Genomic DNA, 144179 nt, shown 5'->3' with positions numbered 1-144179 from the left:
CTTTCATCTGTCCAAGCTTGTGCGATCATTTCTATAGTCTCAGTTTGTTTTGCCTCAGCTTCCAAACCCGAGATCTCATTTATGGCTTTTCCATCACAGCAGAAGTTGCCTGCTCAAAGCTCTGCTCCCCTAGCTGTGATTACAACCCGAGGCTACCGGAAGGGCAGACGCTGGTCTGAATCCAGAATGAAAGTTTTGCCCAGATCTCATTCAAGTTCATCGTTACTGAATGAAATTTATAGACATAATTACAGGAAGATCTCTGCTAGCAACGCAGGGGGCACCAGCTCTGGAAAAGAGGACTCCAAATCTCACCGAGGAGGCCCATAGCCCTCTCATCGGCAGGCGAAGAAGCAAAATCCTGAAATTCCTCCATCGCCCATCGATTCCCATTCGGGAAGAGCCCATAGCCTTTCAGGGTCTGGTTCGCTACCAAAGCCCATACAGCATTAAAATGGCTCAAAAAGCACGTGTCCCTCCCCTTCGTGGCCACTTGCTCCCACCTCTCAATTACGCCAACATAAATGGACCAGCTCAACGAATCATCTGGATTAAAAACAAGCCAACCTCAAACCTTCCCCTCTTCCTTCACATGCACTTAGCGGGAGGCTCTTTCCATGTGTTTCTTCCCACTCACCTCAGAGGGAATTTCCTAGATCTGGTGCAAATAATCACAGAAAACTTTCCCTAATCCTGAAGAATTATACCTAAAAAAGCAGCAGGCTGCTACATCGGATTATCCGATGTTTTACTTGAAATACGTTCAGAATATGTTCAGCTATTCAACACTTCTTCCCCAACACCTGAGGTTACGTATTCAGCTTTGAATAGCAGCAACTTTAAATCAGGACAATTTCATGTGAATTGTTAAACTTAATAAACGCTTGCTCTTTGTAGTAAAATGCCCATATTTATCTTCAAATGATGACTGGAGAAACATTTAAGATGAAAAATCATGACAAAACTTATGTGCAAGCTTTAACATTGCTATTAGTGTAGGATGGCAAAACAACTGAAGAATCATTGCATAATTCCTCACAAAATCCCAGAACAAATATACAATAACTTCAATTAAAAATCTATTTTTTGCATTAACAATTCTTGGCTAGGAAGCTCTTTCTCTAGGGCACTGTAACTACCAGTGAACTGTGAATAGCATTACTTTGCAGAAAACTGTAAATGCTTGGTTTTCCAAATTGTAAGGTGCCAACTTCCACTTCCAAACTATCAGAATGGAGCCAGACAAGTTATTTTGCAGAAAGATAAAGGCCCAATGACGTGACACACCGAAGGCTATTCTGTCACAGTAATGTAGTCTCCACTGAAAAGTCCACATTTGGTCTCCTATGTTATTATCATAATTTCCCATATATTTAGACTAGGAATTAAGTGTGTAGTAACCATGCCTACTACAGAACAGTTACACCACAAAATTTAAGAGATTTCAAATACAAATAAAAGAATCCATATGATATAGGAGACTGAACCTTTCAAGAACAGCATAATATTTTCATCCACAAGGCACAAAATTCAATGCCAGTATTCCTTTGCCATGGTAACAGTCTTATACATCCATTATTTCTTGTATCCATACTTTTATGATTTTATGATTGCATAAAAATAGATCTAACCACTGAAAAAGAATTCTAAAACCAGTATTTCTTATATTGTATTGGAAATCTTTTAGCTCTGTTTCTCACTAATATTAAATAATTCTTACAAATGAAACCCATTCTCTGAAGCAAGTCAAAAGCAAGCATTGCAGAAGATTCAGATTCTCAAAAAGTTGCCTTTGAGCCACATCTGTCTCAAGACAGCTACAGGAATATACCCACAGTCCTGCCTCTGAGGCAGCATTCAGTAGAACAGTATTTACAGATGGTAAATGAAATTGCAGGTAGCTCATCAAGCTTTTAATAATTAGTGTGACAAAGCTGAGGAATAAACTTCCTGTGCAGCTGATAAAGGGAGAAAGGCAGAGCCAAAAGTTTTATTAGAGGGAGAATGGCTCCCAAACACAAAACAAAGGACTGGAAAGAAAGATTTTGGCAACGTGCATTTACTAACAGTCTACAACATGGATTAGCTAATCCTGCCTTGCAGTGGTATTTGCAGAGCACATCTTGCGAGCAGAAGGCAGTTCTGCTGCGGGAGCTGATGGCATTCGGCTTTGTGGAGGACCCACCAAACTACACGGCGGTCAGAGGGGGCCAGCGGGGAATTCTGAGAAACAGAGTATCGGGGTATGTGCAACAACCTTTGCATCTAAAAAACCTTGCCTGTGGTGATGGAAGGGAGGGCGTAGGAGAGGAGTAGCAGCCCACCACCTCTGAAGATCAGCGAGGGCTGCAATTAGCCCTACAGCCACCACGTGCAGTGGAGGCGCTCGTCTGCCCCGGGCTGCTGCGGGTCTCACCGAGCCAAAGCTGCGAGTAGAAATTCTGCTCTGAGCCTGGGATTTGGCCGGCCGTCTGCGTTCCTGCTTCTCTTACTAACACCCGTGAATCCGGCGACTGAACTTGGAAATGACTGTATCAGGACAGGGATTAGCAGCGTGCAGGAGAAAAAGGAACCCAAAGAAATTAACTGTAGGACAAAAATCTCTCACACAATAGTTGTGTAAATTCTTTCCTGCTGCAGACTTTAAAGCATGAGGAATAGTAAACGTCAACAATAAGCACAGGCTGGTTTAAATTCCTTATTTTTTCCACACTTCTAAGTCTCTGCGGCGTATGCTGTGGAATCAACAGCTTATGCAGTGATGCACAAAACAGACTGCTTTGCAGCAACTCTGCAAAGCCACGAATTCGGATGAAGGTTCACCGTCCGATCTGGTTTGCACGTCACCCTCTCAAGCCGCAGGGGCAGACAGGATGCTGGTGGGTGTGAGACAGGGCCTCGCTGGTGACGAGCCCCCCATCCCGACCCGGTGCACACATATCACCCTCTCAATCTGCCAGCCTTAGGGCAGCCTTCTTCCAGGCAGATTTTTTCCATATTTACTGTAGTTACTATACGTCATTCACCCAGAAGAGTTGCACAAGCGGCTTTAGACAGGCAGAGCTAGGGTACAGTCCTAAGACAACCTTGCACTTTCCACCGTAGGATGCTGTTTTGATTTGGAATTGGGATAACCAATTGTGGCTTCAGCCATGCAGGTGCATGTTTTCCACATCATTTTCCTTGGAAAAAAGTGGTTTGCAATCACACAACCACGAACCTTAGTATGGCATGCATACGTACATACACACACATGCACAGGCAGAGCAAAGTGACTGCAGCACGCAAAAATGACTTGAATTCTGCTGTTTCCTCATGGTGAGTGGTCAACCTTAGAGGCTTACAATTTTGTTAAAGTTGTTATTTTTCTACGAAAATGAACCCAGACTGGATCCTGCCAAACTATAATGACCCCTTAATTTGAGTCACCAATGAAGGTCAGCGTTTTTGAGTCACGAAACATCTCTCTGCTACTTGACTTAACCAAGCAACCAGCTTCAATACAAGGTTCTTCTCATCTCCAGGAATTAGCCACTAAAGGGGGTGACACTATACACTTTGTCCAGAATTGCCACCACTTACCTGCTGACTCCAAGAAAGAGAGCTGAAAGATTATAGCCAGGGGGAAGGATAAATCTCTGGATCCTTCCAGCCTTCTCACATATTCTCCATCCCAACATCTATCTCACTGCTGTGGGAGTGTCTCCTCTGACCTTTAAACCCTTTTTTTTACCCTATCCAGCCCATTCCCTATTTCCATCTCCATCACCTATCAAAGTTGTTCCCTCCTCCCTCATCCTCCTTCGCTTCTGCTGTCCCTGTCTGCTTCCTCCTCCAACTCTCTGTGCTTCCGCCTTCCTCTATGCACCCAAATGGACTCACCCAGCACCTTGTTCCTCTTCTCCATGTTGAGAGGAACAGAGAAATTAGTTCTGGAAGCAGAACGACACAACCCTGTTGCACTCAGGTCCCCCATGTGACAGCTTCCATGGAGCCCCTGCCACAAAGAGGTGTAGCCACAGGGAAAATCCTTCTTAGCTCCTGCAGCCAGGGGCTGCACCCTTCACAGAAGCTCTTTGTAGGCTGCAGCTGTAAAAAACAGTTCCACCGAGGCAAAGAAACTTCCTTCAGCAGAAACACGTAGGGCTAGAAAGGACTACAAGCAATTGGTTGGCCTACTGTTGCTTCCTAGGGAACCTACTCATCGCCTTCACTCTCTGCTGTGGGTTACTCTCTAAAGATCTGGAAAGGCAATGAAGAAAAGGGCAATGAAGAAAAGCAAGCTCACACACATGCTGTGTGTGCATGTGAAACACACAGGAACCCTTGCAGCAGAAGGAAAGAAAGAAAACCTCAACAACGTAGGGACCTACAAATCAAAAACAATGGATACAACAGACCTAGGGCACTGCCCTTGACAGCTGCCATCTGTCTTATCCTTAACAACTTCCAGGAAAGGAGGTTTCATATCCTTCCTTGGTGGTCTCCCCATGGTTGCATGTGATAACAGGAAGTTTTCTCAATATCCAATCTAAATCATCTTGGCAAGTTAGCAAATCAGTAAATTAAGCTGCCACAGAAATCTGGGACTTTAACAATGATGCTTACATACCGGAAGAGTGCTGTATTGCACAATAGTTTTCGTTACACTGAATAAATTCAATTCTTTCAACCTTTTCTCACATTTCTTTATCTCTTCTTCTTGCTCACTACCAGTATGCCTGTACCCTCGGTAGGGCACAACACCCATAGGTTGATTTGCTGGCACTGATGAAGCCTCAGCAGTGCCAATCGCCTCCTGGCTCTTACAGATGACACTCCTTTAACATAACCCAAAACAAGATGTGTTTCTTTTGCAATAACCTCTCACAGATGATTCATGCTTAATTTATAGTCCACTAAAAATCCTTGGTCTTTTTCTCTCCATCGCTTTCCAACTCAGTAATCCTGACTTAGGAAATGTGCATTTTGACTTCTTTTTTGCAAATGAATCACCTTGTAATTGTCTTGATCTCTTATCTGAATACACTCTCCAATTTGTTATGGTCATTTTGAATTCTTACCTTACTTCCCCCAGTGCCTACCACTCCTCCCAACCTGATGTTATCTGCAAGCACCACAAATGTACTCCCATTTTCCAAGTTATTACTGAAAATATTGAACAAAATAAGTTTTTCCCAGAAAGAGACATTGCCAGTATATCACATATTACTGCACTAGCTGGATCAGTGGACAGATGAAAGTGCAAATCATATTATTTGAGCTTCATTCTATGTGAAGATAGTGCTGGAGCCACTATACTCCATTTCTAAATTATTTTGAAATCCCAGTAGGTAGGAGCCAAAGCAACCTTCTCATTAGAGTTAAGAACGTAAAACTCAATTTAAAAAATAGTAATGTTTAGTTTAAATTGATCACATCAAAATTATTGTCTCAGCATCGTCAAACGAACCAGCAGGAAGGGAACTAATGGGGTCCCAGGCAGAATGGTCACTTATAGCACATACTGCTAAATAAAAGGAATTTGGGAAATCCTTGTTACAGATTTTCTAAAATAGAATAAATACAAACTCAGAGTAAACATTCTGGAGATTTAAGAAACAGTCACTTAAAAAAAACCATTCACTAGGAAAAATCATTTTTCCATTATTTTCTTTTCAGTGTTTATAACCCTGCAAGCCATTATTTTCCTAAACACTTTTCAGATGCAACTTTTCCATGACACGCACAAGTGCCTCTCTCAGGCACCATCCTCTGAAACGACTATAGGCGAAAGCTTGTGTATCTGATACAAGTAATACTCGAGTACGTTTCTTGGCATCAAGAATCCAGATAATTCCTCGTGTTAAGAAATTAATTTGTTGGAAAGATTTTTCCTCTTTCTCTTTCCAATGAGTTTAAGCTTATTGTTATTAAGCTGGATTCAAAAATACAAGAGGTTTCTTTCTCCAAAACTTGTTTTACATTCTGTGTATATAAACTGCTTTCCACATTGTGTGTTTATAAACATTATCGTGCAAAATTCTCATCTATGAACCAAGAGTTAACGCAGTTTCCAAACTCCTTTAACCAGAACTCCTGACAGCCATAGGTATGACCACTAAATACGCTGCAGTTCATGACAAGATGCAAGTAGCTACATTTCTATTTGCAAGGAGTTAAGCAAACTGCTTTTACTAACCACAAAATGGCTCACTAATGAGAAGGCAATGAGCACCTGAAAAACTGCTGGCTACAAAAAGTCAACATGAAATAAAGCGGAGACAAAGGACAAGGCAGCAGAGACACAGTTCATGTTTGCTTTCACTGGCCGGCTCCCTACTCAACCTACATGTGTGAATTAAGCTCTATTTATAAGTCTTCGGCTGTTTTTTTTTTTTTTTTTTTTTTTTTTTTTTTTTTTTTTTTTTTTTTTTAATGGCCTTAATATAGTGCGGTTGTTATTTTGTTTCTGTTGAACTTAGCAACAGGAAACCCTGTCACTCCTGCAGCAAACTTTCCATTCCCCTGACACTCCCAGTCCTGCACTAGAAAAGCCAGATTTCTGAAGAGGTGTTGGGTGAGGTGGGGGTGGGGGGTAGAAAAGGAAAGAAGAGAAGAAAATACATGCAAAAAAAATCCAAATGCATGTAAAAGATGCAAATTGGAAGCAAAGTTCAATACCTTCTCCTTTTCCCTTGTCTGAGAAGAAAGTTGCTTGAAACAAAATACAAGCAGGGCTCCTATCTGCATTTTCTAAATGTCTGCCTTTACCACTAGATATCTGAGTATTAGTCATACAAATTATCTATAATAAAGGGTGGGTAAAAAAAATTAGCACTTTTATACTCAAGCATTCCAATATGAAAGACTTATTTATCAGGACAAATTTTAGCTTGGAGAGTTATTAGCTCTATTCCCTGGGTTAACTCACTGAGCTAACAGCTACAGAAATTAAGCCTTAACTTGTTAAAAACAAAATCAACCTGATTTTATTAGAAGATTTGGCAGGACTGCTCTGCTGCCTAAAGAGCTTTACTGTGGGATGAGCAAGGTTTTTGGTGCTCCACCCTGTGATGTTAACTCATCTCCACAATATTTTCTTTTTTAACAGCTTCGTAATTGCAAGCTAACGCACAAACACAGCTGCTCAATGGCAACCTGCACCAACACAGGCTGCTAGCAATTTAGCATTTGCAAAACATCATCTTTTTCAGGAGCAAGAAACAATGTAAAACATCTAGGAGCAAATGCAAATCCAACTAAGAAAGGTAAGACCGACAAATCCAGCTCCTGATTAAGCAGAATGCATGTTCCTAAATCAAAGTTACATTCTCGTCAAGCCAACACCCTTATTTGTTACTGCAGACAGTCCTTAAAAATGGCAAGGCACAGGGGCCAGGGGAAGTGGTAACATAAAACCGAGCCCACGCATTTCAGATCTCTTGCACAGCCTTTCTCTAGAGTCGCCTGTGTCAGGTAGGTGGGGTTTTCCCTCCTGTTTGATCCCTGCACGTCCTTCCACGGCGCGTTTCTGCTCCGGGAAAGCACCGTCCTTGCTTGCAGACAGCAATGCTTGCGGGGGGCAGAGGCTGGGGCTCTGCTCTGCGCACCCCAGCGTGGCCCGGCTTGGAAAAACTCTCCAACCAGGCAAAGCCCGGGGAGGGATGAAGCATCTTGGTGGGAACACAGCGGAAGCTCGCTGTGCAGCGCCGGCCCCGGCCGGCACGCTCAGTGGGCATCCCTCTACCCGAGTGCTGGGTCTCAGGGATGCAGCAAAGAGCAAAAATAACCTTCTTCCTACCCATCTTTGAACAAGGCTGCCGCAGGAGGAACCTGTCGGGTCAAACTGCACTGCACAGACTGAGACAACCTAAATATGGCTAAAGCCAGAGTGTTTTAAAAATGAAAGATCTAAAAAAAAAAAAAAAAAAAAAAAAAAAAAAAAGTTCATGCTATTTTCAAGAGGCTAAAATAAAAAGTCACAATGAAAAACTAAGTTTAGCCTTGCAAAGAGTACAGAGGGGAAATCAGCAGTTTAAGTGGCTATCCATAGCACTGCTGACAGCTCTTTAAAAAGCACAGAAAAAAAACAAGGTAACAACATATAAATGACACTTACGGTTCCGCCACAGCCTGCGCTCTCTTTGTGATCTTTCATAAAATCCACCTCATCTTCAGTTTTCATTTCCAACTTCCCTGTAAAAACAGAGGGTTCGTAGAGGCAATTTAAAACAAACTTCTTTCAGTGCTGCTGATATTTTTCTGTTTATTCAAAGCAGTCTCAAAAAAAAAAAAAAATCCTCAGCCTTCAACAAGTCCATTTTACTTCCAACATCTGGTTTCATTCCCGTCTTCACTGCTTGTTTGTTATTTGTTTTAACAACTATCGTGTCTGAGGCCGAAGGAAACTATGAAACAGCAGTGAGCGCAGGCAAACGCAAGGCTGCACAACTCCTAAAAGGCTCTAGGTGAAGCTGAGCTTATTTGCAGGTATTTGGCCATTTTTTTCTTACATGGCTCACATTAGTGTAGTTGCAGAATCAGAAGTGTTGCCCTTTTTTTTTTCTTATCATAACCTAAAGACAACACAAGAAATGAGACTTGTCTTCCCCATTGATATTTCAAGTGTTTAATGTATCACCAATTTCAAAAAATTAGCTCATCTGCACTGCCCTAGGGAAGATGATTTGATCTCTGGACTAGGAAGACAAACACTTCTCCAGGGAGTTTACAACTGTTTTCCCTCTTCCTCATGCCCCTGTGATGGTGTCACCACAGCAGTGGTACAAACGTCATGTCCCAGCTGCTCTCTCTGCCCAGCAAAGATGTGAAAGCTTTCACTGGTCACCATTCAGTAGGGTTTCCTTTCGGTCTACTTTTCCTTGGTATAAAAGTCAAAGTCATAATACTCTTTTTCTTCTGCGCTAATGACTCTCGTGACACCTATGAACATCAGGAATTAATGTAAAGCAAAGATGTTTTGGTGTCAGGATAAAAAAACTGCTTTGCAGCCAGTAAAGCAAACATTACCTCTCCCCAGGGGCCTGTGTCAGTCCTATACCCATGGCTCAAAGCCCATCCTAATCACACTCGCTCCTTCATTTCTACTAAAATTAAACACTGAATGAATGACAAAACCATCGTAAGGAAGATGCATGTTTGTAGTGAATGAGTTTTCCCATACACAGAGATGATTTTGCAAGAAGAGTGTTCTACCTCCAAGAAAAATTTATGCAACAAGTATCACCAAGACTTTTCCACTATCATTGGAGTCTACTGTTGTCCTTCAGGCTTTAAAGATAGTTGGTTTTGCAGTTGGTACTATTGATAAGCTAATCCAAAATTATTAAGTCAAATTGTCATCATTTTGTCTCAATTATATGTGTGAGTTTGTTACAAATGGCAGATTCTCAGAAATCAGAATTAACAATACAAATTTCTGAGAACCTCATGTTGGCAAAGCAGTGATCAAGGCCATTACAAGAAGGCCATTACAGCTCAGGGCTGCAGCAAATGCCTCCGTGTTAAGGCCAAGAAAGGAGGCCTTACCCTTTCTCAGGGGCATGTCTCACAAGGAGAAGCATGACATGACTGTTCAGAACTGGTCCACAGCACAGAACACTCTAAGCCAAAACCATCGGCATACCAAGGATCGGAGAAACAAGCAATATGAAGATACTCCACAATGAGTAACAGCTGCAGGAACAAATCATTTGCTAAAATACAGTGCTAGGCATCAGGAGATGATCAGAACGTTCCTGGTTCTGCTGCAGATTTTCTCTGTGCATGTGAGTAAGTTACTAAAGCAGTCGAGAGTCTCTGCTTCCCCACGTGAGAAGCAGAAATGCTAATTATGCTCCCCTCCCTTGTACTAGATTTGAAAAGATAACGCGACCAATGCTTATACCATTGCGATGTCCTGCACAGAGTGTCAAGAACACTGCTCCTCTTAAGGTCATCAGTCAACATTTCTTTATCTCAATCCTAGCAATATCAGACCCTCATTTTATTGTCAGGCTAGATAAAAATCAAGAGTTTCAAACACCAGAAACACATTGATTGCGTGCTGACGCTTAACACAGGCAAATCTGTGTTTTGACTTCGATAGCATCCTCAGGATGAAATCCAAGAGGACAATTTTTGCATTTTGCCAACAGAATTCAACCATTTCTTTCCAAAATTCCACTAGGAACACATAATCCCAAGCAATAAGCTAGTATTTTAATAGTATCACAGAGGCCTTTGGGAAACAAAGTTCATTACCACATACGTAGTTCTGTTAGTGACATTCGTTATCGATTCATCCGGCTACTCTACAAGCTGATGAAAATTGTAGTAAGCGCTTTTCCATGCAGCCATAGGGAAAATGCTATTGATATGAATGAGGTGAAGATTTTAAAATTCAAAATAAGTGATACACTTCTACCTGGCAATAAATGTCTTTAAAAACTGAAACCTTTGACAAGAGTCCTTAGGGAAACTTCTCCCAGACGAAAAGCTCGCAAATAGTGATCACAGTATTTGTTAACTTAAGATTGCTAACTCCAACCATATAACCTAATCTTGCCAGAGTCACTTTCTGTCAAAAATTTGCATCTGCTTGTAGGTATTTTGTTAGCACAGCTGTACTGCTCACACATACGCTGTTTCCTCTCTTCTTGCCCAGCCTGGTTATTGTGGTGTGCTTTCCTATCCTAACTCCTTCGCTTTGAATGAATAGTAGACACATGCCTGACTTGAAAATAATGTGCTTCAAGACCCCATTACTCAGATGTAATGTAGTTCTGACTCAAAAGCTTATAACAACACGAGAAGCTGCCTTACGAAAAGTAGGATCTTCTTGTCTCCTCAACTTCCTTCAATTTGGTGAACACTCATTAGATATTTATCAGGATAAGACAATTAGCTGTTTCAGATCTCTATTTTTGGGTTAGGCTGAATGTAATAAAAGGTGATGAGATAAACAGAGATATATTTAGGAGCAATTTCATAATGTAACTTTAAAAAATTTAAAGATCCCAATGATTTGGAGTACAGGCAACAGCAATACCAGCTGATTACATCTCTGACAATTTAGCAGGACAGTAAAAACCTCCGACCACACATGTTTCTGAGAAATGGTCTCATGACCTACCCTTCCTTTGGAAAGACTTTATTGTAGTCTATCATAAAAGATTTGATTCATTCTACTGAGCAGAAACTAATCCTGCATAGCCACAAAATAAATACTGTAAATAAACCCTGTACTGTAGGGAAAACTCCCCAACATTGAATCAGCAACAAAAAGGAGAACATGTGCAAAGGGCTGAAGGCTGCTGCAGAAGCAGCATACAAAGTGTGCTGCACTAAGCCGAGCTGGTATTGATATGAAGAACGCGCACAGCAATAACAAAAAGCAACAAGTTTCTTGCTGTCTTGAATTGCTGCCATATCAAAGCTCCAGATTCCACTCCATAGGAGGTGAATTTTGTAAATACATCAAATAGCAAGCTTGGATTCCTAGTACAGCTTGTCTTTGCTTTAAGTGAACATTTTGGGGGGACTTCCATAACATAAAGCCTTAGACCAATGCTACAGTTCCTCAGGAGAAGATATTCTAGCTGAGATAATTCTTTGTACAGCATCACATTGCAAATAAACAGTTCTTCCTTACGGAGAGAACACTGTTGTATTCCAAGATCTTTTAACACTCAGTCCTTATGCCTTTCAAATCTGTAAAAGGATCACCTTCTTCTCCATCCTAAAACCCAAGCACAGAATGATGCCTTAATAAAAGAAAGGTCTTCTACTCTACTCTACTCTAGTTACTAGCTTATTGGACTGCCTAGTCCCTTCTCTCAAAAAACGTCTCTACATAACATCATGGTCCCAAGAATTCAACCAGGGACACAGCAACTCCTGAACCCGCAGAGTGGCAGGCAAAAAGCAAGACGCTCCCAGCAGAAATTCAGGCTCCCAGGTATTGACTTACAGCCACTCCCCTTCCATTGAAATGTCAGTCGGTCAGCCTGCAAAAATAGCTTTCTTTTAAAAACAGCTTTCTAATCCACACTTAAAGTGTTCGGCATGTTCACTAATTGTCTCCTGACTAACAAACTTTTAAAAAGTCCTGAACTGAAGGCAAAAAAGTATTTGCTGGAGCCATCAGTGACCCCAAATAATCCTTTTCCCTGCCCCCCTCAGTTATTCTGTTATCAAATATCAGGACAAATCATCCACCAGGACTCTATCCTGCATTCAGATGGAGGAAAAAGCTCCCAGCATGAAGTCGTGAAATATCTTTACAACTTTAGAACTTCACGATTTAAATCATGGCAGATTTTTAAAATCTTTTGGAACCTCCTTTGCTCATTTGTTTGCTCTGTGGTGAAAAAGGAAGAAGATGCTCTGTACAATTTTCTCATAGCAAAGCAAATAATGGCAACTGAAAAACTCCAGCTGCTTACATTTAACAGCTGCCTGAACAGGTGGAATATAAAGCTCAGATTAGCTCCATGTTTCAGTAGCAAATCCACCTATGATTTAATTCCAGGCTGAAGAGAGAGTATCAATTCTTTTTCACTCAGTTTATCCCTTTGTTCCCCCTCCCCCATTTTCTTTTTCTTTCTTTTTTCTTTCTTTTTTTTCTCTTTTTTTTTTTTTTTTTTTTTTTTTGAGTTACCTGGCGACGTTTTCTATTAGCTCATGTTGCACCAGCACCAAGCCTAAGCTGTCCTCAAAGAGCCGCCTCTCCCCGACATCACCGCGCAGCCGAGGTGCACGCCGATCCCGCTCTGCAGCTGATTGCGGCAAGGAGGGCGAACGCGAGCGACCATCCGAGGGCCAGCGCTGCTTAAATGCACTGGAAAAAACGCTGCTGCTTTGCTGGACAAAAGCTTTGCAGACAGGAAAAGGGAGTGGGGGTAGGGCTCGCTTGCTTTTTTAAATGACCTAATACCACCAATTAGAAAGTGGCTCTGCACAGTTCAGAAGGACGCTAACAGCTGTTTCAGCAGGCTAGAAAAGTAACTTTAAGACAGCGATATTAATACGCTCTGACTGCAAGTTAGCAAAAATAAAGGGCAAAACTGAAGGAAAAGCTCAAATTAGCCCTAAGCAGATAAACCCTAGCACCCAAAGGAAAGCAGGTTACGTGAAGATACAACAATCTAAGTATCTCCTTCACGTTTGTTCCTTCTCCAGAATGGATTTACATGCTAGAAGTTCTTCTGCGCAGATTTGAATGTGATGATGTCCTTTCCTTACCTCCAGTGCCAGCCAAAAAACATGCATTTAAACTGAATTTTTTAGTATCTAACTTCAGATTTCTTCTTTCTCAGAAAAAAGCCTTACACTTCCTCTATAAAACAGGCCTCTTACAGTTACTTCCTCTCTTTTGCTGATGAAACACCACACATACCTATGATGCTTTAGAAAATTGATTTTATTTTTCATACCTGTAGCAGGCTCAGGTCCTCGCGCTCCTGGGCTGACGTCTCTCCTCTTTGCCGGGGAACTTAAATCCATGTCTCCATCACGGCTGGTTGCTGTATCCACCGCAGGCTGGGGCTCAAGCCCCACTTTTTCTGGTAATTCAGTGGAACAAGGTGTCTCCGATGCAAAAACCACTGCATCAAAACTTTTTACCATTTTAGGAACTTTATCCAGAGAGAAGCCATCATCTGCCGAAAACAAACTCTTTACTCCCACATTCTCCGGTGACTCAACAGCATTTAAGTGGCACGAACCCTGCGAGAAGGTTGACTCCGATACAGCTTGGCTTTGCTTCGCTTCGGGATCATCAGGCCGAGCCAAGCCCTCCCCCTGCGCCGCCTTCGCATCGGGACCTGCCTCGCTCTCGCCGGCCAGGCAGACGGTGTCGGCGCTGGAGTCGCTGTCGCACGTGGGCTCTTCGGCGATCGGCTGGAGGGCTGCTCTGGGAAGCACGCTGTCCGTATCCTCCTGCTCTTCCGGATACATCGCGATGGGGCTCATTGCCGCTACCCTTAACACTTCCTTATCCTCGCAGGCAGCCGCTGCTGCCTCCATTTCCAAGGGGTCCTTTAGCTCCGGGGTGACGCTGCGTGGAGAGACTTCTTGATTGGAATCACGTTCTTGCTTCGGTCCCGCATCGGGACAAGGGTTGTCCACCGCATCTGCCGACTTGTCTTCCGAGCCAGGGCCTTGCATGGTGACTTCTGCATCCACTGTCACGGTCTCACATGCTTCCTCACCGGGGACCTTCTCCCTCCGCCCAGCGTCTGCAGTGCTGCCCTCTGCCGCAGGCACCTGCCGGCTGCATGCAGCTTTCACAACAGCGGCGGCAAGTTCCTCCGACAAAACCTTCTCCCCCCTGCTTCCACAAGCCTCCCGGAGAGGCTCAGCCTCGTCTCCTTCAGCCTGCTGGGAGAGCCTCTGCTCCTGAGAGCCCTCTTCTCCTGCATGATCTACGGGCAAGGCTGCTCGCGCGGCGGCTTTGCCATGCTCCGGCAGCCCTGCCGAGTCTGCTGCCGCTTCCTGGTTTTGTTTGGAGTCTTCATTAGGAACTGCGGAGGGTGTGCCTATCAAATTATCCTGCACGCAGCCTGCGCCCTTGGCACTCGGACGCAATTCAGGGTCATTACCTTGCAGAGCTGCCTCCTGCCTGGGAGGTGCCACTGCAGCAGCTCCCTCCTGACTACCAGCTGGTCCTTCTCCCTCAGGTAGAGGAAGGAGCGACTTCGCCTCCTTGCTGAGCCCCTCCTGCTCGGCACTGCTTTCTGCTCCCTCTGCTTCGTCCTGTGGCGGCTCTTTTTCTGGCAGGCGCATGCTCACATCCTCCGGAGGGAGCGATCCAGGCTCATGCTTGCTCTCTTGAGCAATGTCTGATTTTGCGCTGTCACTCATTTCATCTTTAACACCAGTTTCATCGACAGAAGGGCAACAGCGAGCAACTTCCTGGCCTCCGTTTGCAGAATCGGAGCTTCCTCTGTCTCCACTGCTGCTAGTATCACTTCCTACTGCCTTCTCTTTAAGGTCTCCCTGGCCATCCATTGCTTCGGCTGCAAATTCATTAATCTTACTGCTTTGCTGAAAAGGAAAATCTGGCAAGGAAAACCTGACAGGTTCTGCATTGCTTTGATCAGCTCCATCAACTTCTTCATTTTCAGAGTTAGCATTAGGACCATCAGTTTCCACACCGCCTCCTGGGCACAGTGAGCTAGATTCTGCATTCATGCTGTCGCCTTCTACCTGCACTTCTTGCTCCCCATTCTTACTGCTGTCGTGGATTTTCAAAACAGGATCGTGTTTTGGGGCATATGCTGGAGTCTTCACATCACTCACTGCTGGCAACACTGTCGCAGTGTTTGTAGTGACGTCCTGCCTCTCCTTGACAAGGGGATCGCCTTGGCTTTCCAAGAAGCTGTTGTTTACCTGATCAGCGCAGAAGTCTTCTCTGGTCTCTCTATTATCACTGCTCTTGCAAAGGTCAGTAGAGAGATCATGAATGTCAACATCTGCATTGGTACTGTCGCATGCTGACATCGCTTGCACAGTTGCATCCTCCTCAGTGCCATTAAAATCACTGAGCAAAGGCTGAGCAGCGTTGGCTGACTCCTCCTTAGCTGGTGATTGCTCTTTTAGATTTCCAGTCCTCATTTCACTGTTCTCAGCCAACCCATCCTCTACCTGCTGCGGGCCTGGAGCCCTATCAGCCGTCCCTGTACAGTTTCTGCATTCAGTTTGGCCCATAGCCACATCCACAGCCACCAGGGAAGCTGGGGTTTTGCCCGTAGTTTCAGCCACCGTAACAGCACTTCCAACTGCACGCTCTTCAGCAACTTGCACTTCCTGATGGGTATTATCTTTACTGCGCAAGCTGGTGGGATCCAAAACAACTCCAGCAGATGTCATTCCAGCTTCCTCATTTGTATTTCCACAGGATGGAAGACTTACAGCACCATTTACAACCGCACACAGGCTGAGCGTGCTGTCGTTTTTGTCTGATACAGTCCCAGAGTCTGCAACAGTGGTTGGCTCCTCCTCTTCCTTTTCACTCAGCGTCGCTGTATTTTTACTTTCACAAGAGCATTCTGGGCTCTTTGCATCCCCCAAGCTGTCTAAGTCATTTGGTGCATCATTGACTGCTCCCAAACTCTCACTGTTGCACTTGTCCTCCTGGCAGGTTTGGTTCAAGAGCTGCCTGCTGTCAAGGTGAACAAGATCAGATAGACTTTCCTTCCCTCCTTCTCTTGCCATTTCTTTTCGGCTCTGAGATGTACTGGCTGGGTGACCACCTGGCTCTGTTCCTCTACCGCAGCTATTCCCAGAATCTTTCAGTGTAGACTCTGTGTGCTTCATTAAAATCTGTAACAAGACAAAAAAAAAAAAAAGAACAAAAAAGAAAATTACGACTGATTGTTTCGCTCTGTCACACACTTACAGTGTAACAGCTGTGTACAAAATCTATACCAAAAAATGCAAAAAGCATATTTAATGCATCTCTTGCCATCCTGGTGTGCATAGCCACTTCAGACAGAGTTACAAACGTACAGTAGTGCTAAGTGTAACTTTTGGTCTTGTTACGCGATGATACTGAAATTATCAGAATGACAGAAATGTTGGTTCGAATAAGCATTCAGTGGTCATCTAGTCCAACCTCCTGTGCGAAGGTGGACCACTGCCAGCACTAGATCAGGTCAGTCCTGACTCTGCCTTGTTAAGTCCTGAAAATCTCTAATGATGGAGTTTCCACCATTCTCTGGGTAATCTGTTCCAGCACTGCATCACCCTCTTAATTAATCCAATCCCCCATCCCAAGCTGAAATTTGTGCCTGTAGCCCCCTTACTAGACCAAGTGCTACTACTGAGAAGAGTTTTGGTTCTGTCATCTTTGTAATTCCCCTTCTGGCTGCTGCAATCATATTTCACGAGCGCACTTAAACTCAAGCTCAGTAAACAGGACAATTCAATCTACCAAATAATGCAAATATGTAACAGTCTAGTTCCAAAGAGCTTCAGCAAATACTGCTCAAGAGTAAATCCAGATCTTTGCCCAATTGCACTCCACAGTTTTGCTGCACTGATGGAAATTCTTCTTCAAACATTGGAATTGGCTGATGATGACCGGCTCTGTCCAAGCTGCCCTAACAAAGTCACTTGTCTCCTCGTTCTAGCACTGATGATCTAATCTGTTGCTAGGAAAGGCATACGTAATTAAAAATCTGGAACTTAGGAAGTAAGTGGAAAGAAAAATTTGAAAAGAATGGCATATTATTAAAATTAATATGCACAATATTGCAGAGCAGTAGCAATGTACTCAATTCCTGTCTAATCTGCATTTTTGTTCCAGTGTATCTGTTCTGCCAAGGGTCCCCCAAGTTTTTTAGTTGGGTTAATACAATGAAACTGTGGCTCAGGGTTTTGCATTGCAAGCTTTCTGAGATCACACTAGTTTCTCATTCAGTAGGTGAGCAGTTCCTAGGAATCACCAGAAATACAATATTAATGCTGTAATGATATACTTCAAACTATTTCTATTTTGCATTTATTTATGGACATATTCAAACAATACACAGAACTTACTAGTTTAACTTAAGCAGGTTCCACCAACTTTTGTTTAAGCCTCTGTAAGTGCTCAGAGAAATGAAATTTCATACCAGAAATGCCCAATTAAACACTGCTTTTCTCTCTGACTCACAAAACATCAATATTTTAACTCATGCACCACAGAGGACTTCCGACTGTTGCATATAAAAATTACGACGGCTACTTTAAAGATACTGCTTTAACTATTCTTTCCACATGCTGAAGTTTGCAAACTATGGCCACTGCCACCGAATCACTGAATCACAGACCGCTAAATGCACTTCTGGTGTTTGTGATGACCATCCTATTTAAAACCATCCCGCTGCCCATCTCCTCCTTAGCCATGCATGCTGCCAGCACCGTGCACGTCCAGTTTTACGAGGTGGTCCAGCACAGGTGAGCCATGGCGAGCGACTGGGAGGAAGGCAGTGCTGCCTTGCAAAGCTGATCTCTCCCTCCGGCACAGCAATGCAACGGCCAGACGCTTTTTTTTTTTTCTTTTTGTGCGCAAATGACAAATGAACGAGTTTGGACGGTGCATCAGCGCTCTGGTGGCCTCAACCCCGCGCCCCAGCATGGAGACTGCTTGACAGGTTGCCAGCCAGCGCAGGCAGACACAGACAAAAGTGACACTTGTTCGGCAACAGGCAAAAGGAGGGGTGACTGGAGCCCCGTCATCCTCACGGTGAAGTCACTCCACCGAGAGCCTGAAAAATAGAGCCTTCTCCACAGGAAGTCAACTGGCTTTTAACTGACCCTAAATGAACCTAAATGAAATAATCACAGGGCTGCTTTCCAAATTCAAATCAGATTAGATGTGAAGTGAAACAGTGCTGGGAAGAAAAAAAAAAAAATCTAAACATAGCCTTTTCTGATTTCATTGTCAGACAAAATGGGCCCATCTGGCATTCACACTAGGAAACAAGAAACGAGTTTGTTACGCGGACCATGTTTTAGTGTTGTTTTATGGAAAGGAGAAGCGCGGTAAGGGGACTTCATGGTTGGCTCTGGTTTGCCACTCACGCCACCAGTTTCTGCTGAGATCCTCAGTAATTAACATCTCACGTTCAGAGAAAGGCCAGAGTGGCTGATACCCCCAAACTTGCTCCCAGCCTACTGCCTATAGACCACGATCCTCCTCTTTTCTAAAGAAAGGAACAAAAAAATCCCAGAGCAGCATTACTTAAATCCCATGGCTTTCACCTCCTGGCTGTCCCAGAAGGACAACGTGCCTCCAGGAAGGTTTCTCTGCCCTTCTGACACGACCCTCTGCTAAGCGGGTGCTGGCCTCGGGGACACGGCAGGAGCTGGGAGCAACAGACAGGTTTCGCTCCGTGCTCTGGCACTGAGCTCGCTTGGCTTTTGCTGCCAGAGCCCAGAGAGAAAATTTGCTTCCTAATGTAACTTCACCAGATCCTTTCTTATCCCCAAACAAGAATAAAACAGGCACACGTCTGCCTGGATATTTGATAATGACATCCAGAGAAAAAGCCTAGACTCACTTGTAAATACACCCCTGAATAGTGCCTACGTGGGAAGTCCTTATCAGACACCAGTCTGCTCCGAAAGCCAGCAGCAAACACCCCAGTTACATTTCTATTTAATCATCCGCTCCTTTTCCTTACCATGTGCCGGTGGCTCCGCATGTGTTTCTGAAGCTGCTGTATGTCATCCTCCAAGCTGGCCTTTCCCCCTTCCCTGGTTTTGACTGTCAGCACGTAGACATCCAGCCCTCGGTGGTGTTTCACGCAGTAGTCCCCTGAGTGCACCGTGTGAGACAGAGTGCTCCAGGAGTCCGGCTCTCTAGCTTCCTCTCTGAAATAAAACACAGCCAGGTTAATCTGCAGTGCTGCATTGCAGGACACACGCGGTTCTTCACTCTGGACAGTCATCTAATCAATGGCCCACGCAAAGCAGAGTGCTGGCTCCAGGGCCAGACAAACGCGCACGGATGTATCTCAGCCTTGAAAATGAATTTGTTTCAGAGCTAAACCAGTCACAAGCTCCACTTGACGTGGTCCTTCCAAGCTTTACACAGCCTCAAGCAGGAAAGTTCTAGTTTTTTTTTTTTACCCTAGACTGTAAGAATATATGAAAAACTAGCAAAAAAGGGGCAAGACAGCTGCTTTTTAAATTGAGTTGATTGCAGATGAAGATTGCCAAAGCAACTGTTGTGGAACAACGGATACCTAAAACAGAGACTGCACAACAAGCTAGAAGGAATGATGGTTTTCACAATGAAGCTGCTACAACTTCCACATTGAAACTAGAACGTTGTCTCAGAAAGCACACACCCAGTAGTTATTAAATAGTAGCAATTTTTGTCACTTCTGAAATTAATTTTGCTTATCCTGCGAAACTGCTTCTATACTGACAGCCTTAAGCAGGATATTCTCACTACTGTGAGACTGCTGTCCTTCTGCAGCAGCACCACTGGTTTTCTTTACACCGATCAAAGAAAATCTTTGGTTTACAAACTAAAGTAAAGAAAAGGGGTGCTGTTGGAGATCAGAATGAAAAAATAACTCAGCAGTTACTTCTATTCAATAGAAATTTCTATTCAGTCAGCTTTATTCAAATGTTAAACCCTGATTTTGCATAAACTTGCAGCTCCAGGCAGTAATTCTGTTCCTGTGGTTAGTGTCACCAAGCTTTGCAGAGCCTGTGTTGTCACTACAAGGGGTTAAGGGAACATTTTTCTTATCAAGTTGTTCATCTAAAGCTTCAGGTTTACAGATTTCATTCCGAATCAGAGTTGTTTCGGGAAATAAAAAAACCTGTTTTAGTCATCAAAAGACAGCCTGGCTCATGCAGCACCCCTATCTCCCAGAGGAGACCTCTGGCATTGAGGAGGTGGCAGAAATGGCTTTCAAAATGGTTTGTCTTGCAAAGATGAAGCAGTTGCTACTTTTCATACAGGTTCAGATAAAGTTAAGGGAACTGGAGTTCACTCCGACCTGTGTGTGCAGGAGAAATGCAGAAGTCCTTGTCCGCCTTTCACCAGGGCTGTTTCCATCAGAGAGAGCCTGACCTAGGAACGTGCCCCTTCCCCTTCGTGAAGATGAGCCCTGAGTCACAACAGGCTTCCTGAAGTCTCCCATTTCAGCACAGCCACAGATTACCCTACAAGGGCCTGGGATGGAGCTGTGATTGTATGCAAATGATTAAGGATATTCGGAAAAGTATGTATACAGGAAGCATATACAATCAGTCAAGCAAAATCACAGACCGCTTTAGGCGTCTTTGCCGTCTTGGGTTCTTACATTATAAGCTGCAACCCTTTCTAAAAGGCAAGCCTCCAGCACGGCTCAGGCAAACCACAAGGATACCTCTACGGGAACCTATGCAATTTACAAAGATCAGAAAGCAAAGTAGCAATGATCAGAAGATATCAAAACAGGCAATAGCAATACGCAGGAGGGTGGAGTAACTGTCAGAGAGAGAAAACTGTGCAGACAACAGCGGTGGCAGAGGCTGCTGCCACTCTGCCCTAGTAGAGTATTCCTCCTCATCGTGTGACTCATTTGGGGTTAAATCTGCAGCACACACAAAGCAAAGTCAGACAAAGTGGACCTACATCTTCTCCCATTCACCACGATGTAACTCAATTGACTTCAATAGAATTACTCTCAATTGAGACAGAATCAATATTTCTATAGAGAAACAGAAGGAAGTGTACAGTTTCTTTGATGATTAGTATAAATTCAATCATTCAGGCACTGAAGTCAACTGAGCCACTGCAACTGTAAAGTGACTAAATAAATGGCCTTCTTTTATCAAGGAAACACAGGCATTTCTGTCTAGGGTATTTTTCTTTTCAGCTGTCATATATGAGAAACCGCTGCACTCAGGGCCACTTGCAGAATACAAAGCAGCAGTCATCACAAATACTCACCAATTCATGAGAACAACACCAAGCACCAAGGTTACAGAACTGAGCACAACAGCCTTCTTCCATTTTCTCATCAGCTTCAAGTATACTTACGACATCTCCAGATAGGCACCCACAAAACAGCCTAAAGAACCCAGGACCTAAAGGACCTCAATGACTTCAAAAGCCTCAAAATCTGGAGACAGATTATACGCAGGCACAATCCCCTGGAACACCAGGAGAACACCTATGGTGACTGCTGCTACCGCCGTTTGCTACCCTCACCTTCACACAGGCCAGACTGACCAAGTAAGCACTTCCGCATAAAAAGAAAGCAATTTCTTTTAATACACAAATTGCAAAGCTCTGTTAAATTCTATAAAAGGATTTAAACTCTCAAATCCATCCAACTACAGAGCAACTCAGAGCTCTCTCTCTCCTTTTTTATTTTTATTTTTATTTATTTATTTATTTTTTTTAAGCAGCAGTCACCTATGTTCCACATATCTAAGCAACGTGGTAGTGGATGTCCCAGTCCATCAACTCCTTCAAATCATCCCTTTCATATATTGATGCATCCAGGGATGGACGGATTCAATAGAGAAGACAAATGGGTACTCACAAGCATTAACTTGTCTGCACACTGGTAATTCTGTTGTTCAATCACATTCATGAGCAAATAGATTATACGAGAATACGCTCTTGTTAATTTGTTTTTGTACATTGAGCTTCACCTTATATGTCTCTCTAGCATATCTCACATGCAAGCCCTGGCTTTTATTGAAAGATGACAAAAGTACATTTTCTTCCAGGAAAAAAGCTTTACACATATGCATTTTCACTGATTGTGAAGGACAGTTATTTTGTACAGATTAGCAATTTCAGTGGTAGCTGTAATTTCATACAAGTGCATGTTCAAGCTGGTTAAGCAGAAGCCAAAAACAAAAATGCAAATATTTACTCAAGAATTATTAATAAAAATGTATATAAAAACTCTACCATTCTAGAAATCTAAAAATCTGTTTCCATCCAGCACAAAAATCTGAACTGCAGTTGTGAAGAGAGATTACCTGCAATGAGAGGAATTGTTTAATCATCTTAGGTCAATTCTTTCTCATCCTCCCTTTTTCAACAGCTTCCCACAGAAACATTGAGAGGATACCAATGAACAGAAAGTTTCATTGGTATCATCTCTGAGTCAAACTTTTGCAGAAGAAAACACCTTGCTCGGTTAGAAAAGCAAGGGCTGACCAATGAAGTTCACAGCTTGCAACGTTCACCATCGCGTCTCCACCCTTGTGAGGAACGCGCGGCGCTGAGCGCGCCCCGCTGAAAACCCTGGAACGGGTGCTCCAGCCTCGGTCCCTGATTCATTTGCTCCAACTTTCTATCAGATAGAGGCAAGCAAAGGAAAGGAAGGAAAAGGAAATTACTGGCTCTGGGAAAGGACAGCGTTTGCATGGAGAAAGGCAAAACTTACCAACACACCCTGCACCAGTGGGAACTCGTCTCAGAGAAGGTTGCCAACTCAAAACGGAGCAAGAGGAGAAGCAAACACCTGAAATCATCACCACCTCCAAGCACTATCAGGCCATGTCCTACCCGGCCCGGAAACTACTCAGAATGCTCAAACCGCAACCAGCTACTACACATTTGACGCAAAAAAACACCACAATGTAGACTATTTTGTAAAACTCCAAGAAGTGCCAAAGTCGATTCGTCCCCGGTAAAGGAGGAGCCGTACTGTACTTGTGTGTTAAACCTCGTCTTTTCTTGTGGCAGCGCAGTGAGGATGGCTCCGGGCCAACAACCAGAGGCGGAAAGAGGTAGAGGAAAGTCTGCAACTACACAGCATGTCTCAGAGCTTCCTGCAGAAGCAAGATATTTTTAAAAAGAGAGAAGATAAGTGACAGAGGGAGGACAAGAAAAAAAAAGCTATGGCTGGAACAAAAAGATGTGCCCGTTTTCAAGTTTCAGAACCCGCAGTCAGTTACAAGGGTTTGAAATCTGGCTGGGTCAGTCTTCCTGACACAACTGGTTTCCAGAGTAGAGATAACAGATTTTAAATAGAGGGGAGAGGAAGAGGGGGAAAGAGATCAGAAGCAGCAGCCAGAGAAAAGCCTTGCTGGGTTAAACAGAACCTCGCGTTAGAAAAGATTTATCCAACAATCTCACAAGCAAGTAGGGACGAATGTGTGGGAACTCAAGGTGTTATTTCCTGGGGATATCCCCTCCAGATTTCTGAGCTGGACTTTGGCTCAAGCAAAACAAACTTTGTAGTGTTGCCAGCTCTTATGATCTTACTGTAAGCCTGACAATAGCCCCCGATTTATTCTGAAAGCACCAGCTCGTAGATTCATGTGAAAAATAAAATCTTTTCTTTCCTTTTTTTTTTTTTTAAACAAAGTGGCTACTACTATATTTGTAGCAAAAAGCTATGAAATTCTAGAATTTAGGTACTCTTCTCTATAAGCCAAATAAAAACTAAATTGAATTTCAATCTTACATTCTTATTCAAAATTTGATTTATTATTGTTATTAGAATACCACGCTGAAAATACTAGATCAGACTCACTGAGTGTAAGCTGGGATAAACAAGGAACAGCGCCTACTGGGACAGGAAGTTGGATCTGGTGGCTATTGCACAACACCTTCATAAAGCAGACAATTTAAATAAAGCCAACAGTCCCTTACTAGGAAAATTCAGCACCCAGATCTGACGCAGTCATCAAACTCTCAGATCAAGACTCCAGGCAAGCATCTCAAAAAAAAAAAAAAAATCCCACTTTCCTAAACTTAACACACAGTTGCATATGAAATTCAGCATCTCCCCATTCTGCAAAGATAACTGCACAGCTACTATCAATAAACAGCTACTTTTAATGGTAACAACTGGTAATTACTAAGCACAATTAATATTTCGTGGCAATGCTTTTACTCTCAAGAGAACTCTGTGTATCTAGTTTGATTGTGTGTACCCTCTTATTGTCTTCTACACAGAACAATTTAAAACCAGTGCAAAGGAAACGGAAAAAGTTTCTTAGAAATTTGGCGAACCAAAACATCAATGCTATCTGCAGACATGCTGCAGTATCGTAGGCTTTACATGCTTATGGTCAACTTTTCACCAACAACTTCAGTCTTTTGTGATACTATCACTGAAAATGCTAATGCACTTCCTTGCTTCCCCTAATTTTTGTAATCATTTATAACCATTATATATGAGACTCAGGAAACGCATGCAGCTAGTACATGCTATAATGGGTTAAAACAAATCCACATTTCATTCATTTGAAAGTGATTTAGCAATGAGTATTCACATTTCAGGTGTTTCCAAGTGTTTCATAAGCCCCAAGAAAGACCAGGAAAATAACAATAAAGAAATGTTTTTTATACAAGAAAACTTGAGAGACCACTGACTAATTTGAATGCTTCCGATATTGAAGGAAAGAGTTAAAGTTCAGATGACGTAGCCAAGATGACTAACCCTTTACAGTTCTTCACACGGACACTAACTGAAATGGGTTAGGACACTGTACTCAATTCAGGGCTTTATAACCTATACTCCAATATCAGATTGCATATTTAACAACCAGATGCAAAATGTTTTATGCTTAGACCACTGATCGACATACTGTACAACGTTAATTCATACACATCTAGCTTTTTCTTTCAACAGATGTTTGCAGGCTCACATCCTACAAGAACATGTCCAGTTATCTTAGCAAATCAGAATATATTTCCTACCACAAAGGGTCTGCAGCTCTTAAATCCAAGCATGTTTCAGGCCTCACTGTTGGTGAGACATTGAAAAAATACAACTACAAACTGTCAAGAAATATATTAGCTAAACTCTATGATATGCATTCCATAGGAATAACTGTCTATTATTAATAGCACTCTTTGTGCATTTAATTTGTTCATTTGTTTAATCTGTATAGTCTTATCTAACAGGAAAGATGCACTTGTTGAAGTATGGATCCGTAAGTCCAATAGAACTTGACATCAGCTACGATTCCAACCAGTAAAGGAAAGAAATTTAAGGTGAATCCGCTAAATACTCTCAGAGTGCAAGCAGACACAATTTATTGCATTTTAAACAGAGCAGCACAGTCAGCGAGACTACTTCGTCATGCAATGTTTTATTTATAGCTAAAAAGGTGTCTTTGATCAAGACGAGCGATACAGGAGCAAGACTCGCCTGTGCAGAACATCTCGGCACGCTGCAAGCGAGCGTGGCCACAGGCTCATCAACACCACGCCAAGACAACGCCTACTGCTTTGACTGCCTCCAATGCAACAGCTTACAAAATCTTCGTTCAAATTTTAACCTCCACCACAAACACAAGCACTTCTAACAGATCCGCTCCAAATGCTAAAATGCAAGAGAGTATCTTAACTGGGTATCCAGCAAACTGGTGCCCGAGGCCAGCAAAACAGCAGCTCTTGGAAATCACTCCTTCACTTTATCCAAAATATCTCCTGAAATGGAAGTGGTCTATCCTAAGGCACAGATCTGCCTGGCTTCTCTGTACCTCAGATGATTTGGCAGCTACATCCTTGCACCTTCCTTCCTTCCCTTCGCATTTACCAACTATGCAAGGCAGTCAAGGACTTAAGGCTCTATAACCTTTTGGGTAACCTCAGGATCAGGACTGCTGCTGCGCTGGGGGAATAATTTGCTTTACATATCTTACCAAATCTTCTCAAAACTCTTCTTTTTCCTCCTCAAAGGCCTGTTTATGTGAACATTATCTCCTAGGATCTCTGACTGATTTCTGGATACCTGGGGATATTCCAGAAAGGAAAAAGTTGTTTCTACTATATGGACTTGCACCTTTTCTGCATTTAGAGGTGGAAATGCACAAAACAAAGGGGAAGAGGGAGCCAACATAAGAAAGCAAGAGTCTTAATAGAGGTATGGGAACACGCTGAGAGAACAGTAAAAGCTGGAGCATGTAGTAGGTGAGTAGGTGGAAAGAGAGAAACACAAACTTCTCCTGCTCCATCATGCCACACCTGATAGCCCCAACCCCAGCTCCACTCTGCTCTGTACTCCTGTGGCCAGAAGAACCCCATGGCATCTCAGCATCTTTAGTTTTCCAATAACAACCTTAAAATTCAGTAAATCACAGCAAAAAACCCAGATTTTGATGGATCACTAGTAGTTTCCCATCCTTCTAGAGCTGAATAGCTCCCTTTCAAAATGTGTATTGGCTTTTTGGGTCCCCTCTCATTAGCTTCATTAGAGAAAGGTCCTTCAGCCTATACATCATCAGAGGTAAAAGCACCCTGTTTACCTAGAGCTGCTGAAAATCGGCACTGAGGTCGTAATGGTTGGCCACATTTCTAACATTAGGAAACTAGTGATTTTGGAATACATCTACACTACAGACAGCATTTCTCCTATGCAAAGGCTGGATTTAATAGAGCTACCAAATACTAAAATTAAATGAAAAATGCCCATCTTAACTTTTGTTCCAACTTGGCAGAGCTCTCTAAGAAATGCCTGATTTCAGTATCACATTAATTCCTCTGCTGTCAATAAACCGCACATTTTTGAAATCAAACACGTGCTTAAAGGACTTGCTACACTGGTGTGTAAAGAAACAAGACACCAGGCAAATCTTTCTGCAGCTCTGGCTCTAAAAAGCAGGAAAATTTACTTGCAATGTTACTGAAAAGAACTCCTCGGTTTAGAGCCACTATGGAGCTTACAACACAGACTTCACCAGCTACTTATGTACGATCAGAACAACAGCAAGTGATAATCACATATTGCAAAATGTTCATAAAACACTTGTGTTACCACTGAGTTATTTCTCATATGTGTTAATTAAATCTGGGTCAGTTTAATCTGGGAAATACACGCTCATACTGACTTACGGTTTCAAACACCGAGCTGCCCGGCTGCTACTACAATATTTTAAGGAAAAGCAACCCCAGAGCTGCACAGAAGAGCTCCTTAGTAATAAACCAGTGGAGAAAGTAACAAAAGCAAGATTAAAATCAGAGTGAACAAGCCGGAGACTGATGCAGTTCTGAATCTTCTCCTTTGCAGGGACTGGAAAATGCAGGAGTCGTTCTTACGGACTTAACGTTTCTCTCACTTCCTTTTTTTGAGGGGGCATAAATCATTCTTGGCTGTGGAGAGACTGAAAGCATGTAGCCTCACGGAAGAAAATTTATACTCTGGAGTTATTAAACAAATCTTTATTTTGCAAAAGTGCAATCAGATTATAAAACCGGAATTTGTATGCTTTACAGAAGAGTGCTTCCATTTCTCTGAAATTGGGAACACTAGCTATTTCTTGGAGCCATTTTACTTGCCTGCTTTACAAAGCATCGGAGAACATGGAGCTGGCAGGCAGATTATATTACTACGCTGAACTGCATTTGCAAACATCAACTACTGCAAAACGCAGCTGTCCTGTTAGAGAGGCCAAGCTGCTCGCAAGGAGCGCGTTACCCCCCGTTTCACCCTGCCTCTTCGGAGCCCCCTCTTCTCTAACGAGCGTAGCAGATGAGCTCTGCCAACGGCCTGCAGCTAACGTTGCCCAGTTTAAACGTAAGGAAGCAACAGGCTTCGGCGGAGGACCCCTGGCTCCGGGATTCACTCCTATCGCACTCGGGAATTGCTGAAACTCGGAGCGGGCTAGGCAACCTACCTATTTTCCAGAGCTTTTTAAAATCAGATCAGTGTATTTAAAAACTACTTTTAACCAAACAAGCTAGTTAGCAGGCAAGAACAAGGGAGAAAATCCTTATTCAGGCTTTTTTTTTTTAAAATGCCATCCTTCATGCAATGTCCTATTCCATTTACACTGCAAGACAGTGTTTACTGCGCAGTTTTAACATAGAAGATAAAGCAAGTACCCTCAGGAATGCTATATAACTGCTGAATAAACACTGCTATCATCTCTCTCCGTCTTGGGCAACCTGTGTGTGCTCTATTGCAGATCTCCATTTCAGTCTCAAAAGAAATCTTTCTTGTCAGAGAGGATGCAAAAGCCAGTTCACAAGCTCAATGCTATAGAAAAGAATATTTTAAGGGTTGCAAAATTTAAATCTAACAGCATCTTTCTTTTTTTAGCGGAGGACTTTGCCGCAGCTGAAAAAGGAAAGCTCATCTGATAAACACAAATTCAAAATGTCACCAGTGTAATTAGTTTTTTAGAAAAATATTTACACTGCAGCTGAATCAGACTGCCTTACAGCTGAACCCAGGCAAAACTGCAACATCGGAGAAGTTTTTGTGTCTACTTTTTAATGATTGTATCCTAATTACAGCAAATCTTCACCCCTTCCCAACGATGACCGGGAGAATCGTTGTAAAACGCACGGTCCTGCAAATTAGCAAGTAAGCGAACAATAAAATCCCCCCAAGGATAATGCATCACCAAACACACTGCATTCATTTATTTTGTGAAGTGTAGTTTAATTACTTGTAAAAATAATGACTCCTTTGTACGGGCTCTCACTAGCATGCGTTGCTGGTGTGTATTTTGCTGAGTGGTACAAACTGCGTGCCAAATTTGTGTGCTTGGATTATACAGCGCGTGCATAAGCAGAGCGCAGAAAAGAGGTTATACAGTACTCATTGTGTTTGGACAGCACATAAATGATATACACTCTCTTCGTGGAATTTGGCTATATTGCTCCATCTTGGAACAGTGTTTCTCCTCTCAATAGGGATTTTTACACCGTCCCGGCTCGGTGAGGACGGGCCTGCAAGCTCCAGCACCTGCCGGCTTCTCCTGGAGAGCCCGTCTGCGGCGTGTCAGCGCGATGCTGGGATTTGGGGAGCCCCGGGACAGGCGGCACGGCTGACGGTATCCATCACGCTTGTGCCCAGCCGGCCGAGAGGAAAACTAGTCATAACCTTCAACTAAATAGTTCAAAGACACGCCAAGAAGAACAGGAACTGGGATCTTGCTGGCAATGTTACTGAAGTTACTACAATATCTTGTTTTCAAAGATGAACTGTAAAGGTCATTAGAAAAAACTCCCTGGATTTCATCAGCGGTATCCGTTAAAGTGAATGGCATGGGGTAACGCCATGAAATCCAAGCACAAACACGGTCTCTTCTTTCCACCAACGAGGAACTGCCATTCTAGTATTGGTCCCAGTTGTGAAATCCTCAACAAACACATAAATAGCTGTTGTAATAGTTTTGTTTACTTCCCATTTCTTACTAAATTATCAGGTTTACTCCTATTCAGATAACAGTATTTGCTATGAGCTATACAGTCAAATTTTGGCCAATTTAACTTTCTTGACTGTACATAAATTCTGTCACGTTGATAGTCTCACATAGAAGAATTTTTCTGTAGTTACAGAATGAATTTGCACACTCCAGTTTTACAAGACAGCCCAAAAAAGCATAGTATGTTTTCACAGTGTGATTGTTGTTGAACTCGCACAGAAAAATTGGTTAACACTGTCATCTCAGAATTAATCCCAGCCAAAGGCGGTAGAAAAAAAGGTCAGAGTCTAGCTTCTGCCCAGCCCTACACCTTTTCCTTTACCTGTGCTTTGCATGTGATTTGGCAGAATTATTAAATAAGAAAGATAAAACTTAAATGCAATCATGCCAGCTGCACATTGTTTTTTCTTTTTTGCCCAACAACCTCACCACCTACCAAACAACTATAGAAAGCAGAATAATTTACAATTTGTAAAGTGAATCAATTCTGCACGATAATACGAACAAAACAGCAGACTCCTATGTTGGGTTGCTCAACATAAGCCCTAGGTATCTAAAAATTCAAATCAGAAAAACAAAGTTAATAACAAAGCTTAAGAGAAATAGGCACCAGAATAACATAAATGCAGACTAAAGCTTTCCTCCTTTGCAAATAGCCCCCTCAGGACTTAGTTAAGCTCTTTGTCTTTATCAGCCTCAGCTTTTAAAGCTTGATCTCCAAACATTCGCTATTCAAAATAACTTGTCATCTTCTGAAAGATTCCTTATTAAATCCTGCAGTAAATGTGCATGTTACTTGCTACTAGTTAGTAAGATCTAGCTGCTTCTCATGACCATTTATAAAAGAGAACTGTTTCTGCTTTTAAATATTTACATTAATTTTCATCTAAATCAGATACTGGTAGTTATCTATTCTCTTCAGGATGCTACCTTTCTTCAATAAAATCACTGTGATTTCTTTTAACCAAAAAGTCCTAAAGTGATATATAAGAATGCAACAGTCACAACTACCATCGCAAAGCCTGCCAGCTACTCTCTTTCGGACAGCTGTACTTGCTTGAAAAAGAGCTTTTTCACTTGTGTTTGCATAAGGTTTGTCTTTAATTAGTCAATATTACAGTGACTCATTTGGGGCTTTAAGGGACAGCTGGAAACAGCACTGCAACAAAAGAGAAAAGGAGAACACATCAATATTATTGCACTTTCACAAACCCAGGAATAAAGGTAAAAATAACAGGATAGAAAAGATGTTTTTAGCCTTAAAAGTTCAGCTCTTAGGCGTATTTCAGTGATAATGTACAGTAAAGGCAAACATGACCTAGAGAATGGAAAAATAGTGGAGAAAACACCAAATCATCCTTACTCTGTCAAAAGCTGGTGCAGCTTCTGATAGCCTCTCTCCAAGGCCAAGCTCACGGGCGTCGCACCTTCGGTGTTGTGGATGCTGAGAGCTCCTCTTCCCCCCGGCTGCTGTAGCAGGAACCACGTCAGCCTCAGCAGCCCCAGTCTCACTGCAAAATGCATCAACGTTTCCCGAGGGATGTTCTCTGGGAGGAACAAAGGGAAAAAGGAAAAGGCATTTGTAGACTGCGGGTTAGGTGGATGCCATTTCCCCACATCCCAGCCCCTGGAGTCAAGCCACGCGCACCAGGATACAGCACAATGGTTGGCATTGACCTAGCCATCGCTTGCAGCCAAGAGCCAAGCAACCCAAACGCGGCAGCACCTGGAAAAACACACTGTGCAAAAGCTGGCTGCTAATATCTAAGAGGGACTAGTACTTTAAAGCGAGGGAACCATTACGGAGGCATGGAAAGCGCTCGGGACTCTCCGGACGTGATTGACCACAGAAGTCAATGTGAAAAAAGCCGATTTCTTGAACAGCCACAACTACAAAGTTGCAGCATCTCTATGCAGAACCTGGCACGTTCGCATGGGTTTGTCTATAGGTCCAAGCGCCTTCTTCACACACAGGATCAGAGTTTAGGAACAGCCAGGTTTTGTTATTTTATGAGACATTGATTCACCCTAAGGCACGCATGTACAAAAAACCAAAAAGGTACACTTAAAGCACAAATCTAGAGCAGCAAAAGACAATAGTTCAGTCTTTCTTGTAGATAAGAAGTGAGGATTTGCTTTCCCTATTTGATTTTGCCTTAGACTATTTTTTTCGGCTTTAAACAGTAGCTATATAACTCTGAGTAGCAGCATTTTATAAACTAGTAATCTCCATTACCACTTTGTATGATTAATAACCACAGCCTTCAAATATGGTAAAAGTCACTCTTGAGCCTATGCTTTCATCTCAGAAAAATAACCCCCTATTTTAAAAGCTGCAGCCCTAGAACTTTGCTCTGAAAAGCTTCAACCAGAAATGAGCTCCAGATGAACTGCTGAAATACCGTATTTGCAGATCAAAGTGTATTACTTCTGTATAAAGGGTAAAAGTGTTCGAGCTTAAAAAAAAAAACTGTAAGAAATAAAGATTTGTTTCTTTAATTAACAAAGGATTTCAGTTTTGACTGGCACCACCAATAAAAAAAATAAGCACTCACTGGGTCTCAGTAAACTGTGCCAATGAGTACACGTGATATAATACCTTGAATATAATAACAAAGATTTATTGGGTTATTAATTTGGTTGCCAGCCAAACCTATACAGCAGATTTAAAAATGCAAGTGCATAACGCTTCTAAGATTTAATTAAGTCATTTTTCCCAAGAAGTATGCCACAAGAGAAATCACTTCTGAAACATATAGCTTAGGAGTTCTGCTGTTTTGCTTGCTTACTTGCTTTCTTAAGGGATATCATTAAGACCTTTAGTGGAAAACAAAGCAAAAGCGGGGATTTCTCCCCTGCCTGCCACACAATTTTTCCTGAGCTTCTTGGATCAGTTCCCGCAGAACTAATCTGTATTCAAGAACCAAAAAGCTTTCTGGCACTGGCTGTCTTCCATATGACTCCAAATTAGGTCTCTGGGCTATAAACCAGTCCTTTCACCCTAACCTCCTCCTGATTAGCGTAAAGCAAAACCATGCTGTCCTGAATACATGAGCATGTCTGAATGGAGGTTCCAGCTGATTAGAGAAAAAGGATATAGCTGAGCTTGCTCAGAGACCTATTCTCAGCCTGTGGGAGCGTAATGACAACGATTTGGGGTTTAAGTGCTGTAGAGTGCAATGCTTTAGAAGGAAACAAGACACGGTAGTTGATAATGGACCTCTAGTCTTGGGCAGAAGGACTAATGAAAAATGGCATGCCATATAGACAGGCGTTAAGAGAAAGACTACTGATGAGTTTGCAAGGAGAGAGCAAGTACGGATACCAGCAGGGCTTAACTAGAGCGAAAGCATATGCCTAAGGGATTACTCAATGGACTTGTGCTAGTACATAATTTGCCCTGCGTTACCTGTACTAATAAACTGGAAGAGTTAGCTAGCATAATTAAAATGGTACAGCTCTTCCTACTGTTGATGTAGGAAGTACAAAAGCACTTATTTCAGAGCAAATTAAAGAATAAATATAAAGAATGTGTTATACTGGTCCAACCACATTTGTTCTAGTAAGGGATCTTCTGCTCCAGCCATTTCGTTAAAAGGAATTATCATTTTTCCAACTGAAACGGACATCCTTGTACCAAAATTGAGCAGGGTAGACCTGAAAAGCATCACATGCAGGTTCCTGGATCAAAATGTTTTCTCCTCCTTCGGCTGAGTGTTGTACAGTTATGTAGAAATATCTTCTGCTTACCAGGTCATGACTCACCAGTAAAGATGCATACAAACTCCGAGCTTTGCAAGAGGCAGGCAACTATTCAACCTGTCACTTACCCAGCTGGGTGCTTCTCCCAGTTTTGCATTTCACTGGATGAAATACCCAAATGTTAATGTAATTTAGTCTGCTAATTTGATTGCACCTTTTAAAAATCCCACCTTTCTCCCATTCTTTTAAAACAATCTTCATTATCTTCAAATTAGTGGTCACATTAGTGTCAGCATTTGGAAGGAGGCATCTACCCAGGCTCCTGGACTGAACATGGCAGTGCCTCAGTGCCTCTGAGCAGCAGCAACTCACACAGGTGGGTTCTACAAGCAGACTTGTTGCCATTCTGAACATATTAAACATACAAACTCTCTGTCCAGCCCCATTTGACAGGATTTGCTTAACATACAACTGGCATGACGCCATTCGAACAGACGGGCATGGACAACCGCAGCAAAGAGACAGCGTGCTGTACGTGCAACAACTGTGGGGGCCCCAGGCAATGGCTTTGGAAGGCTTTGGCGCTCCCAGGAGTTGCATGGCTAGAGTTGAAAGGCGGGTGCCACCTGTGGACTGGATTAACTACTGACATACAGTGAAAAACACATCTGTCTCTACGATGTTGCTCAGATCAAGCTGAGAGCTGGTTTGCATCAAGTCCAGGAGTGCTGGGGGATGGACGGGGAGAGAAAGACGGACCAAATTCTTCCAGTATTTCTACTCGTGAAGAGATGAAGCTTGTAGCATGGGATGCTGGAAATTCAGACAATGATTTCAATGTCTGTTGTGGTGCAAAATGTCTCTCCCAGGCATGGAAGACAAACAAAAATTTTAACAGGCAATAGCCAGAACTCCTTCTCCGACCCCGTATCAAGCACAAGTCCCTCATCTTAAAATGGCTGTCCTTCGATTGTCAATACCAAGATCCTTATAATTAGGAAATTTTGGAAATACAAGACATGAGATACTGGGAAGGCCAAGATTGTTTTGTTCCTTTCTCGTTTCCTAGTAATAGGCAAGAGTTGAAACATATGATTATTACCCATAATGGCAGGGCACTGTAATCCAGTTGGCAAAACGTAAGATCTTAGATGTATTATTTTTATGTGGGTTTTTTTTTCAGCTGTGACATATGAACAGACAGTGTGTCTGGGTAACTAAGGACAAAATTTCCATGGAAGACTGTCAAATGTACTTTGCTAACTGTAAAGGATTAAGGCTCAAGGTGCTATTAACACAAAACAAATAAGCACTGAAGAAATAAATGTTTGGGTATGACACATCTGAGAACACACAAACGGCTCCCTAAGTAAGAACTTCATTTTAATCCTAATTAAATAACAGGAAAAAAAACCCTACTCCTTTTTAAAATCTTTTTTTTTTTTTTTTTTTTTAAAGTAAACCACACCTCATTTTATCCTCTGTGCTCTGAGTTGGCTTGTAAAGTAAGAGACACTACGCTGAATAACTTCTAATTAGTTTTCATACAGTGGTGACCTTCATTTGTGCCTCTTCCAAAATCACGTATTACTGGCAATTTTGAAATCTACCATCAAATCTAGCTTGCAAATCTTGTTCTCCTTTCTCTTGCTGGCAGTTCTCATTGCTCAAACCAACCCTCAAGAAACACAGGGAGGAAGAAAGAGAAACAACCCTTCACCGAACACTGAAGTCCCAGATGAAGGCATGCGCAGGCAACAGTGCTAAAGAAAGGTCAAGGCAAAGACAGTGTTTGGAGTTAACAGTTCAGTTAATAAAAGATTTGTTAGTAATTCTTTTTTAATCTTAGAAACAAGATTTTTTTTCAAAGCACTCTGAAGGATCTTGATGTCCCAATTCCCACTAATATCAAAGGGAACAGAAATTCTCTCACACCAGCGACTTCTCAGCCACAGATTCTCCTATTGAACAGTAGATTTTGGACTGACTGCCTGAACAAGAGCAAGTATTTTCTGCTTCCCATATCCATCTGCAACTGCAGAAGGCATTAGGCTTGGGTATGGAAAAGACTTTTTCATCTTATCTAGGACCTCAGTTACGCCAACTCAATCAGACCCCATTGCTCTCTTGCCACAGAAAAGATCATTTTGATTTATTTTATACAGTCCTACATCACTGAGCAGGGATGAAAGGCGAGGAGCAGACTGGAAAGTATATGAAACCCAATGAAAAGAATATTAGCAACTATTACATGGAAAGGTTCAAGGAAAAATTATAGAAAAAGTGATGTGTCTGGAACACATCATCAGCTCCATCTCTTTACCATCTTCCCACGAGCAAAAAAAAAATCAGTTGGTAATAATCGACTTTCATCCTAACTACTTCTGAAAGCTTTTAAAACCTTTTGGGGGCATGTTTTACTTTCTCTCTTCAGCTCTTCTCCCTTTATTTAATGCAAGTAACAAGTAAAGAGCTTCTAATCATAATGACACTCATGTTGCACTGGACTCTAAAATCCTGCAGGTTTTGCGTGCAGAGTTACTAAATCCCTAACACACAGCCCCACTCAGACTATTCAGACCAGAGGCAAAGCATCTTCTCGGCCTCCCTCCCACCTGGCTAGCTCAGAGTTTCACTTCCTAAGTCACACTGCGCACAAATGTTTGCTACGCAGCATTTCTGGGAAGTTGTGCATACTCTAGATGTCAGGAACTGCATTCCTCAAGTTAAGGAGCTATTAAGTGCTTTATCGAGTAAGATGGTCCCCTGATCATCTGCCTATAATCATGGCTGAGCATCCTGCAGCTCATACGAGGAGCTCTGCGTGAACGGCTTTTCCTCATGCTCTCAGTGAGGAATTGCTCTCTCTCCAGGCTGATCATCCCAATACTCAGAAAATATTAACTAATTTCCAAAAGTACCATCTTGAAAAGCTCATGTCACCTAAATTTTAACTGTAAGTTCGGATTTTACTACTTATCTTTAATCACCAAAATGGAGAGACTCTCTGCTCAAAGACTTGGTAAAAATATTACTTAAAAGAATTTTTGGAAGTGTTCTGTTTATTACTGATAGTTAACACAAGGATTAAGCTCTCCAAGCTTTTCACATCTGAGTCTTAAACCCTTGCTAGATTTTCTTCTTTTTTTCCCACTGCAACACAATCAATACGTAATCATTACCGATACCTTCAAATATCCTGTTCTAGGTTTCTAGCTAATATTCAATTTAGTATTTAGAATATAAAAACCATAGTTGTGCATTTGTTTTGCGTATATCCTCAGAATATTTATTAACTTTTTATTTCTATATTAATAGTGTAAGAATCTGTTAAATTTAAGAAGCAGCCACTACAAACAGTAAATAACCTTACTTTTGACAGCAGGAACAACTTGTAATAATTAAGACGGACATGATTATAAGGCAACTGAAAGTAATGCTGTGCTTGGAATATTATGGAAGCAAGAGTAATGCTTAATTACATATATTCTGAAATAAATATTAGATGCCATTTGAGTTCATACAGATTAATAGATAATTAAGAGTAATGTACACTTGGAATCACCTCTAAGGATTCACTGTAGAGGGAGAGCGCATGGTTAGGGGTAAGAGAATTGTTCTCACCTTAGGATGCAACTGCCCTAGGACAGGTAAAAGAAATGAGGATTGCAACCATGCAGGGAGGAGGTCAGCCCAGCCCTAGACAGTTCAGCCACGCTCCTTATCAGGAATGCAAATCGCCTGCCATTAACTGTGCAGGAACAAGCTGTCCTGCCCCTGCAGCGCAAAGACCTGCTCCCCAGCGACCCAAGCAGCGATTTGGCACCCCGCACGGCACTGCCTTCTCCATCTGCTCAGCTTGCAGAAGTGTTTTGTGCCACGCTTTCTTTTACTATCCAGTTAATCTAGAAAAAGGGTTGTTTGCCTGGGCAAGAGAGGATGGAGCCCAGGCACCTCAAAAGTCAGGAAACTTGGAGGCTGTCATCCCCTGCTCTGCTCACAAGGCATCAAGTGGGATCTGGAACAGAGTTTACTACCCTCAGTCCTGTAACCTGACCTGCAAAATTGGCACAACAACAGCTTAACATTTTTCATAAAATATTTTCTATCTGTGGGTAAACAGGTACTTCATGTAGAATTGCTGCAAGTCTTTCCAGTCTTCTGGACTTTCTTTTGTCTCAAGCTGAAAGGCTGAGAAACAGCCATTCTTGGAGGTCTACAAACAGCAAGAAGAAGGTTGTAACTCAAGTATCCTACACAGCAGATGGGTTGAGACGGAGAGATGGAGTTCGGCAAGGCTAGTTAGAAGCAGGATACACAACGTCTTAAGAATGAACCAGGCAGCAGAAACATGGCCAGCTAGTGCTACTACTAGAGAAGGACCAAAACACCACGGCTCCTTTCTTTCCTGCTTTCCAATCAGTTGCACAGGAATGATCAAAACACTTTGAAACCTGATCATACCTTTTGAGAGCAGCTGTCATGAGAACAAGCTTAAAGAACAGGTTTTATATATATAATTAAGGGGAAATACATTCCACGCAGAAATTATTACTCAGGCACCTTGCTGAAATGCAACCAGGACCATGATCAGAAGGCAAAGAATTAGGAGCAAGAAATTCAGGCAAGAACATTACCTTTCCACAGAAAAGACAATAAAGAAGAGCTAAACTTATATTAAGCTGATAAACAGCTTGAGGGAGATGATTCTGTTTTAACAATGTTAATTCCTCATCAGAAAGCTACCTTGGAAACTTCTGCTCTCTGCCTCGGGAGTGCCAGTGTCAGCTCAGTGCTAACCTCACACTGGGTTCCTTGCTCCACCAGCTGCAGAATAAAAAGCTCATCATCATTCCTCCACCCTACCAAAGCATATTCTGGTGTTAAACTTGGCACAGAGTTCATTCTAATACTGAGGTCCAAACAAACCTACTTTCTTTTCCAATTGATTTCAGGTGAAGGATTAGGAGTTTGTGATCACTGATGATTTTGGCCTTTGATGTTGTACCAGAGTAATGTAAGTTAAGAAATATTTGATTTTGAGCAATGTTAACCAATACTTCTATGGATTAGATTAAGTAATGACACTTAGTGCATTTAATTTTGGAACAGTTTCTTTTTAAGCAGTAGTCTTTTGTTGTCAAAGGTCAATGGAAAAAAAGCAAATAAAATAGAGCAAATGAACATATTGGGTTTTTGAAAGCACACTGATGACAGCATGGGAAGAAATACTGATTTTATTTCATTTTCAATTTAATGAGATGATGGCAAAAGAGATAACTAAGGAACAAATGTAAAGAAAATCTAGTGTGAATCAGATTAAGATTACTAGAATTACTGGATCTGAATGAGCTTCTCTAGTCCAATGGCAACAATTAAATTGGTTATAAAGAAAAAATGTTTCACTGGGATGCTTGCAAATGCCCTGCGGCAATTCTAAGTAATTTTAGAGTATTTCTAAACTGCAGCTGAAAGGATGCGTTCTTAACAATTTGATTATGTGGGGGCATCATACCTATAATGCTGAGCAATAGTAAAATCTTAAAGAATTAAGATCTTTGTCAAATAAAACATAAGCAAATATATGATTTTTGCATAGCTTTTATCCATAGCACTCCTGCACTTCTACTTATTCAAAAAAGTTAAACCTGTTGATGTGTTAAGGAAAGAGGGAAAAGAAGGGAAGACCAGTTTAAAAACCTCAGCAAGATGGTGCTGGGTGTTACTTTTAGTAGCTTCTCTGCAATTTGTGGCCCCGTCCTCTGTTCAAAGATCGGTCAGACTTGGAAACAGGAGAAAGAAGAAAGCTGGAATGGAAGTCCCTGTACAGAGCCATCACATCCTTAAGAAACAGCCCAGAGCTATGCTCGACCACGAAGCCGTTGCCCAGCTCCAGCCTGCAGAAACGCCGCTCGTTCTTAACCGTTCGTACTACATCTAGGATCCTACTTCATTCCTTGGAGACATCAACCTTCAAACACGTTTCGCAGCAATGCTCATCTCTGAACAGCCCTTCCCCACCAAGCTGCTGTCCCTAAAGAGCTGGCTGAGGCCCCTCGCTCACTCCTGCTTTTGGAGGTTTGGCTAAACAGCAGCGTTTTGTTTCCAACCCACAAGAGTCCACGCAGACGTGCCAGCTTAGAGGCAGCACCACAGCCTCTCAAGCAGGGATCTGACGTTCCCTTTTGTTCTCTTTTCTATAGCGTTTTCTCCTTCAAGAAGGTTCTTTGAAGTAACTGGTACTGACATTTAGCTAAATGTGAAATATGAATTGGAATAACTGTTTGTAGGTAGTGATGCAATGCAGGACAGGATGTCCCACTGGAGGGCCACCAGCCAGAATACGCGTAATATATGCTCCAAGTTTCAAAACCGGCCTTGCTTTTTCTCCCTCACCCACACTAATTAACCCACAAGCCCCAGCAAAGCAGATTTTTCTAATCTCTTTCTCGAGCCTAAGTCAGAAACGCCTCTTCGACCTCACTCTAGCAAAGCAGACGCAATTTGCCTAAGAAAAAAAGAGATAAGTGATCAAAAGGATGCTTCTGCATATAAACTTTTTTTTCAGTCATCATCGCAAAATTTCCCCAAAATTCCCTGAGTATAATCATCTCACTGAAAAAAAAAAAAAGAAAAAAAAACCTACCAGATAAAGCTGCTTCCAGAAAAAAGCTGATCGGAAGATCAGAACATCATAACTTTTTAAGATGCAAAAAACCCATCAGTTTCTTCCACACAGAGAAAGGAAAAAGTGTTCATCTACTCATAAACATAAAACGGTGGCAGCTGAGTTTGTTTCCAGAAACCCCTATGATCAAATCTTTTAACGTCTGCTAACGCTGCTTTAGTTGCCTGCCCCTGCGCTCATGTTTACAGAAGGAGTCAGTGAAAAATAAAGCAGGAAAAATTCCCGCAGAAAGCCGTGCCACGGAGAACAGAAGCACGTGCCTGTCTGCACGCACTATCCGCGTCCCGTTCCACTTAAGAGTTTATTCTATCCCACCCTATAAAAGATAACGGACACCTCATAACCACGTTCTTTTGTGAAACTATTTGCCAAAACACCTGGAAAATTTACAGCAACACTTTCTGCACACTCGAACTGGCCCCACAATCGATCGATACGCGTCCTTAAGCTCCCTGGTGACAAGAAAAGCAGAGCTCCACGCGAACGGGCACGCCGCACCATCTCGCAAGGACGTGGCGCTGCCAGAGACTTCGGGCCAGCCTTCACACTTATTTAGAAGCTTTCAGTAGCCCTCACTGCTGTGGTTAAGGGCTACTGTTAGTCAGGCTTTCCCATTTTTAACCTCTTTTATTTGTGGAAAAAAAATGTCTGGGCTTGTTTTGGGGAACTTCCGTGCTCTCCTGGGTGACTGCACGTCCAGATACCCTAGACAAATCCTCAAGGCGCTCACGGATTGGCAGTGCTGCTCACAGGCAGACACCCACCTCTTCCAAAAAGTATTAGGTCTGTTTTACACGTTACACTCACTTCACACCTGTGCTGTAAAGCCTAAATTGATCAAAAATGTCAAGTTTGTTCAACGAGGCTAATCTATCTGAAGGAGCACCAGACTTTCTGCAGGCAGACACATTTCTTTCAGGAAATTTCAGAAGCGTGACTCTGAAGCACTCATACCATTGTATACACCCAAAACCCCACTTCTGGGTGTGCGTTGAAGAATGGCCATTTAAATCATCCAATGCTACTATGTACCACAAGACACAAAAAATACCAAGGCCTTATGTATTTTAAGGCAGCTTAAGTGCAAAACGTAGGATGCAGATCTACCAGGACAATTCAGTGTCCATCACGTCGCACCTCCCAGCCCAAAGGCCATCACACATTTTGAAAGACACGTGTCTCTCCAAAGCAGAAGGCTTCTTAACCGTATTCAAACCCGTGTATGGCCCACATACATACGTGTCCTAGCAAATCTCACCGTTCAGGGACTGATCTGTGCCCAGCACGTTCCATTCCGCCGGCAACTTCAGGTGTCGAAATGCCAAGGCCACTTTCTCATCCAAAAACTCCACATCGGCAGCGGGTGGCCTCGAGCGGTCCAAGAACCTGGTGAAATTCAGGGCTTGCTGGTTCCCAGCGCAGGTGGCTAGAAACTGTGCTGCATCATAGGCTTCGTCCTGAATAAACTGGAAACTCTCCTCTGCCACAACCAGAACAGGGTGTCCTTCCTTAGAAGCACAAAGTGCCACCTTCACGATCTCGCAGCAGTCATGGCCTGCAAAACCAAAGCAGAGAGAAGTTGAATAGGCTGAAGGAAAGCACATCTGAGTAACTCCTTTGACATGCATACACTTTATGTTGAACCAGGTAACCATGGATTACTGAATCACAATTATTACTTAAATGCATACTTAGGAACTTGTATACATTATTAGAGACAAAACATTTTTTGCAGATTTTAAAAAGGAAAAGATATGCAAGTCTTTTTTCTGTTTATCACAATATAAACATAGAAATATATAAGCCCTTCTTATCAAACCAGACTGTTTTCAGCAAGACACAAGTAAATTCAATTATTAAGGAATTCCAGTAAAATTTTATAATGTATGAATGGAAGTTAGGGTCCAAATGCCTATACAGTCAATTTTCTTTTCCAGTTCTGCAGGACTTCAATAACTCACCTACAGTCCAAGGGCTATAAAATTACACACACCAAATGCTGTCAAAGTGTTTAACTATAGAGAAAACATGGCAATTTCACCCACCACAAAGAACCAAGAGCAATAATTGCTATAGGAACATAATCTGCTCAGACATGTCGGTGTGTGCTGCCCCATCTCACGCTTGCTCCTGCCCTTTGTATTTGGTTTCACATGACAAATTAAAACTGTTACATCAGGGAAATTGCCATTTTCCTTACTTACAAAACAAGAAGGCTATTCTCACAGTTTGGTAACTTTAAACTTATTTATTTTGGGCAGCGGAGGCAAGCAAACGCACACCCTAGCATGGCAGAAGTTTCATAGACCCAGATGCTAAACAAGTCCAACAACAACAAAAAAAAAAAAAAAAAAAAAAACACCTTTCTGTAATTTTAAAAGGAAAAATATACTATGCGTCCAGGATTCCCAGCCCTTGCAATTGTCAGACTTGTCCCTTCAATAATAAGGTTTGTATTTCAAGTTTGCCGCTCAGTGCAGTTGCTCGTTCCAGCGTTAGGCTGACGTCACTGCTGCTTTTGCCAGAACAGCATCGACCCCTCATTAATTACTGGAAAAGCTTCTTTTTGCCCATGACCTCAGAATACTACTACATTCAGGAAACCCAAGTTAATTAAATGTGAAATGACGATTTATTTTTAAAGGCTTGAAAATTCAATTTAAGCCCCTATTTGCAGTCAGTGGGAAAGTTTCCTTCTTGTGCTGGGGCCCTTGCTGTTGTTTTCACTTACAAAAGGAAAGGACGTTCAGCCAAACCTTCCAAATCTGTTCTAAGGCTTTTGGCATTTATACAGGTCTTGTCTGCTGAAAGAGACGATTCCGGAGTTAATTGAAAAGTCACAACTGCTCTTAGAATCCTGTGAGTAGCACCAAGACTGTCAAATTACGTTGCACTGCTTCTGAAATAAATGGAACTGGAGGAATATCAAAGTCAAGCGTAGAAGGGGAGGACAAAACCGAGCAAGGATGCCTCTGCACCAGCTCAAAGCAACTAGGAGGCTCTAAAGCTGAAAAGTGAGAAAACGTCTTTCCTTCCAAAATTAGACATTTATTAGGGGGATGACGTGAACGCTGAAGGAACAGCTGTACTATAACTAATGCTACAACTGAAAAGAAGGGGAGGAAGACCAATTTCTACTGCTTTGGAAGTTGTGTCTAACCCTTACTTGGAATAAAGCATGGGATATGGTTTCTAGAGAAGTGAGAACTTGGGGATGCTGCACTTACTGTATGAGCTGAGCACAGTATCGTTGATACAACTGGTGGACGTAGTGATCTCTGTACCCTAGATGGAATCTATTCAAAAACTCCATCTGTCCTCAAAGTGAACATCTCCATTCTTCAAGGGACAGGGCATAACTTTGGGGGAGTTCAGCACTGTACTTCTCTACTCCTACACTTTCTTTGCTTTGCTCATTCTTCTAAGGATATCAGGATAAGGATTTAATAAGACTGTCAAGTTTTGTTTAAAAACTCCACAAAAACAATAACAGGTATGTAGTCTTTTAAGAGTATGATGCTATAGTATGAAAATTGGCTCAAGTGCTGCAAATTTGGCCCTTGCTCTTGCAAAGCAGTGCAAGTTCATTATAATGAAAAGTTAAAAAAGCATAATTAAAGAGTATTTAATAGCATGAGAAAAACTAAGCCTTTGATTGAAACTATTTTCTCCCTATTCCCATAAGAATCCCATCTGCAAAATAACCTAGAATACTGCTACTTTGCCAGAAAGCCTCTTGATTTCCAGGATTCAAGCTGGAGGCAAATCCAGCCCACAAGCAGTTTCAGAAGAGTGCAGGATAGTCACTTCCTTCTCCTTGGCATGAGGCCAAACAATTCCCCTATCCGTGTGACAGTAAAGGCTCCTCACTCATGATAACAACATGAGAAATCGGTGCATGAGACAAGGAGGAACCATGCCGACCAATGTTCCCTTGTACCCATGCGAAACGCCAGGCTTCCTGCACCAAAGTTGAGCACAACTTCAGGAGCGATCAACACAATGCAGCGGGAGATAACAAACAGGTCACTGCTGTAGCCAGCAATGGTTTTCTTGAAACTCCCACAAATATCTAATAGAGTCTTGAAAGAGAAGTGACAGAGCTGATAATTCATTTACATCTAATAGGTTCAAACAAGCATCCTGCTAAACCCAAGGGAATGTTCTTCTAAAGGGCAACCTCTCGAAATGCTTTGATGTTCTCCTTCCCTACATCTGACAAGATGTCAGACTCGGGGGGGTAAGAGGCTGGGACAGGTTCTGACTTTGGCAAACAGTTCAAAAGAAAGAGGAGCAATTAAGTAACAACTGCGGCAAATACTAAAAGATTGCTCAAGAGGTCTCTGCCCCCTTCTTTGAAATACCTACAGGAACAATGTAAGCAAACATGTCTCAAATACATGAATGCGCACACACAACCTTCTGAAGGAACCGTCAGTGGGGCAACACTTCTCTCCACATCAAAGACCCTTGCTTCCTTCCCCTGGACTAATATCTGAACTTCAGCAGCCCTTTTCCAGAGCATGTTAAATAGCTTTAGAGAGAGTGAGCTAAGCTTTCTGGCATTCTCAGGAGATAAGTGGTTATCATCTGTAAAACAAGCCCAAATTTGTTTTTATGAGGCTAAGTAACCTGCCCAAGATCACAAAGAGCTCAGGGCACAGCTAGCATAGATATCATTACTCTTAATTGCCTCTTTTCCAGTTGCTCTCCTCCAATTGCTCCAGGTGGGTAGTAGGGCTTTTTCTTACATAGGTTAGGTACCAAACCATGAGTTTTGCCAAAATAGGCAGTCCTGGCATGCAACATTTCTCCTGCATTCACCGTACAGTTTTTGCAGCTTTGCAAGCAACAGGGCATTCAATCAACAACTGTACTCCCTTGTACACCCTTCCGAGCCCAGAAGTCCAGGGGAAAAAAAAAGATTTCTCTGACTCATTAAAAGGTGAAAAACTAGGTGTGTCAGGAAGAATGATGGGTCTATTTATAAAGACATGCATTTTAGAAGGCTGAAAACACATGTGACTGAATAAATCACGCGCATGAGTGCATTGCGAGAAGGCAAGGGAAACGCGCTTTGCTTTAGAGCAGGATCAGGTTTGCGATGCTAGCTGACACTCCTCCTGACTCTTCTCATGCTTCTCCAGAAGTCTTTGGCCCAAATAACAATTAAAAGCAAATGATAAAATATCAAACATTACCACGCTATTATCATCCAAAAATAAACCAATCAGAATTTTGACACACATTACACACTTCCTACCACCACTGCTTGCTGACTTCTCAGACTGTGAGCCTTCCATGCTGGTTTGCTGCCCAGAAAAACTTTTTCGTGTGTAGAGCCGAGCTTCTCTTATTCAGTCAGGGTTTTTTGCCACAATACAAAATTAGGCCGTTTATATGCTGGCCTAACTGTGATGAAAGTGAAATAAGTCACTACTTAGTTCTTCCTAAGTTGCGTTTCAGTCATTTCTCCGTTTATTCCTTAGTTAGCTTTATTTTAGTTTGGAAACAATTCATTACTTAGAGCTGCACTGAGATGTGCCAACACATTGGAGGAAAAACACAGAACTTATAAAACTATTTCAGCCTACGCGGAGAGGGGCACAGTGACTGTTTCTGACAAGGTAAAACTTCTTTGCTTTCTCCCATACTCTAATATTTGTTTAAAATACGACAACTCTTAAATCAAAGAATTTCTTACCGAGCCAATTACTGAAACTTGCTTTGGGCAATACATAAGAACAAAAAAAAGAAAGAAAGAAAGAAAAAGGACTAGAAATCCTTGTTCTATGTACTTATCCCTGAAGAGATGAGATGCATCACTGTGATACCATTGACTCCACTCCATGATAACGCTGGAAAATAATGAGCATGAAAAAAAAAAAAAAAAAATTTGCAGCTGTTGGGAATTAATGGAGAAGGTAACTTACAGTTTTAAATGGGGCCATCTAATTCATACCCATGCCTTTGATCTGGGCTACGTTTAAAAGGGTGGCAGCCTAATTCTTAACAGACTTTCTATCATTATACAAGGCGCACATGGAGACAAAATATTGTCACCCCTAAAAAGAGCTTTACTAAAGCATGATTTCATTTCCTACTCCTCTAAAAGTGGAAATCCTGTCCAAACCGCCTATTTTCAGAATTCACATTTAAGTTTTCAAACAATGGGCCCCAAGCTTGAGCAGCTATTTAAAGCCCGACTGGAAGCACATGTTTAGGTTTGCCTAGTAGGTGACTAAGGACTCCTGGGCTAATTGCATCCTTTGAGTTACCATGACAGGGCTGAGTTTAAACAGGTCTTCTAAAGAGCTTTAAGGAGGAGAGGAAAGGCAGGGAATAATGTCATGAAATTCATGCAACATCTGGGCTTTGTATCCCAAAGATATTGCCATCTGGTGGCTTGTACACAGGGAAGTGAAGAGATCAGATAAAAGATTTTTTTTTCCTGTTTCAGAAATGCAGAATTCTGGCTGTAAAAGTTAAAGTCTGTATTTGAAGTGTGTGTGCACTTCCTACAACTATTGTATTCACTTTTGCAACACAGCAGACCTTATGAAATACCTAGGCACAGACCAGCGATAGACTGGAGACTTTGCTTTCCATTTTAAATCCTCAACTATTCACAGAGAGAGGGTAGAAAGCTTTTAAAGTCCCTTCATACTGCACGTCCTAAAAACCTACAGAGGTCTAAGACCTCATATATTACATCAAAAATAATTTCAGTATAGATTCAATCAGTTTTTCCTGTGACTGATGTCATCTAGAACTGGCATAATTTCCTTTTAATTACAATGCCTAAAGCAATTAAGAATAACAAAGAGGATGGACTGCAAAAAGTCTTCTTGGCTTCATTGCTTTATTCTATTTTAGGATATTTTTTTGTTTCATAATTAAGAGTATTTTAAAACAAATCCACAACTGGTATTTTGACCACAAGTGGTCATTTGTTATGCAACTTGTTTACCCTTTTGGTCTACCAGTACAAAGACTGTATTTTATGAAACAGAGCTTTTTCTATGAAAAGCTGTTTCCTAGGGGAGAAATATAGCCTGTGGTAGAACACATGTAAAGGATTTCACACTAAAATAAAAGAAGTTTTAAATGAAGATATTTCCCAGTTAATTGAAATTCATTTCAGCCTATCCTTTTAACTAGCTGAGACAAAGTACAAAAAAATCTAAAGAACTACAGGAATTAAAATAAATAAAGACAGAACCTGCTTCTCCACCTCTGCTTAGCTACAGGCAGAAAGATCAGTGCAAGTCAAAGCATCTGGAGTAAACAGGAGTGCTTCAGCTCTGGAAATTGCTGGCAACCAGCAGACAGTCTCTGAGGCCCTTTTTGTGCCTCTATTTTTCCTTCTCCTCCCTTCTGAACCCCATGCAAGGATCCTGCACCTTTTGAGATCGATGAACAAGAAAAAGTGACTTAAGTACCCTACAGAAAAAGCTCAGGGTAATACAACAAATTGCAGTTATACATATAGGTAACTACATCTCACAAAATACCCCAGCTACTGTGTCAGTGACTTGGTGTACAGACCCGACATTTTTATCCTTCACCTGCTTGGTTATTAGCTACTGCAGCACTGGATTTAGAGTCCTAGACAGTCTCTCCCTTTTTTGCTCCGCTGAGCTCTTCGGCCCTTCCCAGATCCTACACGTCATTCTTTAAACACACCCAAAACTCATGCTCAATATTATGACCATTATCTTGACAGTATACAAATTTGCATTATATGCAGCTCACAAAAACAGAAGCTCACAGTGCACAAGCTTGCCCTGCAAGCGCTCTTCTCTCACCTCCTCAAAACACTGGTCAAGTCCTCCCAAAATCTGCCTCTGAGACTCCTGCACTGCCCACCACATGCTGCGGTTACTGCTTTTGACTCGTACAAATAAGGATGAGGTCGTTCCTTTTTTTTTTTTTTTTTTTTTTTTTTTGCTGCTTTGTTTGCCAGATCTTGATTTGAAGTTGGATTTTTTGCAGCAGGGGAAGAGCTGCTAAATCAGTGGAGGCAGACAGGCAGGCAAGGAGGTTGCTGCCTTGCAAGGAAGTTTCACTTCCCTGCTCTGCCGTCGGCTTTCTCTACTACCACGGGCTCATTGCTTAGCCATTCAACACCTCAGCCACCCTTGCTAGATTTTCATCCTCCACCTCCCCAGAGATGTTGGGAAGAAAAATATATTAAAGATTACGGCACTCTCGGACATTACGCTAATGAGGACTTGCTGAAAAGCTCAATTTATGATTAACATCAACTTGGAAGAGTAATGTGACGCAAGTGGACACATCCGTGCTAGTCCCAAACTGTGTAATTTCAGTAGCCACAACAGTTCAGCCTCAGCAGCAGAGGTGATTTTCTCTCTTTACATCTTTCCCTGCTTAGACCTTTGGTATTTTCTTGATAGCAGAACTCCAGCTGCCACAGCTTTTTGGAACTGGTGATACCTATTTTGATGATACATCCACTACAGCTGCAGCTCTGTCTGCCACGCAGATGAGCCTGAAGACGGGGAGCGACACATCTGTGAGGCAAAGTTTTAAACTGTTCTGCCCTACTGTTAAGTGCCTCCAGGATCAAGGAAAATATCTCAGATTACGGAAAATTTGGAGCAGATCATTTCAAAACTGATGCATCTTAATAATGAAAGTGAAGCAATGACATAGTAAGCGTTTGGCACCTTTACAATAAGGCGAACAGAAAGCTTACCCAGACTATGCAACTTGATTCGTACTCAGGCCGGCAAAAGAGTTACTGAGAGCACACGAAACATCACTCATTGCTTAATTCTGGTGACTCAGTTACTTACTTTGATGCTTCAGTTATGACAGAGCAGCTCAATTGAGAATATGCTTTTTGCAAGGGAAAATTATTTCCTTTGAATTCGTAATACACTCAGTAGTGGGACAGTGTAACTGTTCCACCCCATCCTTCAGAGCAGGTACAAAGTTCAAAATATAAGTATTTTGTCTCTGGAATGATTTCTACATCTAAATCTAACTACAACTTCAGGTGCCCTCTTCAGGGTGCTTTGGCTGGAAAGATAATTAGATCCACTGTTATTCCCTGACATCAACAGGAGAGGTGTAACGGTACCCACCTAACCTCCCGGTAAAGGATTAACTACCTCTGCTGGGCTCCTCTCAGCCCACTCTACTAGGAGCTTGTAGATGTTGCTACTACACAAACGAGGCAGCAAACCAAGACACATCCCAAATCCCGGGAGCCTCCTGGGCTCTCTCCAGTACACCAGACTACCTTACTGCACCCGCAGTTTAACAGGTTTTCTTCCTTATGTCATTTTTATAATCTTCTCCCTGACCAAAATATTCTCTTTTGTACACATATACCTGGTTATTAGAATTCAGGATGGTCTCACCTCAAGCCTGATACTACATGCAGCTGTAAATCTTTAAGTCCACTTCATTTAGTGTGAAGGGATGGCACAGTTCTTAATGAAAATTTTGCAGCCGAGGATCCATAACCTGCACTAGCTGCCTATTGGTTTCCGTTGCTTCACTCAGGAACAAGAGATACTCTTGGCCTTCATCCCTTCCGATTTTTAAAACCAGAAAGGACATCTGGCAGAGCATTTGCCCCCAGGGCTTCCTCCTTTCACTTCAAATCTGCATAGACAAAGCTCAGGGTAGCCTGAATTTGCTGACATCCACTGAGGCTGTAATTCCCCTTCATTTGAGTAGTCACGAGGCACAGAATCAAGACACCAGAAAGCTTCTGGCTAGCCCAGATGCCCAACACAAGAGACAACGTGACCGACAGCAAAAGCCAGTTTGTCACAGCGGGCCAAGCAGCATTGCTACTGCCCTGGCCATTTTTTGCTTTGATTCCTATTCCTTTGTATTTTTGAACACATATCAAAAATGCCTACGGCTTCAAATGTCTGCCCCTAGTAGACAAGAAGTTTCAGATCTAAAATCTTAAGGAAATGAATCAGATGAGAGTCCTAATGTGTTCTGCACCATCATGGAATGTAAAAAAGAAAAAAAAAACAGATTGTTTACTACAACTTCAGAAGAATAAGTGCAATGACTACAAGTCTCAGACCAGTGAGAGTACAAAGTGCATGGCAAAATGCATAGCCAGGGAACTGAACGGAGAACTGCCAGAAGAGAAGAAATTCAAATTGGCCAAGAAAGTAACATCAAGTAAAACATAAGATGAACGCACCATGACGCAGGTTATTTTGTCAGTAGTCCTAGAGGGTAAACATGTATTGCTCTACTCACTTATGTTAAAGTTAAGATATTACTCTCCTTCCTACCCTCCTAACAGCCCTCCAGCAGCTTACGTCTCCTCTGAGGCTCCAGTGCCACAGCATAGCCAGAGAAACCCTCACACGAACGGCTCCCAGCCACTGTGGCAGGAGGTCAACCACAGCAGCTCAAGCAGGGTGACCTATTTTCACCGGTTTAGGCAAATCCAGCTGACTTATTACTGAAGTGGATAAGGAATGCTCACGTATTTTTTTTCTGAGTTATGGAAAGAGCAACTTCCAGCTAGCAGGCAACACCTCGACCTGCTACAGCAAAATCCAACTGCGATGATCAACCTACATGCCCACAGTAACAAGGTTTAAAAATGGTGCAAATAAGATGATACCTCTGGAACAAACAAGATGATTATCATTACTACATTGATTTTCATACCGTTAAGTAATAATTACAATTGTCCAAGTTGCATTGGTTTGTTCCAAATCAGAATTTAGTCGGGAACACAAAAAAGTCATCATACACTGGCTTTATGAAACAGGCACACTCTTAAATTTACTGCATCAAATACTAAATGTTCCTGTTGAAAAATGGATTAGCCTTTGCTAGAGTCTGTGTTTTTTAGGGTACTAGAACATGCTGTCTCTGCCGCTGTGGTTTCTGAAACAGAAGTGTAATTAGTATTAAATGGATATGAAGCCAATTCAAGATGTAAGAAAAATGATTGACCTTTCTCAAGCTTCTTGAAGAAGTACAAGTCTTTGTTAATCATCATCTCAGCAGTAAGTAAAGGAAATAACGCTGGAAACCAAGGTTAATTTGCCACCCTTTTGTGAGGGGCGGGTACCGTTCTGTCAGCTATGAACACTGCTGACAAACCAACTCCTATCTGTTTTTCCCAATCTCATGACTCCTCCTTCAGACTGATGTGATCATTTCAAAGTTGCATCCTTCCATTAACTCAACCTTCCAGCACCAATATTAATTATAGACAACGCCAAATCTTGCATCCCACTGTTAATCAGGTGCTTTTAAGGAACTGTTGTATTCAGCATTTGCTGGAAACTGAAATTGCAACTAAATTCAAAACCTCTCACCTACCTACCATCCCAAGTTTGTCTCAAGTTTTGCTATTGAATTCCATGCATACACTCATATACACACACATATGCATACATATACACAAACATATATGCATACATACACACACACATATATATACATATACATGAAAACATCTCTGCCTTTTGAAGAACTGCTAGCTCTGCCACACAGAACAGTCACAGACTCACAGGCTCATTCATGTCAGAAGGGACCTGAGGAGGTCTTGTCCTGCTCAAAGTAGGGCCAGCTATGAGACCAGATCAGATTGCTCAAGGCTTTATCCAGTCAGGCCTTGAAAACCTCAAAGGATGGAGGCTGCACAGCCTCTCTGGGCACCTGCTCTGCTGCTTGACTATCCTCCTCACGGGTGAGCTTTTCTCAATAACCAGCCTGAACCTATCTCCTTCCAGTCATGCCCCGTGTCCCATGTTCTCCCATCAGGTACCACCATGAAGAGCCAGCCATGTCTCCTCGTGGACCTCCCCAGGGCCCAGGACTGCTGTGGGGTGCCCTGAAGCTGCCCTTCTCCAGGCTGCCCAAGTCTAGCTCCCTCAGCCTCTCCTCCGTGATTTTCCAAGCCCCAACCTTTGTAGCAGTCTGCTGCTGAACTCATTCTGGTTACCAGCATCTCTCCTGCTCCGGGAGAGATGCCCAAAACCAGATGCAATATTCTAGATGTGCTCTAATGAATGTGGCAGGGGAGAAGAGCAGGGGAGAGAGGGACAGGGGACAGTCACCTCCCTTGATCCTCTGGCTACGCTTCTGCTCATATAGCCCAGGATGCTGCTGACCTTCCTTGCTGCCAGGGCACAACACTGGCTCAGGTTCAGTTTGTTCTCTACCAAGCCCCCTGGATACTTTTAAGGCTCTCTCTTTTATAAAATCACGACATAAGCAATGGGAAAGTGAAACTCCAATTTTTCTTCCTTATAAATTTGTACAATTTATTACTTATTAGTATGTTAACTGTGAAAGACTCCACAGCATCATTCCACAGGTGGCATTTCAGGACAAACCACCAGCCTGGGAGTTAGAGTCTGATATAGAATGCAAGCCAATTACAAAACAGAATGCAAAATCTAATATTTTAATTTAAAAATTTCTCTAAGGAAAAACTGCTCCCATAAGTTTACTGTCAGAAGTCCTTTCTTTTATTTTATTATGTACAGAAATAAAAGTTTCCTTTTGAACAGGAATCTTTCTCCTTTCAAGAAAATCTTTCAGAATATGGAGAATTTTAACATACAGTGAGAATTTAGGAGGTATTCTGACAGTTTATATTTCAATTTCATTTTCTTTCACTTCTTGCCTAAAACCACATTATGTTGTTATGATTAAAAAATAAAAGTGATCTCCTTTGAAAGCTTTGCTAAAACATTCTACTTAATTTTGGCAGCAAATGTAATCAATTCATTTCTCTTTCTGTTTCTTATACCTCCACATGTTGCCAATACATTTGGATTTCTAGTGACAAAGTCAAGAAAATGAAGTCAGTTTCTGTACTTCTATTAGTTTTAACAGAATTAAAAGTTCTCCTTTGAGCCCCAGTACTCAGATGGACTTCAGACGAAGTCTACCGGGGACCCTATCAAACTTTGAAGACTTGGGATAAGGATGAGAGCTTGTAAGGGTAGTACATGAGATTTAAGGCAGGCTGGCTGAGGGTGTTGGCTCTTGAGTTAATCAGCCCTTCCTTCATCTACCTGACAGCGGCCACCCTTCGAGAAGCTGGTGTGCTCCTAAGGATGTGCAATACGTTTCCTTTGCAGAGGTAAAGAAGAGCTGTTTAAAGCTGTAAATGAAGGATGAGCTTTTGGCTAAAAGCTGTTTGCACAGTTTACTTCACTTCTGTAACTACATAGTACTTGCTAATTGCCCAGGCTAGGATGTTTAAACAAGGGCTGGTCTCCCACACTCTGTCTCTTGTTCATGGCTAATCCTGCAGTGAGGTCAAATAACGCTAGCTATGAGTCACCACAACCATTTCCAAGGCAACTGCCTGAATATACAATGTAAACACATGATTACAGATGCACTGTAGCGTTCAAGGAGGAGGAGGAGGAAGAGTTGAGTTGAAAGAAGTCATGCTCTTATTAAAATCAGAATAGTTAGTGTTGAAATAACACTGGACAAACATCTGTCTCATCAAATAGTAGGATAAAACAATTGTTTTCTTCTACTTACTTCATCCCACAGCCCCCTTCACCACCAAATTTTTTTTTTCTGAGATAGTATCTCCAAAATGAAGTATGAACACAGAAGATGGTGTGACCCAAACAGCTGTTTTGAAATATGTGTAAGGTAGGTGTAACCTCTTCCCTCATGCTGCAGCTCTGGGCAGTGCTCATTGACTGTCAGGAAGGAATGTTTCCTTGAGGTCCTGTTAAATCTTTCCCTGATAAAAGCTGCATTTTGGGATGGGAACCATCTCCATGTAGCATCTCACTCAACAAAGTCACGGATCAAAACAAAACACTCATTAAAAACAAAGCAAAAATAGAGAGCAATTATCTACCTTCCTTTTGGATGGGAAGTGGAGTCAGACTCAGTTATTGCTACTAATATTGGCAAGAGGAGACAGAGGGAGCCTGCCCTCGTGACTCAGGTCTGCTTGGGACCAGTAGGACAGATAAAGCCAGGATCGCTCCCCACCACTGCGCTTCAGGCTTTGTGGCTCACGTCACTGTCTGAGCAGCGCCCAGCGCTGTGCAGAGGATGTTAGGCTAAGTGATGGTAGGAAAGCATTACTCTTGCACGGAAATCCCATGCAGTACACCGGTTCCTTTACAGGCTGAGAGGGAACACAGAAGCTTTTCAGTTCCTTTCTTGGCAAATTCAGTCATTCACATCCCGCGAGGGAGATGAGGTCACCGCAGCCGATGCTGTCAGAGTTGCTGTGTGTCCCGTGTGCATGACACAAAAGCAGGCTAAGAGTTACCAGCTTGCCCTCTCTTCTGGGAGAAAATAATTACTCATCTAATTGATTGCGCTGGGTTCCAGTAATCAGGAATTGTGTAAAGACTTCTCTTCCCAAGTAATTTCAACAACCCAAACAGCATAAAAAGAGACGGAAGTGAGCAAATAAGATAGCTAACTTTTAGCCACTAATCACTAGGAGGAAGTACCATATTTCAATAGTAAGTTCTTCAGCCCAAATTGTATTTAACACACATCTCTCATAAAACAATAGCTATCAGAGACGGATTAAAAAAAACTCAAGAAATACACTCCATCGCATAAGCTATACTGTATATAGCGAAAATGTCAGACATTTTTCTCACACTAGTATCAATGTGCTGCATAGCAACAAGTCAGAATGAAAAGTTAATGGTGAGGAACGCAGCCTGGAACATGTTCATTCCCACGGTCCTGAAGTCACCAGAAGAAAACGCTGTGCAGATTTTTCTTCCTTTTGTTTTGTTAACGGCATGAAGTCGTAAAAAGAGTGGTGGGCTTTAATGTGAAAACCCGCCCTGTCTGAACTCTGTGCTAGGGGAGAAGCCACCAAGCTCCACACGTTATTTCTTCTGCAGGAGTTTCAGAAACTCGATTACTGCTCTGAACTGCATGGTGGGGTTAAGGGGCAAAAGGGCTGTATTTCAACACCACTTCAGTAATGAACCTCTCAAGTTAAATAGATCCCAACTGCAGCTAGAACTTACCAGGCTGGACATCACTTGAACAGCAGCATCTCTAACCTTGCAAACATGTCTGCCGTTATCTGGTTGTATTTCAAAGCTTTTTATGTGCAAATATAACTTTATATTTTCTGCCACAGAATTTTATACATACATATTAAATAATTATTATTTCACAGCCATACAATTCTGGCAAAATCAAGTAAGGGATTTTTAAAAAGCAAAAGTAGTCATTTTATCCACATTTTTTTTCTCAGTAGATGTGCAAATGAGAAAAAAAAAGACAAAAATAGCATTACATTTAATTCTTCTTGAATTAGCCAAATTTCATAATTACTATACTGTTTTGCAAAAAGAGCTAAGCGTTTACCAGGAGCAATTGTCTCCAAGTTCCTTGGACTGATCTTCCTAGTGCTTGTGCAGTGTTGGACAGTTGAGCCAGTAAACACCAAGTAAAAAACTACATCATCTTCCACTTTGTCTTCCTCAGTCAGCTGCACTGTAATAACACAGTCACCCTAGGAAAAAGGACAAAATCAAAAAGTTCGGTTACATTTGCAAGACCTGTATTGTATAAAATAAAACCTCTTTGCCTCCAAGGTTCCTGCTTCCTGTTCATACACCCCTTTCACACGATTTTGGGCCCATTCTAATTTTCAGATGTGCAAGTCCTCATCAGCACCTTTCTCAGCCATATATCTCAACCATCAGACTATATACGGAGCAGGATAGCCAGTGCATCACCTAGAAGTATGATGAGCACAGCTTTGGAAAAAGGTACCCAAAAGACTCAAGGACAAACTCAAAACAACTTAATGTGGTGAAATCATAGTAGCATCTAACACATGAACGCAAACCTACATGTAATTTTATATATACACACATATACATATCCCCCACATACATATAGCAAAAGACAAAGCAGATAAGCAACCCAAAATTGCTTCCATTTTCAGACATTTGAACAAGCCAACTCCTTACTCACTTCTTGTTTGAATATCCACCTTCCCTCTGCCAAGCTAGCCACTAAGTTCATTGCTTCAGCCAACTTGGTTTAATTACTGAATACATCTCTTATCCTCAACCTACAAATCCACTAAGCTAAGAAAAGTTCATCTCCACTGAGATTTTCTTCAGCTTCCAAGAGACAAAACGTGGACAACTAGGACATCAGCAGACAGCAACAGCCAGGCAACAGAACTATGTGCAACAGTGACTGGCAACTCCAAAAATCACAAAGGGCAACACAACTGTAAATGCATACTGTTTAGAGCTGCATATGAGATAAACAGGCTACCTTCTGTTAGAATGGAAATTTAACTTCTGTTTCACCTTGAGAGCTAGGTACTCACATGCACATCTAAAAAGCACATTCAGTATTATACCCGCATAGCGCAATGACCGTTTCCCAAACCATCACAACGCAGGCGCGTTCACATCCTCACTGCATGGGCAGCAACAGCTCTTCTCACTTAGTACTCTGGGAGATCATGCCTTGATGAACAGCCTTGTACAGATCAAAACCAGTAGCTTTTAAAACTTTGCTTGTGTAAGAAGAGGAATCTGCCATTTATATTCTGTTGGCTGAACATTCCTACTTAGTTTAAGAAGTTTTGTTACAACATCTTAGGGATTTAGAACAGTAGTGAGCAAAAATGAGGTGCATAAAAGGTACACGTTATCCTAGGTAACGCAGGATATGATACAGTAAATATATCGGCAATCCAACACCTGCACGTACAGCAGCAGCATCCGCCAACTTGGATGGGATGGGAAGGGATGGGAGATGCTTTGCAGTTACAGCTGCATTAAGGGATCGGTGTTCATTTGCTCTCACTATCCACCATTTATCTGCCTGAAAAAGAATTATATAAACCACAGGACACTGAGAACAGACTATGTTGTGACCTTCTTCTGCTCCTTTTCTATCAAGATCAAAACCAGTTGGATGTCCCACTTTTATACTGCAGCTGCATTAGTCCACTCCCTGCCACCACTGAGCATATGGTTAATGCTGAAAATCTGGAAAAGATTTTTTTTTGTGGATTATATAATTCTAATTTGCAAATCCAATAAAATAAGCATGTCATTTGATTAAAAATCTGCTCCTTATGATCACTCAGTTTGTTCTCACTTTGACAAATACAATTATTGAAAAAAATCTCAAGACTTCCAAGTCCTCCAGTACACCGAGGCCATGCTAGCATCATCTCCCACGCTTCATCTCAAGTCTCCCCCCATTCTCCCTAGACTCCTTCACTTAAGCACAGCTGCTTTCTCTGAGTTCATGTCTTGTTCTCCTGCTCTTTAATTTGCACCATCCACCCGTTCGTAACCTTAGCACATTCCCAGCAGCCAAGGGACAGTCTTCTGCGAGGCCAGAGGGAGCTGGAGCTTGGCTGCCTCAAATGTCTCTCACTCCCCAGTTTTGGGGGACTCAGCTCCCCTCTGAAGCTGACCATAGTTCCAGGACCATAGTTCAGCCCATCTGTATTGCAGACACCCCTCATATGGGAAACTAATGTTATTTTAGCATGTACAATCCTACCAAAAATTCAGAAGGGAGCACAGCAGAGAGCATGCCAGCCCTGTCTTTTACATGAGAAATTTGACCTAGTCTGTCTGGTACCACTTGCCAGGGATGGAGTAGCATGGACTAGAGGTTTTGATAGAAACAATGTTTTTTTCAGCACAGTACACATCCAGCAGGCCAGTCTTCAAAAAAAAAAAAAAAAAAAAAAAAATTAAAAAAATTAAAATGAATTAAAAGGAATAGAGCAAAGAGGCTACTTTGCATTTCCACAGGCTGTACAGCTAGGAATATACGTTTAAGAAAGTTATCACATGATAATACTAGACCAGACTTCCAGCTGTGGATAAAGGAACCATGTAGCAAAAGTATATATCGTGTACACCCAGTGCTAAAATAAAAACAGGTGCAAAAAAAAAATTAAGCTTTAAATTCAAGCATGACCAGTTCACATGCTGAGTTGAAAACTAAATATTAAATTCCAAGCAAATGGATCCAGTTTTGAGCGGATGTTCAAAAAACAAAGCTAAGTTTTAACCTACAAACCTTTGTGCTTTGATTTTTTTTTTTTTTTTAATCTCTTTTTGTTTGAACTGTTCCTCCCTTAAGGCATCAACATACAAAATATTTAAAGGAACTTAAAATGAAAATGACATTTAAGGCCACTCATCAATAGGGCTGAATTTAAAGTATTTAAAGTAAAATCTGTTAAAGGCTTTTTTTAAAAAAAAAAAAAAAAAAACTCACAATTTAAGTACAGCTACTCCAGTTCCCATGAAAATAAAACTGCAGCGTACATTTGAGAAGACATTCGTCTATACACACGGACTAGTCCCTTGCCAGTATAACATTTGATTTCATGGAAAAACAATTTAATTTTCAGCACTGTTGCAAAAGATAATGCATATACATAGTCATTAATCACAAAAAAGCAGGATAAAAAGGCTAATACAACGTGCTGCCTGTGTAAATCCTGTAAGCACCCTCCACATCAGAGGTTGCACATAACACTACATAACTTGAGATTTATCTAAACTGAGACTTAAAAAGATAGCTGAACTTCAAATACGAGTAACATGACCACAAGACTTTAAGCAATCTGCCTAATTTTGAGGGTGGCCCTGTTTTAGGAGGTTGGCTAGACCAGATGACTTTTAGCAATCACTTCCAATCAAAATTATTCTGTTTATATTTTATAGTTTACAATTATTTAGTTTACTGTATGTTTAAGTCTAGGGGAAATGCAAATTATCACCAGCTGATACCTATCCAAAAGGCTCTTCAGCTATGTCTTCGTAGCTCTAGATGGAGAGACAGTTCACCACCCCTCAAAGGAATGAATCCTTCCAATGCTAGTTGAGTTTTTTAACTTAAAATTTGAGGCTGTCTTCATACATTGTTAGCAAGACAGATAAGGTACCACTTAATTACCATGTATTTCAGTTTACTTACAGGTATCTTCTAAGCTAGGTCTTCTCTGTACCATGCATAGCACAACTCACTGTATAAAGCAACCTGAGATCCCAGAATGAACAAAACTACCACAAAGCAGGTAGAAAGGTGGTCCCCCTTCAGTGCATGGCTTTACTCTCCAGTCCTTAACAATTCTGCTGTCCATGCCCAATTTTAAATTAAAAAGTAAAAAAAAAAAGTTCTACTGAAACAATATATCTGTTTGAAGAGGAATTAAAGCACAGAAGAAACTTCTCTTTCAAACATTTCTGGAGTTAAAGAAAATCAGTTACAAATGCAGCCAAATTCCTTAAACCCACATAGAAGAGTTTCCAACAGCACTATTGCAACTCAGCCTCCAAAAAACATTTTAATTGAAGTATGTTTACCTTTATTCATTTAATATTATCCAAAATATGTCATCTGTTCAGTATCACTGCCACACAAGGTGGTTATTATAACCCTTCTTTCATCCTGATGGCTAGAAATGGAAGGCTAGTCTGCCAATATCCCCTTGCTGAAAGTACAGATAGATCAAAGCAATTCTCTGGAATGCTCCAACAAATAAGAATAATTTAATTTCAAAACTAGTTTGGATCGACTAATATTTACTTGGCTTAGAGCCCATTGGAAATGAAAACATTCCATTTTTGTCCATTCATGAAAAAGGTCACCTTCATTTTGATCTAAAAATCCACGAAAAAGCATTTCAGATAGCTGTAACACGATGTAAAGAATGTGGATGGTGCTCCTTGCTGTAAATACCTTCTCTTTCTCAAACTGGAGGGAGAAAACCTAAGGCCTGCTTCATGAAGTGACTAATGCATTGGAAAAGGCAACCTAATTTGGGGTTTTAATTCAGAAACTGATTTTAGTGTGGCACAACGCTGAACTGCTGCCTTAGTTAAGGCAGCATAAATGCAGTTACTGCTTTTAAGAAACTAAAGCAGTTAAAGGCTAACGACAACCCACCTGCTGTCAGTATGCTTTGGCAACACCGGGATATTGTTCCATTTGAGGTATTTGCTTTTCAGCTGCTACAATTACAAAGGTATATAAATTGCATGTAGACAAGGCATGAGCAATTTTGAGTAATCATTTCTTCTTTCTGAGACTTGGTTTCTGTGTCCGTAAAGATTTGCCTTCAAAGCATTTTCACAGGTGACACTTCCAATATTTGCAAATGACAGTGAAGCTAACAGAATCTTCAAATGCAAAAGAATCAAGATCACTTACATCATTTATCAGTTCAAAATCAGCATTCACCTTCTAAAAAGTAGTAATTGTTTTAAGCATGTGAAGACATCTTTCCTTCTCCCTTCAGGCTCTGGAAATGTGCTTTATGAGAAATCAGTCATGTTGGATCCTGTATAATGGGATCACAAGGACAGCCCTTGCAAATCCACACATTCAAGATCTCAGCTGAGAAATGCAAGTTTCGCTGGCAAGGTTAAGTTCTCCCTGGGGAATATCAGTTCTACCAGCTACAGGTATATTTTGCTAAGATGGGCTAGGAAGGGAATATACTTCTAGCATGCCAGCTAATGAATTTTCAAGTTTCTACAAAAAAGGCAAATTGTATTTTTATACGTGAAGCATGTGATTTCCAAAACAGTTTTTCTCATGGCTCCTACTGGGAGTTCTGAAGTATGTTATCTGACCCACTAACCACCCACTCTGACCTCCCCACACACACAAAGGCTAAAAATACTTATGGAAACGAAGCATGTGTTGGAAAGCAATGCTGAAGCACTCAAACACTGATTTCACATACTATTTTTAATAGGAAAATACTAACAACTAATGATCCTGCATTTATTCTACATGAAAAAGCAAAACTAGTGCTGACAACCATTGCCATCTTTGGTTAATTTTTCATCCAGGTAACACAAGCCAATATGGTCCTGCTGGACAGAAAGTCAAGGTATTAGATGGTTTGGAGATTCACATGCAAGTAAAGAAACCTTCCTTGCAATACATTTCCTTTGGAAAAGCTACAGCAGAAGTCAGCATTCTGGTGCTTTACTAGCAAGGCTGGATATGCCTGTGGATTAGATGAGTAAGTGTAACCTGCCAGTGTAACAAGTTTTGTTTTGTTTCCACTATTCATAACATGAACCAGATTCTTGTTGGGTCATTGCTTATTACATTATGCTAGGACACAAAAGAAGTATGTTTTTGAAACATTTTTTTCCCCCTTATGGAAAGCGTCAATACTTTCACAGGAGGACAGACACACAGAAATCATGGTTGTGGTTTCTTTTTATTCCTTCAAGAAATTCAGGCTCATTTGTTTATTTTCAGATGGAGATGGACTTGCTGTTACCCCATCTGCAGAATCAGACACAGAATCATGCTGACATTACAGCAGTAAGCAGGTCCTCTCGCACCCCAGTGCTTCAAGTTTCCCCATCAATGAGATGAGAATAATAGTTAGAACTTACTGAGTATTTTCCATCCAAACAGCTTTTAATGGAAAAGCTGGCTTTTCAATTATATTACGTTTTCGTTGGAAAATACTCAGGACCGAGAATAAGCAAGTTGCACAAAATCAAAGGGAAAGTTGAGATGACTCCAGCTCAATGGAGAACCACAGAGTGCTCTGAAATCAGCTGGTGGGTCAGAAAATGACGATAAAGCAGCTTTCAAAAACGCAGTAGAAATTACCCCACCCATAAAAAAAAAAACAACAAAATATAACCGTTTAGATTCTGTACAAGCCGTTAATAGCTAACACTGCCAGTAAAATAGATCAACAGAAACCTAGATCAACGGGGCACTGAGCTGTGCCACCATGCCAGCAGAGCCGGGGAGCTCAGACTATTGCTCCCATCCAGGGTCACTCAGGGCTGCTGCAAATCATGTGCGCAACCCCCCAGGAACCACCTCTGGAGAGGACACCCGCAGCCCTTTCTGCAGGAGCATCACCACGCAACGCACTAAAACGATGCTTACGCACGAGTGGAAAAGGAGATAGGGGTTCAGGCAACTTTTTTTTAGGGCAAATTGGAGCAGCCTCATTTCCTAGAATAACCCTTCAGACTGAGAAAGGCCTAAAATCCAGTTTTCTCAGATCTGACTAAGCGGTGTAACTGGACAGCTGCTACACAGACACCGAGCATGACCACTGCTGTCTCTTAAAATGAGAGCAACGCTCTGTTCTTCCACCGCAAGAAGACACATCAAGCAAGCTGTTCAAAGCGGCTGTTTTCAGGTTAACAGATGCAGACAAGCACTTAAACCCAGTAAGATGGAACTTGGGGACAGCTCCTACCTTCACGATTTCCAGCTAGGTCACCTTCCCTCTCTGCCTTAGCACAGGTGGCTTTATGATTGCTAATTTTGAGTGCATTTTCCCTCTTAGGGACTTTACTAGGACCTGTAAATTGTTTGCTGTTATTCCACTCATAGATGCGCCGACGCTGCATTTGGGACATCCAAATCCTTTTGCAGATATGGCTGCACACCCTGCAATCTTTTAGCACACGTATGTGACAGGAATAGACCAGAGGACCAGATCAGAGGTATACATTGCAGTGAAACAACAGTCCTTACAGATATCCTCAATTCTGCCAGTGCACATCGACTCACAAGACCGCTCCAGAGGGAAAAAAAAAAAAAAGAAAAAAAAAAAAACACGTCAAACCGCTCATTTTGCAGAGCTCCAAGCCCCAGAAACAAAGGTAGCGCTGTGAAATATGCCCAGATGCGAGCAGCTCTAGAAATCCCTCCTCACGTGGAGATATCCCCCTTGATAAAGGCAATGACCCGGGTCAGGAGCGTAAGGAAAGATGGATGTCGTTCTGCTGCGGTGTTGCAATCTCCTGCAGATAAGACCTCTGGGGAAAGACTCCAGAAATAAACAGAAGGGCAAACTGCCAAGTTTGGGGTAGGGTTGGGTCCTTTTTCATTGTGAATGACTTCAAACTCCTTGATCTTAAAGGAGCATGAGGCAGAGACTTTTTTTTTTTTTTTTTTTTTTTTTTAAGAAAACAAATCACACAGGAAGACAACTCCCACATTTTTTTTGTTTTGTTTTTAAATCACAATCGTTAAACCTATCTTTGCTTTCCTTTAAATTAATGGCAATGCTGTTTTTTTCCACCAGTCAAAGGCTTCTGGTTAGCGGCATGGGGACTGAGACCCTCTTCGATGAGAAAGGCGTATTTTGCAAAATAGTCTCTTGTCTTTAGGAAAATACAAAGAAGGACCATAACTTCTCGCCCTGAGGCCAAAGGAAGGCGGAATGATGGTAAATGTTTTAGTGCCAGCCCACCTAGCAACCAGAGGTGATATATTCCATATTTTGATAACACTGCATTGAGCCAGCCAACCTCCTATTTCAGTGTTAACTACACAGTCATGACTGAAACACAGACTTACATATGCAAAATAACTCTCTCTTCCTCCTCTCCACTGCTTTCTCCCCCCAAAGGTGAAAGAGAACTGGTCCAAAAATAAATTTAGCTTAGCACTCTGAGGGATAAATGATTGACACAAGGGCAAAATATGGATGCAAAGTCAAAAGACCACATAGTTAAGACTCTGGGTAAAAGGAATATGTGGGAAACCATGCAGATCTATGATAAATATAGCACTGATAAATAGTCAGCTCTCCATTACCAGTGCCAAGGGGATAGAGGCAGCTAGATAGTCAGATAGAAGAAGTACAGATATTATGGGCACTGTTGCTTCCAGGACTAAGCCGGCTCCCACAGATGTATCCCGAGAGCTTCCTGTGCTGAAAATGCAGCTGTGGACAAACTCAACTCAACTGTCTGCGGGGCTGGCTTAGTTACAGCCCATATATTAGGGCAGTCTCACTGCTCTACTGCATATCCAGCCAATTCAGGTGTCTAAATCTGCAGCAGGGCTTATTTGCAAAGGGAGCAATGGTTTAAGGAGATCAAGGAGAGGACTGCACACTGTAAACCAGTGTGAGCACATCTCAGTCCCCAGCTCAATCAGCCCAGAAATGAATCTTTATTGCATGTCAAGAGACTGTTGTATGTATTACATACATATTAATGCACGAAAGAGATCTCTAGAGACTGGCAACAGAAAATCCATCAAATTAAAAGGGTCTCATTAGTACTAGAAAAGACATAATTTATCTTTATGGGTACGCTGGTGCACAGAGACAGGCAAGCAACTAGAATGTGCTCTTAACAGCCAACCTAGCTGCATTAAACAGCCAAGGCCATTTCTAATGATATTTTAATATGTAGGAAGACATGATAGAATTAATAATAAAATGACAAAAATTAAATAGAAAAATAGAAAAGATGAGAGAAGTAAATATCTTTCAAATACATTTGTGTTATACACAAGCATGTTGGAAAGAATTACTAGGATAAGAAAAATAACTGGGAATGTGATTTTATTGTTTAGGAGAAATTGGCAGTATATTGAAGAAAACACTGATTTATTTTTTCCTTTATTTGAGCAATTTATTATTAGTCAGGCTGTTCATTTAAAGCATTGCACGTTTGCTGTGCTCAGTCACAATGTCCTGTCCGAATAAGTAACTACCTACAGTAATCCCAAATCCATATATCAGGCACCATATAGCTCAGGTACAGAAAAGAGGAGAAAGGACGGGCAAACGCAAGGACTAATGCACTCATTCTGATGCCTGAACTATGCAAGTCTCCAGGTAATGCCCTCACACCAACACGAAGAGGAAACGGAGAATTTCTCAATAGCAGAATACCCTCTTGGCACCATCCAACAGCTCCCCGAATACTGATCTCACTATTAGCGTTTTCTCAGAAATTATGGAAATTGCTACACTTGTATCTTATAGAATGCACCCAAACTGACAGAAATGCCTTCCTCTGGCCCTTCTGTTCTTTACCACATTTTTAAAGAGCTGAACCATACAATTTTATTACTAGCTGCTTGAGTGATTGACGGCACTTCCTGCTAATTACTCATGTAGCAACAACAACAAAAATCCTAATGTTTGGGAGAAATAGCAGGCAGTCTTAATGGGCTCGGTGACTAAGCAGCAGAAATTCAACTATTCTTTCGGCATCAGAGAGTTTAAGAGAAGAGAGTCACAATTCCTGGAAGATAAAGTACATATGATGACACATTATTTGACACTGGTACATTTTCTAAAGCAGTCTTGATGGGTCTTAAAAAAAAAAGACAAAAAATCAGATTTGAACAGTAGATTTGGAAGGTATAAGACAGCAGAAGGATAGCATTTTCCTCATACTTGAGTCTTGTCTACAGTACAGCAAAACCCTAGAAGGGACACAGCTGCAACAGCTGTGTGTTTCAGAGTGCCGATTTCCCTGCCAGCTGCAAAATATCGTTCCTTACTCTTTAAATATTTCAAAGCTATGGTACTCAGAGCTACTGTAATAATTGGGGCAATTTTTAAAGTGATGTTCTTTCTTTGTCATTGGAGAATGCAAACTGTTATTAACTATATCCCACTGGAAGGAAGTACTCCCCTGCCCCCAACCACAACTACTATATAGATAAAACTTTTGCAATGCTTAAGAAATTATTCTGAAATAAAGTTAAAAATGCAGGCAGACCTGCAGAAAGCAGCACGAAAAATCTGTCCTGTAACAAAACTGCCACTTGATGGCAGTACACAGCATTGATCTGAGCCCAGAACAATTAAAAACACTTTATTTCATTTTCCACTTGCGCACAATATGGGATTACTTCATTGAACATTGGAAGAGTGTTTGCAAATTGCTTGCAGCATAATCTTCAGAATTAAACATGAAGCACTGCAGGTAGAGTGCAGGAGACAACGAGGAGCAGGCTTTTCAGAGGTGATTTGAGAGAATATTTGAAAACATCATGCCATCATCGAATCAACCTCTTCGGTAACACTAATCGCCCATTAGCTTTGCTGTGAAAACTGTCTAACACCTCCCAAAGTGAGTATCAGCATTTTGGAAAGATGGGAAATTTATTTTGTCATTCTGAAGGTAATGTGAACAATATTAATATTTAAAAACTCTATCCAAATACCGTCCACAAAAGAAAAGCCGTTGAAGAGCATTTTCACCCTCTGAAACACCAAGTCCTGGTTTCTGCTGATCACCCCTGCCGTGAGGAGGGGCAGCAGCCCTGGCAGCCAACACAAGGGCAGAAAGGCAACCTCTTCCTTTCCAGATGCTAATCAGCTCATCAGCTATTGCAGGAAACAGAAAGAATCCTAAATTCATGGCCTAAGAGATATATATAATTTCATTCCCTTTTAATAAAGCAATTACTGCAGCAATCTAAGGATTTCTTTTGCATGTTTTCAGTGAGCCGAAATAGTTGAACTAATCTAATGGCTAGGCCAAAAGAGGGGGTCAGTCTCTCCTCTGCTTCCCCTCACAGGTCCCATGTACCAGCTCTGGCATCTTTCTTCAGGAAGACATATAATTTTAAGATCATGTCTAGTGCTGCAAAGTAATAGTAACTTAAGGGCAGAATTTCAGACAGTAAGTGCTCCACACGTTCTGCTTAAAATAATCTATTCACTATTTACTGTCCACTGTCCCACTCGTACATGCAAAACGAGCCCAATTTATACCACTAACAGAAGAAAAGAACGAATAGAAAATTATGGGAGGGCTTGGGAACCAAGTCACCTCTTGGCATCCAAATCACCCAGCATTTTCACTTTGCGATAGTAGGGAAGAAGAGTTAAAAAGGGGCGCTCGCAGCTGCAATCTAACCAACAGCTGATCTTGAAGGAATGTCAGGCCGATGGCCAGGCAGCCTCCTCCGGCTTCTCCAGCCAAAGCTGCCTGCGGTACGTGAACTACGGCTGTGCTATACAAGCGACCGTTTTACAGAAAGTTCTCTACTACCGTTGTTCAGGTCTCACGAGCTAGGGAACGCCCAGTTTAAGCGTAGCGAGTCAACCGAATAGCCTCGTGGATACCAATCTGTGCAACACGAAGCCTTCGCTGAGGTAGGGAACTGAGCAGGGAATGTGCACAGAGCCTGGCAGCAGCTGCCAGATGCCCACAGCAGCAGAAGAGGTGACTTTTTGCGTGATGTAGACTAAAATTTGGGAAGTGGAGAATGAAAAGAATCTGGAGCACACGAGGCTGAGCACAGCGTAGTGAGGACGCTACCGCGCCTGGGGAACAGAAACAAACCCAGGAAAGCTGCAAGGCATTCCTCTCAAACGTCAGGATCTACCTGGGCACTCCAGCCGACTTTCTGGCAACCAACAGAGAATCAGGTTCTTCCATAAGTAACACAAGCAAATATTTCATTTGTAAAATGTGCTTAGAGGCTTTCCATTCATTTAGACTTTGAAGGTGGGGCAGAAAACTACTTCGTCATTAGGCAGAAATCAAGAAGCCAACAAATAAAAAACGAGACTTATCAGTTCCTCTTACCGCAGAACTGAACCAAACATCAAGGCTTATTTTCCTCTTGCCTAAGGATCTCAAGAGAAGGAAAGATGGGACTACTGTATAGTGATTTTCATGAGAAATTCCCACATCAAAAGCGTGCTTGATATATTCTACTTTTTCTGCTGGACTGACTTCAGATATTCAGAAGTCCCTGTGGCTTTTGTCACCATAGATACCACTAAGAAAACAAATTCAGTGTTAGTAGAAAAGTAACTAAATCACAGCTGCCAATCTTATGAGAATATTTTACTGCTATGTATTGGGATTTTAAAGGTATTTCATTTTGTCCTCTTGTTCCTTCAGTAGGTATTTTGGGCTGTTGATTATGTAGCCCATAATACTGTACAAGTCACACCCAAGACTTCGTTCAAAAGTTTGCTATACCCCAGGCTGTGCTCGTACATGAGAATGTGGAGAACCACAGTACTTCGGACAGACACTACTGCCACAAGCTTCAAGCTCTCTCTTTTTTTTTTTTTTTTTTAATCCTTTCATATTTATACAAAAGAGAGGTTTTCTAAAAATCTAACATTAAGAGTTATCACAACAGTTTTTCCTCAGGAATACACATACACAGTACACTTGAATAGTATGTCATCCTGTATGATATACAGGAAGGGAAGAAAAATATTCTTATCATGAGTACTTTCTTCTTCTTCCCATTTTTGATTAAAGCAGGGCACACAGGGAAATCTAGAGGAGTAGTTTATTAACAGAAGAGAAGACCTATTGTACCCAAACCCCAGTTTATATTAAGAGAGGGTCAATGCATTCTTTCTGAAGCTTTTGAAGTTCATACTTCATTAAGTTGCATGGCATTTTGGCATGGAAATGGGAGCTCTCATCTCTATCAAAACTCTCCCCGGCAACTTTGCAGCTTACACAGCTCTTAAGTGGCAACTTATACAGGAGACTAAAATCCACAGACCTGATTAAAGACAAAGGCAATGGGAGCATTTTTATCAATTAAGTGTTCACTCTGTCATGCAATCGCTAGTTATGACACATTTGGTTTATCACTCCGAGTAACGCAGGCACACCTTAGACAAACCAAGCCGAGGAGGAGTGCTGTGCCTTAGAACAAGTTTGTTCCTTTTAATCAAAACACTAAAAGAGAAAGTTTCCAGTGATGCATCATCCTTCTCCAGCTGCTAATCTTTTCCATTTCACACCTACTGATCATTATCATGCTGAAAAAATACTGCCATCTAACAGCCAGCTGATCCAAGATTTTTCTATTGTAGTCCTGGCAGTAATCAGGAAAAGATGACACTTAATTTGTCTTAACTCATCCATTGAATTGCACCTGTGTACTGTTCCAACACATTTATACCCACTGCTGCTCTCGGGTTATTATTTTAAAAACCAGCATTGATTTCAGACTGGCAGAAGATGCGAGTGGGTTAGAAGAGTGACCAGTAACGTTACAAAAATCCTATAGATAGCACCCAGTGAGGCTGAAATCAGAAGCCACACAGGTTATTTTTGAAGAAAGATCATCAGGACATTCTATGTAACTGAAGACTTGACCTTGATCATTTACTCAAGTGCACTTCATGTTTATTGAAGTTTGGTTAGAAATATGGACACAGCTTGTGATCCTTGATCCCTTTGTAATTAAATCTCTTGCCAGATACCGTGTTGGACTCTCAATTAATGGTAACATTTATAAAAAAGGTCAAAACTTTACCTTTACGAAGCTCTTTCCCACTTTATTTCTCTTGCAAAGATACTACCAACAGTTGTGCTTAAGCTAAATGATTGATTTAGACTATTTCATTTATAAACAGAGAACTTCATTAATGCAGCACAATAATAAAAAACACACTTAAAATAAACCTCAGTATTTAGAGCAATGTTAATACTCTATCATCATTTGTTTTCTACTAGCATGCTCATTGATGATCTGAGCATTTCAATACAACACAGGCAACAGCTAAAAAGTATCTCTTGATACTCCAGTTGAAATTTTGACTTTTGCTACAGATGTACAACCTTTACAAAAGGATGAAGATCGGAGATTATTGCAAGTATTTAACAAAAGACAAACAAAACTTAAGCTCCTTATTTCCTGCTTCCCATTAAAAAATTACTTCTACAATTTTCCAGTTCCACTCCAAACCCTGCCAGTAAACAGAACAATTTAGCCCCTTAAGTTTTGACTCTCTGGAATTCCTTAACACACAAAATCCCAGACAGATCAGGAATCATATCTGAAACTTTGTCCTTAAAGCACCACATTAGGCTCACCAGGGATGCAAATCAACAGGACAGTATTGAAATGCAAGAAAGATGTAGGAAAAGCCAGTTTCAGATTTCATAGAATCAGTAAGGTTGGAAGGGACCTCTGGAGATCATCTAGTCCAACCTCCCACTCAGCAGGGTCACCTAAAGCATGTTAGACAGGGTTGCATCCAGGCAGGCCTTGAATATCTCCAGAGAAGGAGACTCCACAACCTCTCTGGGCAACCTTGTCCAGTGCTCTGCCACTCTCACAGTGAAGAAATTCCCCCTCACCTTCAGGCGGAACTTCCTGTGCTTCAATTTCTGTGTCCTGTCACATGGGGCAACTGAAAAGAGTTTGTCCCCATCCCCTCGACACCCTCCCTTCAGGTACTTAGACACATTGATAAGATGTGTCTCAGTCTTCTCTTCCCCAGGCTGAAGAGGCCCAGCTCTTGCAGCCGTTCCTCATGGGGCAGATGCTCCAGCCCTCTGATCATCCTTGTAGCGCTATGCTGGACTCTCTCCAGTAGCTCCATGTCTCTTGTACTGGGGAGCCCAGAACTGGACACAGTACTTGAGATGAGGCCTCCCCAGGGCGGGGGCAGGATCACCTCCCTCGACCTGCTGGCAACACTCTTCCTAATGCACCCCAGGAGACCATTGGCCTTCCTGGCCACAAGGGCACATTGCTGGCTCATGGTCAACCTGTCATCCACCAGCACTCCCAGGTCCTTCTCTGCAGAGCTGCTCTCCAGCAGGTCAGCCCCCAGCTTGTACTGGTGCCTAGGGTTATTTCTCCCTAGGTGCAGGACTCTGCACTTGCCCTTGTTGGACCTCATGAGGTTCATCTTCACCCACCTCTCCAGCCTGTCCAGGTGTCTCTGAATGGCAGCACAGCCCTCAAGAGCGTCAGCCACTCCTCCCAGCTTGGTATCATCAGCAAACCTGCTGAGGAGGCACTCTGTCCCCTCATCCAGGTCATTGATGAAAAAGCTGAACAGGATGGGACCCAGTACTGGGGGGACACCACTAGCCACAGTATTTAATCCAGTATCTGTGCAACAATACAGATGTTCCTGACTGTGGTCTGTGGTAGGCAACTGAAGGACTGTCCAGCCACACAGACTTCCTTTTCACACATCCTGCAGTAAAATGCACCTGGAGAAATTAACGCATGCTAAAGACTTTTACAGACCCCCTCTTCCACAGAAGCAACATCCATAGTTGTGCCAGAGACACTATATAAAATACGATCCATATAGTTACATACTGGAAAGAAAACAACCCATGAGAGCAGTAGCATCAAGAAATCAGGGATACCAAGGCCAGCCAAATAACACAGTTACTTTTTGTAACCTTGGCCCATGCTATTGAGCAAGTCAGGAGAGGGAGTTTGTTTTCTCTTAAAACTCTTCCTGGGCCATGCAGATTACAGCTCTCAAGACCATCTCTACATTAAAACCAAATTTGTATTATAAAGTTGAGGACCACTTCTTTAACAGGGAGAAATCAAACCTTCATCCCCTGCTTATGTGACCAACAGCAGACCTTGCCAGCAACTTTCCCGTTCCACCACCCTGCTTCTTACAACCTCTGCTGGCAGCAGAATAGCAGCTGAGATTAATACATCACCAAGATATTTCAGGAATGAGGAAGTGGATTTCAGCATCTTTATTTCAAATTTGCACCGCAGTTTTAGGCCACATACTCTGCACGGTAACACTGTCTTCTACAATAGCAATTAAGTGCCAACAGTCATGCAAACCTGATAGCTGTTTGACCTGCAGCCTGTTTAAACATTGGCATTAATTGTACGGTGAACTTCCGCTGAGCTATATCGAGGACCACTTCACTGCCCTATCTCCGCTGGCGTCAACTGCGAGGCCTCATGACCGCGCCGTGGCGCGTGCTAGGAGCGGGGCCAAGCCGAGAGCCCATTTAGCCACATTAAACACAGGAAACATGAAGATCTGGGTAAGAGATACAATTCTCATGGGGGAACTCACCAAACAAGACAGGGGCCGGCTGCTTGTAGAGGAAAGGCTAAGCTCGTGTCCTGGCCCAAACCTGCAGCTTATGGTGCTTAGCAATAGCTCCTGGCAACCTCACTGACCAGAGAACAAGCAGAGACCACTTAAACAGGATAGGCTAATTACAAAAACACAACAGCTATTATTACTACAAGAAGTGCTTTCCAACTTCTCTCTTTTGATCTTTACGTTGACTCTCGCAGAAGGCTGGCAATCTCCTCATTACAGGCTCTGACCTCCTACTGACCACAAGCTTAGCAGGGGCACAACAGCCAATTTTTACGGAAGGGGCAAATAAAAGCGCAAACCATTTAAGGAAGTAGGAGGAGAGACTCAGGAGGCGGCCATCTCTCTATTTAAGCACACTGACTGGAAGAATACAGTAATTCCTATCCCCGTACTTGACGTAAGTGGAGGTACCATCTTTACGATCACCCGCAAAACTTTGGTCCCGCATGCACAGGACACCTCAAGTTCCCAGAACATTTGTCGGAATTGCAAGGTTATTCATCTGGGCAATCTGGTAACTATCAAATGAGACAAACTGCATTCAAGCTCTGTAATTGGCTTCCAGGAACTGGAATTAGAGACATCACATTTTGCTTAGCAATGTTGCTGATAAAAACAAATATCAATGAAGCAACATTTTTGCAAGACAGATTCTTGCATTATTTTTGCTCACTTTGCCAAAGCTTGCATTCTACAAAGAGCTTTCAGCATGAAACTCATGCAGGATTTTTTAAAAAAAAAAAAAAACACCCACTAAGTGCACCTCATTTTGCTTTTGAGCTATTGGTTTAAAAGAGGAACAAAGCATAAAAGATGAACTGCAAAGGCCTTAAGTCTGTATGAGGATAAAACATGAGGGAAGCAGTTATCCTGAAAGCAGTCAAATGTAGAGATATCCCCTAAGATATCTTTATTTTCTGGCATAATTCCTTATTAATCTGTTTTTTTGAAAGGGATCCGATTTGCTCATACACCTGACCAGGGGAAGAGGAGGAAAAGATACAAGGGAGTCACTAAAGCAGTAATAACGTCATCATGAACTAATTTTCATTGCAAAGAAATAATACACTGAGAACTGCATAATTGTGATTTTCCAGTGGGCTAAATTTGACCTCAGTGTAGTCCTTCTAACCATCACGTAGAGGAGAGGACTTTTAGATATATATTACTCTACAGTATTATGTATTAAATGCAAAAACATTCAGAATGGTGGGAAAATAAACTAAGCGAGAAGACTGGGCAAATGAAGACTCCGGATTTGGGACGCCATGCTCTGCTCTAGAGACACCAGAATGATTCTATCTTGCTTCTGCCATCCGTGTGTTTCTAATCTAGCATCAACATCGTATATTTGTACGTAAACTACATTCTCTTTTAATGAGTCCTAACTTTAAATCTGAGTTTCTTCAAAGTCAATGTGTTTTCAATATGCTTGTAATTTAAAATTTCAGGCTAAAATCAGTTTCACAGTAATACAAAATATGGCAAGAAAAGTCATTTTCCCCAAGATAGGTTACATACCATAGCATTAACCTTGCTTTAAGAAAAATGCTTCATCAGTAAGCACAGCATAAACTGTAATATAATGTAGCACAAGCTTCAAACTGTTCATAAAAAACAATTAAAATTTGAAAGCTTCCATGAATTAAATGTCAAAATAACCTATTATTTACAATAGGCCACACTTTCCAAGATACAGCTCTATCACCAGGCCAGCTAGAGCTGTATTTGCGTGCAATCTTTTCTCCAAATTTTCCATCCTCGCACTCAGCTCTATCACAGCGTTAGCAAGATCTGTGGATCTGTGGGCCCATGAGCGTAGGATGGCTCCATCAGCTAATCCCGCTCTGAGCCTGCCCAGGCAATATGGAAAGCAAATGGTTGCAAACCTGGGTGGCAGCTTTGGCACAAATTTAACACATGTGAACACTCCCCCAACACACAAATTCAGGCCTTATTTGACAGTTCCCATATTCTGCAATAAAGCTTCTATTCAAGCGAGAGAGAAAGCTTGCTCCTTATTAATTTAGCCATCCAAGTTACGAGCTTCCACGAGACTGACGTCAACCATACCCTACTGCACAAGTCATAGCACACACTAGTTGTTTGCTATTTCTACTTGTTCCCTGCCACATTTAAAACTCTGACCAGAAAAATATTATCACAGCGGGTGAGTACTGCACACTAGGATGTCCTATTTTCCACACAAGCAGTTCCTGCTTAAGGCTCTCAACACGCCAAGTTGCAAGAACACAGTCATTCGCTCAAGTACTCTTTATGGAGGGGGAAAAATAAAGGGCCATTCCTGCACTATGATGATTATATGTTGGCATTGCAGGATGTCACAAAACTTCTTTAAACCATCTTTTTGAAAGATAGTGATGCTCTGTAACTAACTGGAGGCATTTACAATACAAGTGAAGGAATACAAAAAATGTATACGGAGAGCAAAGAGAAAAAGAGCAGAATCCCTGAAAATGGGGATGGGAAGCATTTTATGTGAATGGTAGGACAGAAGATGACAGTGTGTTTAAACTTTTTACTCACGTATAATGGAGCTTGCTGTGGATTAAGTTTCATGACCCCAGAACACTGAAACAAAAAAGAAAAGACATATTTAAGACATTTTTTCATAAAATTCAAAAAGTACTTCTTTGTAAGCTGCAGAATGTTGAACTTCCAAAACCATATTAGCACCCTTACATTCATTCTTTAATGGTCACTTCTACACAACAATTTTGTATTTTATCTCCTTTGGATCAACAAAGAATTGTCCCTTTTTTTTTTTTTTTTTTTTTTTTTTAGGCTCATGTTACACAAAGACAACTTTGTAAAATGATCGGTACAGCAAAGCGCTCCTCAGTCTGAACAGCTTGAAAGGTTGGCACAGAGGATATTCTAAATAAAACTCCTCCTTTTCCTATTCATCTCGGTTCATCTTCCCTCCTAGCATGCTTGCTCCATATCTTTTTATGGCAATTACCAAACCTTAACTGCTATCTGTCTGCTCATTCCCCCATCCCAACAGCTGTGTTTAAACAGGGCCCATTAAGGAAAAATAGACAAACAAAAAATGTTTGCAAAGATTTTTAGGTCTCTCAACTGTTATAGATGATGATCTTCACGGGAATCTCACTAGAATTACTGTCCTGCCACTCTTTGTCAATCCTGTCCTTCCCTAAGCCCAGGCAATATGGAAAGCAAATGGTTGCAAACCTGAGCCTCTTTTTTTTTTTTTTTTTTTAATGGAAGTTCTTTTCTTTCTTTCTTTTTCTTTCTTTTTTTTTTTTTTTTTTTAATGGAAGTTCTCCCTCCCTCCAGCAGCAACTAATATTGGCAGTCATTTGGGGATGAAATAGTAAATAGACAAAAATCTATTAACCTGGAGAACGCTACCTTCCCAAATAAATTTGGTGTTTTTTTTCACTGGATAGTTTGTTCAAGAAAAATTTCAAACTATCAAACTATCAAAAACACTCCCTGCAAAACGGAGGGAAAAAACCTTCAGAGTAGGTAATGCTGGCGATTCTGCTGAAGCATTTTGCACGTTCGAAACCTACCATTATTCATCCTACCATGGCGATTTTCAGGTCTACACTGGAATTCTTATATATTACCTGAGGAAAGTTATCTGTATTGAGCTTTGAATCAATTGAATCAGGATTTTCCTTGTCTTAATTTCTCCACTGCAGTAGAAAACACTTATCCTAAATGAAAGTTATAAGTTGTCATTTAATGCGTGTACAGCAATCCAAGATCCTAAGACGAAGGAATGCAAAACAATTAAAAACAGAATTTTTGTTGTTGCTTATGTCTGCAGTACTGGTAATTTGCTGCAAGTACTTCAAACTCCTTTTAAAAGGAGATGAAATACCACTCTGCTTTTCACACAAAAACACATATTTGTTCCCTTCCAAACTCCACAGTTTGCCTTCAGTGAGACAGAAATTAAACCACAGCCTAAGTTTTCTTAGCTGATTCCAGCTATTCTTTCTGCTGCACACGTTCCTGCTAATTTCTATAAAGAAGTATATTTGTACTGGTTACTTTAAAATGTCAGAGCTTTCTCATCAAAATACAGCCCCTTCACAAAAGCTCTTAAAAGGCAGCCAGTGGATGGATGAACACTTTGCTATAGTTTCTAAATCAAACTCATACCTATTTTCATCCTCAAAATTATTCTCCCAACGGCCAGAATGCCTCAAATCAGCTTTTTCTTCCTTTTCAGCTCTTAAACGGAATCACTTGCTTGTGAAAGTAGGGGATTAACAGCACTAGCTATCGTATGGGCAGGTGAGGTCCCCAATACATCTCTGCCATCAATCCTCACTTCTGACTGACAACAAGGTCCTGCTACTGCACCTCTCAGTAGAGAGAAAAAACCCACAAGCCCAGCCACTCTCCCTTACAAGGTACCTGAGCCTCCCTCTCCCATCCTGAACCCGGGTATCTTGAACAGGGGAATCAGAATATCATCTAGCTGGGAGCTTTTGATGCATCTTATGAAGATCAGAGTAAATCAGAATTAAAAAAAAAAAAGTTCAAGCCCACCTCACATCTAGATTTTTACAGAAGAAATCTCATTCCACTGGACTAATTCCCTCCTGAAGCAGAATTAAGTCCTGAAATCTGAGTCAGCAACCTGGTAGTATTAGAGTGATATGATGTCAACAGGGCGTCAAATGAAAAAATAAGTAAGTAAAAATCAGGAAAACAGAACATGACTGGTTTGTATTTGCCCTAGACACCAAAGGTAATAAACATATTCTACTCCTCAAGTTTCTTGTCATTCCCAATTAGGTTTATTAATTTTTCATCAGCTATTTCAGTTTCTCAGAACTTTGTTCAGGAAAAAAAAAAAGGAAGTTATCGTAATACACTCAAATATATTCCTCCTCCTCCCTTCATTAACATCTTTACCTCTTTCCTGTTCAGGTTCACAGATGTTTTATCACCACTTGTCATTTCAAAACTAGCTTCTGTGATCCAAGACTGAATTACATCTACATTTACTCAAAATACCAAAATACCTCACATACATACTCAGCAAGGTCACACCCAGATTTCACAGCTCTTTGCTTTGCTTAGACAAATCCATAGGGAATCAGCCAGCTTATCACAATAAATACAGTATTCTCATCACTACCTCATCTATCCTGCCCCAGTTTGTTTGCTCTACCAAGTCATCAAGTCAACGCTTCCAAAAAATCCAACCCAAAGCCTTAAAGGAAAGGCTTTAAAGAAAATCCTAAATGCAAGCCTGGGGCATGCGCCTAACGCCAGCACACTTGCAAAAAGTAGTAGCAGAATTTAGCATGTTCTAATTTATTCCCCCAGTGTAAGTTTGCAATGCAGGAAAGATGTTGACAAAAGGAATCCGGTATCTAAGCTAAACCTTTTATTTCATTTCTTCTTGGCAGCTTCGTAGATGCTTTAGCCTACTCTTTTTCAGTAAAGCCGTGATGGGTCCTGTCTGACACCAAAATAAATCCCGTTAGACACCTAGGTTGCAATGCCATGCATCGATCAGCTGTGAATCTCCTCCCTCTTCAAAAGTTCTTCTGCAAGCCATCCTTTTGGCATCTAGGGGATGTGCACGGCAGGTAAGGAGGGGATGGTGTTTAACACTGTGTTGGGTAACTCTGTTCTCTCCTGTTTGCAAAGAAAGGGACAGATTTGGAAGATACTCTATCTTGTCTTGCTAGAAAGTCCTTTGGCAAAAACGCACGAGAAAAAACTATGTGACAAGTAAGTCTGAATGACTACTTCGGGTCAACCAAAGATAATTTCAGGTCTCTAGGCCAGTAATTTTCTGCAACCAGTAGGTAAGGCAAATGGTAGCCTCTGAAAATTTTCAGTACAGTAAGGGAACCAAGACAAAAATAGCAAGATCACACTGGTCATTATCAAACCAAGTCTCATAACGACCCCTAATACAATCAGTGAACAGGTTGGACTACTTTGGTTAAAAAAAAAAAAAAAAAAAAAGAGAGACAAGGCTCTTCAATATTGAAAGCTAAAGAAGTTCTAAACCATTTCGTCTCCACATCAAGATAAATATAGGAGTACAAGTACATCCTTCAGGTCACTAGGCCTGCTCTCGCAGATACTGAAGAACGTGGAGGGATACTCAGCCCTTGTACTGCCAGACCAGGATCTGGACAGTATGTGAACTGCTTTGGAGGTCAAACTAACAAGATGACACAGATACAGATCCTATCGCCATAGTTGTTTTAAGGTCTTCAGCTTCCTGGGCTGTAGGTTGCAAAGAAAGAGAGAAAAATCATACCTATTCTACCTACACAAACAAGCCAGAGAAGGCAAAGAGTATGTATAAGAGCTCCGCACCTGAACTGTAGGGAAAAAAAAATCCTAACAGAGAAGCCGATCTTATGCACGCAGGGCACACAAGCACCCTGCAGAGAACACAAACTTGTTGCATGTATTTAACCTAAAAGCTCATTTACTAAGACCAAAAGAAAACAACAGTGTCAGTCACAGCCAACCTGAGGGCTCAGTTTCCTCTGCAGGTATCGCCTGCCATGACATCGGAAAGGGAGACAGCGAAACCAGTCCCAGCGCGGGGCTCTGGAGGAAGCCTCCAAATTGCGACTCCGGAAAGAGGCGAGCGGCTGCGCGGGCAGAGGCCAGCAGTGGCTTCAGCAGTCCGCGGCCGCGGGGCACGTCGGTGCAATCTGCCGTCCGCGCTCCACCCCAATCCGCCGTCTGTGCTCCATCACAATCCGCCGTCGTGGAGATGGTTCCTATCAATTCCGCCCAGCTTCCGCCCGGCAAAGCAGCCAACTTGCCGGTATCCTCACGTTGCCATCAGGCTGCTAACGCAGGCGGGAGGCTGGGATGAGTCTGCTCCGCAGCAGTCTCCAGCCTCCCTCACTGGACCACATGGGCACAGTCCCATGGCTCACCTAGGTCCTTTACGGCCCGGTCATGCTGAGCAGCCAAGAAATGAATTCAGCTGACACAAGTTTGCACTTTTTCCATACGAATACAAATACCTGTGAGCACATTTGGAGGTCTCCAGATGTGCAGTTGTTCTTTTCAAGAGCGCGTTTGTCTGCTTTCCTACCTACTAAGGTGGAAGTAGCACCTTCTCCTCCCAAAGACTAGCTCACCCCAGCGAACGAGCAGCCCTATCTTCTTTTCTTCCAAACAACCTTACTGAGTGAGAGCCTGGCACTTAGTTTCCCATCACCCCATCCTCACAAAAGAATTAAACTTTTAATAAAACAAAGTCATGGAAGATGCACAGAACAGATAGGCTTAACACGCATGACATCTCACGCGGGCTAACCCAGGTGAGGTCAAGCGTGCGCTGCTTAAGGTCAGCCGTAGGATCAGCTTCAACCTTCATCACAAATAAGCTTTCATCCCTACTAAAAAACCCCAAACTGATTTGGGTGGAGATTCTTAGTCTGTATTCACTGCAAAGGCACTACATTTTATATTCACCAAAAATGATTTTTTCAGCATATAACCCCCTCCCTGTCCCCTCCCGTCTGAATCCATGGGAGGCTTGAAAGGGAAGAAGTGGAAAAAGAAAGTTTAAGTACTGGAAACAATAGGCCAAGTCACTTCCACCAACAGTACTGCACTGAGTAGGGAAATTAAATAGAAACAAAAATGCTGCAGTCATCTAATGTTGCAAGTTTCAGGACAAGAACATAGCTGCACACTATGTGGGTGCACCAGCGGGCATAGTTCAAATTACTGTGAGCAAAGTATTTTATCAACACCATTCCATATATATCTCCAGCACCACTTGACATCTACTCAGCTAAATACCATAGGATTGTCTTATTAAAAACTAACTGGCGAAAACAGATTTCCGTCGCTTATCTGTTGCATAGAACATGATTTTTGTTTTACAGATCGAATAAATTCTGGAGAGCCAAACTGGACAAACGATCCTGTTAGTGTCATCTGTGCCAGCTGGTTTAACAGCCACTGCAGGTCCTTCAAGCCCACTGTTTTGCACTGCAAATAGAAGTGAAGATCTCTAATGTTAACAAGAGGAAGGATGGCTTTCACTGTGAATCCATTTGTTGGAACATTTACGGAAACCAAACAAAACAAATTCAGCTGACACAAATTCATACTTTTTTCCTATGTGTACAAACACCTATAGGCATATTTGGAAGTCTCCACCTGTACAGTTCTTTTCAGCTACAGTTGTCTGAACAAAAATATTCAAATTATTTTTTGTAAATAGCTGAATCTTTTGAATTTCAGTGCTTGGCAGGTTTATCACATGCTTTTCAGCAATCCAGACACTTACCTTACAATATTTCTGGAATTCTATTAACTTTTTTTTTTCCTCCCTTAAGATAACTGAAATCCCTTGTCTTTGAAAATTTGAAAGTAGGACATGAAAAACACATCCAGGTTCAAGCTCTTAAAAGTAACAGTGGTTTTAGGCATTATGAAGATCTGCCTAGGTCAGCAAAACTGGAAACTATCTGAAAGCCTTCACATAAAAGAATAGTTTTCTACTCTCTCAAGCATTAAAGAATTAATACAGTGAGTATTATTAAAGACTGCTCTAGAGAACTTGAGTGTTATTTTACACAAAATTTCAAGGAAGGGGATAAACCACTGTGCTTGATTTTTTTGGATACAGTAACATCTGACAGGAGAAAAAAAATCATTTGCTTTGCTGTGGTTCCCCAAACCTCAGCCAGCATTAGGGCTCCATTGGTTACATGCTGCAAAAATGTCTATGCAAACAAAGTTTCTGCCCTGAAGAGTTTACAAACCAGTGTACAAAGAGATACAAACATGCCTAAGTAATAAACCCATTCCATCCACTCATCCCAATTACCATTTAATTTAATCTTAATTAGTTGGCTTATTTCTTAGAAGCACCCCAGACAAAGTACTTCTTAAGGACAAATCAGAAAATGAGGCCAGTGGCCTTCCACATCAAGCTGGCCCATGCACAATGGGCAATGCTGATAAAGGTCTTCGTACGGGATGTAGCTAAGATCTGCCAAAAAGACTCACAGAGTTTCCGACTGTGCCTCACTCAGACAGTAAGCTTGATGCGAATGCCTGGTTCACCAGCCACCTTCTGCATCCACTAACATTTTCACAGCATCTGCTAACCACTACCTGCATCCATGGAACTGTGGAGTATACCAGGTCTCACCTCACCCTCAAAGCAGCCCCTTTAGAGATCGGTTGGTTTCTTTTGGTAGAAGAGGAAAGCTACAGGATAAAAAGAAACAAAAACAACCATTCTCGTCTCCAACAACCTATCAGAGCTGCAAGAAAGGGGAGAGGGGGGCCTTACGCGCTGCGCCTATGCTTGGATATGCTTCATTTTTGAGCTTCCAAGTTTTTCAGGTTTTCAAGCTCAGTTTTAAGCTTTTATAGGCAAGCTTCAGTTCTAGATATAGCTCAACTTTTAAGCTTTGCTGAGAAACTTACCCAAATCTCAGCACCTTTTTTATTCTAGCATTTGATTTCACACACTGTGATCTGTATTTGCAAAGCTTTAACCAAGCAGCCCCAGCTGCACCAGACGCAGGCGTAGCCATACAGAGCTTGCGCTCATGGTCGGGAAAGGACAGCCAAAAAACACACACGGAATCCGACGCACTTACAGATCTCACCGAAAGCGTTTGAACAGACGAGCAGAAATGCAGAGAAAGCAGGAGGACTTTCCAGTGGCAAGGAGTACTACCATCAAAACATGACAAAGCTGAAAGTCAAGGGATTATTTTTTTTTTTCAAACTGTAACAGAATTGACTGCACACAAAGCAGTCTGTAACAGCGCTGGTGTGAGGGAGCTGGATCAGCCTTAGAGGGACTAAACTTTGCAATTGCAAGACTAGAGTAACACCCTGCCAGGCAGTAGAAACCACTTCTATCCCAGAGGAACGAGAGAAGCCCTATCTCTACGGGCTACCAGACCTTCTCTGACTTCCTAACAGTACCCGTCGACATACACCTGGTAGGGTAACCTTCTTTAACATGCCTTATAACAAGTCCTCAAATCCTCATTCTTTAAACAAACAACCCATAAGCCTTAAAAGAGTTTAAACAAATCCGGGGATTAAATTGAACATATATCTGAACCCATTTGGATCCAATCACTATTTGCTCACTTCACTGGCAGTCCTTTCATCGAAATAAATAGGCACTGGATCGCTGCCTGTATCCTTAGATGTGTTCAGAAATGTATCAAGCAGGAGCACGCTCCCGCTCAGTTTAATCAAATTGCATGATTTCCTTTTTACATTGCCAAATTACAAAAACAAAAGTCATGCTTCCCACAACATAATTTCTCATTCAGCAAAGCAGTGTCCTGAAAGGCCACTATGTTTTCATAAACGGTTAATTTTTGAAGTGCTTTAGAAATATCGGGAGGATTTGTTTCAGGCCCTGTTCACGCTCTAAACTACACAAGATAAATAATGACAGGAGAAAACAATATGAGCGTAGGTACCAAAGAAAAGACAACCTGGCAATATGTAGATTAATTCCTTCTGGAACCTTGAATTTCATGCAAGAGCTAAAATAGCAACTTTTTATAAATTTATTGTTTTCCCAAATAGTGTCCATGGAATTACTAACCTGGCAAACTCCCCTTTTCTGTGAGCGATATATGACATTACTGGGTTGTATTCTTCATCACTAGCCTCCTGGGGTTTTTTGTTGTAATCCAAACGCTATTTGAAATAAGGCCTTTCTTGTTCTGGTTTGAGGTTTTGATTTTTTTTTTTGTTTGTTTGTTACCTGTAGCAAGAAGTTTGAAAATGGAAAAAAAAAAAATCGAGAAATGGAATTTGTTTGTTTTTATTCCTCATTATCTTTTTACAGAGTTCGGAGTGGCAATAATTTACTGCTGCTCTGCAGTGTTGGGTGAAGGATCAAGACAGCACACAGTTTTGTTCAAACACTTATTTTTGAAGGTTTCATTCCTACTGAATGAATACCAGAAATCATCTTTCACATTATGAACAACCTTTCTATTCTATGTATTAATGCCCTTTCCTTGAAATCCACGTGAAAGGAGATTCAAAACAGAAGAAAAAAAATCAGAACAAAACCTACATCCATTCAATTTAGGCAGAAGAAATAAACCAATAATCCATTTCTTCAACTATATGCATGGAGAATAGCTGCAGTTACAGTAACCGTAATAAATTTTAAAGACAGAAGATCAACATATATGCTTCCAGACATCATACAACTAACTGCATAGGACTTTCCCCATAGCTATACTAATGAATAATTTTACATACCTGGTCAAAAATTGGGAGAATGGAGGAATTTGGAAGAGCAACCCATCCAAAGTTTATTTTGCAAACAGATAGGAAAGTGACACCACTAGCAAAAGCCATCGATCACGGAGAGGAGAGGGAGGTGAGGAAATGAGAAACACTGCAGAAGTGTGGCAGCAAACAAGGTATCTGCAGATTGTAGCACTGTGCATACTACCACAGCTGAGCTTAAAAGTCAAGAACTCCTAGGTATTTGTGCACCATCATCTGAATTCAGCTGATCTGCTGAAGTTTATGTTTTGTCACTAAACCGATTTCTAATAAAAAAAAGAAAAAGATAAGAAAATACTTGCTTCCCAGCTGCATCCTGCATGCAAACAAACCATGTACTGCCATTCAGTTACAAGCACCAGCGTTTCTCTTGGCTGCAGCTGATGGAAAGGAGGTTGCGATGTGTTCTGCAGCAGCCTAGCTCTATCAGCACATGCCTCCGAAGAGCCGGGGTAACCCAGCAAGCTACCCTTCCGAAAACCAGACACACGCACATTGTCAAAATTCACTTTTTCTTACTATTAAAGCAATCTCCTCGCTAGGCAAAAAACTGGAGGGGGGGAAAAAAAAAAGTTAACTTCAAAATCAACCTAAAATCCTTTCTTTTTTGAACATTGTTGGAAACCTCAGTACTGTGTCCTCCACATAGGACAGCCCAACAAGCAAAAGTCGAGGAGTTGCTACAGCAACAGCCTGCTAACTGGCTTGTTATACCACACAAGCCGGGCAGGGAGCCTATCCGGAATCGAAGCTAACAGAGCGTCATTGATTGACTGATGATTTAATAAAATGCTCTGGATACACATTAACTTGCTTCGCTTAATGCAGTTCAGCTTCCTGGTAGCAGGAACGGAAAGAGCTTTGTTAATGGACTGAAACTCGGTCTAGCTCACACATGCCCCTGTCGCGGCGGGACTGCTGGGAACCAGCTGTTTCGGGGTTACCCATGCTTCAACCAACTTCCAAGTGATTTGACTTCCGTTTCTGAATTTTTCCAGCTATACTCCTCAAAGCGATGGAGCTGAACACAAATTTCAGATTTATAAATATATAAATGTGTGCATATATATATACACATGTATATAAATATACACATACATATATAGATGTGTATATATACATACATATATACATGTGTGGGGGTGTGTGTGTGTGTGTGTGTATATACACATATATATGCATACACACATATATATGCATATACACATATTCAAAAAGCTTGTACCTTAAACCTCTTCAATGCTATACAAAATCCCTCACCTAGCTCCATCACCCCTTTCTTGTTCAAAGGGTGACCATCTAGCCAAACATCCCCAGTCTCATGACTGAATTTCTTCTTTTGTAACATTCCAATCTCAAAATTGTCAAAAATCATTTAATGGATTAATTCCTACTCAAATCTTAGAAATAGATCACCTTTTATATAAATTTTTTTGAAAAACCTCAAATCATAGCGGTTGTCACTCTGCAGTCCACACGCCCAATTTCAAAAAAAGATACTGTAAAAATTGAAGCCAAAAGAGAGTAAAAGGATTATTAGCCAGCTCTAATTATACAGACTGATCTCATCCTCTTGCCGTAAGCCTCTTTCCTGTGTCCGGAATCTATTTGCACAGCCTAAAGACCAGCCTTTAGTAAATGTGCAAGGGTCACCAGCGCAGTAGGATCAATTTTACATTTTAAAACTCGACAGAAGTATCAACCAATTCCCTTGCAATAAGATATGACCCTGTCCTCATTTGCCAATTTTCGCTTTGAAGTATTACTAACAGCAAATAGCATTTAAGATGCCAGTTTGTAAAAGCCAAACATTTCAAAAGCAGCTATCGCGCTTTTTTAATGAAATAAAAATTGCAGGCCACATCTTCAGTTCAAGTAGCTACATCCTAATAAAGTTAAGAACTAACAGTTGACTTTAAGTGCAGGATGTACGCAAAAGCACACATATGTTTATACTCAAATTAAGTCTTCCAACAGGTTCTGGGGCAGCTGTTTCACGTATGCACAAGATACTAATCTCAGGCTCAAATATTAACTTCCAGAAAGCCTCAGCAGACATTCAAGATGCCTCTTCAAACAAGTAAAATACAGTTTATATGGTTCAATACGCTTCACAGTTTGAATATGGGTTCTGGCAGCAGATTCTGGGGCAATTCTCAAAAGATATTCACCTTAAATTTGTAAGAGCGATCATCAGCTTTGGGTGCTTAATGAGAAACTTCTTGAAAAGCCCCAGTTTTCAAAAGATAAGCTAAACAAAACATTTCTGCAGAAATAAGATTCATCCCGAAGCGCAGAGAGTCGGAAACAGAACCCTCAAGAAAGTTGCTAGGTGCTTTTGAAAACAGAGATGCGTTATATATGCATGCATATATAAGCTCTGAACGCACAGATTCAGAGGCAAATGGCAGGAAGGGGAGAGGACTTGAAGAGCATTTTGTCCCAAGTATATAAAAGAACTAACATCATGGATAGCTGTCACCGACACTGAGGTGCCTGCACACTCTTACACTGCAGTGAGAGCGCAAATGTTCTTTTAGGTACTGATTCCAACAACTTGGACTGTAATACTCGGCTTAATTTCAACACGTTCTCCTCTCCCAATTTGCAGTTGTATGCTGTTTCAAAGTGCATTCAGCAAAGATGGTTTTACTACTACTCTGTATGGTTCACAGCAAATGAGAGAAAAAAAACCCAAAGCTATAAAGTTGAGCTATTAAGAAAAAACAAAACAAACAAATCCTTTTGCTCTGTGCTCCACCAGAGAACAGCCACTGTACTGCATTCACCAAAATGCAGGCCTGCAAGAGAGCAATTTATGAAGTCCAAAGCATCATGCACACATTTATGTTGACAAATACTACCAAATATTTCCCAGTACATGCAAAGCAGGTAATTATCCAATACCTATTTTAATGAGCATGCGCACGAATCTTAACTGCTAAAGCCACAAGCAGAATTGGAAAAACTAGCATCAAAACCAAGATCCAAAAGCTGTCTTCACTCTCATTTTGGTCACAAAAGAATTTCACTGCCCGTTATTTTTATGCACTTTTCCTCTCCAAAGAATACATAAACTCAGTTTTCCCTTTAGGTTCCCTTTTGCAAATGATCCCACTCTCTAGCTCCACAGGTGATTGAAATACTGAGGACATAATCAGGTAAAGTATGGTTGGGACCTTCTGTCAGAAGAGGAAGCCTTAAGCAGAAATTTTTGCTTTTGAGAACCCATGTTAACTCCGCTCCCTATTATACAGCACGAAGGCATCTGTCACTGCAAAATTAAGAGTTGTTTCTTGTTCGGTATACCTTTCCTTTCACTTCACAGGACAGCTATAGAAAAAGATACTCCAAAACATACCTCTTTTAGGTAGTCACAATATATGCTCATGTTCATGGAGCACCCCTTCTGAGGCATAACAGACTCAAAAATGCTGTTATTCCCCTACTCCCCCAAAATGCTGCACTAACAGAGTCATTTGGCACTGGGTCACCAGTGAGAAAAATGTGGAACTCCAGCTCCGTTCGTAGGATGCAGTACTATACTCCACATCCAGGGAATGCACGACACCAAGTAAAACCACAAGCAACAGAGAATCACATCTCCAAATAAAATACACAATAGACAGCAATCTGAAAGAAAGTTCAAAATTTTTCCTAATAATGCATCAAATTAGATATTAAAATCCAAACAAGCACAGGTTCTACCCAGTTCCACCACCTCCATTTCTGGGTTGGAGCTTTTCTGTAAGTAGCCCACAGCCAACAAAGCAAGCTTTGCAAACAGACATCCTACCTAACACCTGAAATCATTTCTCTCAACTGCCTTTACAAAATGGTCTTTCAGACCGATCCCTCAGGAATTAATGGGTTAAGTGCCCACAGGTTCCTGCGTCCCCAGTAAATCATTTATTACCCAAGATCACGGACAAGCAGCTATGCAGAGCTGAGAGGCCACGCTGTGCAGCTGTTCGTAAACCAGACAACTATGTGCAATTAGGTTATAACCAGGATTAAATTTGGGCAGTGGAAATACATCCCTTTATTACTGATTTGTTTTTTCAAGTTATACAGCTATTTTAAATGTTACAGAGTTCATTAACTCAAACTTCATTAAGCGGTTACCACTGCATGAATGAAAGGAAAAGATTATTATTATAAGCACAATTATGGAAATACCAGACCAGCAGGCAAGAGGAAAGGGTATGAAAAATGCCACTCAGAGTCAAGTGTATTTCTGCAGCTTCTTAGGTGGAGGCACATCCAGCCATCAGGCGCGACAGAGGTGCCGTTTCCCAGGCGGGAGGTCTGGTGAGACCATCTCCTTGCCTTCAGCAGGGCTCTGGAGATTTCTCTGTTGCTGCCGTGCACGAAGCAGTTACTCCGTGGCAGGAAGCCCTGGCACCTTCCTGAGTGCTGCTCACTCCAGGCTCACTGCACTCCAGAAATCAACAGCAAATTAAGAAACTAACACCAAATTGAGCTGCAAATTGACAGGATCAAATCCATTTTAGATGCAAAGATCTTTTTTTTCCCTCATAAATCCGCAGTCAGACCAGCTCAGAGCTGATCCACGCTGCTTTCCCAAACTGTTTCTTGTACGTGACAACTGGTGGAGCATTCCTCCTTTAAACATGCCCGAGAACATTCAGCTAACGGGCGTCTAAGTTTCAGGATGAACTCAGAAACCAACTCGCAGCCAGCCACATCCCCAAAGGAATTCCTTCCCTACAAAGTAGCTTTCATTCATAGTTCTACCAAACAGAGACTTAATTTCCTTGTCGGGGAGGTGTTAGAATTTGAAAATAGGTATAATTCCTCTGCCACCTCCCTAAAACAAAAGGGAATCAAAATGATTACAATAAATACTTGTCTCTAGAGTAGCAGCAGTTTATGATTAATCCACCCAGCTGCTGCTACAGCTCTGTAATGCCAAATGATTTGGACCCGATATTGCTAAACATGCTGCTTTCAAAGCGCCAGTCATCTTAGGCAGGACCACGGAAAATGTGAGACGCGGCGGAAGGTAAACAGGTTAGACACAGTGGGAGGAGAAAACAGTCAGTTGGAGGTGGTTTTCCTTCCTCTTTTGACTGAGCTCAAATACAGCAAGTGCCCGTTTCCAAGCAAGACTCTCAGAGTTTGCTTAAGGCTAACAGTTTTTGCAGATTTGAGTCCTTTTGCAGAGAATGGGTGTAACTCCATGAGTCAGAACAGCTAGGACGACTACCAACAGCACCGCATTAACTACAGAAGATATTAATGATGGGGCCCACGGGTCCATGGACATCTCTCCCCGTGACAATGCCAGCTTAACAGTTCTCAGCCCCTCGCCAGCGGCTCCGTTTTGCGTTTGCGACCTGCCTGATTAAGCAGATGAACGCTATTTTTAGGTCAGATCCATTCCCCGATCGGGTTCACTGCAGTCTGACAAGCCACTGCAAGAGAAAAATTAGCCAGAGGAGACTCAGCGCCTCGATGGCTCCGTACGGATGCCTTAGCTGCGCTGCCCAGAGGGACGTCGGGCGCCAGCACGCCCGAGATGCCTCCGGTCCAGAGCAGTTATCCACGGGCAAACACACGTCGAGGTCTACAGGTGTAAGAGCACCGGCTCCCAAAGAAACCCTCGGCCAGTCTCTGAATGGGCTGTCTGTCTGCCTAACCTGGGGATGTGAAAATAGGATCTGAAAACAACAGGGAAGAACAGCTGAAGCCAGAAGTGTTATTTTACACCATCTTGAACACCTGATTCAGGGGGTAAGAGCAACTGAGACACACAAGATGCTGCGTGAGCAAAGCTGGTAGTTCAGGGGGGTACTGCAGGGGTGGTGTTCCTCAGTAGGACTACCTCTTTTCATTCTTTCTTTCTCTGCAAAGAAATTACACCTTGTGGCAAAATAACTTGCCGCCAAACTTGATTTTAATGTGTACTTTGATACCAGCATCCCCTCCCATCCTCAGCAGGCCAGCTTGGGAAACCGATCCCCTGAGGCCCCTCACCTCAACCGTCACCTGTATACCTAAGAAAGCTCCAAAGATGCTTAAGCTTACTTTAACTGCATGAAGCAGTGCAGGCGCTCCAAGAGGTTCTTCGGGGCTTTCCGAGGCACGCGGCGAGGAGCAGGGCGGGAAGCGGCGCTCAGCTCCTGCAAGAGAGGGAGGGAAGAGGGAGTCACCAGGGGCTGCCAGCAGCTGGCTCCAAGCTCGGTACAGGACCAGCCAGCTGGAGCATCCCATTTCGAATGCCCACCCCAGCACCAGTAACACCTTCAAGAGCACCTGGATGGAAACAATTCTCCTTTTTTTACCTTAGTAGCTATACAGGAAACATGTCCTATCTAAACGAAACCACTCCAGGACAGACTCTCTCAAACTATCTGTAAACTGCCTTAAGATAACTACGGTAAGATATTTAAAAGACACCAGAGTGCCAAAAGTAAATGATGGCCATGTTTAGGCTGGCAGAAGAAGCCCAAATCTATCAGTTAGTTTCTGATAAAAACCCTTGCAGCCTGTCTGCACTTTTCCATGTGCAGTTTTTCTGTTCTGGAACCAAATCCCCCACCTCGTTCCCTCCACATGGATGAACCTGGCCTACCAAATTCACTCGAAAAGAGGAGTTAAACAGTTAAAGTGGAGTAAATGGAAAAAGAAAACAAACACACACACACATACAGGTAGCAATTTAGGATTTAAATGCTGCCTGGGAGATTTTATTAGCTAAATCAAAGTCATCAAAGTCATCAGGGCAGCTCAGGGAAGGCTGCGGTTGCGCACGCATCACCTGAACGCAAGCGCAACATACTGCCTGCTCCTGTTTTACCAGACAGAGGAGACTGCCCCTGTGCTCTCCCAGTCGGGAAGGCGTTTATAATCAGAGACTAACAGGCTGATCTAACATGCCAAATTCAAAGCGCAATTACAAACACATAAGCAACAATGGCAAAACCAGTTACTGGCTAGGAAATTAATTGTACTGTGCGAATTAGCGAGGGAACGTACAACGCGAGACGGTAACGCATTGCAAAACAAACCTCATTCATTCATCCCTACAAGGACAGCATAACTGAAATACTTTGGCGTCAGTTTTACACTGCGTTTTCGTAAGGTTTGTTATTAAAACGCCCTTTTGCCCATTCTGCTGGTGGGTGCCAGCTGAAAAATGGAGAGAAAGCTTCGTGAGGCACTACAGGATGCTGAATAGCATCGTTAACCACAAACGTGTGCCTGGACTATAAATGTATACTTATCACAAATATATACCTACACACAATCACTTCAAATTGGGGGAGAGGGAGTTGCACACACTTCTTCCTGCTAAAATAGCAGGAAAATAAAGAGAAAAGGAGCCTAGAACAGTGCAGGAATTTTTTCATTCACATATTTCTGAATTATCTTCTCATGCCAAATTATTGGAGCTGAAAGAGGAATTACCTAAACTCTTAACTCCCAGGTGCAGCAAGCAAACCATCTTTGCACTCATTAACCAGTTAGAGCCACCCCAGCAGTCACAAAAAAACTGGACTGGAATTTCCCTCTAGCATTCCTAGAGCATTACTTTCAGGACCACATTTTAATAGGTAGTCACTGTTTGATAAAGCAATAATTAACTATATTAAATGAGCAACGTTAACCCAAGACACATTCTAGCGATGCTGCATTGATCTCAAAGTCTGATGAGAGCAACCGCTCTCTCCAAGGCGCATACCGCATTCGTTCGAGAGACTGATAACTTGGATTTTAATAGCATACTCTAACACTTCAGCACAGAAAACAGGGTTTACTGCTGTTCCTTCAAACTGACAAGCAATACCAGTATGGCTCACATTGGTAAACTACCCAGTGAGTATGCTCTGAATCACTGAAGGTTTGTCATCATATCCACTAAAGAACGAAGGGTGTGTACATGGAGACGCATATGCAAAACCGACTTGGACGTTCATGACTCGAAAAGTATTAGCAAGTGGAGAAAATCAACTGGCTTAGCAATAAAAAGTAGCAATCGAGACCATAAAATTCTTCCTCTGGGTATTTATTCTTTTTGGTTTTGTTTTTATTCTGAAGGAATTTTTAGACTGTTACAAAAGGAAGGAAAGAACATAGAAACCAGTCTTGCGTGTATGTATTTTTAGTTTTGCATGTGAGAAGCCTGAACAATCAGTAGAGTTGTCCAAATCAAAAAAAAAAAAAAAAAACTCCCCAAAGGTTTCCTTCCCACGCAGCTACTACGGAATAACTCCTGCATGTGCAGGAGGTGCACCTATTTTCAGAAGGCGGCTTTCCTCATGTGGATTTCTCCCAGAATTCTCCCTCTCCCTTATTCTGAAAAAATTTCCAAGTGCAGATGAACCCTGACATAGCTTCTCTTTTCTGCATCTTAAGATGATGTTTTTATAAAGCATGTCCCCAAATCCTCTATGTTTTACCTTTTAGAAGCAATTATTCTGGAGCTTTTCAACCATCAGCCTCCCTTAGCAGCCAGCCAAATTCTTCAAACATCCCATTTCTCTACTTGCTAAAGACATGTATAAAATCAGGAGAGGCCTCTGCAGCTGGTTCTATCAAGAACCTGTAAGTATGGGCCAGCCTTCAATAGCAAAGCAGGATTTTGAAATGCATCAGACTTCCAAGCTATCATACTTAAAGTGACAGAAGAAGCTGCTTATGGAGAAATCAAAATATGTAGACACTCGATGAAAGGTGCTAACCCAAAGAAGAGACTGCTGGGCAAAATTCAGCCACCATGCAGGATCCTGACACAAGAAAAATGAGGGAGAAAAAAAGCTGAAGAAAAACTTTGTGACAACTATGAGCAAAGAAAAAGACAGTCATGATGCTCTTCATATGGGTGATCAAACTCCTTTTCATGAATGAGTTCACAATTATTCCTTATTATCAGAGGAAGATGATGATATACAGATAGCAAAAGGATTTGACCGTGTTCACTCTGCCAGGTAATGACTGAGCAGAGAACAGATTCCAGATCAGCTGAATCTCTTTCCACATCATATTCACTGGGCTAAGAAAACAACTGTAAATGTAGCCAGCTTAAGAAAAAAAAAAAAAAAAGCATTTTCTGTAAGGAAAATAACTGGAGATACTCATTTTTGAAAATTTTACTAGTAAACTAATGAGTACCTGCTTCTTTTCATGTTTACTTGCAAACAGCATCTTTATAAGGAAAACTTTAAAAAGTGATCAGGTTCCTATATGGCTCTGCCATTATTCCTGCATTCTGACCTGCAACCCTGTTTGGGTAATTTCTATCCAAAAGGGCTCAAGCAGAACACAATCTCATGTTACTCACTAACAGTAATGAATTAAATGAGAATTTAAAGACAAGTGCCTTTGATACCTAACTGAACACAACCTATTCCTCTTGAACTGAGAAAAAAAGTGCCTTGTTTGCCAAAGCACAGCTATTTAATGGCAGAATGCCAATGATCTTGCTCCCTTCACACTGAGACAGTTAAAGCAGAAAGAAAGTTTTAGAGATACTGTACCTATTTACACTCTTTTGAAGAGAAGGTGACTTGCCCTGTGGAGAAGAGCACTTACGTAAGTAATTCCTTTAATACAGAAGCTCTTATATCAAAAAAAAAAAAAAAAAAAAAGGAAAAAAAAAAAAAAAAAAGAGAGAGAGACAGAGAGAGAGAGCCTGGTGGCTTAGATATGACCTGCACCTGATGTTTCCTCCACAGGAGGAAGAGTCAAGCATCAGAAAGCTCCTTCTGCACATTTCTACCTGAAAGGAGTGACAATGACTGTGAACACACTGAAAGATGGGAGTTACTCTGCATTTACATGCCATTTTGGAGCAGATGGGCGCACTGAAGGGAGAGAAGGGGCAGAAAGGAGAGCCCAGAGGTGGGCAGCAGGAGCAAGCAAAGCTCTCCAAAACACGTGCGCTCAAGATGAAGTGAAGCGCTCAGATCTCAAGGTTTCCAGTTACTCTGCTGTTTCCTCTGAAGGTTCAAGTAAGTAGAGCGGAGATGCCTTGTCCTTCTGAAACACAGCAGATAGGAAACTGCTTTTCAGGCTTGATCTTTTTTCCCTTCACGCAAAGCCATTTTCTTTTTCCAAGAAGCCTTACATGTTTTTTTTGTTTTGCAAACTGATGGTTTTGACATGTAGAATGAGTTATCTCACCATCTGTTTGTAATTGCAATAATTAAGCTTTCAACAAATTCAAAAAACAGCACCAAGAACAGGGCACTAATGGCCTAGGAGATGAACTGCTGATTATTTTGGATTATTTGATACAGCTGGAACCTTTTGATAGCCAAGACGCCCAAACATAGCCAAGCCCTCAAGTAAGACACCCAAACAAACCTCTGGAGTATTTCCGAGTTTTGGCTGTTTTACACTACAAATCCTCCTCTCAACTTCGTAATGAATGATGTCAGGGAAAGCGCTGCTTCTCCTCATTATCTCCTGAATTGCTGGATGTATGTCTGCACGCTGTTGTTATCTCATTTCTTTTAATACACAGCCTATACTTACATATCACAATATTCTCACTACCGGACGTCCTTTTCCTGCTTCTCTTGGGCCCCCCAAGAGAAGCTGGCTCGCCAGACCATTTCGGAAATTTGTCCCATGGCCCGAGCCGCGCGTCCTGACTCCTCAAGGAAGGCTGGACGTCCTCTGCTCAGACAGTGCCTTTCCCACAACCACACGTGAGAAAGCTTCGCTGTGGCAGCGTCTGCTGACCACAAGGGAAAGTCAAGTGGATCCACACCAAGGCTGGGGAACAGCAGCAGCATCCAAGTGTCACCCAAAATTAAGTAGACACCTGGGCTATTGCAGAACTCAGTAGTACAGGTTAACCTGTTATGAATGTAGAAACTCCTCTGCCTAAAATCTGCAGCACTTCGGACAGGTGTAAATCCATTCACCACAGCCCCATTCTCAATTTTTGCCAGCATAGCAGGCAGCAGAATAAGCTAAGAATTTTCAAGTAACACCACAGTTCACAGAGCAAGCAGTAACATTCAGATGTTAACCGGGGTTCCCTTAATCCTGATTACCAAGAGACAAAACTACTGTCATATGCATTGAGTTAATGTCAGGCTTCAGCCCTTCCAAAAGCACCTCCACAGCCTCCCTTGAACTCATAGCAAGAAATATTCCCACGGACATGGGAAAGGGAAGCGTGGAAGCCACTCAGGCAAGGGTCCTTCATCCTTGCTCCCATCTCAGATTTTCTCTCTACAACTTCAGGATCTGCATATAGAGGTAGAGGTTTTCTTTTGCTTTTTACTTCCACCACCGATGGCAAAACAGCCTGCAGAGTTCAAGAGCAGCAAAGCACAGGGACCAGGAGAGCTTTGGTACCTCTCTCTGCCTTGCCCCTGTCAGCTATCAGAAGGCCATAAACTTCTCTTGCACAATAATCCTCCAAAACCTTCTTCTCCAGATGAGATGATGAGGTGCCACGGGGACTCTGCAAGCAATTAAACCCCCCTGACCTTTAAGAGCACTGCCCTGCAGAAGTGCTTTTGAAAGGGATACAGCTGACATTTTGGAGGCTGAAACTATAAGAAAACAAACAAACAAAAAAAGATATGAAGAAAGAAAAGAAAAAGAAAGGAAATGTGCCCATTCAGTGTTTTTGGTAATACACTCTAATAATGAAAGCAGGACTTGGTGCAGAAATTTGATCTTCTTTAAGCTGAAGTATGCCACAGCAACTACTTCTTTCCAGACAGTCTTGTAAAACCACATCAGGACTGAGATAAAGGGCTTTAAACAGTTTCCACAACACCATCACAGCTGCGGAAGACATTAACTTAACTCTTACAGATTTTAAACTCTGCAGTCTGTGCTACATGTTAACACTTCACAGAATCACCACTGCAAGACCAACAACCCCCTGTTACTGGAGAAACATATTAGAGCAAGTGTCCAAAAAATAAAGCAAACAGCAGCAAGCTGCAATAACAGACCAAGTCCACAGCCATTTCTAAAATGCAAACTGTTCCAATTCTGCTGTGGAACCTCTACTTCTCACCTTCCTTTTCTCTCTCTCTCTCTCTCTCTCTCTTTTTTTTTGGTTTACACTTCCTTTCCAAAGAGCACAGCTATTCTGTTAGTACAAGAATTGTGTCTCCTGTATGATGACATCCAGGCTACAATCTAAACAAATTGTGCCCTCTGCTAATATGGGCTGCAGCCCAAAATAAATCCCCTTCAGAAGATCAGGGAGTGCAGAGGAAGCGTAAACAACAGGAAAGCCAAGGTCTGTTATCAGTATTACTGTCATGAAGAACCACCGACGCAACATCTCAGCACCTTGCCTCCTAACACACAAAAATAATACTGTGCCCCACTTAACGGAATGGGCCTCATTTCTTAGCTAAAATACTGTATGCTCTTCACACAAAGCTTCGTAACTTCACAGCCCGAAGGAAGCAGCAAGCATATCACATTCTTTGGATAGGTTCAATCCTTTCTGCAGGTGTCCCTAGGCAATAGGGGCTCACTGCTGCAAATCCTCTCTAGCAACGTGTTCTTCTTCAAGGGTGAGAAGCACACCTGAACAGAGCCACTGCACTGCAGTATGGCAAAGCTCTCACCGGACCATCACACTGCCACCTACCTAGACCATCATCTCAACTCATATCCTCAGTAAGCACAACCCGTCTTACAGGGGTATTCAGACAAAACACTTGGAAAGAGTAGGCGAAGCTAGTGAACAGACTAGATTAAAGGTTTCCTTGGAAGATGGCCTGCAACTGATGAACAAGTACGTATCATGCTCCAGAACTCAACATAACTCTGAGAAAAGGAAGAATGGTTAGAAACAAGAATCATAGAATAATTTATGTTGGCAGGGCCAACTCCCTGCTCAAAGCAAGGCCATGACATCAAGGTTATGGCATCATCCCCCACTTTCATTGTTCAAAGCTGCAATAGTAAATTGTACTCTCTGTCTCAATTCCTACTTGTAAAATTAGGAAAAGCAGCACTTCTTCACCACAGTAACAACAGCAAAAATCATTATCAGCTGCAAGGCACTCAAACTTTGTCATGAGAACAGGAAGATGTACATGTTCACATATCAGCATATAATAGTCAGCTGACACGATGCTATGAACTTTCTCCTCAGTGCTGCAGATTAGTAGTTATGTCAGTATAAAACAAAGTGCAGATGTACATGTTCCTGTCTCCCATCACAGCTCCTGCAGTTCTAACCTAAACCAAGGCCTCTCGAGCCAAGCACTGTGGATGTGCACAAGACTCGCCATGCCACAATGTATACAGATTAAGCAGATAAATGCTGGGAGGGGACACAAAGGCACAGAAAATGAAGTGACCCACCCAACGTTTTACAGATCACGGTGAGCACAAAGTGTAATCCCATAGCTATGACCTCTCCACCCAGCACTCAGTGCATGCAACCATAGGCAGGAGCCACACAAGAGCCACACAGTCGACATCCAGATTTCCTTCAAAACCAAGCTGCAGATTTGCCTTAGCCTAGTGCCCGCAGAGGATATGCTCTAGATCTGACGCAAGGCAGTCCAGATCTGCCAGGCACCAACCAGGCAACCTTAGAATTAAGTTGTTTTACTGCTCAAAACAACATGTCACTGGGGCTGCATAGCATTTACCATAACTACATAAATTAGGAGATCTGTATAATGTTCCTAAATCAGTAATGAATGAGAAGGTCTAATGATGCAACAAAAGTCTGCAACCAAATGCCCAGATTACAGGCTGGTTACACAAGACTTCAAACAATTAAGCATTTAGGCAGCTCACTGAAGACTTACATATTACAAATCACGTTTTCCCATAGCCACCATCTGACTCCAAACATGTGAGATCTAGTCAAGAACACCCCCCTTTCGTTGCATCAGAAGCTAAAGGGTAAACACAAAGAGCTCCTTGGTTTGGCAGCAGTGCCATCCACAGCAGAGAGGCTCCAAAGCAAGCAACCATCCCCTTCCTCCAAACCTCTCGGAGGTCACATTCAAACGCAGCAGAGAAGATAAGCCTCGAGTCTATCCTGGCAGCACTCTTCTGCCTCACAGAAACAGCAGTCCCTTTTTTTCAGCTGAAGACCACATCGTAGGCAGAGACATTGCTTCTGACACAACTCCAGCGCAACTTGTTAAGTGTATGATCGCAATGACTTTTGCACCATGTTATGTGATTTAACCCCCAGCTGCAACCTCATTTAAAGAAGTATTATCAGCACAGGGTCAACACAGACAGAGATCGCCCATAAGCTATGCCAACAAATACCTAGATTACTGTATTTGACAAGCACTTGCAATACAAATAGTTTATGGGGAAGGAAGAGAATACTTGTACCCCAGGACTTCTGATTTTTTTTCCCCCCGCTCATTAGGTTCAAATACTAGGCCAGATAGTATTGACTTCTTTTCACAGCATTGATATGCTATGAAATGCTATGTGAGAAAACATTTCACTTGAAATTTTCTTTTATGCTGTATTGACCTTTTATGCCAATAAACAAGCTATCAAATTGCAGTTCACAGTATAATTTTAATTTCTTTTTGTAAAGTGCTCAGATGAAAAATGCTACACCAGTATCAGGGCTGAAAGATATTATTCGCTTTTTAAAATCGGTTAAGTGTCATGGTCAATCTTGGTAATCAATACAGAAGGACTCAAAAGACCTAACAGCAGCAAAACTATAATGGCAAGGAAGGTGTCACAGTGTCAAACTGGAATGTATTCACCAATAGTTGCAAGTGAGTTTTCAAGCAAAAGTCTCAAGAAGAGATGCTCCACCTTACGTAGAAGTGCTTAAAAATGACTAGAACATCACTGCTCTTCTTATGAAAACACCACACATTTCCCTTTCATCTGGAAAATATCCTGCTAATTTTATTAAAACCCAGAATGGGAACATCTCACTTCCGCATATTATTACACGCCTTGCACACCGTCCTTCCTCCCCATGCACACACTGGTTTTCGTGACCACTGGGGCACACTGCAATCCCGAAAGCCGAGAGACCCCGGCGCCAAGGAACGAGGCACCGTGCTGCAGCGCGGAGGGCAGAGAGCTCTCGTGACTTTCAGAGGTTACCGAGAACACTTCGAATGAAGTATCCAGGCCCATCCTGTACGCAAGGGCGCCCAGCGTGTTTCTGGTTGCACTAAGGCATGTGCAGCAGGTTTATGAAGTGCCTTGGCACACGCTTAACTCTCATCCTCGCGAGCGCTTGGAAAGCGGTCTGCCGGGTAAGCGGGCATTTCACAGGAGAAGTAGCAGTGCTGTTCGCTGCACGAGTATCACCGGGTACACAACGGCAGAGCTCGGAGCATTGCTCTGCATTTGCACTTTGCTTCATTTATTGATAGACTCGCTTTTGCCAAAGCGAAACTTACCCGCGGGAACTGTTACAAGTCTTTTGTCACTGCAGCAGGTCAAGCAGTTTCCATCACCACGGCAGACAGCTGAAAGTTAACAGCGTGCAACTGTCGAGTACCTTTTACCCTGCAACCTTTTCAACGGGCTGCCTGGTTTGCTTTCGTGCAGCTCAACATTTTTCTTTTTCTTTTTTTTTTTTTTTTTTTAAAAAAAAAAAAACAGCAGAAAGACCATTTTCATTCAGCTGCCTCTCTTTTCCTCAAAAGAGCTGGAGGCCTGCAACAATAATATCTTCAAAGAGACAGCTCATAATAATGCAGCACATTACAAGCAGAAAAGCAAGAGATGTGATAAAATCAGATTAGCACATCACACTGGGAGGCAGATCTTGCCCAATTACCAAAGAGTCAGGAAGCCCAGCGCTTCAATGACTTCTGGGTGCATGCTGGGGGAGGAAGCAAGCTTTTGCCACCAGTAACAAGATTTCCAAAGCAAGGCAGCAAAATGCACAGATAAGCTGTGTCTGAAGGCCTGGTATTAAACTCTGCTTAAGACCTGCCAGCGCTCTGCATCCAGAAGCGATTCAAGCAGCACGGTTTAACCTCCGCTGCGGCTGCACAGCCCTCCCGTGCATTTCACGCATGGGCTGGATGTGGCCAGTGCGAGACCTGCTCCTTACTGCCTCTACAAAGTGCACTCCTCCCCCGCGTTATCACGGATCGAGATTTATGACCGGTCACAAAACTAGCGCTGCGATGACTTCACGAGCAGCTGCTAGGCATCCTGAAAAAAACAAAAACACTTGACGTGCAGCCTACTGCTGGTTACCAAACCCTGCCGCAGGTACACAGTGCAATTATGCAACCCTGCCGACATACGCCCCAGGACGTTCCTTCACTGCGGTACTGGGTGTCTCCTCCTGGCCAATCCCTCAAGCCAGCAATCTTCGGTCAAAGCAGCGGCAGCAGTTCCCCCCCCCCCCCGCCTCGTGCCCTCTCCACGCAGGTAAACCAAGGTATCATTTTAACCAATGCAATGAGCACCAAAGGAAAAACAAAAAGGTAAAACTGCCTATAATTGCCAAGGCACGCCCTTCTTCCAGTGCACCTGCAAAGGACGGCTTGTGCAATGCGCTCTCAGTCTCAGCAGGGCCGGCAGGCACTTCCCGAGCGCACGTACAGCAATGAAGCCGAGGCACCTCCAGCATTTCCACACGCACACAGGGTTCCCAAGTGCGTCTCTAGCCATGTACGCCTATGTAAGAGAGGGCTGGTGATTCACCTGTTGCAAACACATGACCCCAAATCGCTTGGATCTCCCCTATCCCCAGTTCCTGCAATTGCTGCTAATCTTCTATCCACATGTTGCTTGCCTGCTTCCCTCAGGACTTGTTCATCATCCAGCACAACAGCAAATAGGGGTAGCAGCTCTTGTAACAAACCATGGAATGAAAAAATCCCAAACAATATTTAACCGGCCTTCAGGAGCTTTCGGGGACTGTTCACTGCTTATACTTAATGATGAGCATAGCATTTTCAATACAGCACACTTTACAGGACCGGAAAGGTTTTGCTCCTTGCTTTATTCCAACTGATCCTACCCACCATGGCAATATTTGGTTGCCTCAGAAGCAGCCTCCAAGAGTTTCCTAGTTCCACAGCTCAACCCCAGCCGCTTTCTCTTCAGAAGCAATCCTGCACATGCAGGAATTTATCCATGCACGTGATCACCAGGCACATGGATGCAGAGGGCGTAGAGCAACTGTGTAACACACACCAGGAGGTTAAGGAGTTTGGAGAGCATGATGGCTTCTTGGAGTGCAGAGGCCATCTAGCACAGGAGGAGCTTTTCCCGGATGCAGAGGCTAAGCAGCTTGCCTAACATGAAAGCTTTAGTATCACAGATTTAAGTATCTTCTACATGCTGCTCCAAGAGCAAAATAAATCCTCTATTCAGAAATGCAAAGGAATAACCCTAGCAGCAAAAATAGTACTTAAGGGCATTATCATCATTTCTTGAGGCAGCCGTCTGTCCCCAAACATGACTGGACAAACTGGGTCTATTAGCATTTAAATCACTGATCTAGTGGTCTGCTTTTAGGACATACGTTTGCTGAATACCTTGTTATTTTCTTCCACGGGAAAAAGTTTTAAGCCAGAGACAATACCACAGATTTTAATATTGTTCTTACCTTGGGTCAAATAGTTTTATTCTCTATAGCTTTCATTTGTTGAGGTTTGAGTTATCTTTTTCAAGATAAAAATTTTACTTCTGATTGTTTTTTTTTCCCCTCCAGGTGCACTGGCCTTAACAACAGCAGACTTCAGTGTAGAAGTTATTCCACAGATAATATCTATTGCTAAACATTTTTCTGGTCTATACTTACACAGCACTCCAAGACATTCCCAATTAAAATGCTCACCATGACGTCTAAGGGTGCGTGCACTTTTCCATAGCACATTTAGGACCAGAAGCAGATTGGCTCTTACACCATGAAGCACAGTGACGCACAGAAGCTGATTTAACTTGTGTGTCTCACACACGAGCAATAGGAAATAATACCCTTTAGAAATGATACAAACATGGACTGGTTTTTCTACAAATGACAGAAAACAAGTCAAAGATACTAAAATTTACCACCTGCTCAGACACACCTAAATAAAGAATTGGTTTAGATTAAAAAACCTATATTCTGAGATAATCAATACATCTTCCCTAATCTGTTTATCCTACTTCCTAGTGTTAGCAAATGCTCATCACGCCATTTTCCCATCAAAGCAAAATGCAAGGGGTGCAAGTGTAAGGCACAAGCATTTAGCACTAGAGGTTGCTAGAGATCACAGATAATCTATCATATCGTAAGTAGTAATTGGTGTTACAGGTAAAGAAAATCTGCTTCATAAAGAGTTATACTCTCACAGGAAATCTCTTAAACAGTCTGCTTTCAAAAGGCGTATCAATCCCACAGTTCTTAGATCATCCACTGAAAGCCCTACCACTTAACAACACCAGCCAAAGATACATCTGAGCTTTAGAAATGCTCTTTCACAGTTATCTGCTGAACAGTTTCCTGTACCCAGAGCTTTTATTTATGGTGAGGTTTCACAATCAGTTTAAAACAAATTCTGTCAGTTGTCACCAAGAGGTCTCATCCTCCCCAAGCCTGCCAGCACCCACAGGACTGCTGTCGCCTGGATCAGGGATCCAACTAGGCTAACAATTACATTTTGTCTGCTGGGTTATTCTTCTGCTGGATCAGGTTCCTTGATGTAGTTGAGCAGGCTGCCCCATGAATGCTGGTACCAGCACAAGAAAAGCCCTGGGTCAGCAGGGAAGCTGGTACCTCCTCTTTTGGCAATACTGTGCAATTAGCTGAGCTTAAGAGAAGTGCAAAGACGCATCTGCGTGGTGGCTGGGCCTGCTGAAGGGCAGCAGACCTCTACAGATAGGTCCTTTCACCAGTGACTTAAGGGAAGGGCTCTGTATTTACATCTAAATTCTTGCCTGCGATGCAAGAGTGAGATCTCCTGAGAACCTCAGGTGGACAACAAATAGCAGAAGCTGATTAATTCCTAAGCAACAAAGATCTTTTCCTGTAAGAGTCCTCAGTGACGAAGGGCTAGCAGGTATGCATGCGATTAAGAAAGAATGGAAAGGGTGGAGGAAGACAGAGAAGTAGGAAAAAAACAAGTTTGTTTCACTGTTCCTACAAAAGATAAACATCTCCTTAGAGACTTTTACTTTTTGGAGACAGAGCGTGGACTGAGGGGTTGTTTTTATTTGGTTTTTTTTTTTTTTGCTTTATTTTTTTTTTCCTGAGATGACATTAGGATCACAAGAAAGTACCAGGATCATTTACATACAGTTACTTCTACAATAGGCTGAAAAATTTCACCCATAATTTGCACTCTCAGGACCACAACTTCAGGATCAGGCCTGTCTGTAAATGCCTCACAGGAGCAATTCAAAGTTGGAGACCAAGCCCAATAAGGCCAAAGTACTTGGTCTTTGGTAACTTTTCCACATCTGTTTTCCTTTCCAAATTCTACCTCTCAACTGCCAGAGTACCAGAGAAGAAAGGAGCTAAGTGCTATGGTTGGAAAGAAAAGCTAAACACAGATGCTGCAAAAGATCAAATCTTGTTTTGCTGCCAGTAAAACTCTGCTCACCGATGCACTGAATCTAGCTCCTTTCAAATTGCACCACAACAGCTAGGGCTGGATTTTCTTATTTCATACTCAAGGCTACAGAACAAAGTTATGAGCTACCTAGAACTAAAAGCTTTCTCTGCACTTCTGGAACTAGCACTTAATTTGCCTGACACATTTTGAAATAAGTAAGCCTCCAGCAGGAGTGAAAAACAAGTTTTTTGTTATAATCCTTCATGCCCTATCTCCGAGCAGAGTTCGAAGCTCCTCTGCTGGCCCCAACCACTCCTTAAGCAACTGAGGAAATTAAATACAAAACATTAAACAATGCAAAGGGTCAGACTTAAACAACAAAGACAAGGAAATTGCAAGTTAAGCCTCCTGTTCTGCCCTGGATTCACCTTGTTATGTTCAACTACAACCCTATTCCCAGACCCTTCCTATCTCCTAATACCCAAGACCAACAGGACAAAGAAAACAACATGATGTAAACATAGATTACATTTGTTCCTATGAATTAGGCTAGGCCCTGACGTAAAATCCTGAAAAATTTAGCTGGTTTGGAACTTCACAAAGCCAGTGACGCTTGAAAACTTGTTGTATAATTCAAGAGGGATAGAGTAAAAATTATTAGTCTATCATTATGCATCCCACTGCTGGCTACCTTGAAAGAGGGAGAAAAGGTCCCCTCTCCTTGCAGCCACCGTGGTCCCCACCAGCAAACAGCAGGCTCCGGCAGGATCATCAGCCCTGCAACGTGCCCACTGGGAAGGATGGGAGGAATTGGTTTTCGGATAGATCAGGTTCCCAATGCAGTCCTGAGAGGCTGAAGCCCACAACCCCAAAGTAAACCCTGCTGTGGGAACAGTTACAGATGGGAGCCACTTAAAGTGCACTGCTGCTGAAGGCAAAACCACATCCTGAGGTAAGCACTCTGCAACCCAAAAGGGTTTTGCTGCTTGCCTAAAATCAGCGCAAATAGCTCTTGCTTCATCTCACATGAGGCTTGCTTCCCCTCCTTTCAGTTGAGATCTCAAGTGAGAAACACCTCAAGCTTACCCAATGCCAAACACATTTTCTAAGAGACTGGGGGAACATGGAGAAGAAGGTGCCAAAATTGGACACAGTCTAGTCCCTGTCTATAGTCTGCAGCTGCAATACCAGGGTTTTTTCAACATTTTTAGCATGGGATGAAGTGTGTTCTAGGTGTGCCTGTCCCCCCCTTGGATGGACAGAAGGTCCAGCGACCTAGCTTCCATAGCATTTGCCTAAATTTTTAGATGGCTGATGCGAAACGAGATGAATCTCATCCTCCTGTGGTAAGCATTAATCAGTTGCTAGGAAGTAAGCACTCGAGTAGCCCTGGAGAGCGGAGGCTTTAATCCCCCAGCACATTCAACGTTGCTCAGCAAAGTGTGTCGTGGTTTGAAAGTAAGCTCGGCACTGAGGTCAGTGAAAATCCTTACCTGACTAGCATTAAATATGCTGGGAAGCTCTTGGCTGGATTGGAGTGCCACACTGCTCAGCCCTTGCAAGATTATGTCAGAAGAAGGGGGAGTCCAAGAGTAGCACAGTCTGCTGTTTTAAAGTTTATGGGAAATTTGTTTTCCATTTTGCATGGGGCAGATGTTCACACACCAATGTACACAAACATGTATACTTATTTTGCCTCAGAGCAAATTTGACTACATGTCAGTGCTTCCAAACTGAATTTAAGTTAAATTTTGATATGAAAGAGAAAAGATTAATTCAAAATATTTAGGAAGATTAAGAAAACAGAAAATCTTTAAAAATAAGCCTCCCTGACTGTAATTTTTCCTTCAGTGGTAGCAAATACTGTTTACAGTCATATTGTATATTGTGTATTTTCTACACTTATTAATGGAGTAAAGAAGTTCTATAAACCTGTACAGAAATGCTGTATAGAAAAAGCACTTCAAAAATTGTGCATTAAGAATGTTCATATATTCTAAATGAGGAGAGACATGGAATAGATAAAGTGCTGCTATGAATTTAATAAACAATAAAAGCATATTTTTTGACCTTATTCTCAATGTCCCACTGGAGGAATCCAGCAGAGGACACAAGTGCTTAATTGGAAAAAAAGGCATATGGTCCCAGCCTACAAACTTTTTTTCTGATCATACATAACTGGTTATTACTATATGGCTTCTCCAGAACATTTTAAACATAGGCCAAAATATCAACCCACCAAATGACTTTAAAATACAGCCCAAAAGATTGGTTGATTTTCTCTTTAACACTGTGCTTTAACAGGAAAGGTCTTTGCATGACACAGTGTAAAAATTTAGAAAGGAAAGAGGAAAGTATAAAAAACAAAAGCACCGTTTGGGGGACTCAGCATGTGGAAAAAGTTCTGGTAAACTATTACGGGAAATATCTTCATTATGCAGGGCATTCATTCCATTTTGCGAATTCAATGGGGTCTCCACTTTGCATTTCCTTTCTCAGCTGAATGTATCATTTACCAAAAGTATGCATTTCCCAATGCTCTCCAACTGTAATTCAAATCCTCCCTTCTACTGCTAGATCTCATTTTCCCAGGAACATCTCCCAGTTGTTGGCAGTACATTTTCTAGCACAAAATGGCAGAGAAATCCTTCACTATTACTACTATTTCCACAAGTATTCAGGGTGTTAACAGCAACACATGCACAGGGATGAGAAAAAGGAGGAAGTGTCACACAGTTTTTTGCTGGCTATGAAAGTCATCTTTAACTTCCCATGAGTCTGATTCCACACACACTTGCGGTAAGACAGGTTGTATCATTCTCTCCTCTCTTGTCCAATAGTTGCTATTACTGGACCTGGCAAAGCAGCATGTGACACAGAAAAATGCAGCAGCATTTTTGGCTCGGAAGCCTCTACAAGAGCCTGTGAGTCACGAGCCAAAAGGCCCACATAAAAGCAGCAGAGAAGAATGCAGATTCATTCTTCTTTTATTGTAAGCATGTGTGCCTTTATTCCACAGTCCAGACGCACTTACATGCGGCAAAACTGGGAGGATGCTTCCTCAAAACACAAGTCATTTTGAAGATCTTAGGAGGGAAAAGTCTTCACTTGGGTAACTCAGGCTCCATTGACCCAAGAAACACGCATCATTTCAGAATGGACTACCACAGACCACGTGGGAGGCACAGCACAATACATGCCGAGACATGCCTCCGAGCTACGTTTTTGTAGCATTCCCAGAGTAGCCTTTTTTATCTTGTGAAATCCCTTAATATAAGCCCAGAATACCCATCACTAAAAATATGAGGGATTAAAGAACTATACAGCTGACTCTTGCGACCTCTGTGCAGAAACCATGATCTTAAATACCAAATGCTAAGCTCTCCTGCGACACATCTTGCACTCAAACTTCCCTCATTTCCCTGTTGCACTGCAAGTAATGATTGCCTTGCGCTCAATTCCCATGTTCCAGATGTCCCAAATAAGTTTATCTGATAAAATAAGACACTGTGTCACAGACTAAGAAGACCTGAAAGCATGTATTACTTTTAACTCTCTGAACTGATCAAAGGCTTCAACCTTTTCCTAAATGAAAGCCATACAAATACATCCGTTCTTACACTGCTTAGAGCTAGCGTGATAAACACAAGATAGAAGGGATCATGAGAGCAATCTGGACTGTGGTCTAAAGAAGAACTGTCTCAGGACTCCTCTTTATCACAGGCTCAGGGATGCTGTCAGTGAGTTGTTCCCACACTACATCATGTTGTCTGATTGCAACCAGCAGCCCAGCCCTAAGCAAGTTCAGCAGAACTGGGCTGGAACAAGGCAGCAGGAATGGAAAATAAGGCAGCCAGCATTACTCTATGGTGATATTTGAGAGCATGAGTCTACTTTAGCTCCCATCCTCAGGAGATGTTTTGCAGTAAGTAGATGGAGCATAAGAAAAATGAATGCAAAAAGCTATACAGAGGCAGCATCCACTTCTGGTGCACCTGTCAAAAAGAGTGCTTGCTGCACTTGGTTCAGATGCTGCATTAATATCAAACCCTCTTGAAAAAAATAAAAGAGATTTGGTGTCCTTTATAATTCCCCAAAATAAAGGTGAAAACCCATAACCTTCATGTTTCTTCTCTTTAGAAAGGGTCCTAAGTGATCTCTCACGCCCACCTGCTCTTTGTTAAAAACTAGTGTAATGCTTTGATCATTTCTGTTGGTCATGGGAAGTTATTCCACTCCAGCATCCAGCGTAATTACTTCAACAAGCATGTGTCTTTGCTCGCAGGTACATTGTGTCTCCATGGAAGTGTTGCTGTTAGATTGCAATATGAGGCCAAGGGGAAGAAGGCAGTGGCACAGACTGGGAGGAAAGTACTCCACGGCAAACAGAAAATTTATACTGATTTCAAATGAAAATTTTTCAGCCCCTTCTGAACTGCAGCATCAGGAGAAAGGAATGCTAAACATAAACTTTCCACATTTTTAGGGGCCCAATGCAAAAAGAGGAAGTTGTTTGAGAAAGTTTCTACTAGACACATCACAGATCACACAGGAAGGGATCAATGTTCTGATTACTGACATTCAGAGGACAGTTACTGGTAATAGGTTAGAGGAAGATGCATGACATATTCCAAGAGTATGCTCAAATATAGCAAAGAAATCCTGGTATATCCCAAGACAGACATGATCACAGTAGTTTATGCAGCATGCCTCAAAAAAAAGGTAGCATTCGCTAAGTTACTGACTTGTGTTTTTTGTTCTGTTTGAGGACACAACTCAAGCTGTTCAGCCTCCAGTTGAGAGTTGCTAGCATTTGCTTTGGATGCACTGGTCCCCACCAGTTATTACCACCCTCATAATGGTAATGCAAAGGAAAGGAACGAAGATTGATGTGGGATCCTTGCATCTCAATGGGTTTGCCCTCCGTCCTTCTAAAGGTCTCTTTTGGAAGCAGAAGGTCCAATTCTTCTGTGAAAACTGACATCACACACCCCCAGAAATGGAACTGCAAACACATTCCACATTCCCATCAATATTTGTATGACGGTGTTTTCTTACTCTTATGAACGTTAAGTCTCATACTGAGTCAGAAACACATACAGACAATGTTCAACCAGCCACGCTTCTGGTTGGTTAGACATTATAATACAGAAGTATCTAAAACTGTCCTTTCAGGCCTTCTGTGCTAGGTAGTCCACAAACATCAGGTAGGAACACTACTAGACTTTGAAAGACATTACAGTCTTTGCCATTACTCTTTATCACTCTTCAGCATGCAAATGGCTCATCTTCCAGAATGATAAAGCCCAATGAATTCTTTCTAAACTTTCAGATTTCCATCCAGTTTAACAGATGCAATAAATCTGTGTTACTGAGCTGGTCTCGCACAAATAAATAAATCTAAATCAGACAGCCATCTGAAAATCCTCCTTCATACGAATAGCAGCCCAGACTTCAGTAGGGCTACTCCTGTAAGTCAGGGAAAAAGAGATCTTCTCTTTTATATTATGTAAACTGTGGGTGAATTAAATTCCTCCCATAGAAAGACCTCAATCACTGCCGCAGCTTGCTCCTGGCTCATACGTTAACTATTTATCTCCACATAGCTTCAAAATGTATAAGCTCTTCAGCATCACTGCCAGGCATTTATGTTTTTAAAATATGTGAACTGAAAGAATTTTTTAGCTTTCTCCTGTACTATAACTACAAGATTTATGTCCCTTGCAATTAAAAAAAAAAAATTACAGTCCAGGAACATAGCTAAAGCCTTAGAAGGCCTAAATATAGAAAGAGACCTGGAAGATTACTCCTTACCACCATCTATCTCTATCACTAATATTTCTTCCAAGCCTAGGGCTCTAGGTAGCAATTGTGCAACAAGGCCAAGTTCTTGCCTGGACAAGTTTATTTGCTGTATGTTTTTAGTAACATACAGACCATCTCTCTTACAAGGTCACTACAGCACAGAAGCTAAGGCTAAAAGAAAACCAGAAAGAATAGACTTTTGCAGCATTATCCTTAAGGGCAGGCAAACATCAGTCTGCATAATTATTTGTGCCAAAATATCCACAGCATACATCTGTTTGCAAGGGGACTCTTCAACTGGTATAGTTATTGCATAAAAGGACAAGGCACAAAGGGTCATATTTGCACGTATCTCCCATCTCCTGCCCACAGGACATGAACTCCTAATCTGCCCAAACAGCCCTACTTTTATAATATGGAAAAGTTGTGGACTGACACCAGCAACCTCCCAACTCACTGTCTGGCCTTGCAACGCCAAACACCTCGTGCACCCCTTTACCCAAGGCTCGGAGACGCAGCTTGGAGAGACAGGAAGTGGCCAAGGTTGTTTATGCAGAACATAGCTGTGTTTCTGCAGAGGACAGCTGGAATCACCAGATTCCTTTTCCCCCTTCACAAAAGTCCAATTCATCTCTATAAATATACTGATTGGATAGAAGGCAAAAAACATCTCTGATTTAACTTTGGAGGGGCGGTCTACAGCATAAGTGAGCTTTGTCTTAGGAGGCCAAGTAGACCACTGCTGCTCCCGAACCCCCAAGCTACAGCATGTAGCACTTCATTCATCCCATGGTACATCATCAGCATAAGTTTAGGAAAATAAATATAGGTACAATCAATTCCCAGCAATATGAGCAAGTGATGTTGGTGTTATTATACACCAATTACTCCCGGTTTCCTTTGCTGTTATGCACTTAATTCAAAATACCAACCTGCGCACTGGCAAAGCTTTTCAACTCGTGCTGTATGCAGGCTGAGACCAATACATTCACTTCACAGATGATTTGAATAAAAAGCAGTAACTTATTTCTTTAAGTATAACATATTTAATTAAAAGTCAGATTAAATAAAATTGATTTGTTGGTTGGACCAAGGTTAGCTGATAATATAAATAGACTGCAACCTTAACAGATATTTTCTTTTGCATTGCAAGGGCTTGAATAGTTTGTTTTAGGATGTGAATGCAGGACGTCACAACAGAGCTAGCGCTCAAATAAAAATTGTTCCAACTCACTAAACGTATCCCAGGCTCTTGTAGTTCTGCATGCAAATAAAAAGCAGCAAATGTTTATCCCTCCATTTCCCCAAGCGTTACTGTTTTACACTCCTGTAGCTAAGGCAACCATGCTAGGCCAAGCAGCTCAGTGCCTTTTAGAAAGATTAACTTCTTAAACAGGCATAAATGGCAAAGGTTCAGCTATAACCAGCTAAGGTGAACGAAAGCAGCGTAACTCATGGAACGAGATGGGGAAAAACACAGAAGGCGATCAAATAACCTCGTCACGGAGCCGATCTCCCCATCTCAAATTCCACTCACAGCAGGGTCAGCTTGAAGTTTATTAGACTACACGAGGTTTGTTTTGTTTGCGGTGTGTCATTCCTTACTAAACAAACTGCTGGAAAAAAGAAACAAAGAAAAGAATAAAGAAAAAAGGTGGCAGCTAAGGACTGCCTGCAAAGCGACGGCAAGTGCTAAGGGCGTCCAGGACAAGGCTGTAGCTGTTGGTGACACTTGTGAAACTTTGCATCATTGCCAGGAGCTTAGGAAAATTTACAATTAGCAAAAAGGCAAACTCTGAGCCCTGCTGCGCGTTCAGCTCCATCCAGCCCCGCGATGACGGCAGCAGCTCGAGTCTAGACCTTCCAAAAGACATACTATTTCTGCAGCTCAGGGAATCCTAGGGATCCTGGGTACTGCTAGGCACAAAACTGCGCTCTAACGTGCACTCGTTTAACAACAGCTAACCTCGTTTAACCATAATTGTACAACCAACTTCCTCCTTCCTTTCCTTCCCTCTTCCACCCCTGGGAAAAGACGCGAAACATGAGTTATTGCTACAGTAGACAAATACTGTTTGTGACTGAAACCACCTAACACTTACCCATCAGATCTACTCTCCTTTCCCTTCCCCTCGTTTTTATTTTAAGAAAATCCGTACAAACCACCGCAGAAACTTTCCAACATAATTTTTTCTTTTCTTTGCTCGCGGGAACACACACTTAGCTTAGCGTTAAGTGCAACTCAGTATGCATCTCAGACCATAAATATCTGAGACGACACACTGAGGGAATCAGTCGGTGTACCTTCACAATTTATAAGCCTTGTGCCACATGCATTGGCTTCTGGTAAAGCAAAATAACATTACTTCTCTATAATCCATGTAGCTAGCTCTTGCCTTCGCACCGCACAAACGTAATGGTGAGAAGGTGGCCTGGAGCGCGTGCAAACTCAGCGGGGACTACGCGTGCGGATTTGCAGGGACGCGCCAAACACTTCAGACTTCACCGGAAAGAGCCTCGCGCTCTCATAACTCAGCTCTCCTCCATTTCACGTCGTTCAAAGCGCGACCGACATTAGAAGAAGGGCTGATCAAATTCCTCGCTTTATCCACGCCTGAGCCGAGGCGTTGGCTTGGCGAGGAGAACCAGACCGAGTTACATGATCCTTTTCCTTTTTTCTTTTTGAGAGGACAGGGGCTGCAAGCCCTTGCACCGGTGCCTCACCGCAAGACGGTCACCACCAGCACTGCACACCTGTGCCAGGAAGCCCCTGTTTGGGTGGAAACAGCAGGTTTTCAGGCTTTCAGGGAGTCGATGTCCAGTTAGATGGTCCACTGCTGAACCACTTCTGTCGGCTATAGATAACACATTAAACCTCTTCAGGAGTCCAACTCGCTCTGCTCCCGGAAGCTGGAGTTTCTTCAAGAATCCAATGCAATCCTGTCCCCAAGGGTGAGACCGATCAGTCTGTGGCAGGACAGAGGGCAGGGAAAGAACCGATGACTCGAGTCGAACGGGAGGAGGGAACAAAACAGGAGAGAACTGGGTCAGGGCGAGCGTCCGTGACTCCGCCAAACAGCAGCAAGCGCTGGAAGCCCCGACGCTTCAGACCATGCGCGCGCACAAACGCAATAATATTTTATAATCCTACAGCCCTTTTGAAGTGCTTCAAGTGCGTTGTAAATGTTAAGTGGCAATACCCACAAATCAAAAGCATAAGAAGGAGAAATAGCAATCGAGCTTAATATTTAACAATATGACAACTCGGGCAGCAAAAACTGCTTTTAAGAAGCTGCATATTTGTACTTCTCCCCAGACCATATCCAACAGCCAGGCTGCGGAGCCCCTCTGGAAGAAGCCAACACTCAGTATTTGCATTGCGACTCATCATTCGGTGCGCAACCTGACGCTTTGCGCACGGCAAACCGGCCGGCGTCAGCCGCCTCCGCGAGCCATTCCTTGTCCACCAGCCAGCTCGAGGCAGACCTAATCGTACAGAAGTAGCAAGGGCATTTGCTTGTAAACCGCAATTTCGTGCCCAAATTGTGCTTTTGCCACCCCTAGCATTACGACTGCACAAATTATCTTTAGTGACTCCATCTTAAAATTTGTGTTTTACAACTCTAATGTCCCTTTCTTTTTTTTTTTTTTTTTTAATATTACCTTTATTAGGTCAACTGCATTTGCCAAGCTTTAATATACTGCTTCTCTTTCTCAGCTGCCTAATTTCACATTCACCATTACATGTAATTTAAAAGGAGGCAAAAAGTCACCACAGCGAGCAAGTGAAATGTGATGCTTAACATCAAGGTTTACATGAGTACACTTTACAGTACTAGCTCAGGGCCAAGGATCATGAATTTACCCTGTAACACAGGAGAATTAAGGAGGAAAAGGAGGAATCCTAGCCAAATCTTAGAAATACATATACTCCTGGTTAATATAAGCCTACTAGGAAGAAGCAGATGTGAAGGTACACTTTGTTTTACCCAGGGAAAAGCCAGAGTCTACAAGGGCCAAATTGAACTTGCTCTATGCAGTGACAGACACTGAAATACAGCAACATTTCTCCCTCAACGTCAGTAAAATATGTTGTGTACAGAGCATTTTTTCAGTCTTTGAAATCCTGCCAAGTTATAATTGTTTCGTGGGAACACTGGAATGGACGTTGATCAGAGTCCCATATCCATATGAGCTTTAAATGTTACCACCACGCATGGAGCAGGAGGAAGAATAGCCTTTGCTCCTCACACATCTGCAAATTTATCTTTTTTTTTCCTTTAAATATAACAAACAACCTGAAACACTTTTAGCCTATCAAGATATTTAATTCAGTCCTGGGATTATGGGCTGAATGCAGACGAACACCTCCACCAGCTAAACTGAAATTCTCTGAAGGTGAAATTTTGTATTTAATATATTGGAAAAAATATTAGACATTTGGTAATCAAAGTTAGAGAACCAAAGGTGACCTTATTACTAAGAGCACTGTATTTTCTTCCAATTCCCTCCCTATGTTCATCAGCATCTACCCGCTCCAACTCCTAAACATTATTTTTCATAAAGTTAACATTGAATCAAAGAAACAGTTTCATTTGGAAATACACAGGTTCTGGCAATCAAACAAGTGCTTAGTAATTTTGTTGTTGCATGTAACATGATAGTAAGGACTTAAAACGACTTGGAAAGTTTTTATAAAAACTCAAGGGCTTCTTACTTTCCTTTCTAATCAACACTCCAGTAAAATCTAATAGCCTAGCATGGAGATTTCTCTCTAGTGCCAGATTTTTGGAATTACTCATCTACTCCCACATTCTAGCCCTCTACAAGACTTTTCACAGCACGGTATCCAGGGCTTTACCCATTCCAGTTTAAAGGCTTCGATTTGCAGTCCTCTGTATCCAGTCAAGCTGGACGCCACAGATGCTGCAGTGAAGGACCTGGAAAACACCTACCGTCCTTGAATAACTTACATTCATTCCATATGCCTCCTTTAACTATATGCTTGTTCCGAAATTTTAAAAATCAGACTTACGTTCATTCCAAAACTTATCTGTCCTATCACTGACAGATTATAAAGGGATATGAATTTGGCTTGCAATGCCTTATCTTTAATAAAGAAATGGACAAAAAGTATTCACCCTATATCCAAGTAGGTCTGCCTTAAGAAGTTCCCAGGCTAGGGATCTTAATGTTCTTTGTAAATAATCCTGATTATGTTTATTTAAATGATGACATATTAGTTTTAAATTTATACTCACTGCTTTATAAGAAGTCTCCAATCCTATCAGGATAAAAAGCTTATACTAAACAAAACTGTTTTTTTAATGCTACTGGTACAGCTAATAGGAAATACTTTGAACATGTGGAATTCTAAGTAAGACAAAAATCACAGTATATCTTTCTGGAAAGGACAGCTATCTCTTGCTATTAGGAGGTCAGAAAGGCCACATGCAGATCACAAGGCCTGAAAAATCAAGTAGAGAAGCAGCAGGCTTGCAGAAGCTCTCAATCCACTGAAAATGTCACATGTATACCAGGCCCAGCAAGCAAACGAACAGAAACGACAGAAGAAAAACCCCAACCCACCTCTTGCTTTGGCAGCAGTATAACAGCTAGGAGCAAACATGCAAGAGAACCAAGGAGGATAGGAGGAGGAAACATAAACAAAACCCACAAATATATATACTCCTGCTTAATGTGAGACTACTAGGAGAAAGCAAATGTGAAGTCATGCTGTGTTTCATTCAGGGCAAAACTAAAGATTACAACAAGATATGAAACTTTTTTGATGCAATGAGAAATTCTGAAATAAGAGTTTAAAGATGGCAAGGCTGGGACCTCAAGCATTTCACATGGTATTTATGTTGGCTGTCCCACCACTTCCTTGTTAAGGAAAGTCTAGAACAAAGATATTTATTCTGTTACACTTATTATTCATTTATATCTACAAACACTTAGAAGTCAAACAGTTAGTAACTGTAGAGAACCCAGTGTTTAATGAAAGTTAATTGTCAGACTTGGCTGAGTGGGTTTCACAGAAAATTGGAGGAAGGTTGGGAGCTTTTTCTGTTTTTTTTTTTTAATGACTTAAATACTAAAATAAATTAACATTATTTTATATAAAATCCTATTTCTACTAGGTATTTCTACTGGTACCTACTCAACAGAAAACTCTTTTATGGCAAGGCACACCTATTTGTGAAATGGAAAAAGAGGTTGCTCACCACAGAGACACCCAAAGGAAGAAGAGTTGCTCAGATACCATTATGGTATCTGAACAGTCAAAACACAGCAATATTACAACATTTTATCTCGGAAGAGAAAATGATGTTAAGGAAAGCTGGAAGTGTGTTTTAACGCTACCTAAAAATAATCACCTGCACAGAAATCAATTCCTGATGCAGGCACTGGAGTGGGAAAGACAGAGCATCGACACCTTTAAAATGTTCAGCACGCTCTGTCCTTCTCTTTGAACAAACAAGGATGTTTCTAAAAAGACATATCTGCATTTCCAGGCCGTGTATTTTGTCTCATACTGATTCTGTACTCTGCAACAGGAGTGCTGTTTTGTTTTGTGCTTATACAATAACCACCACGGTAAATGGTCATCTACAGTTGATGCTCTTTTGTGCTAGGACCACAAATAGCAATTGCACTAAATAAGGATTTAAAATCATGGAAACTTAATGTTTGTCAGCATATTTCACATGCCCTCTTGCCTAGCGACCGAGCCAGCTCTCCCCTCTCTACCTATAGGCTGCAAAAGCTTTTCCCCAATCTGTACACAAGTTACAGCAAGCTAGTTTTGAAGGGAAAAGAAGGAGAAAGGCAGCATTCAAAGCTCCAAGGATTATTTACGAATAAGCTGAAGCCCTATAAACTTGGCTATTGAAGAAAGATAATCTTCTCTAGCTTATGCCAAGTGGGTCAGACAGCAGAAGAATCTCAGCAATCTTCAAAGTCAAAGCAGATGGGGAAGTGAATAAATGCCTCTGCAAGCAAAGAGGAAACAAGTTTCTGTTCACTTTAGCATGTTTCAAAGGTTTAGTTTTCTATCACTGAAAAAAATAAAATAAAAATAAAAATCCTGGCATCTACAGATTTTCAGGACATTTCCCCTACCTCCTACCTGTCTTCCTAGTATGGAGGAGGGCAAGGTGCTAAGAGGCATTTGTGAGAAATGTTCTTTGCTTTGTATTTAAGAAAAAAAATCTCTTAGGGTTCCTTTATCATTAAAACTTCAAGGCCATTGATATAAATATGTAACTCATAGTACAGACTACAATTAAATCATTAAGAAAGTAACATGCAAGTTTGTAACCAATCTTTTTTTCTTTTAAAATAATAACAACCCCCCCCCCCCAAAAAAAAAGTCAGCAGTGCAGACATGCCATGGAATGAGCACATAGTACATTCCTTAAGAAGCTGCAGTTGACCTCTTGGTCCTTTCTCAGGCTTTACATCGCTAGACAAGATTTGGGCCAAGACCATTTCCATACATTGGGATGATCTCTGTTTCAGGCTAACCTCATCGTCTAAGTGGTGAAACCTAAAACCAACTAATCTCTCCCAGGGTTATGCTTGTGGAACTGGGAATCCCTCCATCTGCCTCAGCAAAATAAAAAGATCACTGGCTGCAAAATAAACAACACGTTAACCGTAGAACAATAGCCAATGTTTGTCATGTGCTTCATGCCACCCACTAAGGCTGAACAATTTTCTATCAAATACTTCCCCCACCCCTCAAATTTCATACTTAGAAGAAAGAGCTTGTGCAATTTGAAGACATGCAACATATTTTGGATCCGTCCCAAGGAAGGACTCCCTTCTTCCTGGCATTCCTGAGAGTTTTGTAAGCTTTCTGGAATCAGAAGCAGCAGACACTAAATGGGAAGCATAAAAATATTTCACCCTGATGTTTTTTAACCAGGAACATTTAAATTGACCGTGCTGGGAACAGTGGAAGAATAAAAGAGTAATCAGTGTTATAGTTTGCTAAGGAGGCACAGAGAGCCAAAGACACACTGAGATGATGCTAGTCTTCCAAAGAAAATATTTCTAAGAGTAACAGGCATCCTTTCACCACTTATTTTAGGAGGCAGCTGCTGAGCTGCATCAGATATTCCACTGGTGTCTCCATGAGTGCTTTCTGCCGAGGACTTCCACTGGAGGAGCCAGGGCTGCAAAACTCATAAGAAAACTCCCCAGAAAGAGGCATTCAAAGGTTGCACAACACTGACACACTCTAGATAAAAGTCTTAGTTTAGACAAACTCAAGTCATTTTCTGATATTCAAATTGGGTTTTCTGAAGGATGGACAGGACAGAAATAGGACTATGTACTCCTTGTTTGTGTGTGTTTATATCATTATATAATCAAGAAAATTGAAAAGACTGGAAGTACGGAAAAGGAGTAGGGAGGAGTTGTGTTATGAGTAGTAAAAGGGGAGAAGGAATAAAGCTTCCAACTGAAACTAGTTTATCATTTTTTCCCTTTTATCAGTCATGATCACAAGCCAGAGTTAATCACCTTGCTTTATATGTGTGTGTGTGTGTGTGTGCGCGTGTGTATTTTTTTACCACGACAGCTACTCTTGTTAGCAAAGACACCATGATTTCCACAGCAACACTAAATGTTATAATACACAAATCAAGGATTCCCTAATTCTCCTCTATCCACTCCCTCACCCCCTTCCAAACACACACACACACACAACAACACTGAAAGGAATGTCAAGCTTAAAGGGCCATGTAAAGAGACATTTGGTAAAGTCAGACCTTTCCTCTGCACTCTAGTAGAAGGGAAGAAAAAAGTGCAAATTCACAGCAATCCACATTGGCTTTTTAATAGCCTTTCCACCAAAAGGAACTTTTGTTTTCACATGCCATGTGTGTTAGACCTGGGTCAACACAGCAACATGGGGAGTTTAAAATGGGTCACCTGATGCAACAGAAATACTCTCCCTCCAAACTATATTGCAGGAACTGCAGCCAAGCACCCCAACCACAGCAAAAACAAACCTTCTCGAACTGCACATCGTGTGTCAGCAAAGCAGCACTAATACAAAACCGAATTAAAATAAAGGAGTAGCAACCCTTCAGGAAGGCTAGGGCTTTATCAGGCTTCCACTGCACCAAACAAGGACCATGCAAGATATTAAGTCTGCTGCACAAAATTATTAAATCAAAAGGAGGAAAACAATGTCAGCCTTGTGCGTGTTTCATTGTTGAATAATGACAGTGTTTACCTTCCCGGTATAAAGCATTACTAGTCTGGACCCAACTTTAAAGCAGAGTACAAGACAGAATTAATTATGTCCTTTCCTCTTAACTACCATTCCCTGAGTTATTTATTAGCTAGGTCTGCATAAATTCATAGATGTGTCTAATATACAAAGCCGAAAAGCTCTGCTCCTCTGCTGGCCTTAGGACGGCTGCCTGAACACTTGACCGGTTCGCACGGTGCTTTCCCCGCTCAGGCCAGGCTGCGGACTCGACACGGCCCGCGGGCTGCGGGTCGGGCACCGCGTCAGCGACGCGGCGGCGGCCGCAAACGGCCGAGGAAGACGCGAACCGCGAGCGCGCTGCGAAGGACGAGCGCGTCTCACCTCCCCGCAACAACGCGTTTCTTCGTCGCCCGCTCCGGAACTGCGGGAAGCGGCGGCATCAGCGCAAGAAATGTGAAACCAGAGATCTTCCTTCATAAATCCCTTCCCAAAGAAGGGGAAAAGCCTCCTACTCTGACTGGCGCCCGCGCTACGCACCTGCAGTTCGAACATCAGCAGTTGCTGCTAAGAGTCCTATCCTGCGATACGGGTACCCCCGGCCAGGGCGCCGGCTTCTGCACCGGTTATTCAGAATTAAACAAGACCAGTGTAACAAACCGTGTTTGCGGTCCACCCTCAAAAACTCTGGCTGTCATTGATCAGCTTGAATGTTGATGCAAAAACATAGCGTTTTAGAGTTATAAACAGGTTTGGGGAGTTTGGGGATAGGAGGGAGGATGTTAGATTACTTCAAGATTACTTTTTGCTTTTGGAGAAAAAAAAAAAAAGAAAAAAAAACCACAAATCTCTCTCAAGCTCCCTATGATTTGTCCTCAGCGTCTAATGCTCTCACCTAGAGCTACTGAGCAGAAAAAGGAAAGAAAGAAGAAAAGGGGACAGAAGCCTTGAAATACTAAGGCTTCATTTTCTTAATGAAATGACGTTAGAGTGAAACTAGCAAAAACTGTTCACTTTCAAAAAAAAAACGCAGAGCAACTCTTAGGCAAAATAGCCTTTTATGAACGTATCAAACTGAGCTTTAATCAGCATATTGCTGCAATCTTCCAGTACACTGCACTATGTCCACTTAATTTGATTAAATTAATAAATAAGATCCTTAAGACACGCTACAGACACTACTCCTACTTATGTTTACTACATCTTGGAGCCTTAACCACAGCACATGCAGTGCAGCTGGCTGGCAGCTCGCAGTTACCACACAATGTGCAGAAGTAGTCAGACAGGGGAACTGATTCTAAAGATGACCCACCCCCCCCCCCAAAAAAAAAAAGAGAAAAAAGAAAGGAGAAGAAAAAAAAAAGTCTTGCTTCACTTACCTAAGCAAAGTTGTCATTAGAGAGTTTCCCAGTACTAAAATCCAAGAAAAAAAGGCCTGAAAAATAAAGTACAGAATTTTACTAAGTAGGACTTTTAAAACCTTTGTTCACTTATTTCTTGGCAACGTGAAAAGTCAATTAAAAAAAAAAAAAAAAGAAAAAAAAAACACACATTCACTCCGTCACTTTACATTTCAGACAGAAAAGTAACAGGTGCTGCTCAGGAAGCAAACCTATCAGAAAGGGGAGGACAGATTTTCCACTGGTGTTGCCAGTGTTATACCAGTACAAATCCACAAGTCTCAATCACACTGAACTGGAATAAAACTAGTGTAACGCAGTGGACAAGTCAGGCCTCAAACAATTCGCTCGACTGCCCCGCTTAGACATTTACTCATTCGTTCCTCCTGTTGAGCACTGCTGGAGCACCAAGGAGGACTGGAACAAGTTGTGGGGCGAGGAGCAAGGGAAGAGTCACCAACCCTAGAAAGGTTGAAGGTGGCAGGAATCAAAAACGTTGTTCATTAAAAACATCCAAACAGTCCCAGCCTAACTGAAATAACCCGTAAGGTAGCACAACATTGACCTGTATGAAGAATTCAAGATTATCAAGGGCATAAAAGCCACATAGCATTAAAAAGCACAGTGTGGGTATAGGCCAAAATGGTAAGAGTGCATGGCCACTATCAAATCCTTCAAAATGACTATCAAAAAATCCACTCGAGGCTTTTTAAGACTCATGAATGCAGACTAAAAAAAAACAAAACCCAAACTGACTGAATATGGATGACTGTAGGCTGGAAAAAAAAAAAAAAATCAAAGAGGGAGTTGATCGCTATTTAAGAGGAAGAAGTCTTTGCTTGTTCCAAGATTAAAAACTTGTAATTCTGGCCCTGGCTGAAGTACGATCATTCACTAATCTGGTACAATTTAGTTAGGCTGATCCTCCTTTCAGACAGACGGGGCATTATCAAAAGTTCCTCTATTCATTTCGCTTCCTGCTCGCTAGTGAAAGCCCCTTTTATACACGCTCCTAGAGAGGCTGTTAAAACTAGGGAAGACTTTCCGATATAGAAGATAAGGTAGTCGGCTTTATTCATGAGAGGAGGAAAGGAACTTACAGCGGCTGATTACAAGCTGCTCCACAGCTTAGAAGTGGAGGTTTGGAGGAGAGAGGTGAAAGATGATGGATTTCTCATTAACAAACGTCATACCCATAGCGTTACTGTTAGAGCTAGGCATTACCTCTCCTGTCGTTTAAGCAAGGAATTGAGATTCTGTTTTAATTAGCATTGCCAAGTACATGCATTTGGTTGACTCCTTTAAAAACACATGGAAGAGGTAGAATAGGGTACTTTTAAGAATAGGGTATTTTAAAGAGCAAACTAAAAATCTAAAAACGTCCATGACAAAAAAGGTCAAACTAGCCAGAGTCAGAGGAGGATGCTGTCTAGTAGACGTTCTCCAGCTTAAGACAGGTCAGGTATAATTTGGGGGAGGTCAGATCCTATTCTTACTGCAGACACGAGCATTCAGACTTCAGTGGAGTAAGATGGTGATTTCCACATTACTTAACATGTGTCAGCAATTTCAAACAGTTACTCTGCAGATTCTCAGTGCTCACCAAGCAAAGCCCCACTGCGGAAAGCCTGGTAAGGCGCTTGGCTGGTGAAAAGCTGTCTGGAAACTCTATCAAGACTCTGAAAAACATTTCCCCCCCATTAATGCTCAAACAATCTGGTATAGTTAAAATAGTTTTTAAATGCATCAAGGTAGAAATACAAATGAAAATGTATTTCTTCAGTTTTGAAAAGATCAAGCCAAGAAAGTAAGCCTCTACTAAAAGTTACAGCTAACACAGGTGGGTGCAAGGGTAAAGCCTGCTTCTTCCTTCCCTTCTCCCAGACTACTCTTCTCCATAAGAACTGGCCAGACAACTCCCAGAAAATAAGAATAATAATAAAAAAAAAAGACATCTGGAAACAACATGCAGCCTTAAAAGATACCAGGTCAGCTCTACTTAATATTTTGAATGGCTAGAACAATGATATGTTGCGTTGTTATCTGTTTTCCCTCTGACAACATTAAATAAGATTCATGCAAGCAAAAAAAAAAAACAGAATGTGTTTTAATACACTTTAAATTTTAAGAAGTGTTCCTGCCCATATAATAAAATAATGTATTTTTTAAACAGAAACCAGATTTTGAATCAGACAGGAACAGAATGCTGATCTCTAGAGAGAAAAAACACAGCTGGGATGGCATAAAGACTCAAGAGAAATGGTGCAAACTGGACCCACCTCCAAGTCCCAAGTCCAGTTTGGACCCACCTCCCGAGTGAAGGGCAAAGCAGGAGTGAGAGTGAATAGGTACTTATGTAAATACGGACAAGGTTGCCAAGTTTGACACATCACCTCTTGCTTCGCAGTACACCAAAAGCACTGCGTGTTAGTCCATTCAAGATGTGTCCTGGAGGCATCAGTACTTTCCTTCAGAATATCCCAATCCAGGGACAATTACTTCCACCAGCACCTTCTGTTCCTGCCCCCTTCCATCGACTTGCCCTATGCAGCTAAGCAGCAAGGAGATGCAACAAGATCTAGAGCTTATTTTGATCCGTTTTTTCCTTCAGGTTAATAACTAACTGTACAACTTCAGCACAAAATGTACAGGCATTCAAGTTCACTTAGTGGTCACATAATCCCTTCTCAGGGGATTGAGCACAAAAACGAGGGAACCAGGAGACTATGGTCCCTTTCTATTCTGCTACCAACCTACACCTCTTTAGGAACATAACTTAAGGCAAACTTAAGCATTCCTTCTCCTCACTTTGTGCTGTACTGGAGATATTACCTGTTGCACTCACTAGCTACAGCCATGAACTACAAGGGCTTAATCTGCAAACTCTCAGATTAAGTGGGTATTTCAGAAAAAGCTGCTAAATTTCAGATTCCCCAGACGGTAATGAAATTAATATTGCTTACCTATCTTCACACATGCTTTGCAACACAATAACTAAGGAGCCCAATATACTGTTATAGATATACAGTGAACATAATTAATTCTACATATTAATTAGCTTGCAGCTTAGCATTATTAATAAGGCCAGGTTTATCAAAACACACCAAAGGGAGTTTCCTATGGTGGGAATGTCGTAACAGGACGACAAGACATAGCCTGCTTGTTCTGCACGTTTTGTAAGATCATTGGGTCTTTCCTGTCAGAAAAGAACTCTTGTTGCACCAATATTTAATTAAAAATGAGTGAAGAAAGGGTATCCACACTTTCTGATTTGTTTTCAAGCCCAAGGAGCCAGCGCTGGCAAGTTACAGCTGATGAACCACTGCTATTCATTGGATCTAAGGAAATGAGATGGACTAGATGTTCCTCAGTCAACTGTTTTCAGCTTGATAAAGAATCAGCTGCACCAGATGCTATAATTGGTGTTAGGAAGTCAGACTGAATATTAGCAGTTTCCTTTTCAGGTTGAAAGACTACAGAAATCATAACAGCGGACCAGTGCCCGCTGTTACCTACCTCGATGCAGGTTAAAATATTCTTTCATGCCAGTAACAGTTTCAGGAGCCAAAAGAACTGGCTTCTTGTGCTCTAGCATTTCCCTTTTCATCTTCTTCAAACCCAAAGGTGGTTTGTTGTGATGCCACTGTGAAAAGCTAAACAAACAAAACAACTTTCTACTTCTAAAAGACCACACAGTCCTTGCTCATCTCCTTTATAGACCTGGATATGGATACAAATATTTAATGCCTATGTTCCTGTTCAAATTTTTGTTTGGAATAGCAGCAATTGAAGGAAATGAAAGCTTGCAATAGTAGCTTCTCTGTCACTCCAAGAATCTGCTTTACCACACAAGTCTGCAATTTCAGATTTCTGCATACATTGCGAGAAGCACTGTATGACCTAGCACTGAAGACCTAGCAGCAGCTGCATTTCAGTACAACAACAGGCATCTCCACAGCTCTGGGATCACATAGTCTATTTAAGAAGTTTTCAGCAAAACTCAAGAGATAAAAACCACAGAGAAGAAATTTAAAAATCAGAAAGGAAGGCCAACATATTCAACTGAGACTTCTCAAACTTTTGATGCTTGGAAACAATAAGGATTTTCCATCTTTCCCCTGAGCAAAACTATAACGTATGTTATTAATGCCAGAAAGCCTATAGGGCCAAAGAATGCACAAGAGAAGGTTTCTGGTTTACACAGAGAAAAAACACTCCAAGTTTTTGATCTCTGATATCTCTATAGAAGCAAAAGTTGATTGAACCTGCTTCTTTAGACATGCAAGCTCGCTTTGTTAAAAGTTAAATAAAAGTCCTGCAAAGATTGTCATTACTCAAAAGTGACTTAAAACTAATGAGCTTTTGCCAGCTAATCTGCAAACATGAACGCATGTGAGTAGCCATGCCAAAGCCACCCAAACCATCTCTCTCCAAGGCTTTCCTCCTGACTGCACTGGAGCTTGAAAACCAAAGTTGGACCCTAACCTGAATGACAATCGTGGGCTTGCTCTGTTCTGCATCCCCATGTTAAGTCACTCAGTGATGTTAAGCAGATGCATCTTGAATTTGCTGCTACTTCGAGTGTAAAGAGAAAAAAAGAAAGAGTCAGAAATAGTACTTATCAGGAAAAAAAGCAACTATTTTAAAATAAGTACTGCTACTGTTTGTAGAAAGGCCTGAAAAATAGATACATCTGAAGTTTTTCATGCGTTCAGTTTTTAAGTTGTATACAAGTCAATTTGGCAAATGAACTTAGTTAAGATTGCTCAAAAGAGGCTGAGGGTCCCGTCCCCCACCCTTTTCCTAAGTAAGTGAGCATGAGTTTCTGGCATAGATACTTGCATGTGAGATTTTAACATTCTCCTTTCCATAAACAGTCATACATCAAGCTCTAAAAATTTGCTTCACAGAAACATTTGTGCTAGTAAAACTCAATTATTCTAATATTTGTATGACACATACAGGAGGGGTGCATAAAAAGGTTATGGTGAGCTCATTTAAGAATTTAAACAAGTACTTGATAAAAAGTTTTTGAATTATTCGCTCTGCTCCTATATTAAATCATGCTTCCAAAGGAGTCTTTGAACAATAGCACAGAAGACACTGTATTTATAACAAAAAGGCAGTATTGAAGTTATCACTGTGTCTCACAGTGCAAGTCATTCATAATTACAGTCCTACATGCATGTGGATGCAGTATCATGAGTTGATTCATAATTCCACTGGATTAACTGAATACTTGTAATATTTATAGTTTATCCTTTCTGAAGAGACAGCATCACTTCTGTCTAAATATTAGAAGTATGACATTTTATGCTAAAAAAGGTGATTCCTTCAAAAACATCCAAACTTGAGAAAAGCGTTCAAGAAAACCACTAAGCAAGATTAGGACAAACACAATTTATGCCATCCTGCACGGGCACGCACATGAGCAAAGTGTCTGCAGTGTTTTGTTATTCTCCCACGGCTTCCAAGCCAAAGTCAACAGAAGACATCAGCATGCATCGTTCCATTTTAAATATTCATACAAAGTGTATATACAACTATGCATCTTCCTATGCGTGCTCCCTGCATATATACCATTTCCCCCCCATCCCAAACTCGGGGTCTTCTAGAAAAAGGAAACGTGGGGGACTTTGAGGAGTAAACCCAGCAAGTGGTGCTCCGTCGTCTTGTACGCACATCCACCCGCAGCCCGCTTCCTTTTTTTCCACTCCTTTTCCTTCTATATCATTGAGTGCGCTTGACATTTTGTGCTCATTAACACAAGCCAGGGCTTTCTCTTAAAAATATTCTCCAAGAGAATTTCAGTTACGGACATCACCTATAAAAACATCCCCTTTTCCATAATGTTCTCTATACTGCATCAGTATATACTGTTCCCAAATAAGCTGTCGGGCCACTGAAACAAGGTCACAGAGCTACAAAAACCAGGCCCCCTCCCTACATTCAGCAGTGCTCCCACAGCAAGCGCAGGATGAGTCAGGCTCCCAATATAGCTGGTTTCAGGCATTTCTGACAATGTTAATTTAATGACAGTATTTCATTCCCTTCAGTCATTTCATCCAGGGAGCTCAACTTAAGTATTAATGAAGTGTTTTAACACACTCGCTGCCTAAAGGAGATGTGGGGTGTCACCTAATCAGCCAGTCAACGGGGAAATCTAGCTGCTCTGTTTGCCAACATGGCAAAGAAAAGGGTTTTCACATCACAAGAGCTAAGGAGAAGTTTCAGTGAGAGGCTTGAGGAAGACACTGAAGGTACTACATCAACAATTAATACCTAGCCTAGAGACAACAGCGGGAGACCTACCCCGAGCAGAACCAACAAAACTAGCCAAAAAGCCTAAGGAACGTATCCAGCCATCTGCAAGCAGATGGGGGTTTATACTGTCTTGTTTTGCTATTTCAAAGCCAAGCCAGAGTAACAGTGCCATCAGCAACATTCTGATTTTTTTTTTAACTATTGAATTTAACTTTGTCACTGTGGTTTCCTTCAAACAAATCCCCATCTCCTCATTCACTTGTTCTTATGAATTTATCTATTTGAAGCACAAGACTAACACCTGCATCACTGCAAATGTAACTGTGGCAAAATACCGTGGCTATTTGTAGACTTCCTGTGCATTAAAAACATTGGTGCATCTTTGCCTTGAGCAGTTATTTACAGTGCTAGAAATCATGAAGATAGACATTAGAGAGAGAGAGAGATCAGAAGCAACCTCCTAATTGGTTATGCAATAATTCTTTGTATTCACTTTTAAAAATTACTCAGAGGGGAAAACAAAATCATTAGAAGATCTTTGCAAATCTGTCAAATGGAAAAAAAAAAAAAAAAAGCATTTGAAACTCTGAGGTAGTTCATTCCAGTTGAGACAAGACACTTTACACTTTAACTGAATTGGCAACTCAGATTCAGCTTCAGGCTCTGATACAGGTTTTGAATCAAATCTCTAAGCACAGTGAAACCCTTATTAGCCTGTCTTTACTCTAATTTTAATCTTAGTTAATTCTGAGTATCTAATTTATTTTTTCAGAACTGGATATACCTTAATTGCATGCAAATTATTCTGGCTAGCATAGTTAAAATCTCCCTTAGTCAAATAATACTTTGTGTATTGACAGCCAAGAAAAAAAAAATGAAAATTCTTAAAAACAGGCAAAAGCACTTTCTTAAAGGCACGACAACCGGGTGTTTTAATTTTCCAAAAAAATCTCTAACTCAACAAAACATGGCCATGTAGTCTTGCATTACAAAGGTTTTTGACGTGTTTAAAAACCTGACATTTCTGTTTCACAAAAAAGTTTGGGAGGAGGACGGAAAAAGAGGAGAAAAGAGGAAAATGTTTTAGATTTTTATCCTTAGAAAGGAACAAAAGAATCCTGTTCCCTCCCCGCTACTTTCTTTTAATTTATGACTAAAACGGCGAGCAGAAGAGACAAGTAAAAAGAGAAAATAGTTTGCTAAAAAAAACTCCCAATTCCTATTTTTGCTAATGTGACAAATTTATAACTGTTTTGTGTTTAAAATAAAGATTTTAAAGGCTTGCTTAAAATTAACAGAAAATCTGGAGCAAGCAAAGCACAACAACTTCTGCTTTAAAGCTTCAAAATTCTTAGTGCTACTGCTACAAAACACTTACCAATATCGGCACAAGCAGTATTAACATCCTGCAGCAAGCCCAAGGCTCTGAACATCAGGTTACTATCTCTCCCAATTATGAAATGTTTATTACGTATTTCCTGTACTATTTGCATGGTTGCTTGGATGTTTTCTTAATGCTTATTTAGTACAAAGCTACTAAAATCGCCCATTAAGGCTCAAGCAAAAAAAAAAAAAAAAAAAAAAGGCACTAAATGAATTAATCATGCTGGTTTCCTACTCTTTTCCTCCACACTTATTTCTGCCATTTCATTTAATTGCCTTCTCTCTCCCACTTCTGTTCAAGATGCAGTTGCATGTAAAAGCGATGCAATTCTGATCGCAGGTCGCCCAGCCCGTAACGAAATGCATCCTTTCAAGTTAAGCATACGCCCCGTCAAAGTCTGTTTGACTAATATGAATACGAGAGACGAGTAATATTTATACGTTTGCCACATCAGGGCCAAGAGAGGGGTTCTGATTTGAGAGTGAAATTCAAGCGAGACGCACAGGCTGGGAGAAGAGCCAGAGCCTGCCAAGAGCACGAGATTAACTCTCTCATGCGTTAGGTCTTGGAGTCAGGTACACTCCAGTTCGCTCTTGGTTCCCACGTGGGTGAAGGCCTCCGCCTTCAGACTGGCACTGGAACATCAGATGTTTCCACAACTTGTGCTAAAACTCCCATGCAGAAGGGGGAGGAGTAAAAAAAAAAAAAAAAAAAAAAAAAAAAATCACTTAAATTTCACTTTTTAACCTCTGGGCTTTCCTTCATTTTGGTTGCTTTACACATCCAGGATTGTATAGGATGCAGCGTGCTGCCTCGATCAGCGCTTGCAGCACGCAGCTGCGGAAGCGCGGCGCGCTGGAGAGGGCTCCCCGACAGATGTTTCTATTCAAGAATCCTGCCAAGGAGGCAGGAAAGCGAGAGTTCACTACCTTGGCGTTATTTACATTTCTCCACATCTAGTAATAATTATGCCACAAGCAGTTTAAAGGGGAAAATAAGGAGCAGCAAAAAAGCATTTCACCATAGCACTCGTTAAAGGAGCAAAGGAAGAAAAAAAAAAAACACACTTTTTTATTCCAGTTCTGAAACTTCGCCTGGCTTAAATTTGCCCACAGGGAATCAGAAATCAAAATAAAATCCTCCTCTACTCTCAGCAGGGCCTCGTGCCAATGATCTACCTTTACCATTTTGCAAGATGGCAGTTTGGCTCCAGGCACCCTTCTCGGACGTCGGGAACGGTTAACTACGCCAGGCCCCCAGTCTCTGGGCTTGTGGGCCAGGAGCTTTGCACGTAGCGGGATGACAAGCTGCTGGAGACGGTCTGCGAGTCATTTTGAAAGGGAGCTAGATCGATCAGAGAAGCAGGGGCGCTTCGGCACGGCATCCCGAGCTGCCTTGCAACCCGCGAGCCTCGGCGCGCTCGCGCAAAGAACGGGCTGGATAAGGCTGATGTCACTGCCTGCACGTTTTCCTTCTCTTTTCCAGGATAAACAGATTCCTTATCCAGCACAGAGGATAGAGCTTCTCCTTCAGCAACTGTGCCACACAAATCAAACGTTCCTGGGACCGAACCTGGTGCTCTTGGCTCACTCAAAATCTAAAAACTGCTGGGAGGGCGCTTTCGAGACGTCCGTCCAAGCCTCAGTCCTGAGGCCCAGCAGCTTTGGGAGCGAGCTGCCAGATCCAGTCTGGCAGCCCGAACAGCTACTCGACGCACTGTCCCAACCGCCGAAACACTGGAGCACTATCTGCTCCGACCACGCTCCCCTACCTTCTCCAGCCTGTCCCGATGTGCTCCCAGCAGCAAGAGGCAGGACAAGACAGGGCAGTGGGGAAAGCCTTTTCCACACCAGCTTTGTGATCTACAGAGATCTTCCTGAGCTTATGGGGAAGGTGGGGCAGGGGAGAGGGAAAAAAAAAAAAAAAATCCATGCAGCCCATTTCTATAAAAGTCTATACTTGCTCGAGCTTTTAAGGGGTTCTGTACTTCAAATATTTAAGCTGCACACTCTGTATCATGTTTCCTCTAAAGTGTCGTGCTGGCGAACATTGCCCAGACAGGGAAGCTTTACAGCGAGCGAGTGCAGGGTTCCTTTCGCGCCACTGCCACGATGGGACGCTTTCCCTCCCGAAGTAAACCAGACGCTAATGCTATTTATGGATCCCATTGCAGAACTCGACAGGCTATCAATCTACTATTCATCAATGTGCAAATAGGTTTTATTTCATTGCAGGGAGAATAGATTTAAAAGGAGGAAAAAAATGCCCTCAAGTTCTGCCTTCTTTCTTTTTTTTTTTTTTTTAAAAGAAAACTTTTAAGAGTAGTTGGATATTCAACATAGAAAAATAAAACCTGCAAGTTTTATTATTTGGGGAATCACTTTTTTTTTTTTTTTTAATGATATTCTCAGGCCAGTTCCTAAAGTACTGTTAGAGGAAACCAAACATCCATGGGAAAAAAGGGTCAGCTGATGTCAGCACGGGACAGACACAGATTGTACCTCCAGAAGAACATGTCAACTCCATTATTCCCCCACCTCCAGAAGAAAGGCAGGGAACTTAACTGTGAAATCTTCCTTACTTCACAGAAAAAGAATACATCAGAGTTTCCGGAGACATATAGCTGGAAAGCATGTACCAGCACTGTTTTTAAAGATTAACACAGCTGAGTCCTCTGACTTGCACTGCTAATTATCTGGGGCTTTATTGGGAAGTACAACTTCGTTCTTACAAGCACTTTCACAGAAGCACCTTTAAATTTAAAATGCCAACTGTAAATGCATCTTCTGTTCAGATAAAGCACCCACAAACAAGTAATTTGACATGTAAGAAGTTTTACGAAGCTCTTACAGAGCCCAAGGACATTTGGAAATACAGACGCAAATTTAGAATGAGTCTTAGTATTATCATCAGCAAAAAACAATTCTATTTTTAGACATTTCCCTTTGGTGTTTCCTGTAATTTTCCTTTTTTTTTTTTTTTCCCCAACTCCTTTGAGAAAATAAGTTGTTTGGCTAGTAGGAAAAAAAAAGATGGAAGAACCTGTTCTGCAAGACATACAAACAAAGCAGTATCTTCAAAAAAAATTAAAAAAAACTCATTCAAAAGTATGTAAATATTAGGGCTGGTAACACAAACAATAAAACCACAGGAAACACAAGAAATTAAAAATAGATCAGGATTTATTCGATTTCCTGGCTGCTGGATATATATAAGCATCTCTGGGTTGGCCATACTGGACAATTTATTTTCTGTATACCAGACACAGGAGAGTTTACACAGTCAGATAAAAGACAGTAACACTTCAAAAAAAATCAGTATCTGTGCTGATACTGCATATATTCCTTAGCAGGCAACATCATCAGTTAGGCAAATGCACCCAGGACCTCACATATCGCAGGAAGGGGGTTAAGTTTCCTAGGCAAACTAGTGGATTAGAGCCTCACTTCAAGTAGAGGTTACTAAGCAATGCTACATGAAGTCTGCTCCTAAATGAGGAATGCTTGTTAATGCCGAATCAGAGCAAGAAGCAGGGGCGACAAACGGGCAGTGTCCAGCACACTGTGCAGAGAGAGTCCCAGCAGCTCTGCCTAGCTGGAAGGCCATGTAGCTTCTCACTGCATTCACCATCACGCGTATTCCTGAACACCCACTGCTGACAGACTCTCCCTTAGCATCCCAAAGCAGCTCTTTCTATCCTCTCCATCACAGGAGCAGTCTTTTTGCCAACTGGTCAGAAACGAGACAGTCCCAACAAGACACATTTTATGTCTCTTGTGAAGATAACAGGAATGCATTATCTGCAGGAGTTCAAATGCTGCTCTGCTGAGCACCACGGCCACATTAACACAACGTGATGCAACAACTCCCTGCTCTTCGTTCTGACTTCCATTGAATACTAAACCAAACCTTATTCTTCACTTGCAAGATATCAGACTTTCCCATGGCATGAAGTGGTGTAGCAGTCCTGAGGACAAAAGTTGACAAGAGTTAAAGCACGCTTGCTTCCGTTAACACTTCCAACTTTATATCCTTTGGGCCACAGTTCATACAAAGAAACACAAGTTTTGATGAGATGTTTGGTTTTCCCTTTGCAGGCTTGAGAGTAACTGCCACACACGTGGATCAGAATCAAGTTCCCAAAAAACAGAGTTGCACCATGGTGCTAAAACCAGATGCTTCCAAGACTGAGGTGGGCATAAGCCTGAAATGGCCCAACTCCCTCTTTGTACTGAAATATCAGAAGCCCACAGCATAAATGCACACAGTTTTTTTTTTTTTAATGCAAATAGTATTATTCCTTTTTAATTAATATCATAAGCAGTGGTGAGACTAGGTTTTTAGTTAAAATTGTCAAAAATATTACATATTTGTAATATGAAAGGGGGAAGAGAATCTAAGTAGAGCCCAAAAATCTTTCTAAATTTATACTCACTCAATATCTTTTACCATATTTTGGGGCATATGATATCCTGGATCTTTCTGTATCAAGCAATTGTACAGTAACTGTTTGACTACCATTTATCTAACATCTTTTAATATTAATCAACATAGCAGAGGGAGTAGATCATAAAAGCAACTCAGTAAAGGAAGGCTAGAAAACTTTTTGCAATTTCGAGAAGATACATATATTTGCAAGTCACATGAATCCTCAAAGCTTCTCAAGTAGTTTTGAATTTTCATTGTAGAACTTGCTGTTAGCTTAGTGAAGGGTTTTCACTGTATACACTCACTACATGTTTCTGGAATAGGATCTCTTATTATTCTCAAACAACAGCCTGCTGACTTCTGAACTTTGAGATTATAAAGCAAGAAAGTTACTGAATACTTGCATACAAAGTGATTGGCTAAGAAAAAGCAGCACAAAGTCCTGCCAAAATACTAGCTAATCTGATAAAGAAAAAAACAAGGAGGTCTTAAGTACTCTTCCCCACAGTTTAGAACTAATTCCAGTTGCAAAAGGAAGTTCATTATATTTTACAGTATACCTCTTGTTCACATACTACATTGGAGAGACAATAGTTTCCCATCTTAAAGCCACAGCCCACAAGGGCTTAAATAGTTTATAAGGGCAAAGAGGTAGATTACCTCAAATATAGTAAACTCTGAAACCCAGTACGTGCACTACTTTTACTCAGATCAGTCAGTGCTACTTGTAATCTGACTGGAAGGAGGAGAGAAACAAATTAATGATACGTACGTGACATGCAACTGGTTGCCACTTAAATATTTCTCTAATTCTCCTGCTTTCAATGTACTTCACAAACAATTAATCCTCTTAACATCCATGCAAGCATATTTATTATCCCCAGTTTTAGCTTGTAAGCTCTTCAAGCAATGAGCTGGTTATTTTTCTAGCTTAATACAAGACTCATTAAAATTGGGACTGAGGCCATGCTTTAACTGTAAAATGACTACCAAGTAATTAGCTCCCATCACCCCATTCCCCCCCAGCATTTTACAGAGGAGACAAGCAAGACATCCACTTAGCTACTCTGGGTTGGCTATGCCAACCCACGCAGAAGTGCTCAAATTCTCCACCTCCGTGCCATATTCGCCCTTCCTCAGCCCATGCCACCAAAACACACTTTCCAAAATTAGTTAGTGACTACGTCCAGTGTGGAAAACCAGCTCCAGATCCAAGAGACCTTTAAGTCCACATTGCACAAGCAGGTTCCCACAACTTGACCACATGCAGCCACAGCTACAGCCCCCACGGCCGGAGCCTGGGTAACCCCTTGCAGGCACCTGCAGCAGATCTGAACATGACCTACTGCTTTCCTCCTAGAGATTGCATTACTTAATGCAGAAGAACCTGCTGCTCACCAAAACATTTGCAGCAACATCTTGTCTTGCACAATGCAAAAGTGTGAAGAGTCACCTGGATCTTGTAAAATGAACTTTCATTACATAAAACTTCCCTCTACAGCGGTACATAGAAAAGTTTTAGTCTGTGTTTCCCTAGTCAGCCAAGACAACCTACCTTCATCAGAGCTGCTAGGAGAAGAGCAACTATAAACATTTACATTTAATACAACAAAAGATTTGCTCACCACCTCTTGGGTTACACTGTGCTCTTAGCTGATGATCAGTCATCATAAAAATGGGCGGAACTGCTGCAAACCACTCAACCATGGAAAAACTGACTCCCATGTCAAGCGAAGCTCTTGTGCACACGGCAAACCCCATCAAAACATGCAAAGCGCTGTCATTACTCCCATCGTGGGAAGTTTTTCGGCTGTGGATGCAAAAACATGTGCTGCACAGCATGCGAACCAGCATATTTTACCTTTATCTCCAGAATCAATATCTGTCACTGGCTTACAGAGCTTCAGATCAGACTACAGAAACTATTTTAATCTAGGTCACGTACAAACCCATTCATCTCGAATTCGTTTTAAAACAATTCAAGAACAGCACTCCACGAGGAAGAAGCACGGATTCTGCAAGATGGCCACGACCGTCAGTAATGCCTCCTTGTTGCTGCACTGAAGGATTTAGAGAAGCACGGAACAAAAACAACAAAATCCCTCCAATTCATCAGGTAAGCCTCACGCACCACATGACTCACTGAGTGATATTAACTAAAAAAAGGCAATGCATAGTTTTGCTGTGATCTTACTTGCAGCTTCAGTAATTAGGAAGGGTGCTGTGCTACACAAAAAACTGCTTTCAAAAGAAATTGCCTTTTAAATCTGTCAAAGCTTGTTGTCATTTCTCCTTCCAACCCCCCCCCCAAAAAAAAATCACTCCCCTATTTCCTTTAGCACCTGCTTCCTCCACTCAAGTATTCATTGTGCAGCCGTTCTTACACCACAGAAGACTTCAGCATCCCAGAGGAAACTCCAGAGGAAAACCAGTCTGTGAAACAGGCAGTCTCCATTCAAGACTTTCTCCATTCACTTCATAATCTCAGTCATTTGCATTCCTTATTTGCCCTCTTTTACTCTTGACAGCAGCCTCCAAGATTTGTCCAGGTGCTGAAAGCAGCACGTGGTTGGCAGTATACAGCAGGAAGTCCCCAGTGCAGGAAGCTGCTGGATGCCAGAAGGCCAGATGGTCACGAAGGCGAGCAACCCCACCTTGGTCTTGCCTTCCTCTGCACAGGTCCCTGGCAGAGCTCGAGGAGCATGGCCTGGCCCAAGATGGCTTTTCTTACCTTTGCGCCAAGGGTGCTGAAAGAGACACCTCAAAAACACGGTGGGAGCACAGCGGCATCCCTCCCTTCCTCCAGCACACTGCAAGAGTGGCCAGACAAACTCACCCTGCACATCCACTTCCTGTGGAAAATTTTTATCCCCTGCAGGAGATCCCTACGCAGATTCACGCCTTTCTTTGGTTGTCCCTAAATTGCAATCGAAAGTACCTGGAGGAATAGGAGAGAGTCAGGCGGCAGCTTGCGTGACACATGCCAGGTGTGTCCGTCCATGGAAGGGGAGGGGGGAAAAGAGTCAGTAGTTCTAGGCTCAAGAAAGTCTGATTTAAAAGTTCCTATTCAGTGACAAAATTCTTGCTCGTAATGGTTTAACTGGCGCATTCAGACTTACATAGCAGTTATACCATTGGGAGCTGAGACACAGAGAAAGACATTGACTTTCCCAAGTAGCTTTGCCAGAAACCTCAGATACAATTTAGATGAAGCTACAAAGCACGTCATAGGTTTTAACATAACTTTTTGCTCTAATTTGCATTAGTCACGGGCAATAAAAAGCACAGATCCACAGGCAGAATTCAAGCAGAACACGTTGGGTAGTCTCTCGTAACACGGGCAAGGTTTTAAACCTCATAATCAAATGCCACATACCATTCTGCTTTACTATTAGGTGATCACCATAAATCATGCTCATGCAGAGTAAGTCTCACCAATTTTAAGTAATTCATCACCTATTTTATTTCTCCTCTCACTCAGAGGGAAAAAAAAAGTTGCTGCTACGCAAAAAACAATCCTTAAATCCTTCCCCTATACTGGGTAAGGCTAACCTCCGTGGTGGTGTTACACTGTGAATAACACTTCACTCTAAACAATCTGGAGAAATCTTTCATCATGTATTTTGCAAATATAAACCTAAGTCAAAAACAGTTCTGTAAAAAGACTAAAGCCTAATCAAATTTATAAAAAGTAGACTAGTCACCTAAAAGATGTCCAGAAAAATATGCTGATAGAAACTAGAAGTACTGCCTACTGCTAGTGCTGGCATTTAGCATATTCTATTTTAGAGAATTGCACAAGTGCTTGAAACTAAGGTGCATATACCCGGGCTTAGTGATTTTGAACAGCATCTTGAAATCCCAAGATTTCAGGATCCAACTCACTGATACAAATAGTCAATCACCACGCCAATATTTCTAAGGAAATAATAGGACAACTCATACAAGCATTATCAGCACGAGAAAACAGTGAAGGTTCAGTCACTGTATCCAATGATTACGGAATTTATCACCACTTTTGGAAAGATAGCAGTGCCTAAGTGGGAAAAGAATGTTATTAACAGGGTGAATTATGGAATCATAGGAAAGTTCTTTTGGAAATAAGAGATTAGATCATTTGGAAGAAATAAAAAGGTAATTCTTGGTCCTTATGAAGGAGAGGGAGACATCCAAAGAAAATACAAGTGGTCATGGAGGATTAACACAGTAAAATAACTCCCTGCTATAAAATTACAAGTTAATATATCAAAAAAGCACCATTGCTGGATGCTACAGTCAAGGCCAAAAATCTAAGTCTTCTAAAAGCTGTAAAAGTCTACAAGGTTCACACCATCAGCAGTCCAGGCCAGCAGAGAGAAACCCAGGCAAGGGGCTGCCCAGGGGCACGATACCCTCTGCTGGCCCTCCAAATCTTGCACCCATATTTAGAATATATTGAATTCCAAGCCCTCAGCACCACTGCTGTCAGCATGGCTGACACCTTCTTCTTTTGCTACTTTCTCTTGCACTCACTTTCTCTAATCCCATGCACAATATCTGAGAAGCTCCCAGACTGCCTTTGCACTACAGCTCAGTGTTTGAACTGCAAGAGAACTACATTGTTACCCCAATAAGTAAAGGATTTTAGCCTTTTTCTCACCTATAACAAAAATCACCCAAAAAAGCTCTTCAGCATCTGGTATTTTTAAAAGAAAAAGCTCATATAAGGTAGTCTTGTTAGACTGCATGACTGCATCGTAACATGTGATTAATTATAAGCATAGCAGAATAATGTTTATTTTTTACAAGTTATCACACTGCATACTTTTTAAAGCCTATGTTGACTACTTTAAAACATTCGTGATTACACTTTCTTCTCCTGTTTCTCAACAACTTATGAGTGTACCTAAAATGTTTATAAAGAGAAGAGATGATAAAAAATGCAAGGGCTTACCTTTGCTTCTTTGGAGAACAAGTATCTTAAGTCTGCACAGAAATAATTGTAGTCTTAGTGAACTAAAAAAGGAAACAATTTAACTCACTGTCTTATCTTAGGAATACATCTCGTCTTTTTCACATGCTATAAAACAGGGACGGGCAACTCTGTTAAATGCCTTCTTTGTAATCAAAAAAGGTCTTCCAAGGGTGTAGTGTCAGGAGCGTTCCTCCTGGTGGAAGCAAGCACGCATCTCCTGGCCTTTTCCAAAACCCCTCAGTTTTGCCCCTACAGTTGTTTGCAAGGCCACAAAGGGACATGCGTCAGGGAACTGATCCAGGTGAAGAATGAACGTTTTTGCTGAGCTTTTCTCGGTTGGGGAACTGATCCAAGGTAGAAATTGTACAGCAGCAGGGAAAAAAAAATTATTCTTAACTGGAATCAATTTCCCGGTCTGGTTCACTAAATAGACCCACAAATATCTGCACTGGCACAGCTGGGGAATTGGAGCAGGCTGCTTACGCCTACACTGCCACACAAAAGGAGAGTGCAAAATTACAGCCTGAATTTAGACTACCATTGAGAAAGTTTTACCTACTGCATGCTTCCATCAACTGTCCTAGCAAGCAAAGAAACAGCTTACAGGATTTGTCGCATATCTCTCATGTCGACATCAACAGAAAAGTCACCCTGTTGCTGTGACAAGGCAGTAACTATATAGTAAGAGGCATATTTTTGAATAAGATCGGCATAGCTCGACTGCAGCAGCAAACTCTCTTCGTAGCTCCTTTCACTGGAATGCTGCCATCATATTTTCTTATCGCTAACCAAAGTAACTAACCAGCTAACTCTCAGTGATGTGTTTTGCTTTCTAGTTCTGTATAAAGGTCATTTGCAAGGCAGAAAGGTTTAAAAAAAGAAAAAGAAAAAAGGAAGGACACCAACCTGTATCCATGGTTTTATTTTTAACAATAACCTGGCAGTGCAATGCCAGGGTGCACCCCACCAACACAAGTGTTTGATCATTCCGTAAGTACTAGGAGGGGCCAATCCCTCCGCACACAAAAACTGTTGACAGCTGCTTTCAAAAGGGTGGGGGGATATTCGTGAAATCTGACTGTATACAACACCCTAAAAATCTTCAAGCAATTTAGCAAGTTTTGATTGAGAAAGGCAACTGCAGTGCTGCCTGGCCATTACTGCCCAGGTGCTCGATGCCACCTTCTCCCCTCCGAGCCAGGCTCCCCAGCAGCCACTCACCCCTCAGTGAATCGCAGCACAAGAGCAGCAGAGCAAAACTGCATCTATATCCAAAACCACCAGTGGCTTCAGAAACTCACTTACCACCTTTATCTAGCCTGCGGGCGATAAATGAGAACAAGTGAGCAGAGCAGTACTTGACACTGAGAAGAGCCCAGAAATCACGAATTGCACGCCACAAGGTGCTTCCCCCACCTTAGTTTTATACATCCCTACAGTCTTTCATGTACCTGGAAAATAGAGGATGCTGTTTATGTTATCTTCTGGCTAGGAACGAGACAAACTGCTAATTCACCATCCACTAGGTAGGTTACATATGGGCACACGATCTCCCAGGGACAGCATACTGTAACTTTACGGCCTCTTGGACTTGAAGTCTTTCACTAAAATTTTTTTAACTTCTGCACACTAAATTCTTAACTCCTTAACACCAGCAGAGCAAAACCCAAACCAAACAGTTCCTCCATGCTAATCAGCTGCACAGCTGAGTTTACTTCAGGCTATATTGCCAGTCTGGGGAACCCCTTCAGAAATAACATTTATCAACACTCCAGTAAATTGCACACACAAGCAGCGATAGCAGTAAGTAGGAAAGCATCCGAGCTGCTTCGCAAAGACTGTTTTACAGGCAAGTGGAACATCACCAAATGCTGAGCAGAGAAAACTGATATGGTGGTGTCCTGGATACAGAGCGGAGGAGAAATAGGTGCAGCAGGCACAGCAACTTGCACAAGAATTTTTTGTTAAGTAACTATCTATTAAAAATTACTATGCTATAAGAAAACTATATGAAAGCATCCATTGCTTTCATGAGTGTGTGAATATCACCAGTAAATCCACCAACATTTTTTCTATAGTTTGACTACAACCCAACTCATGTTTTGGATAGAATAACCAGATTCCTTTAACCATACTTAATACTCCCCTTAGTACAAAAGTGTACCCCAGACCAGAACACAGCTTAGCCAGAAGGACATCCTGCTGAGAGATTAGCAGCAGTTCTGTATAAGCTTGGGCTTCAAAGCTTCTCTATATAGACTATGTCTAGCATCGGACAGTACCTGACAGAGCCCTATTTCTCTGAAAAGCTTTGACTTTTTAAAGTATTTTTCTCCTTTGACGCTGTGAAGCTGTAAATCAAGAGCGTCACGCTCCTGCCTTTCTATCCCAGCCATCATCCCTGGCTGGGCTCTGTTATTCAGAACATGCCATATTGTCACCTTCTGGGCTATGCTGACTATGCCTTGGCCACCAGACCTAGGTGCGAGAAGTTGGCTGGGACATGGTGACAAAACGCTGTGCATCCACACTACCCGACGGAGACTCGTAATTCAGGCTCCCTACAAAACCTGTCGGCCTTGCAGAACACAACATCCGTGCCCTTCCATCTAGCAACAGCCCCAGGCTAGCCTGTCTGCCCAGCATGGGACTGCATGGGAAGGACAGACGGGAGGCACAGCAGGCTCAACCCTTACATATGGAAGACAGGTACACATCTGAACTCATGCCAAGGTTCAACACATATCCAGATTATCCTTACCTTGCCTAATGCATCCTTACCTTGCATTGAGGCTTGCAAAAAAAAAATCCCCAGGTGTCCAAGCAAGGTATTCTCACTGTGAAAGGTGAGAGCCTGGACCAAGGGCGGCCTGTGCTGATCAAAGTATAGCAGTGCTTTCTACATGAATGCTCCTCCAGTACAGCGAGCAGCTACTATCCACAGAATTGGATGTTACGAGGTTAATGTCCTGCTCCTACGACGTCTATATATAAAAATACACCTCCTCTAACACAGTAATAAATGAATCATTAGTCCCTTAGCCTTTAAGGTACAGTGTGGAACTTCAGTTCACCTTTGCAATTTCGCAGGAGCCCAGAAACAGTGTGTGAAATACGGAAGGAAAAAAAATCTGGCAAGGGGTGGATTTTTAAGTTCAAGGCAGTCACCATAAAACAGAAATAATGTAGTTTGTCCCTTTAAAACAGACTGCATTATCCGAAACTTCCAGCACACGAGACATTCATGGAGCTCAGACCAACTGTCTAAACTCAGTTCAGAATCTACATGCTTAACATATTTCTACTGCATAACATATCTCCACGAGTACCTAAAGTTTTACAGCCGACAAAGATTGCAGACAACCCCACAGCTACCAGTTGTCCAACAAAAGCGCAGCAGCTATAATCTCTTTATCGTGTCGCTATCTGGTCGTCCGCAGCAGAACCGGTACAGTATGCTCACACAAAACTCCGAGAATCGCTTTTTCACTTCTGAGCTCCAGCTAATGCAAAGGCCTGTAAAGGACGTTGGAGCAGAACCAATTACAGAGGTCAGCAAAATTGATCTTGGCTAATCCCAACTCCTTTATATGACTTGCAGGGATAACACAGTCACAGAAGGTGGATTAATGAACCCCGACAATTTGTAGGTTAAGGAACAGCCACGCTTTCACAATCCTCGCCCAGGAATTCCCGCGTTTGCTTCAAAAGAAGCATGACTTCACTTAAGAGACAGGGGGGAAAAAAAGAACAAAAAAAAACAAAAAAACCACCCCATTTTTACGCAGCAGAGCAAACGCCCAGAGCAGTCCCCGTGGCAATGACCGTCTGAGCAACTTCAAAGGCTCCCCCAGGCCCAAAGGTGAGAAAAACCGACAGCCAGTTGCTGGGGAGACTCCGGGATCAAGCCGAGATGACTTCCCTCGCAGCGGACCGAGGGCTGCAGCCGCGTCGCCGAACTTCGCGGCTTCTTTAGCTGCAATTTTCGGACGGAGGGGGCTGAGAAGGGAGGGAGGCCGGCCGGCCGGGAGGGAGGGCAGCGCGCCCGCCGCGCACCGCAGACAATAGCGCCGGGAGCCGCCGGCGCCCGCGGCGAGGACGCAGGGCCACGAAACGAACGAAAATAAACAAATGTATAAATAAACCAACATAAAATAAAACTAAGCGCGAAGTGAAACAGCGCACACGCACCAGGAGGGCAGCCCGCCCGCAGCACCCCCCCCTCCCCGCCCCGGATACAACCCGGCAGCGGCTCGACACAAAGTTGCGAGGAGAAAAGCCGTGAGAAAGAGGAGGGGGAAGGGGAAAGGGAAGTGCTCCAGGGCCCGGGAAGAGGGGCAATGCCGCCCCAGACCCCCTCCCCCCGGGCCCAGCCAGCCGGAGGGGCCGCCCCAAACTTCCTCCCCCCCCCCCCCCTTTCTTCGCTTCCCCCCCCCCCCCCCCCCCCCGAGAAAGCGCGGCGGGCGCAGACTCACCGGGCGGCTCCGGCCCTGGCAGCGGGGGCCGGGAGGGAAGGGAAGGGAGAGGGAAGGGGACGAAGGTGGAGGGGGGGGAGGAGGGAAGCGGCCGCCGGGCTGGGTGCTCTCCGCCCGGGGAGGCGGGCAGGGAGGCGGGCCGGGGGCCGCGGGCTGCAACCTGAGCGCCGCTCGCCGCCCCCGCGCCGCGCCCCAGCCCGCATGCGCCGCCGCGGAGCCGCGCCGCCCCCGCGCCCGCGGAGGGGGCCGCGGGGCCTCTACCGAGCCGGGTTTTACCGCCTGGCGAAGAGCCTTCGGCCGCCGCCCCGCCACGGCGGAGACGGAGCGCGGGGAGGGCCGAGCGCGGGCGAGCCGCATCACCTGCGCGGCCTTGCGCCGCGCTGGGCAGCCGCCCGGCCGCTCACGGCACTGCCGCGCCGTGCTAAAGGGCGCAGGCAACTCTTTTTTGAGGCTGAGAGTTTATTTTTCTTCGAAGGGGATGCTTCCCACGTGCCAGACTTCAGCTTTAAGGGCCTGCTTTGCTTCCTGTTGCGTTTGCAGCGTTCCCACTTCCAGCAATTTTAGCTTCTTCCCAGGCTTCCAGCGCAAACTGTCCAGCTGTGCGTGGGACATGCACACGAGCACTGCACATCGCTACTTATCGCAACCTTCAGCTGCCTGTAGCATATAAATCCGGGAGCTCCTCCTGTTCCTTAGCTCCTCCTGTGCCTGCAGCCCTGTCCTTGTCCTCACCATCTTTCCCCAGCCTGCTGTTACCCAAGGTGCATGCAGTTGCTTGAGAATAACTCCCTTCCCAATCCCTTGTCCAGGAAAAATGACGGAAATGACAGTCCACCGTTAGCAAATTAATTCCTGTGGCCTGTGGTCTACACGTGGCTTGGTTTGAGGGAGGCCCCTGGGAAATGATCTGCTGTGGTGACCTGCCTTCAGCTACCGGTTTTGGTGGAAGCTGTCTGCGAACGCGTGGGTGTGGTGCGCAGGGTGTGCAGGGTAGGGCCAGCACTTCTGCGCGGCCTAACCTGCTGCACGTGCATGTGTCCCGCTGGCCCTGATGGCGGTGAAGGGATCATACCCACAAAAACAGCAGGAACGCTGAGGTTGAGTGGACGTCTGCTGCCTCGCTAAAGCTAGCCTTACCTCTCTACAACTGGCCCTGAAGGCACTTCGCAATACTTTGCAAAGATACCTTGCTGCTGGCCAAAACACCAGGAGAAAGGTGCAGGTGATTTCTTCCTTCTACACATCAAGTTCTCTCTATGCAGAATAAAAATAATGATACTGACTTTCTGTGTACTGTGCAGAAGATTTTCTGTTAAAAACACTCTGTATGAGCTATTATCTTCCAAAATATGCAATGTCTATCCCATTTAAATGAACAAAATAATAATAATAAAAAAAAAAGGTTTTGGCACTTGACAATGTGGCCGTTTTGGAGGCTGCAACGCACACCATCACCACGTAACCTTTTAAACAAGGATGTAAAACAAAACTTTTCCAAATGGGGCTCCAGCAGGGTGATGCACACGAGAGCAGGGACACTGGCAATATTCACGTTTTCATTTGACTTCCTCCCATGTCTATAAGAAGAGCTTGTGAGATACATCACCTGGAAGTTCCCAAAAAGGAGGGGACGACATCCTGATGACTCAGGAAAGAGCACCATCTAGTGAAAGGCCACTTCCTGCAGCAGCCCTGGCCCCTATAACCAACCCAACCAAAGGATGAGTAACCAGCCCAGCCCAGCCCATCCTACCTTGTAAGGTCTGAGGCAATTGTGAGGAGGTAGCATGGTAACAGATAACAGATACCTAAAATTTTCCACAACAAGCCCTCAGGGAGCTGCAGTTTTTCCCTCCTAGTTGTCCATCACGGAAATGTTTCTTCCCTGGTTGTCAGCTACAGCTTTGCAAGCCAACCACCATGGCAGGCTGTGTCAGCCAGGGGCTCAGTGCAGCCCCTTTGCTGCTGCAGGGGCTGCCCAGCCATGCCGGGGCTCTGTGGTGGCCCTAGGGAAGGGCTGAGCCCGTTAACCTCCCATCAAGAAGGAGGACGAACTGATGAGTGCTTTCATCAAAGTGTTACGGCCCCTTCCGAGAGGGAGGCTGAATCGAAGGGGAAGCAGGGCTGGTGTAGCTCTTCCTATCAGAAATATTCCCTGGCATAGTGGGTTGTCCCGGCTACCTGCAGACCCCCGGCAGCTCCAGTCACACCGGTGATTCAGGCAAGGATTTGGCAAAGGTAGACAGGGCTGCAGGAGGGATAGAGGGCAAAATTCTGCAAACTGCCACAGGAGCTGGCAGACCCTTGGCTTAGATCCGAGCCCAGGGTCACCTTCCCTAGCAGAGAGCTTTTACTGCTACTGCCCAGGACCAGAGAGGGTAAAGTAGCCACGTGAGCATCTGCCGCTAGACTACAAGATCTGTTCCAGCCGCGTCAGATGCCCAGCCCACACTCTAATCAGCTCCTAATGCGACTTTCCTTTAGCTCTACCTTCAGCAAGATGCAGTCTGTGCTTGACTTTTGTCTTAGTGTTGTTATCAACCCCTGAATTCCTTATCTCGAAATATCTTGTCTGCACCCACATCTAAACACAGACTAGAACAGAGGAACAGCAGGGGAAGGGAAATTAGTGCAGCAGCTTCACGGATGTCAGCATTTTGACAAATCTTTTGCCTTCAAATCTTTTTTGACACTGTTTCCATCAGGTTTCAGTATTCACAAGTCCAGATCTGCTTTTCACATTCTAGCAAAAAAAATCAAACGTTCTTTCACTGCTTATTTCAGGGTTTGATTTGCCACGAGCTTTGCTGCAGGGCTCCTACTTCTTGCTGGGGAACTCGATTTAAGTGTGAGTTGCACTCATGAATGAGAATGGAATTTGGATCTGCACAACATAATCTGATCATTTGTGTGTAGTGGCATGAATTAGCAATATGAACGCACTGTTCCCATTTGCTAGAAATTAGCTGTCCTTGCAACTGAATAGAAAACAGAGTGCAATGTAATGATGGAAGCAGCAACTATTAAAAATTTGTTTTCATCATGTTTAAACAGCTACAAAACTGAGACATAGAGCATTAATGTGGCTGACAGTAGTGGCACAGGATTCTCTTTGTATTGCTGATTGTTCAAAGCTGGTGCTTTGAAGCACTGGTAGTTAAAAATGAAGAACTGGTAGTTAAGATAACTCCAGCTTCACTTTAAGAGATTTGAATATCATTTTACTTCTTCAAACTCTAATAATGTCATCTGTAAAGTCCTGCGATCTGTGATATTCCAGTCCTGTTCTTTTACTCTATCAAAGCTTTATGGTATAGATAAATACTTACTAAGGAGTAATACTTACAATATGTTTGGTGCGAACATGGTAGCATGTATGGATGAAAATAAGGCGGCTTTAAGCTAGCTGCTTTGGCTGCAGCAGCACTGAACTCAAAACAGGCTACAAATCCACCAAATAAATATGGTGGTGTGCAGAGTCCCACATCAGAATGGGTGGGCTGTACTCAGAGCTGGAGCTAGTTAGCCTAAAACCCTCTGGGATACGTTGCTACAAACTTAAGGTATTACAGTGTGTTGCTGTAACTGGAAGGCAAGAGTATGCAAGTGGTGTTCACTTGAGATCCAACCTCTGATAGTCCTTTTGGCTTTTCAGATTACCATAGCTAAAAGGATAAGGTTGTAAGGGGAAATCAAGTGGCATGCTAACCAGGACCCTACAGAAAGAGCTTGCCACAGAAGGAAATTCATTTTATGTTATTCATTTTATTTTGTATAATGCTTCTGAGAACGCTTGCTACAAAGAAATAATCCTCATCAGATTCACTTTGCCTTCAGCTCTGGGGAAGACTCATATAG

General features: G+C 42.2%; 1 protein-coding gene across 1 annotated transcript; it reads right to left on the bottom strand.

Moving 5' to 3' along the window:
• Nucleotides 1-30692: 30692 nt before the first annotated feature.
• Nucleotides 30693-140374, bottom strand: LOC134144928 (A-kinase anchor protein 13-like). The gene is made up of 8 exons (XM_062584253.1): nt 140322-140374; nt 118796-118851; nt 88965-89059; nt 74163-74207; nt 55349-55496; nt 41256-41552; nt 30971-31154; nt 30693-30766 (listed from the first exon to the last, which is right to left on the bottom strand). Exons 4-8 carry the CDS (start codon nt 74193-74195, stop codon nt 30712-30714), a joined length of 717 nt encoding a protein of 238 aa, XP_062440237.1. The 5' UTR covers nt 74196-74207; nt 88965-89059; nt 118796-118851; nt 140322-140374; the 3' UTR covers nt 30693-30711.
• Nucleotides 140375-144179: the final 3805 nt, after the last annotated feature.

The sequence above is a fragment of the Rhea pennata genome, chromosome 10 (assembly GCF_028389875.1).
Source record: "Rhea pennata isolate bPtePen1 chromosome 10, bPtePen1.pri, whole genome shotgun sequence".
NCBI lineage: Eukaryota > Metazoa > Chordata > Aves > Rheiformes > Rheidae > Rhea > Rhea pennata.
The sequence above is the reverse complement of the archived record's forward strand: the minus strand, read 5'-3'. Positions and strand labels throughout refer to the sequence as shown.

What these genes read in the sequence shown, in the direction of transcription:
- LOC134144928 (XM_062584253.1), bottom strand. Translation starts at nt 74,195, where the DNA reads ATGAAACTTAATCCACAGCAAGCTCCATTATAC. An exon ending in CACAGCAAGCTCCATTATAC is followed by an intron (nt 55,497 to 74,162) that starts GTGAGTAAAAAG and finishes CCTTTTTCCTAG; the next exon opens with GGTGACTGTGTTATTACAGT. An exon ending in CTGCACCAGCTTTTGACAGA is followed by an intron (nt 30,767 to 30,970) that starts GTAAGGATGATT and finishes CTTTTGTTGCAG; the next exon opens with TGCTGTTTCCAGCTGTCCCT.